Here is a 144179-nt window from a genome sequence, read left to right on the forward strand (position 1 = left end):
TACATATGTATTTTGTACGTCGCGTCGCGTCGCGTCGCGTCGCAAGGGGTTTGTTTGTAATTTGTACGGTTCGCGAACAAAACATTTTTTTGAAACTTCTGAATAAATTTGTTTTCTTGTGTCTGCAATAGAGATCTATGCTATAATGCGGCAGGTTTAATTTATTATGCATAACAGAAATCTGAGTTTACTAGAAGAAATATAATAATATCAGTATAATGCATAAAGAAGAAATGTGATGTATTGTATACCTCGGACCCATTAACTAGAGTAGATAGAGCCGTGAGTAGAGGATTGAACAGAATGGATTCAATGTGTAGACTGCCGACAGTGGCATTTGTAGCACAGTTGATCGCAGCAGAAACTACTCTAATGAGCTGTTATTTTTGATTTAGAACTTGAGGGAATCTTGTAGGGTTCCCGTTTAGTTGTGTGTCATTAGAAGAGACTCGATACTTTCGTGCCGTTTTCGAGCCTGTTTTCGCAGTGTAATCACAGTGAAGCGAGTGAGTACCGATCGCATAGTCATAATATTCACAAGTTGGAACAAGTCCCACAGGTGGAGTGATCAAAGTTTCCTAGCCGGGTAACAACGTGGCTGTCGCCGTCAATTTCTACCCAATATGTCACGTAGAAACTACGGAATTGCCCGTAGGGCGTCTTTGATCTCGCAGCCCCCAGAAGCGTGCTTGTCCACCTTCTGAAAACTCACCCTCCGTGTCGTGTGCCACGTACGCGGCCGCGAGGGTTGCTAAATCCAATTTTATTGTTTGCACGCTCAGGAAATCCGGAATTATTCGATATATCCCGATCGTGGCACGTTAATCGTTGGTACGCGACGATTATATTGCAAGGTGGAATTTACTTCCAGTTGCAGAGTTTTTCGCTAATGATTAAGGAGGTATTCTGTGATTTTTTGAATGCCATTTTTATTACCAATTTTTAGGAATTTCTTTAGAAAAAATATGAATCGTTTTGTATCAGGATTTTGCATGCACATTTTTATGGTTATTTCTATTGTCAAGTACTGAAGCCACTTTTTTAAAAATTAAAAGAAATAAAAATCACTTGACGTTGATTACTTCATCTTTTTATGGAGTATGTTCTAATAAAATATGTGATCAGAAATTTTTGAATAAACTTTTGTTTACAGCCGATAATACAGGTTTCTTGGCAGAATACCGGTATGTATCAAGTCCCTGGTTAAAATAGCTCCGAGTGTAAAGGGTTAATCATATTAGACGTTCAACAATAATCCAACAATATCCGTAAATTCTTCTAAAGTCTTTTCAATTTTCTATGTGTGAGACGTATCTTTTATCATAAATATAGATATGTATGTATAAAATCCGTGGTCCACGACGTGTAAAGGTAATTTTGTGAACACTGCAATTTGTCAGAATAGAGGAAAAACATTCAAGTTTGCCTTTTATGTATAACTATCTTGTGTGTAGGGTTGGGTAGAACATTTACTTAAAAATATTTAGTATGTTTTAATGGAAAAGAACAGAGAACAGAGAACAGACCTATAAGAAAAAGAGGCGGAAAGGGCATTCAACGTCGACACAGTCGACAGGAAAAAAGAGTAGCAGAAGGGCGAAAAGTTGAATTGGCGATCTACGTTTGCCACGATCATAGATCATTCCATTGTTGCAAAGGGGGTGTGTGTATATACATTATAACAGGGGCATAATGGCGCACCAATGTGTACACACAACAGGGACAGAGGCTATACAGAATGTGTGGTGTTTGGTCTCCATTAATATCGGATCGACTGGATGGTTACTGCAGGCCATCTCTTGTATCTCTCGCGTTTTTTTTTATAGGGCCATATGTCTCCTGTGTATCGCATCCCAGCGCAGGCCGCTCATTTGTCAGCACGCAATCTGGCATTGTCGCGATTTGATGCCAGCAGTCAAAACACGTATGCAATATTCGTTTAAAAATCGAACTCCTATTATACACATATACAATAGGATTTTCAATAATTGTGCTGTTCCAGAAGAAAGCATAGAAATTTTCTTTTACACTAGAATCTGAAATGAAAGTATTAGATGACGTTATTGAGGGTGATTTGTTCGTTCGCAATGAAAATTGCTGTTGCTCTATTGATGGTTCCATTACAAAGTGTTAAGCCATGTACCCTAAATGTTGGAAAATTGTGAAATAATCAGCGGTCGGTAATGCGTTAAGATAACAACGACAATGATCGTGGAAAGAGGAATAGAAACTCGAGCTCGAATAGCAGAAAACATCGAAAGGCTACGGGGAACAGGGGGAATCCCCACGATGTATACATATACAATATACATATACATATAATGTATAATGTGAATGGTCGACGCGCGACGGCTGGGTGGCGATGATCGTATCACATTAGCAGTGAAGCGTTCTATGAGCGACTACCACCACTGCGACCACGTCTATGCAAGCTCGGGACCCCACCAACATATATATTATAAGCTGGAAGTGTCACCCTAACTGCGGTGCCTCGGTGTAAAATAAACGATACCTAATTATACGCGTCCCGTCTGCGTGAACGCTAAACGCGCGCGAACCCCCGAGCAAGTGCGCGCGAAGGTGCCCTCCTGCTTAATGGGATTACAAAATTATAATTTAGATTGATCGTCCGTGAACGTTTTCTTTTCTCGCGTAAAGCGAACCCATGCGTCAAAACGCGTTTCGCTCGAGACACTTTTCAGAATTTTCTCACCTCGATGCTCTACCGTTTTTCCCGAAAGTGTCCCAGTGCTAGACACACTCTCTTAAACATTTCACCAATACATTAGGTAAATTTCTTTAAAAACGAAACATAACTGTTTATCTCGATCCTTGCTTTTTATTGCGCGAGTCTCTCCTATCTCACGGCACAATTCAGGAAAGGAGAAAACTAACGTGTATAGTCGGCGAACTGAGATGTGCTCGTGGTTAAAGACAATCTTTTTATTAGCATTGTTACAGTGGCTCATCGGGCATATATGTACATACAATACATACTGAGTCTTATCGGCGCATCGTGGGGGGTATCTATCGATTGGGTCTCAGGTGAATAATTGTCTATCGAATGATTTTCTTATCGGCGTATCGTGGGGATATCGATTGAGACATTGATCGAGGTGTCGGTTGAGCTATCGGTTGAGGTATTGATTATGTTTTGGATGTTTCATACTTATCGCATGGTTACACGGGGACCGTAAATTTTTCCCGGCTGGATCGATGAGCGTGAAAGAGAGAGAAAAACGAGAGAAAATGGAGAGAGACAGACAGCACGACTGTATAATCGAGCTATGTTACTTCGAATTACGTTATGTTATTTATTCCGATTGCGTTCGAATCTCGGAAAATCAAAGGGAACGCGTCAAAATGTTCTGTCTCGCCGCGACCTGGCCGCGTAGTTTCCGCGTAATCCGAGCGGACGCAAATGCACGTGCGAGAGAGACATAATTTTTTGTTAGCCGTCGCGATCGCTTTCAGTGTTGTCAATTGCATTTAAAAATCTCGCCATGCCCCGCCACCGCCTTCGACATCTCTGGATATATGCATGTGTGTATGTATGTATGTATGTATGTATGTATGTATGTATGTATGTATGTATGTGTACACTTGGTGTACGTATAGTGGTATCTGTGTCGCCGCGGATCTCGTATTTTTTTCCCGTCCGCTCCGCTTGATGCCAAGAGGGTGGCTTGCAGTGGGTGTGCCTGGCGATGATTAATTAGCGTTTGATGAATATGTATGAGAGAAAGGCAGCCAACTCCGCTACACGCGCAAACACAGACCCGACCAGGCACATCCCCCGCGTAACAATAACGTCCAACCCTCTTCCGCGTCCAACGCTCTCTTTCTCTCTCTCTCTCTCTCTCTCTCTCTCTCTCTCTCTCTCTCTCTCTGCTTTTTCTCCCTCTATCTCTCTTTGTTGCGCGCGTGCGCTATCCCTTCCCGTCTATGGGTAACTTGGACGAATTCTGCGACTCCTTCGTGAGCTGTATAACAATGCGTTTTCGGGCAAAAATTTTGTTTTAGAGGACGACGTTTCCTCCCCGTCTGTTATGATTTACGTCAGACCTGTAAATTCGGGATGCATACAGAATTTCGTTAAAATGTGTTACGGAATGACAAATACGCTGTAATTTAGTGGCGCCGCACGGTGCTCCCGGGGCGGCGCGGCGCGGCGCTTTTACTTTTTCATGGACGAAGAACCAGCGTCTGAAACGGTTCCGCAAATACAAATCGTTTGTTTAACCCTTCGAGGACGAAGCTCGATACTCGAACTCTCTTTGTTTTACAATAGAGTTGTCGAATGCTGGAAACGTCAGCATAATACGTCGACGAATTACACTCGTTTCAATCATTTTCATGCCTATCCTTCGTTTCAAGGTAGTCAACTGTAATGGACAGAAATCGGATAAACTTTCACTCAGGGGACCAAACATTTTCAACTTTTCCCAATTTAATATTATACAATTCGACGAAAACATGATAAAGCTGTAAATTCTAGTGTGAGGAATCCTAGACCTAATCCAGACGTAGCGGATTACGCTCCTATGTTTGTAAACCAAAATGGCACCGTTCTAACCTGTCAAACGCGGAGGATCTGCCGTTCGTATCATGGGAAAATATCATCTCCGGATGTGGTGAAGGGGTTTAGATTCCGCCAAAACGCGAGGCTGAAAGGCTGCCGCGCGGATTGTTCGCGCCGCGAGGAGAACAATGCAAACAATGGCGGGGACGTAGCGCTGCGGTGAGACCCGGCTTACGCGGTGAATACAATTACATTATGAACTCGATTACCATTTAAATGGAAACAAACGTGAAATGCTAAAATACACCGATGACTCTCCGCCACCGCGCCGCGCCGCGCCGCGCCGCGCCGGTGAGCCCGCGCCATGGCCTCTGCAACACACGCGAAAATGTGCAACCAACATCCAGGTCCTCGATCATCGGTATGCAAATTGCGTTTCACGTGCAGGGGTGCGCGTCTCGTTCACCCACACCCCTCCCATCCGCCACCCTCTGCTTCGAAAACTGTCAGCCGTGAGAAATTTCAGACGGTGCGGCAAGTTTTCAAAATTCTATACTTTTATTCAGTGCACAGTGGAGTACGAAAAGTCGGAAAAAGTCGATATTTCAAAATTTTGCGTAGGTCGTAAAATTTTTGCTGTCCGACATAGCCCTTTAACCCTTTGCACTCCTTGGTCGAGTGCGACCCGACATCAGAGAAAGAAAAATGTATTACAAATGAAACGAGTTTTTCTATGTACATATTTGATTCTTCCTTTGTTTATTTAATTTCTTATCATTTTAGTTAGAAACAAATACAAGTTCCACAAATATAGATTACAACAAAGTTTCAGAGCTACATATATCGTTCATATCAAATTACATAGTAAGCAAAATTGTTTAAAATAAGTAGCAGTCGCGAGGAACTGTCCTTTCAAGTCAATTTCAAATATAATACTTATCAGTAGGGAGTTGTTGACAATAAAATTGAAAAATAATTCCGTATTGTTTTTGTTTTATTTGTACACCCGTCTCAAGTACTCTAGATAGAAAATAATGTTCTATTTTACACTCCAGATTGTTGCCGAGATAGACAATTTTTATTTTTCAAAAAGGTCCGCTGTGTAATAATCATGTTGAATGTAGATTCGGATAGACCGTGTGATTTCTGGCGAATAAAAGTTTTAGTCGGATGATAAATTTAAACGAATTCTCTCATTGAAATCAGTATGTAGTTGAATGAAATTTGTAGCTTGGGAACGGGAACGGGAACGGGAACGGGAACGGGAACGGGAACGGGAACGGGAACGGGAAGGGGAACGGAAACACGTTCTGGTGTCAAGTTTGCGCCGTGGTTTTCCTCTCCGTTTAGTCTCCCCTCTTCGTTCCGCCGCCGCGCCGCGCCGCGCCGTCGGCGCGAGAAAGACTTTCGTTTAACGTGTCCCATCAGCACCCCAATTCTAATTATTATACATTTAATTTCCTAATGAACCGTATCGGAAGCCAGGGTCGATGGAACAGCGCACTCGTGCACTGATTTCACGGGCCACCTGTCGCACTGCTGTCGTGCACTCCCCATTGGTTTCGTCGAATTGGTCACGCAGTGTGTAAGACATTATTCTACAGCGTGAGCGTACACGAAGGGTCAGGATAGGTCGATGAAGACACAACTTTTTCTCAGGCCATATCGCCCTTTAATTAGAAGATACTACTAATTCTATGGGCTTGTGCGTGATATTTTCCGACTACATATCAGTATCAGTATCAGTATCTTTTTAACAAGCTGTTCCACAGGGTGGAACAATCCAACAATACATATCTGGAATATTTGACTGTTATGTATGACGTTACTTGCGCGATAATATGAAACAATGATACATATTATACAGGGTGGTCCACGTAAATATCTCCTTTATTTATGACGACATAACAAATGTTTTTTATGCAATGTAAATGGTATCACAAGGTGAATGCTTTGCAGATGTTATTTTTTTCTCAATCTCGCGGTAGAGTATCAAATTCTGAATACAGAAATACAGAGAAATACAACATGTATCAATCGTATACATATGTATTGACCTTCGTATGTCCTTGATCGAATAATATAATTAATGAGATATCGTCGAAATAATCTTCCATATGTTAGCTCAAGGTTTAAATTAGGTGTGTGATAAGGAAACTACATATACATATATTATATTATAGTATATGTATTGTAATAACTAGATAGCGAATCTTTATGTAAAATAAAAGTTGCCCAGCACAAATAGCAAATTATTTTCTTCCTTAATACGTTTGACAAGTTACAAGTCTATGGTTTAAATGTGGTTTAAAAGTTAAATAACAAAACTAATAATCAATTTAAGGTCTAAATAGCAGATTAATAAGAAAACTGTGATAATCTGTTTTCAGAAAAGTACATGGTATGTAAATAGTTGAACGTGTGAATGCGGTTAATACATATGAAAATACAGGTGCAGGTGAAAATACCGGTAAGAGTAAGAGTGCGCGGCGGTAGGTACAATTTGAAACTACGCGGCGCGGCGGTTGGGAATAGGCTATCTTCCTTAGCCGAGGAACTATCATCGAACATACGGAGGTAGAAAAAAGGAAGAGCAGGGAGGAGAACGGATCCTTTGTAGATAGATAGGTCCGCGCGCGCGGTCACTGTCACGAGGGTTGACAAAGGCTGACCGGGCGGGGCGGGGCGGGGCGGGGCGGGGGTAGATACATTCAAATGGTAATCGGCGCGCGTCTAACATACACCAATCCTCCGACCCCCGTGCTCGCGCTTAAGGGGGTGCGAGAGCACACCCTCGGTATACACCCTGCACATTCGCACCAGAATCCAACCAAATATTGGCAATATCATCCCTGGCGCATTGCTCTCCGCGACCTGCCTCCTACACAGTCGGTGGGAAACGATGTCCATTTGAATGCACGATTCCATTACTGATGTCGATATATCGGCCGGAGGATCTTATGGGATTAGGATTTCAAGGGAAATCGGAAAGAATACTATCAGAGCGGTCATACCGCAACACGCGAGGCACTTGGACGGTTTAACAATCGTACATAGTTCTATGGACGAAAGACAGTGTTATTACATATGTACCTATTTCTGTTGTCACTGTTATTATTGTTATTTAGCTTTATTACATCGACAGTGAGAGAAAACGATCAAATTGTTAACGACGCACCATAAAACATTAATTCTTTAACCGATTAAGTTGAAGGCTTCAAAAAAATACCCCTCAAAAACTTGTCCGTGTTTTTAGTGGAAATATGCGTAGATAGGTAAAAAATTATGCAAGATTTAAAATTGCATAAACATTCGCAGTCTAGTAAAGAAAAATTGCAATTGTAATCTCTACAGAACTGTCAAAGGTCAAACTACAATGTTAAACAAATACAATTGTCACGTAATCTCTTTGATATCCTATAATTTTCGTCTGAAATATTTGTTTATATGGTATGTGGTATGTGGTATGTGGTATGTACATATGTACATATGTACGAGTACCGCCTAAAATAAATGATCGAGTAACGGAATTTCGTCGAGAAAATACGCTTTCGAGGCTTTACAACGTAGTGCGCGACCTTTCGATCGTTTGATAAACGAAGCCGGGCGGGGCGGGGGCGTTCTTCCGTGTAAAAGCCTACTTATCTGACCGGTCGTAATTATCGGAGATCAGATCGTCGCAACAATTATCTCGTAAAACGCTTGGCGAGGCTTTGCCCATTCGGTATTCACGGATAAATCTGTGATTCGCGATCGGTGTTGATTCAATGCGAGCAACGTCGCACGTGCGCCGATGTGGACGTACGCAAAGCTCCCGCAACCCGAACTTCAGCACGCGCCTCGATTATGCGATTACGCGATTACGCGTGTCGGCCTCCGGTATCACGGTTACGGGGGTGCTGAAGGAGACGCCTCGTGGATGATAGTACATACTGGGAGGGCGCTCGCGCGCATGCAATCACACGGAGGAGTCTTTCTCTTTCGTTGCCCTTAAACGGGGTTCTAACGCTAACGAACGCATCTGTCGATTCAGCCAGTTATTCTCACAAATCTGCAGTCAGTTGCATAACTTGGTTTCATTCGTACAATATTTCGAGGAGAACAGGGGAGAATAGCGGAATAGATTCGGACCGTTTGTTGTTGTTGTTGTTGTTGTTGTTGTTGGTGAAAAACGGATCCAACTCTCGGTACATATCCGTGGGCTAAAGATCAATTGAATAAGAAACACCGTAGGCAGCGTAGCACGAGATTCTAATAGAGGCATAGTTGAGCGTGCATGTCGATCGGTATATGTATGTATGTAGCACAAGTCACACGGGATCGCGATGGCGCAATGCACCGTATCTTTCGCAAACAATTGGACATTTAAAAACGCGGTAACGTGTCCACGGACGAGTGTATACTTGGCCTGTGAACCGGGCTAACAGCAAGAATAGGGACGGTAGAGGAGTGATACACAGCGCCGGCACGAGCCAACACGTGGCAGCGCAGCTTTATACAAACAGCATTATGCACGCTCGTGCTAACATAAATTACTGCGGGTTTAATATTGGACGTCGACGTTGGCCATGGCCGACCACCTCCTGAGCAAAACATGTTAAATGCGGGGAACGAGTCACACACGGCCGACTCGCGACTCGGCCCCAATGCGTGCTTCCTTCGATTTTTCTCGATTTCAGGTGCCCTTCTATCGTATCAACACTTGCTTTTCCCATTAATCCCTATCATTTAAAAATAAAATGTTGGCTGAAGGCTGAAAAGAGATTTCAATAGATTGGAGGTCAAGTTCTATGTATAGTAGAATATTTTTAAGAAAACATTTGAATCAATTTATAAAAATATCTGTTTGATCATATTAAATTTAATGATATGTATTTCCATTTACAAGCAAAATTACCTCCTTACTACATACATATGTACATGTTTGCTGGAAAATTGCGCCGAGTATTAGACTAGAAAGACGTGGCAGCTATCTTTCCGATAGCCCTCCCTCATTTCGCAAGAATATGTAGGAAATTGGTTTATTTCGCTATACGTTATGTGGAGAAGGATTGATTGGTTCACGGCGCGGCGTTCAGATAACAACAACTACATATTGACGGTGAAGCCGCCCGCCAAGAGTGCGATTTATTAAGAAGCTCCAAGTACTTAACACTTGGAGCGTCACTAGAAGATTGATCGCTCGCGCTCGGGGCTCGGGTAAACTCTAGGTCCTAGTCCTAAGGACACCTTGTTGCCAGCGAGTTCGCTACCTGCACCCTTCGATGCTCTGGGTTTTTCCCTGGACGGGTACGCGTCGCACTGTCGCGTCGCGTCAAGTCGCGTCAAGTCGCACACGCTGCCCACTCTCGACACAATCTCGACGTTCGCTAATTCGATACACAAGTATTTCTTACAAATATTAAGTAATTCAGTTTCTAAATAAATTAATTAGAGAGAGGACAATAAAAACTGAGTGATCTTCATACGAGTTTCATTTATGTGCATCAAATTAGTCTTTAACAGAATCATGATTAACATGAACTCTTCATTAGAATGAGTATCCGTATCCATTACTTTTTTTAGTAAACGACCCACACATCCACAAGTATCGAGTACTGAATTTTTATTTTGCATTTTTCGTATTTCCGTCAACTCTGTCCTAGTTTCGTGTCCGCGATTACAAGACAATACATATTTTAACAGGGTGTAGGAAGAGTTTAATCGCTACATCGAGTGGGACACAAACAGCTGTATTATACATGTATGTAAGTATGTATATGTATGAATCGCGGTATTCGAGGAAAGTCCGGGTTAAATTTCACAATAAGCTCTTTCACGGCGGCTGCTGAACGTGAAACCGCTTGTAAGCGACTTCGGGGAGTCTTACGAGACGCCCTTGGGAAGTAGCCTGAGCGTCTGTAAAGGCGAGAATGAACGAAACGAGAGAATGGGAACGGGAATGGGAACGGGAACGGGAACGGGAACGGGTTCGATAAGTGGACACCCCGCGGAGAATGACGGGATGCAGACACCGCCTCGGGTGCGGCCGGCATGAATTAAAGCCGTTCCCCGGCTCTATGAATGGATCCAGATCAGAAGCGGAATTCTTCTTCGCGGAAGACGAACCTTTCGTTCGAGTGCATTCGACAGCGCGGCCGCGTCTTAATCTTCGTGAAACGGAACCGAAACCGGATGTTCATCCTTGAATTCGAACGGTCGAAATTGAAAAGGCACAAAGGATATCGCGTTATGTACATACCACGAAGATCTTCGGCGGGTTTTTCTCAAGGAGCTATTTGGGAAGAGTGTAGCGCATATGTACATATATAGTACAATATGAATCGACAGTACATTTCGAATACGTACCAATGCGCTTCTGCACTGACACGAGTACGAAAAAATTGTTTAGGTTTAGATCGATAGATAGGAAGGATATACGGAACGGAACAGCTCAACTTTTTGTTGATCCGTATGTACGAGCCAAGTCACGATTGTTGTTCACGACGCGACGACGATGTAATTCTCGCATTGGTTACGTTCGGTCTGATCGAAGTATGTACCTATGTACCACACGAGTCAGGCTTGTGTTTCCTACTTTTAAGGGGTTACATAACATGTATAGAACCTACTCGGACAATAAACAAGTCAGATATATCTGAGATTCGGATATAATCAGTGATATAATGTTCTACTGCTGTGTATGCTAGTATTGTATTTGAAATTTGAATAAGGACTTTGCAAAGTAGATTTTTTCTTTGACCCGACTGCAGTCGCGTCAGTAATGTCAGTATCGTTTTCGTCGATCTAATCGATTGCAAACTATTCGACGCGACGCGACGTCGCGTCGCGTCGTTCAAGCTATTCGCGATGAAATCGATTTCTTTACCGTTTCGGATATGGGGTTGAGGTTTCTTCATTTTATCTTATACAATTTTCTAGCATTTTAAAGGGCGAGTGCGAGAGCTGTCAGCAAAATTAATACCATCACGATGGAGAATCCGGATTATGTCCGAAACCCTTACCCTTTGCCGGAAATATTTCGCGAAGGAGAATGGATACGACAACCGGTTCTGGGTAAAAAAGTGTTTCCGCAAGATAGAGACTGGACCGCCAATTTGAAACCCCATGAACGTCTTTTTGCCCATCACACGTTAAACAGTATTCGAAAGGATAGCCGACTACGCAGATCGAAGGTAGGATCAGACTAGATTTTTACTCACGAAGAGAAGTTTCCACTGTGGGTTAGGTTTCTTGTGTGTATCGAAACTTACAAGTTAAGGGGGGTAGACTCGTTTCCAGGATTCCAAAGGTGCAGGGTGCGCGTTCTCGTTTCTCTTCTATGTAAATGTATATCTTATTACAATACAATCTCGAAACTGATCTAAACTCTGATAGAAATTGCTGAAAATTTGCTTTCAGGTGCCAAACGATGCTCTCGATTTGACACTTACGACGATCTACGTTCACAATAAAGACACTTTGGTGCCCAAAGTGTATGTTCCTATGCAACCAGAGTCATTAGGGAGAAAGACGTGGCGCGTTTTGAAAAATAAAATCGAGGTAAATATCATTATCGAATCTCCGCAATTCAACGCTATTAATTTTACACCTATAACACTTTTACCGAAAATATCTTCGTTATTTTTATAATGCATAATACGAGAAAATGTTTCAAGCAGAAAGTGTTTGGTTCAGTGAAGCGCTTATCGTGACGGAGAAGTTTTTTTCTCTAGCTCATATTTTCTAATATTGCAAGGTCATCGTCGTTTTTTTTTGTTTTTTTTTTTAATGGAGTGACGTATTTTGACTATAGTGTAGAGTGTAGAGATGTCTTTCGACAATGTTTTTGTGTTTACATGAACGGAAAGTTATGCTTTTAGTACAGGCATGGCCAATTAGTAGCTCGATCGGAGGCATTCTCAAGAAATACCCCGCGCGTCGGAGTGATCTAAAATTTTCGATTATGTACTATAATTTTTTCATGAAATGGAACAATTTCCATGGCCCACCCTAGTGCCCATACTCCATACGTTCAGTAAATATTATACGCTTCCTCACGATGATGGCGAAACAGATGTTAATTCCTTTTTCTGCAATCACTTTAGAAAGACAAGGCGCCAACATTTTTTGACGAAGACGAACGAGATGCGGTGTCGACGTTACTGAAACATTGTTACCGTGGCCCGTTGCCAGAGCGAAGAGTTCATCCGAGTAGCGTGAAATTAAATATCACCGGTCCACACTCGGTTCAATCTAATCCCGGATACAGTCGCAAAATCGACGGAACTTTTTACAGTATTTAAACACGGATTTGTACGATGTTTGAAATGGAAACTCGGCCGGCGAAGCTAAGCTAACAATCGTATTTGAGGAAATTAAATCAACGATTTTACACGATTATCATTGGTATCACGTGGATTCCCCAAAAACCACTTTTATGTGTTTATGAACGGGTATCAATTTGCAATCATTTCATTAATCAATTTATATTCTCGCAGTGGCTTTCCGTGAACGCACGTTCTCCGAAGAATTTTTCTATCATAGTATCTCCTATATCATAACGTATTTCATTGCGTATTGATTAAATATGCATTATTATTACGGGTACCCAAAATTTTCGGGTTTTCGCATATTTATATCAATTTTGGTTGTCGCACATCCCTATTTACATATGCATTAGGTTGCTCCGAAAGTTCCTTTTATTTTCGGTTAACCCTTTCAACTCCTTAGTCGAGCGTGACTCGACATCGGAGAAAGAAAAATGTATTATAAATGAAACGAGTTTTTCTATGTACATATTTGATTCTTCCTTTGTTTATTTAATTTCTTATCATTTTAGTTAGAGAAACAAATACAAGTTCCACAAATATAAATTACAACAAAGTTTCAGAGCTATATTTCATTGATAATTATAGTAGGCAAAATTATTTAAAATAAGTAGCAGTCGCGAGGAACTGTCCTTTCAAGTCAATTTCAAATTGTACAACACTTGAATGATAGTAAGGACTTGTTGGGAATAAAATTGAAAAATAATTCCGAGTGCAAAGGGTTTTCATGCTTCCAATGCAAATTTAGACTGGAGTTGGTAGAAACCAAATAGAATGAAAGGATAAATTGCGTATTTTTTAAATATGCTGGTGTTATCAAACGATTAGAAACGTGCACATTGCGAAAGAATGAACTTTTGGGACAAACTAATGTAATGTCACGTTGGACACGAGCAAGATCCTTCACGAGGAAGGCGCGGCGCGGCGGAGCAATCACGAAGGTGCACTGTTTGACATTGCCGTTCGATACGCCTCCGAGAATTGTTAAAAAGACAATTTCGCTGCTAGTGAGAAAGAAAAAGGGTGATCGGGCACGAGCCGAGGAGGAGTTTTCGTGACGAGACGGTCGCCGCACCGCCGCGGCAATCATGGCCGGATTAGGCGTATGTATAAGGATCGAGGTGTCTACCGAAAGAGGGTGCCCAGAGGGGTCGTAGCAGGTCAAACGGGGATAGACGTCTGCACGGGGTGAAACATAAATGATATTCCATGAGGAGCATATGCGTGCGGAGATGGCTCCACCTCTGCGACGTTATGCGACGAGGGTGGCTGCCACCCCCTATGGCAGCGGGGCGCTGGTTTATTACAAACAAGGATTACCCGGGTAATGGGACATTCTGTCCCTTCGGCTGCTCACCAGTGAGAACGTCCTGTGCACTGACTCACGCGCCCGTATAATTCTCTCTCTCTCTCCTCCTTCTCTCTCCGAGAACGAAAGGGCGCAAAACTGTAGCTGCAACCGGGAGATCGTCGCCAAGATTCCAGAGGGACTGCATTATGGTATCGCGATATCCGCCAAACAAATTTGTCAACACGATCGAGATTGATACGAGTGGCTGTAATAATAAGGGAGTGTGTGGAAACCGGAAATCGGGGCCGGGGGTTGAATGAAACTGTTAAAATTTTCAATTAGTTCCGATTGATACATACCAGTAAGTTTTTGGTTGTTCACTTTACTACAATTGAAAAAGTTCTACATAGTATGTATAACAATAACCGTTATTCTGTTTTGAAAAAGTAAATTGTTCTAATTTATTCTCGTATCTAACAATATGTATCTACATACTAGTACAATACTCTGGTATACTATTCTACTAGGATGTACATTGTATGTATTCTGCTATATTCTGCTATGTATAGCATACGTATTGCAATATGTACATATATGTATGTATTCCAGTATACATATTTCTACTATGTATATTTCACACATATAAATAACTTATTATTTATTAGTATAAATAATTTCTCGTTCGGCGAGCATTATTTGCATCGTTGAGTAAGCGTCAATCGTGGCACCGAATCGCATAATTCTTTTGTGAAATACACTGCGCGTCGAATGTCTATTGACGTGGACACTTTTTCTTTCCCAGATGGGGTGCGCGGGATGTGCTGGGAATAAGGGTAGAGCGATCTGAGACCGTCGTCGTGGGTAACGATCGAGGTAACCAGCCAATTACTTGGCTGAACGGTTTTATTTGTATTTAATTCTTATTTAATTTACTTTTTACGGTCTCCTTCGTCGGAGATTCGTTAACGAAATGGAAGATTTCTACGTCGCGTCGCGTCGCGTCGCGCGTCGTTGCGAATTCATCGGTCGTAACGTGATGCGTCGGCCGTAATTAATTTCGACAAGAAATATGGAAGAAAAATCTGTCTGAACATTACAGTGGAACCTGCAAATAAGCAAATCATCCAAATTTCTCGGAGAGAAATGTAATTCGTTCGCAAGATCTTTAATCCTACATGTAAGTACTGTATGTACTCCGCGAATTTATGACACTTTGAATTTCGTTATCGAACTCTGTGCATATTTAACTGCGTGAAGATGCATATTCAGTTTCAAGATTTTCCTTATTACACATACATAACTCCAATGATATTGGATGTACAGATTTGAGGCAGTCAAACAAATTATCTTGAACTCTTGATGGTGACTATGAGTGGCACCATTATAAATTGCTGTACCATTATTCAAAATATCGTTTACATTATTATACATATGTGTATGTCGGCAAGTATCTAATCAATGACTAAACTTTTCGATATTGTATATGAGGTATTGCACCATATGAGGTCATATCCATAAAATTTCAAAAATCATAGGGAATGGAAATATTGTAAAAAAGGGTTAAACAAAAGATTAATCCATGTTTGGTAATGGTAGGATGCAAGTGCCACTAATGTTCCATCCATTACTCATTCCGTCCATGCACCGCAAATCATAGAGCCTCTAGCAAACAAATAAACAAGTAGAAATAAATAAATAGCCCGCGTTCGTGGTGTGCGTTCTGTCATCCGGCTGGATCTATTTCCGATGTAACCAGAAAAACAGTTAGCTGATATTGCTTCCTGCACGGACGAAGGCGGCCGCCCTCTTTTTCCCGTTGGTCGAAAGGAAGCCGGATTAAAAAGTGAAACGGGGGTAAAAAGAGAAGTTTCTAAACGACGGTGGAAGGTCAAGCCCAAGATTACGAAAGGCTCGCGCGACGTTTGCTCGTTAATTAGGGAGTTCTAATTATAGTAAATGCGTGAGCAGAGACAAGGTACGCGGAGATCGTGCCACGGTGGAAGCTCCAGGGATCAAAATGCAACCCTCCACGAACGAGCCAAGATTACCTTCGAGGGTCCTCCAACGCCCTCTTACCAAGGCCCGGGCCAACCTGCGACGAGAGAAGAGAGAAGAGAGAAGAGAGAAGAGAGAAGAGAGAAGAGAGAAGAGAGAAGAGAGAAGAGAGAAGAGAGAGAGAGAGAGAGAGAGAGAGAGAGAGAGAGAGAGAGAGAGAGAGAGAGAGATAGTACTCCTCTCTAGCGCCCAGCCACTCTCAGATATCACCTAAAATAACATCAGCCTGGATCCGCTCGCCCGGATAGATTTTACTGCCCTGTGTATAACAAATGGATTAGTATTTCGGTAGACGCCTCTAATCCCCTTTCGTTATGAGCCCCGAAGATTATACCGATTATCTGTCCCTGATTTCGGTCAATCGTCGCCGGCTATTTACGTAGCCGGCTGCTTTTTTCTTTTTTCCTTTCTTTCTTTCTTTCTTTCTTTCTTTCAACGAAACAAATTGCCGCAGATTCCCATGCAACGCGATCGAAACATTCTATAACCCTCCGACAGCGGAAGCTGGATCTCTCTTGACCCACAGTATCAAAATCCTCATTTAATTACACCCAACCATTTTTTTACAAGATTCACACGGTCCACGCTAAAGATACACACGTATACATATGTATATTATTTCAATTATCATGTTACATATTTGATTTCATAATTACTTCCACGTTTGTGATCACTTTTGAGTTACTTGAAATATTATTTCAAATAACATGTTATTTTGTTGCATGATAATTTCGAATAATTATTTCAGATAATCGTGGAATTGTTCTTAGAAAATTGTATCAGTCTCAAGTCCAGTTTATATTAATCTATGTGTACATATGTACATAGTTGCATATGTATTATTTTGAGGATCGTTTCTTTTGACCTGAACTTGAAATAAAGAAATATCGATGTACGATATTGTAGCATGCAATTTGATGACATTGCTATTATCTTGAAGAAATCGATAGACAAGTAGACAAGTAAATAGATCGGTAAAGAAATAAATCAATTATTTTTATTTTCAAAGAACAGTATTGAACTGAACGGTGCGAAACGGTGGTAGTTAATGTACCTGTTATATAATTTATAAAATGTATAAAATCAGAAATAAAATAGAAACTTGTTGATAAAAAATTTCGTTAGAACAGCAGAAAAGGAACGAAACATGAACCATCTGATTTGTAACACGTTACTCGTACTGTTTGTAAATCATGCAGAGAAAGTATGTGAAACGCTCTTGCCTGTAAAAATAAATAATGCGAACAATAGATTGAAACACGCACGATCTATTTATTTAAATAATACATAGAGACAGTCGCAATGGTGGCACATTCTCTTAGGATCCGTGATCACGCGACCGTGATTTCGTTCCCCCTGTTCTAATAGAAAAGACAATTGAAGCTGAAACCCCTCGAGCGGAACGACGCGACACGACGTAGCGCGGCGCGAGCTGTGTTTTGAAATAAACTTTAAAACGTTGTACAAACACTCGAATGGCGTGGAAACATATTGAACAGAAATTAAAAAATAAGCTTCGTAAGCTACCACTACCATTCGTACACATAGATCTGACCTCCTAGGAAGCTGGTGGTTTTCTCACTGTGAGGGGCATTGCCAGGGGCTGAGAAACCAGATCTCGACACGAATAGAGGGTAAAATTCCGACCACAAACCTTCTGCTATTTGATTAAGCACGTACGTACCTCGTAAGCTCTCCGATATTTATTCTGGCAAACAGGGAAGTCGCAGCTTAATTCAATTTTAATAGTAGGTGTATGTATGTATCGAACTGTTCGTCCGAGCGAACGGCGATATTTTTGAAAACATCGAAATGCACATTTTAGTTTGATCAAAAAAGTGATGCATCAATTTTACAGTAACATTCCTAACACTATTATTATAGTTTTCAACGAAACGGATTTTTAATTCGTACATTTTCCCTTTTTTTTACGAACAAAAGATGCCGAAATCATATTTTCAACTATTGTATTATATTTTAAAAATTAATTTTCTCTTCGGTACAGCATCTCGGTATCATGTTACATTTTTTGAGCAAGTAAAAATGCGGAGAGATGCGGTCCAAGTATTTTCTGTAGAAAATTAAGTATATTTATTATAAAAATATAATAATTTCAATTATACATATATTTCATGAGCTAACGAAAAAATTATTCCAATTTCAGTTTCTAGGGAAAATTGGCTTGTTGTAAGAAACGTTATTCGGTATTAAATTTTTGTATTATACATATTATGTACATACATATGTAGTTGAATTTTACAATAAGTTAACGACAATGGGAAATTCGTTCTTTATATCTGCAAAGTGCGTTACGTTTTGTAAAATCCCCTGTCGTTACTGTGGACGCAAAATAGTTTAAGAGATTTTTGGAGGATTTATCGCGTACACTTCATTTCATGAATGGCAAACGTCGGGAAAAATCACTGACGTCGTTCGTTTAATACAGCCTATTTCTGGCTGTCCTTTATAACGTCGTTTGCGGCTTTGTCTTGACAGTACGTAGGTGAATAAAGTCGAGGAAGCAAAAATGGGAACGAAAGGAACGATAAAACCCGACGGGTGCGGGTGCGGGTGCGGGTGGTGGCAGTGTGCACCGCGCTGATAAATATAACGTAACAAGTTCACTGGAATAACAACTTCATCCCGCCAGGATCAATGAGACTTTGCCGCGACTTTTACGCAGAATTTCCTTCCGCGTAAACGTATGCGCGCCAGAAATCGAAAAGATAGCAAATCGATCATTCCTTCTATTATCTTCTATTTGTCACAGTTACACGAGCGTTCACAGTTCAACCAATTTAACGATATGTACTTTAATATTAGATCAAGAACAGTGAAAACAAGTGAAATTAACCCTTTGCACTCGGAGCTATGTTAACTAGTGACTTTTTAAATTTCATGGATATGAAATTGGTACAATACGTCATACGATACCTAAATGTTTAGTAATTGATTAGATACCGACATATTTAACGATGTAAATAATATTTTGAATACCGGTACAGCAATTTTTAGTGGTGCTAAGGGTTCAATTTTATAGTAGAACTTTGGTCACGTAATTGTGCCGAGTCCCGTAACATGACGACTTCAAATGACCCGTGTAACTTAAATTATTTGGTGTACGAACGAATTTCCGAAGCAAATGTTCCATGGTTTACAGTTTACAGTGCTGTAATCGTTTGCGTATTTTTTTTTTGAGCATAAATTTTTGACATCGTCGTTGGAGTCTTCCGTCGATTAATACATATCGAAATTGTGGATAAAGTGTATTTATATGTGTAGCTGAGAATAGAAATTTCTCTATAGAAATATAAGAATAAAATAGTTAAACAGAAATAATTGTTTCCAGAGAATGTTTGGAGTGTCCGTGTTGCATATGTGTTGTCGTCTACTTACGTCTGCAAGAAGCGTAAATATATGTTTTGCATTTGTACGAGTGGAAAATGTGACAGTATAACGACACAGGGGTGCATGCACCCTTCGTGCGAAGATTCTGCAACGTAGTCACGTGGGAATTCGGACATGCGTTTCTGCTCCCCCACAAGCCGATCCTTTGGTACCACGACGCGGCGCGGCGCGGCGTCGTAACTCACAGTGTCATTGTTAGCCTTTTTCCTCTTATTCGCGTTCCAAAAACGTCGCCGCGCCGCGCGACGCGAATGAAAAGTGTTTCTCGTAGAATCGAAGAATCGATTATTCCTAAAAGAAAATACAAAGGTAAAAATTGCGAACTTGTACTCTACAATTGAATAAAAAGAATCGTGAAACGGTAATGGTCCACGTAGGTAGAAATTCGATTGATAAATTCATTTGTCAAGTATTGTATGTATATCCATTTAATATCTAGTGAATCTACTGAAATTAATTTTAATCGACTAGAGACATTTCGGTCTGGTATTTTTCACATTACATACTATGTATATCGGGAAACTGCTATATTTCCAAATACTTTTTATTTGAAACGCGTATCGCTAGCTCCGTCAAAAGCGGTATTTACGAAACAATTGATAGGGTAACTGTATCGATTACTGCGGTATCATGCTTCGATCGTACTTTATTTCAATATCATTTCTAATTTATCACGACGTAATAATATGTGCAAACATTTTATGGAAGAATAGTGTATCCTGAATATGTACAAACAAAAATGAATACAACATAAGAAAGCATTAAAACATAAAATTAAAATAAAATGCAAAGAACAATCGTTTGGTGATCGACATAAAAGAAAAATGGTCTTATTTTGACCTTTCACGAAGAATGTTTTTTCAAGTCCTGAGATTATGAAGATATCAGAAAGATTGACAATTTTGTTTGCCTCGCCAACAAGAATACATTCTCATTGAATTGTACAAATTTATTCAGAGAGAGAGAGAGAGAGCAAAATACTTATTTTTTTACGTATTCTAATCTCATTGGGAAAACATTCCGCAGTAAAACGTACACCCGCGGTAATAGGTACACGTACCCTAGATCACTTTAGCGAACCATTGCATGGTACATACATAGTGCCTAGATCCCGTCCGCCGTCCGCCGTCCGCCGTCCGGGATTAAACGGTCTTTCTTATTAAATCGAAAGTGAGCATTTTGACATTTCTATCGTTTCCCGCTTGCTTTATTTCCCTCGACGCGTTGGCTCTGCTACTTTTTCTCCGCAACACACGCGTCGGTTCAGGCACGTGGAAAATATGGGAGGCGCGGAGAGCACGCAACACGTATAATAGATCTGTAAGTTACGAATCCCGATGGGAAGCGTGTGCGCAAGAATTACTTACTAGCGCGAAAGTGACTGACGTTTGCGTCAGTCCAGCCCGTTTATCCGGAGGGTAAACGGCAATTCGTTATCTGACGATTTTGTGCTCCGTGGAACGGATCAGGCGACGTTAATATGTGGACCAGACGGAACGGAAAATATCAACGAGAATGCAGATAGGGATATGCCGTAATTGCTTATTCGACGTATGAACCTCGATGAGAGGTATACATAAATGGTATAACACAATATGTAGCTTGTCACCGATGCGATGGATACACAATTGAATTAAGAGATGGATCTTTGCTGCTCGTTGATATAAAGTAGAGACGTTTCTATTACCCCCAAGTTTATATTTTAAATTTTCAATATGTATATACATAGGCCCACATAAAACAGTTGTGAACAACTTCTCGTATTTTCTCTGTACATATGTAATTCCGACCAATTGCAATTATTTCTGTAAGTTGAGTTACACGGAAAAGTCGAGGATGTCGATTTGTTCGTAGTCGTGCGACAACTGACTACATACATTGTATGTATGTACATATGTACTGTGGTCATCGAAACTCTTTTATAGGCAGAAAATGTGCCGAAAATGGAAAGGTGCCTCTCTTCGCCACGACGCGACGCACGCCGCAAAGAACACAGCGAACAGTCACCGCGCGGCAATGTGCCTTGATCGGCAAGGCAAACACACACACGTGTCATCAGCGGCAAACCCTTATATGTATTTCCAAAATTTTTTTCGCGTCACGTAGTAAACCGATTGTTCTAACTCCTGAAGACAATCCAAGTCGAATGGTCCAATATTAAAAAGCTATGGTGCTTTAGAAAATGTACCAATATTATGTATTTTGATTCACTGCATGTATGTATTTCCGTGAAAATGTATACTTGCGTGAACCGTCGTGATCTGGCAATAATTATCTAGCATTTGAATAATATGTACATATATTATTTATAGAACACATAGCATTGTAAACGTTGTACATATTTTTCGCTCATACACGTATGTATGCACCTACTTATGTATTTATGGAACGTGCTGCCACCACGACAAACTTTGTTCATTCGTTCGTTCGTTCGTTCGTTCGTTCTTTCGCCAAGTTACGATTTCCCGTAGATATTCCACGAACGTTGCGCGAATCGCCCTGTCATGATCAGCGATAAGATTAGAGCTTCGATCGTGCGATTAAGCTCGATGACCACTGTTCAACCGCGTATTTCAGCGAAATTTTCACGAGGTTTAATATGTATACCAGCCCTAGTCTAAAAAAGTATCAAAAGTATCTCAAGTATAGCAACAGAAATATGAAATGTTACATACATGTAAAATGTATTGTCACAACATATTTACATGGCAAATTCTTATTATAATATATTTGCATGTATCAGCTAAGAAACTTTCAAGTTAAACAAGTTTGAACCCTCTCGGTTAGACTTTAGATGATTACGAAGACACTTCGCCCAGAGATATCTTAATCTTAACAGTATCTGCGTAATCATTTGTCGGTAAGCGTAATCTAAAACTTCTTTTCAATTAAATACGTATGTACATACATATACATATATGGTATGTATTTCTGAATATAACGATCAATCGATAATACATATGTATTAAGAAAATTGAAAACGAAAATACTTTTACCGTTTACCTTAAACCTCGTTCGTTCCTAGTGTCGATTTGTCGCATTCTTCACTGGTTGAATTTCGGTTAAATTTTTTAGTAACGAGGAGCACGTTCAGTGTTATCGTTATCGTTGCAAGTTATTACCGTAGAGTTGGCACTGCACCTTTCACCTCCAGTGGAGGAGCTGCCTACTATTACAATACAGATACAATATGTATTGTGTAATTCCTAGCTTTGTTACCAAGCTTCGAATAAGTAGTTGTACATATTTCCCTTTCCTTAATAATTTTTAATACATAGAGGACTGTTACTCGAACTTTATTGCTGGCTGTAAATCCATGAAGATCCGCAGTCTATGTATTCATTACAAACGAATCAAATTTTATTTCAGTAAAAAGAAAGGCGTAACATTCATATTTGTTAGGCTTTCTTCAAAATCTCGATGACGAGTGCGGCTCGTTAAAATACGGCAAAGGGTTCAAAATAATGTGATTTAAAAATTTTGTTAAACTTTCTCGCACGCGTCACTTTCTCGCTAACGATAAGCGTGACAATGTCGGAATAATAAGATCACCGTGTTGCAGTCAGAGACAGGAAGAATTTTCGTGGAGAAATGTTGGGAGGCTGACGAGATCGGCCAGGTTTAATCGTTTCTCGTATTTGCGTAAACCGAAGAGAAGCGATAGCGAGCGAGAGAACTGCTCGTTTGTGTCTGAACAACACTTGATAAGGTTTTATGGCCCGCCAGTCATCGTCGAGACGAGCCGCGGCAAGCCGAATCAGTAAATTGATATCATGTCCCGCCCAACCGACGTGAATTCACTGCTGAAAACCGACCCGCCGAAAGAAATGTGTCTGCTTCGCAAATAAAAAGAATTTAGGCGACCGAGGGAGGGAGAGGGGGTAGGGGGCTGCAGGGAAGGAGAGGGTGCGCGGACGAGATGCCATTCGATAACGGCGAGAAACGTGGCTTCGTTAATTCCGCGGCCGCCGATAATGAACATCAGCGAATTGGTTTATTGCTGCTCAAATTAGCAAAACGTGATGGATTGCTGACGTCTTTCGGCCCGTTACAAGAGACGCTCATTTTGGCAATGTTTATTGTTCGTTTATGAATTATTGCTGATACCGGGCCCTGCACTTCTAGCGTGGAAAAGTTTCGGTGACGCTCTGGCTCGAGTTTGCGAACGGATGAATTCTCCTTTTTTTTTCTCGGAGATTGTTGCGCGCGAGTATGACACATTTTTCGTATTAATGATTATAATGTATTGGGTCTTGCGACGCGTCGAAGGACTACCGCGTTACTCGCATACAGCGGACTCAAAAAGTATTTCAACTGATCCAAATTGTAACCAATTGTAAGCTTAGTTTGTCTAACCCCCATTTTTATAAGTATATCAAACTTCGTTAAGATCTGCATACATATAAGCAGACTGCGACGAATTTGAAGAAACTGCAATGAAATAAAATCCTATTTTTAATGGGAACACTCTTTGTAGATCCAAAACAAATAAAAATAGTACTTGAATTCTATCGAATTTTATATTCTAGCATTTTTTTGAAAAGTTCCATAAGCCATCGGATGCATAAAGATCCGCAGTCTATCTATAATCTATGTATAAGAATTCCCTTATAAAAATGACAAGATTAATTTTATTCAGACTTACAATTAGTGCGACTCCTATTGTAATACATACATATATGCTCTACTAAAGATATCTATATGTATAATATAATAATTTCTTATGAAATCATTGTTATTACTTCAATAATTGTAAAATAAAAAATCTGGAACCAGTCATTTTGACCGGTGGTGGTACGTTTAACGTTAACCCTCGTACACTTTTCCGAAATAGTTGCACAAACGTTGTACATATACATATACATATACATATACATATAAATAGTATAAGTATACATATAGTATGTAGTATAAGTTATTATATGTAGAAAATGTGGGCACCCGAGTACATATCCGGGTTGTCAACAGAAGGGCTGAAGCTGAAGGGTGTTTCTCGATTAACTCTACGATGTATGACGTATGATGTTGGCTCGTCGAATGAGACCAATCCAGAAACTTTCGTTTGTTTCACCGATTTTCGTCAGATTTCGGTGGTCGTCGCGCCGGTTTCCCCGAGTACATAATTCGTTAGGTCCTCGGTCAATTATGCGAACGCAGCGCGATGGCGCGGCGTGGCGGCAGTGACTTGATTTTGATAAATGACGCGTCGAGAGGGTGTAACGGACCCGCGAAAGAATTCAAGGAACCGATGGCTCGGTTCGCATGCCACGCAGGATGAATCCGACCATGAAGAGAACTCGTTCCTACGGTGGGTTTGGTAAGACGGGGATACGCATATATTGACGGGGTGGAGGGTGTCTCTCGTTCATCATTTCATTGCGGAAGCCAGAATATTCATAGACTACACTTCGCAGCCCCGGGAATCCATTGCCGTCCCTCGGAAAGAGAGACAGCCAAGCTATGGAAAGAGAGAGAGAGAGAGAGAGAGAGAGAGAGAGAGAGAGAGAGAGAAGGGGTCGTGATATATGACAGACCAGCACGTGGCTCGTTTCACACCTTCTTACCAATCTTTGTCCTCACTGTCTTCGTGGAAAGAACTTATCTTTATGTCGGTCCTTGAACGTACTTTCGGTACACATATGGCTGCATAATAGGTGTGTACGTCCCCGCATTCTTCCGCCGGAGAAAATGATCGTCGTGTCGTAACCGTTATTTCCTCGATTTCCCCCGTTCCACTCTGCCATTCTCGCATAACAAGAATTAAATAACACTGATAGCGTCGTCGGTGACCGTTGGTTTCCTGTTACATATATACATATGTATACATGTATATATGTATATGTATATGTATGTGTATATGTATATGTATGTACAACGCCACCCCGGGACAAATCTAATAAATAGACAGAGGATTTCACGTGCATTCATAAGAAAAATTGAGTACATAGCTGTAATTTATAATAAAACAGTGGGAAGAAGATTAAAAGACTTGATAGGAGTATGAACATATTATGTACATACAATTTTGCTGACCTGTATGCATTTAGAGCTTCTGAAAAATGTGAAAAAATGTCAGGATATAAAACTTGATAAAATTTTGTATTATATTTATTTACTTTGGTTTTACACGAGGGGGTTACTAACGCTAACCATAAGATTTTGTTTGTTTCTACTTTCTGAAGATTTGCCTATAAAAATTAGAAATTGCATAAACATCCGCAGTCTACTTATAACTTTTCATTTTGCATAAAGATCCGGTGTGTACTTGCGTTTCATCTACACAAATCAATTTTTATTCCACGAAAAATTCTCAAATCTGAGAACTTGATATTAAATCGTGTGTACATACATATATTAAAATTGTCACCGAACTACTACCTACATACTGCTACTGTCAAATGTTTGCAGATTACTCGAGTATGACTTGATTTATTGCGTGAGAAATCATCAGGACCATTCCCGGTAACTTAATCGGTCAGCCATAATCAGGGGGTTGCGTTTAATTGGCAGCAAGGGTTAACAGGGCCAAGTACAGGCACGCTTTCTAGCGGTTTTTATAGCAATATCGGTATAAATAGGGTCCGGATAATTATTTTAGGTACAGGCTACTTAATCCACGCCACGGTGGGAAAATAATTTGCGACATCACCTAAGCCATTATAAGTTATGCGGAGCTTCACGGTAAATGAATCCCGTAACCCATAGGCCATAGGCAGACGTACAATGCTTTTCCAGTCATTATTATCCACATAAGAGATTAGTTGGAGACCATTACAAAATTGTGCCGGTAACGTTCTTTCAAATCCCGTAATGATATATGTATGTATGTATGTATGTATTGTTAAACCACGATACACTTGTAGGTATACTTATGCATGTAAATATGCAATGAACAAGTACGGACGGAGTATTGAATGCGCTCGTATTATCGAATTTAACTTTAGCACTTGTGACTCGGAATCACCACTAAAAATGGTTACACCATTTTTCAATATACATATGTAGTATTAGTTTACATTACTATGTATGTATTGTATCAATTTCATATCCTTAAATTGAAAAAAAAATCATATACATACACATACAATACATAGTATGTACAGTATTAGGTCGTTCGGAAAGTCATTTGTCATTTGATCCACGAATTGTGGATTATTCTGAACTGTGACATACATAGAGATAGAATATGTATGTATGTATAGTACATGTTCAGGAATTTTTGAAAGTCATCTACCAAGCAAGTCAACGTCTTTTATACGGCGCGATGCGATGTTTTTTCGTGCAAATCAGAAGCAATCGTTGAAGGGTGAAAAATGGATTTGACTGTAGGACGCTACATACTTGTATCAGTTTCAACTGATTGAAATTATTCGAACAGGAAGTATTGGAAACGACTGCAAAAGTTCTTCGAAAGAAAACCTAGCACTTTTTATGGGTGGCATAGCAGTCAACGGTGTTAACCCCTTGCATTATGATTTACGATGACATCCATCGTATGCATATGTATACATATGTATGTATACATACAATACATATAATACATATTTTCTCTAATGGGGGGATTCGGGTTAAACTTAATGTGATATGCATATTTAATAGATTGTTTTGGAAATCTTTAGCACATTCTAACAATAAGACAAGGGATTAATAGACGTTTTCTCAGTTGTTCCGGATCTTGTTCGTATGTACCTGTGGTAATCTGTAATGAAAATTAGTCCAGATGCGACGCGTCTCGCTTAGCAAAACGCGAACGGAGCCGTATTTGCATATGTATACGTTTATGTACTCGTATACAGTCTTATTTATTATCCCTTATGTGTGGACATGTGCAATGAAAATGAGAAAGAAACATATGTAATGAGTGTAAGGCACAAACATGTATGTATTATACATATAAAGTGAATGTGGTAGCGTGAAATGAAGAAATAAGTGTGCAAATTTGTCAGTCGTTGATTGAACATCGTTTGCGTTACATGTATGTAATATGTTTTGTTAAGTACATTACATGGTTCGTTTATAAACATTGATAATTCCATCTACCGCTTGAACATCTTCGCCCTCGACTGGCGACTCGGAGTCACCACTAAAAATTGCTGTACCATTATTCCAAATATTGTTTACATTATTAAATATGTTGGTGTCTACTCAATTACTACGCATTTATGTATTCTATGAGGTACATACAATATTATATCAATTTCATACAATGAAACGATTCGAGGTCGGAAGAAATGTTTAATTTTCGAGTAAAAATGAAAATAGGTCCGACAACAAAGGGTTAATATCATTGGGGGTAGTTCTGCAGTGTACCGTAGAATCGGGTACAGTCGCGAAGCGGTGAAAGGGTTGATCAACCGTATACATAGACAAATAACAAAATCGTCGGAAGAATAGCCAGTAGAACCAATACGCTTCGAACTTTCTTCTTCGCTTTGGGAGAGGAGGGTGGGTAAAAGAAGCTCCAACTATGTGTCAAGAAATTCTTGTAACATCTGTATGTATGCATAATACGATTCGAATGTTCCTCGAATTGTTTCGATTGTCAGTCTCGTGTGCACCAAACCGATACAACGTCGCCATCGATTGTTCGCCAGCATCGTGCGCCACTTTCACTCGCGTTCGTTCTGTCGGGCAAAAATAAAAGCGGCGACCTTATTGAAAACGGGAGATGACGTTCCTGATCACTGACACCGTCGTGTCGGTCAATGGGCTTCGACGAGTCACCAGAAACGACAGGCAGGTTTTCAGACAACAACGAGAACAACAACAACAATAATAATAACAACGACGACGACAGAAAGAACGAGAGTTTCGACACACGAGAGACGTACGAAGTGGATCTCCTCCGCACTGCATTCGCCGGCACCGAGAAAGACAGAGAGCTGCCATGTTGGCCGTCGTCCGAGGCGCCGCCCCGAACTCTTTCCCCGATTGGCTGATAGGGTCACGGGACCGCAGCTCGATGGTGGGGAGTTATCGCGCGTCCGTGACTCCCACACAGATCCGCGGTACACTTTGATGCGCGCCGCCGCGCCGCGCCGCGATCGCACACGCACGCACTAGGCAGGCAGGCAGGCACCAGGACGTTTATTCACCGTCACATACGCGGCGGACGCACCGGACGCGCGCGCACGGATTCTTCTACTTCTGGAGATTGTATGCAAGGTGTGAATAAATTATACGGCCGTCCACGGGGGGGGGGGGGGGGGATGTACGTACTGTGTCGCCGGGAAACGGGAAATATTCGATCATTTTTGCTATTTATGGTCCGCAGAAACTAGAAATCAATGCACTGTTTACAGTTTACAGGCTAGCGAATAGTGCCAGTTGAGAACTTGTATTGCTGTAGATTTTACGCGGAGTTTGAAGAAACTATACGAACGTAGAATATCGTCAAAAAATATTCGGTCAACAGTACTTTTCAATTCTTCTAACGTTTTGTCTGTTTCAAGTTTTAACCCCTTGCTGTATTTTAACGAGCCACACTCGTCATGAAGATTTTTAACAAAGTCTAACAAATATGAGTGTTACGCCTTTCTTTTTAACTGAAATAAAATTTGATTCGTTTGTAATCAATATTTAATAATATTGAATAAATAATGATATTGAATAAATACAAAGAGGGACGAAAGAGTGATAATTTATTCTTGGACTCCGCAGACACAACCAGGGTACATTGGAAGATTAACTTTTTCTTATGTTAAAGGTCAAACATTCTTTCATCATGACGTTATTGGCGAAAGAAGATCATTGTTGGACACAACAAGAGTCTAACTGTTCTGAGCGTTAATGTGTTTACACAGTTTAGAGTCAACGCGGTATCTTATACAGCGTGTCCCAAAAATCTTATACAATTTTCTTCAAAGGGATGATGCGTAAGATCATTTCAAGTGACTTTTTCTTTCTTTTCCTTGTAGCCGCACTCTGATTGGTCCGTGTTGTTCGTTAATAACTCCGTAACACAGCCGCGAAGAACATTTTCGCAAAGGAAAAAGTTACCTCGAATCACCTCAGGAATCGCCCTTTTCAAGGAAAAGATTTCCTACAATTGTTATCTTACTACAGCTCGAATAAAGTCATTTAAGGTAATATGTAGCACTAATAGTTGGCCAGTTAAGAAAAATTCTCTGCGTGAATAATACAAGTATAAATGCCTTTTTTATCCTTTATTAAATAGCGAGAGAGAGAGGGAGAGAGAGAGAGGGAGAGAGAGAGAGAGACAGAGAGAGAATATTTGGTTGTGTACCAAAGCTAACCTTTTTCAAATAATTGTATCATTCAAATTTTATAAACATTTTTGGAAATCTAATAATTATGTCAGAATTTGACCATCCTTGAAAACGAGAATACTACTAATTGACTCTGCGTTTTTGTTCATGGTTTGCTTGTTCTTCGAAAGATTATTACGTTCAGAAACATTATTTTTCACGTTTTCCTGAAAAATGGCCAACTACTACCGACACTAAGGAATAAGTTGTTTCAAATGACCCGAGGAATCACTCCTTTGGAGGAAGTATACATATTTTTGGGACATCCATGAAATTTCGATTATTTCGAGAGTTCGTCCGGCTATTTTATTTTATTGCAGATACATTTGTATCGGTAGTTGGAACGAAGAAGTAGAGACGAAAAGTTTGAAATCGCGATTTTACTGCTAATAAAAGAAAACCAAGTATACATGCACCGGTACTCGATTCTCCGCGGAATCGTCGCAGAACATAGTGTATTGATTTTGGCAGCACATCTTCTCGTTCATTCATAAGAAAAGAAACGCAACTCGAAACATAATTCTAAGAAAAATATCATAATAAATATGTATACATACATATGTGTATGCGTATATGCGTATATGCGTATATGCGTATATGCGTATATGTATGTATTTATCAAAGAAAATCTGTAGTTTTGGATAGTAGGTTTAATCGTACTAGTAAAGCTAATTATTATTTTAATGTGTAATTCAATCTTGTAACATCTATCCGACTGTAAATTGCAGACAGAATGACAAATTTAGAAATTTTAGAATATTCGAAGCATCTGGACTGTATGTATATTGAACGTTGTTCGAATAATCGATCTCGTTTACGCCATCGTTTTACCACAATGCACAAGTGCAAATATTTTTTTTTTCTTTTACTCCAATGATGCAACGAGAACGAATTTTTAATATTCTAAATTTTAACTAGACTGCGGATCTTTATGCAAAATCCTAATTTTCTGAGTCAACCGCAATTGGAAACAAGAGTTGCATAAAAATGTTTGACATTCTTAAATGATTTCAATCTGTCGCCTGTTTCAAATTCACAGTCTAATTGTAATGTTATAATATCAAGTATTCTCGATAAAAGAGCTGTGTACCTCTATGTATGTATGTACATATGTATGTATATGTAGAATCTAGAATCGCCTGTGTGACGCGACGGTTAAATAGAAATTGGTGGAATTGAAAGAATTAAGGAACTTGGATTCCCGAAATGCTTTTCAAGACTTTCCTGCATCGCTCGATTAGCTTATTCGAATCCGTACCAAGTCCCTTGAACCAGCAATTTATGTACACCCTAGAGTAGAAAAGCAAGGGAGAGCTCAACGCATGTGTGTATCGTTACACAACTGTAATGCGATGCTGGATACACGCACACGGATACAGCCCATTTACGCTCAAGTAATTTCGTGGAGGACCCGAGAGAGCTTTTTCTCGGTTTCTTAGGGTCGAATCGAGGGCAAAAACGCGTCTCATACTGTGGTTAGATCGTAATTTTCAAGAGATTTCTCGCTTCGTTGTCGTTACCTGTCGCCTGTCGCCTGTCGCCTCTGTCGCGAAAGACAGTCGAAACGCGGAGTTTCCAATTCTAATTCCAATTGATAACCAAGCGTTAGTAGACTCTTATTAGTTTTCCTTCATACTTACGGCACAGCGAAACTCACACGTACGGTGATCATATTTTTCGGAGTGAAATAAGCGACGACAAAAATTACACACGTAGAACAAGAATAACAAAACTTTTATATTAGAGGATTTCATACGTTATTTAGTGTAAAGAACAAATAACAGAAGATTTTAGAAAGCAATATTTTATGGAACTAAATCTTGAAAAATAAAGGAACTGTTTGAAATAAAAATTTCTTGAATCGGAAAAATCAAGAAACAAAAATATAGATTTCGCGACGTAATAAAACCCAAACGAGTAAACAAGTCTTGATAAACTAACGAAACGTTTTCTTGTTTACCTTGATCGAGTAGTGTCGCATTCAATTATAATTACTGTATGTATTGTACATATGTATAACATATATGTACAAGTTACAAAATGTACAAAATGTACAATATGTACTATATGAAAATACGGGTCTCGAAAAGAGCAAAAAATACGGAACATTTGTACGTGCCGTATTTCTTAAAAATTTTTCGAGACAGGCTGTCGGAAATACAGAACTGTATTTACCTGTACGCGTCAACGGTTACTTTTCTGCAAAGTGCGAGAAGGCGAATTGTTTGATTTTCCACGCGATACGTTTCGACAATGAGAATGTACTTTTTAAATTGTGGGTCGAACAAGTTGTTATCGTGGGCCTCAACAAATTATGGTTCGCTATAGCTATAATTATATCTGATGTTTGCCCAAGTCGTGTTATTCATGGCGATCAGAGATTGGAACTCTGCCGAGGCAGAAACTTCAAATTAAGTACCCTGTTGTATACTTTTTACGACCCCGCGTCATACGATGATAAAAGACACTATATTATACCTGGAAACGAGTTTAACTTTTCGCATATTGGCATGATTTACTCCGAAAGTTGCGTGAACGAAACCTAGTGCACGGATAATATTTATGAACGGATTTGTGCGATGTATTACAGCGTGCATAGTCGTCTTCGTCATTTTCCTATCGTTCGATGATATGTAATATGTATTTAGAAACGTCAAACAAAGGAGTTTACAACGCGAAAAATATGTATGTATGTATTATGTATTATGTATATGTATGTATGTATGTACATTATTGTACATAGGTGTATTCTACGGCGGAGGTTGCGAAGCGGCATGTAAATGTTTTATTATTTCTCGATTTTTATCGATTACAAGCGACAAAGGTCGATCATTCAAATCGCAAATACTTGTCATTCGCGAACATTTATCGGTCGTACGAACGAATTAAACGTGTAACCGACGTGCCTCGCGAGTTTTCATTAGGATTAGTCACGTACGCGTCTCGAACATTTGCCAATAATAAAAAACTTACTTATCTTGCACGCCTCTCTTTATCCCTTTAATCTCGAACAGTATCCGTTCATCCACCACTGCAACAGCGGTAAAAAAGTTTTTATCAACGGCCAGGACAGCTTGATGAATTTCGATATTTTCGGACAGAATACAGAATAAGACCAATAACACGTATCACAGCGTGGGTGACGAAATTGTTGGAGCCGCGGTACGACGAATATACATTTATATTCGAACAATACGTATGTATGTATAACAGATATACATACATATGTATACATATGTAATACATATAGTTGTCTATGTTCAAGTTAAAAAGTTCTTTCACTTTCAATGGCTTTTTATTTTTCTAGTTAGTCTATTCATTTTTCTCGTATGTATGTAGATGCATGAAGCATTCTAGTGGTTATACGATAAACTTGTTTGCGGAAAATGTTGATGAACGCATTCTTGTAATTCGTGTATACAAATTGTGTTTAGTGCACGAAAATATGGGGCACGAACAAGCAATGATTTTAAGAACATATGGGAAAGGTTTACCTATGTATAATGTAGGTACATACATACATAGGACGCGACGCGACGCGACGCGACGCGTCGTTCACCGTTCACAGTGAATCGTTTAAAGGAGCTACTATACGTAGTCACGGTAACGGAGCAGCAGCGACTTCTTTGTGATTGAAAATTGATGGAGTGGAATCAGGAGGGCTGAAAGAGGTCGGTTGAGGGGATGACGGAGCTCGCGGTTCATTTATCAAGACACGCGAAAGAGCGGTGCCTTTTACGCACATATACCAAATTTTTCGATAAAGAAATAAATGCCACAGCATAGATTCGACAATTCAATATTACATATACATATGTATAGAATAGATATTCTAATAAATATTTAATACGATGCAACTAGTGATTCAAAATCACTTCTACACACAATTTCAAAACTTTTCAAGCTTTCTAACAATTAGAAAAAATAGGACTAGGTATACATAATGTAATAAGTGGACCTAGATCAAGAAAGTAGACTATTTTTCTACCTGTATTGCTACGAAAACTGGAATGGAATAAAAATTTATTTTCTTTCTTAACATACGATAATAATTGATAGAAAATAATACAACAATATCTTCAAATGCTTCTAATATTTTTACTATCTTAAATTACAGCCAGTCATTTTTCTCATCCGCTGTGCCTGGTTATTGCTTCCGAAGAAGCTTTTCTTCGCAATACATACATACATATGTATGTAAAGAAAGAACGCGCGTACGCGTGAAATTAGGTGAGATTTTTTGAAAACGTTCACGGCCAGGCCTGCGGTGAAAATCGGCTACATTGAAAGCTCGTTAACGAGATCGTTGACTCTAATGCCGACTAAGCCATACTATCGTCGAAAGGCTGACCGAGCAAGAAGCCAAGTTTTCGCCTACTTTCCGTTCATCTTACACAGGATTAACCTTAAACTGGGAATAATCCTTACCGTATAATCGGCGTGGCCTAGGACTGTCTCGGACTGGCCGATATCTGCCATGTGTTTTTAGAGTTCTGATTCGATTATATTCGACATTAACCAATCTCTCACTGTCCAAACTACGATAATAACACGGGTTTTCATTCGAAATACATAATAAACAATTCATTTTGCTCCGAATAAAGCATATGAAGAGAGTTCATTTCTCGCATGACGAATACAGTGAATCACAGTGTGAATAGGTACATAATAATGTATTCGGATACTTTTAACTTTTAAAAGCACGATTACTTTTTTAATCGTCTTATGTGATAAAAACGGAAATAAAAAGTTGACGATTCGAAAAAACTTGCAAAGATTTTTAGGAACTTTTTAGGCTATCTGCGATATATTTGAAATTTTTACAGTGTTGCATACTTGGCTATTTAAAATCAATAAAAATTGTGTCTTTTCATTGTTTTCATTATTTAATGATAAAGAACTATGAAATCTGAAATCTACTTCCAACTACTACTTATTCCAACTTAACACTGGAACTACGGAGCCCGTCAAAATGATGGATTTCAAATTCTTTTCGTTTACCGTTCGTGCAGTTATGGAAATATTTTCTTGAGAAATTTTTTAGTATACCTCTTTATTCTCTCAAGTACAAGTTTAGAACACTTAAAACTTAAAACAACTTTCAGTATCGTGCTCAACAATATCCTCTTTCGTGAGTCTCATTTCTTTTAAACGTCTACGCGCGGATAAACCAATTATGTAACAAATGCTTAGTTACTGGACAAAACAGCATCGTTTCAATAGATACGCGAGTTTCACTGTATCGGAGATGAGCAGGGGTCTCGTCTCGGGATCGCCTCCTTATTAAGGAGGGGTCGTTCGTTAGGCTGCTGTGGCCTAATGTGTTAATTGTTTGACAAGGACCCGGTTATTCGAAGAATCGGCGAGTTTTCGCATCGGGAAACAGAAATTGCTCGCGAGTCGGGGAGCGAGCAAGGTAATTTACAGTTCCGCGAGCAAAGTGCCGTAGACGATTACGAAATTTTTAATAAGCCGGGACACGGGAGAAGCGTTTCTTGATGGAGCCCGTTGCGTGTCGCGCGTCGCGCGTCGCGCGTCGGTGGTGGATCGCGTGTTCTCCTTGTGCGCCTGGTCATCCCCTTCTCCAGGCGATCGACTCCCCCCGTTCTCACCCCAAACCAGTGGACGAGCACGAGGGGGTTGAAAACTGCTCCGCCCAACCACGTGACTGTAGCCTCTCCTAGGGTGTCGATTGTCGTTGGTGGGGGTATAGAGGAATGGTGGGGGGGGGGGGGGGGGCAGAGGGGACGGGGAGGAAAGCGACGAGGAGTAGGTCCGGACCTACATACCCCTTCACCGTGCTCGCGATTCCCTAACCCTCCCTCCTTTCTTCCTTGGTCGGCTTCTCGACGACTTTATGCCTCATAAAAATGATATAAAATTTGTAAAGACGGAGCGGCGTAACGACCAAACGGCTTCGTCCTATAGAGTAGGAGACGAGGGTGAGGGCCACGCGAGAAGGAAAACTTGAGGAGAGAAACAGTCGGGTAATAAGGGGCGGGGGTGATCGAGGAGGAGGAGGAGGAGGAGGATGGTGCACGAGGGGGTGGCACACAGGGTGGCGAGTAGTAAACGAAATCGAAGCAGCTAGGAGAGAGACCCGTGTACCGTCGTCCTTGACGGTAGTCGATATGAATCCGCATGAAGATAAAATCGTGGCAGTTCGGGAAGCTCGAAAATGGGCGCGTAAAATGTACGGGACTCCGTCTGCCGAGCACTTCCCCATCTTTGCACTTTTATTCCGTCCAGTTCTTTGGCCCTCCATCCGCATCCATCCCTCCCTCCCTCCCTCCCTCCCTCCCACCCTCCTGCCTCCCGTCGATCGAACGGTGAAAATTTATTGCGGAGAGGGAAAGTGTTGCCCCGCGCGCGAACGCGAACGCGCCCGCGGCCGCCCACGCCATTTCTCCGCGCATTGCAAATGTTTATCGAAAGTTTCATGGCGATTTCGGGTAGCCATTTTATTATCGGATTAATTAGAAATTGCTCGCCGATAGGTAGCCGCGATTACGCTCGTTGCTACGCGTTGTAATCTTCCCGCGACGCAAGTTTATCGCGACGTACGTTATATGTTTTACAACGGTGCAATAAATTAGATATTGCGTTTATCTCGCGACGCAGAAACAAAAGAACTGACCGGAGCTATAAATTATTGCAGCGGGCTTAGATGTATCTTTCTCGGAATTGTTTCTTCACGATTCGAAGGTTAACGTTTCGGCAACTCGTTCGCCAAATCGATTAACTCTATGAAATGGAAAGCACAGAGAATCGATCAAACAGCACAAGTCCATTTTGGAAAGATCTTTCAATGTTTGTCATTCGATTGTATGAATGAATTACTTTCTCGACTTGAAGGTAACGTCGCGCGATCGACTTCATTAATTACTGGAACTACTCTCTTACCTAATGAAATAATTCACTAGCCAAGATCCACCTTGATGGCCGACAGTGATTTCATTTCGTAGTCGTTAGCGGTCTGCGGATATTTATGCAATATTTATATTATATATAATATATACATATATTTTACTTTACATGAAAGACAGATGGACGAACGTGTTACGCATTTCCTGCACATTTAGCAAATTTTTCTTTTGTCACCGGTGCGGTGTTGTCTCTTTGCAAGAATTCATGAATCATGATTAACGGACTTCTCAAAATTACTGTATCACTAAATGTACATACACCTATTATGTATACTGGTACATTATTTACAACCTTTTAGTCAGTAGCAGAAATCAATTTTTATGTAACCCTCTTTTCTTGCGACTGATGCAGACAACTTTTATTTTGCATAAAGAGACCGGCAGTCTACATATTAATAACATACATACCATATTTAGTAGTTCTGTTCAAAATCATCTGTTCCTCATCACGAGTCTGACTTTGGGTTGCCAACTTTTTCTTTTACCTTTTGTAAGGTACATTGAATTTTTACGGTTTGAGGGTAATAGTTGAGCGATAGGTTGTTAGGTAGCATAGGTACATAGTTTGAAAAACTCTCCGTGTAAAGCAAAATAGTTTCACTCTAAATCGTTCTTTTCGCCTCCTGTAGAATTTACTTTTTTGGACTTGGGCAATTTTCATACGAGGCCGACGATATGTGAATCGGCTTTAGCTGCATAAAAATCTCCAGTCTGGTCGAGAAATTACAATATGTATACGTAGACGATGTTGTACATACAATACATATGTATGTATGTATGTATAAGTACACTTAGTATCTCGCCCTGAACGCGGCGCGGCGTGTGTCATCGCGGCCGTCGTCGGAGCACCTAAAAAACCCGAATAATCGATTACCCTGGCAATAAATGTCGAGAGATTCGTATCATTCCGTGAAAAAAAGGCGCGCAGATAAACCGTCGCGATGGGATTCGCTGGTATACACCAGCCATTTAGCTTCGTCGCGCCGCACCACGCCGCGCCGGTACCAATGACGAGACGGACACAGACGGACTTCCCGTTCTCGTTGTGGCCTCTTTGTTCGAATTTTGTGACGAGCAGTGACGAGCGGTGGCGAGAGAGCAGGTACATACAAAGGAACGTTATCACGGGTACAGATACGAATCTCGAAAACGATATTACGAGCGAAATATCGATTGTTTGCGTTACGGACGGTTTACTATCGCTAATAAAACACGAGCGACTCGTGTCGGCGGCAATTGATCTGCCGCGGCGCGGCGCGGCGCGGCGCGGCGGCCATAGAAATATGTAGTTCGTGTGCCGATAGATCCTTTATGACACCAACACCGACCGGCCCAGCTGTTTACTCAAAGTCCCCAGGTATTTTAAATAGGGTATTCCCGTCCGACGATAGATCCCTACGCCGGCATCAAACTAGAGTACACACATACATACCATTTTCTCATTGAGAAAACAGAATCTCCCCGTCCGCGAACGATAGAAAACGATCGATCCCGGATTGTATATCGGCTTATCGTCATCGAATCATTGCCATTACGGTGATAAGATGTTCTATTAACGGCAAATTCGTGCACCCGCGATAGTGATTAGTGATTTCTTTCCCAACGGAATCTGTTGGAAGCGCGTGTCATGGAACAGAACTGGAAACAATATTGAACGATCAAACGAGCTCACCTATAAACTGTAAAGTCAAAACCGACAGCAATTTTACAGCCAGGGACAAATAGATAGGATATTATACATATGTATTATGTAAATATGTTTTAGTAAATCAATTATACATGTTGCGCGAGGGAGTGTCGTAAAGTTGGGACACATTTCGTTTTTCAGCTATAAACATTCATAGAATGAGAATTACGGAAAAAATGCATATACATATAAATGTATATTACTACTGTAGTGATAGCGTTAATGGATAAAAAGTTATAGCCAATTTTCGGAAGACAATGTTTTCCCCACAAACTCCACAAAACTCTGAAAAGTAAGTGTTGAGACCAAGTCAAAACGCCTTATATTCAATGTTTATTCGGTACTTATTTCTTAGATCATGATTCGACACAAAAAATCATTTTCTTCATACGGGGAAGCGTTAATAATATGTACGTGGTTCTCCCAACCCAAAAGTTTCTTTCGAAATGTGTTCCTTTAATGTTGCTAAATAAATACAAAAAATGCGATAATCTTTCCTTGCAATTGTTTCTAGAAATTTGACAAAAAATCCGCATAGGCTACTTTGATTCTTTGTAGTGATCAATCTATGACGTGTATGTAATGTAAAACTGTAACTGGATACATATAACTGAAATGTATCTTTTATTTCGGGCAACAGCGTGATTAATTTATAAAATCGACGATCGAGTTGTAGTTAAAAACAATATACGTTTCATTATTGTGGAAGCAAGTGTTTATCTCCGAGAAGATTCGGTTCGGTTCGATTCTTCTGAGAATTTTGAGAAATTTCGGTTTTGATATCGTGACGATAGGGGCTTCATAAAGCGTTGGAAGCAACGCGGTTAGAGAACGGTTACGATCCTTATAATCCTAGCCGATCGACAAAACGTTAAGACTTCGCCGGAGAGGTTCATGACGAGACGCCAGATTTATACTGTTTGAATCCTGCGATTTGTCTTCTCGCAGCTTACTTTTATAAGTCCGTTACTTGCTTAGGTGCTTGTTGGCGTATTAGGAGAGATCAACGGAATTGAATTTATTTTTGCCTTATCGCTTGCTCTTACGCCGTCGCCACACATAGGTACATACATATGTATGTATACATATTTCAGATTGAGCACACGAAAATATTGTTTTCTCCTGACGAACGGAGTATCCCCTTCGTTTTCTACTACGAAAATCTAAATAATTTCGAATACAAGTAACAACACGTTTCGAGATGAAATCCAAACATTTTTAAAAATAAAATACTATTTTGAAATATCTTATTTTCAAACTTGTACAGAGATATGACGAAACAAATGCAACTATTTACTATTTACTATTTACAATACTATTGTTCTCCCAGCTCTGTATTATAGCACATGAAAATATTGAGACTTATAAATTGTTTGTTGTACAATACAGAGTGCGATTTAATTTTGTCTATCGCGAGCAGAAGAACAGTAAGAGAAATACCATGTCGTTATCCGTTTCTTTCTGTAAAAATATTAAGTCATATATCCATAAACTTGACGCGAACGAATCAGGAACGACTAAAAATATTCTACTTCTGCGCGAGATTGTAGATTTCGCGATGCTTGCTAAATAGTCGACTAATTGGTAGTGTTTGAGTAGCATTTAATGCGAGTTGTATAGTTATATCGAAATGTCGTTGTTAAACACGTATAACCAACCATTCGTGTATAGCTGATAAATGTCTATCTTATCCTTTTATGGCATCGCAGCAATAACCGAGTTTATGGGTACAATATCGTTTTACCGATATCAAGCGAGCAAGTATAAATATTAGCGACTTGTCGCGAGAGTAACAGCGAATTAGAATTTTGACCATGCGCCGCCGCGACGGTTAGCTAACCGACTAAGCGACTACATACATACTGTATAATTTTGCGAAAATAAATTGGACGTCGCGTCGCGTCGCGTCGCGTCGCGTCGTTGCGTTCCGTTGCGTTGGTGAAAAAAAATTTCTTTTTCGCGAATGGCTGTAATAAAACTGACAGGATCCGTGGTGTGTATGTACTCGTACACATTACACATATTGCAGATCCGATTACATCATCACGCGTCAGGGAACCAATTATGAATAGTCGTTGACCGTGCGGCAGCTTCGTGTTCAGGTTAGCCGCAAAGCCCCGCTGTCGATCGACTGTATTCAGAGATAATCTATAATCCTTCAATTGCTACCGCATTACAATAAATAGGAATATTGCATGCCGCACTGATGCCCGTCCATTTCATTTTACATAAACGTCGAGCGCGCGTTCATCACGCGGCGCGCGCCGTCGCCGTCTGATCACAGATCAGAAATATGAAATTAATTATAATTTGTGATCGGTATTCGAACGATTTCGAACCCGTTTTTCAGTGCTCAAATCGCGGGAGTTGCGAATAAGCTTTTGGTGCAGTGTATCTTTATTGTACACTTGTCAACTACATAGTTTTGTGTGTTATGATTAGCCAGCGGACTTTATGCATTTATAACAAAAAAATGAGTACATAGATATAATTTAAAACGATAAAAACACATTAGAAGAATTTGTATTATTAAATTTTGAACCTATAAGCGTATTAAGAAAGAAAATAACTTCCCGTTACATATTTCAGTTTGTTGCAATTTAGCTAAAGAATTTCTATTTTGCATAAAGATCCGCTCTGTCTAGTTATGATAGTTCGTACTATCTAATTTATATCATACTTTTCCTTTGAATTGTGTGAAATAGTATATGAATTCTGGTGCTGACTTGGAAAGTGTAGTTGCATGTGTAAAATAACAAATTGATAAATGCTGCAATCCACAACGAAAGAATGAGCGTGTCTATGTAGAATTGTGTAGACACCGTGTCTGGTTCGTGCTGCGATCGAGTGGAATATTGTCATTCTGGAGTTATTCATTGGCATGCTTGGCCCTTAGAATTAGTTACGGACTTGGGTACGGTTGAAAGTTGAGTGTCTTGTTTCGCAACGGGAAAACAAAACCAGCCGTACCCCGAGTCAATGACAATTGACGCATCGCAGGCTCACACTCGGCGGAAAGGCGACACCAGTTTTCGGGATAAATCTTTGAACAGAGGGTTTCCACGACTATTTAATAAAATTGCAAAATAACGCTAAACTTTGAATGAATCTATTTTACGGGGTTTGCCTGCTTAAAAGTATTCTCGCGCAATCATTGTACCGATCTAAGAATAGATTAAAATAACCTACATTACATTTTTGATCGCGTTAGTACTATCGTTAGAGCTATTCATTCGATAGTTTTAATGTCAGATGAGTACGAGTCCAGTCATGCGAACACGAATTCTTGACATACATACATACATATGTACATATGTACATATGGACAAAGAACGATCCCCATTTCCCATTACTCGAACGATCCAGTTATAAGGATCGTGCTGGATAAACGAACGGTTTGGATAAACTATGTCGCACTGTATGCGTGCATTGAAAAAGTGAAAGAAATCGTCATCGAGTGCGGTTCATCGGAGTTTCGGTGGAAGAAGTGGAAAATTGGAGCAGATCGAGAGGATCCTGCGGGTGATCCGTCATCGAGGGTCCTGGACTCGCATGGTATCCTTAACGATATCGTCCATTAATTCCCAGCAGGCGGTACTGGCAGGGACGACGTCCATAACTCGGTCGGCCGCTTCAAAAATCAGGAAATACCCTGGACGTCTCCTCTGCGTTCCATGGATATCACGGATCCCACCAGCACCAGCACCAGCACCAGCACCAGCACCAGCACCAGCACCAGCAGCACCGCTGTCGCTCCCACTCCGGGCCGGCTCCAAGTCACACGCACACACAGGCTCACAACGCCCACGCCACGACGCGGTAGGCGTGGCTACCTTGTCATTTGTTTCCTCTACTTTTCCCGAGGCGTTAGGGGATCCCGGGGATGGCGGTCTGTTCCTAGCTTGACGTATGTACTGCCACTACAGCCTCCCTCGCCTCGTATCGCGCTCCTCTTCGTTTTGCTGGCGCAACCGTCTTCCACGGGCGACCTCTTCATCGCCGACCGGGCCGCACCTCTTCCTCCGAGGATGCCCTCTTCCTTGAACACCGTCTCTAAGGGCCTCCCCACCTCCCCACATCTCTCTCTTTCTCTCTTTCTCTCCCCCCCTTTCGAGCAGCGAATCATCCGGTTTGTCATTCGACGCGTTTATCTTCATGCCCTTCAGGCCCGATCTCTTACCTTCGCGACTCCCGCTTCGTCGTTGATGAACTTCGACGCGCTACTACCTGACCTTCTAGTCCTCGGATACATTTCTAACTATGTACATACTCTAATTATGCTCTCATCGGCGAGGTCTTGGAAGTTGATCAGTGTGTTGTACATACAGCGATACTTGCCCAGCATTTCTAAACTAGACAGCGTAGCCACAGGGAAATTAGCAGTCCGTGGTCAGACGCATTTTTAACTACTCTAATTGGGCGCTGATCAGCGGTACTCTTCACCCTCTATATTCCGATACCGAGTGATGGTTTCAAAAGACGATCAGTGTATGCAAAGAGCTGCCGAGCACGTATGAAGTAAACAGCATAGGGACAGGGAACCTAGGGTGCTAGCTCTACCGAATCTCCTCTGATTGTGAGATATTTCATCTATGTACTATGTAGATTGCTTATAACTAACATGTACAACAAGCTAACGGTACATTATAAAAAGCAAGACTGCTCGAATCCAAAGGAAATCTGTCCCTTCGTGAGGCATAAATCTACCTGCATACATGCATACGTACGTATGTATTGGTATTGGTATTGGTATTGGTATTGGTATTGACCTATACACTCGAAACGGCGTCATTGAACGACGATAAGACAAGCAGATAAAATACCGGTTAGAAATGGTCGAATTAATGTTCGACACATGGAATTTTTTCGATCCGATTACCATGACGATTACATATTGTTCATGATACATAATCGGAGAGGGTGAAGAAAAGACGGCGTTTATCGTCCGCGGCTCTGTTACTCATCGAATGCAATAATCAGCGGCGAATGAAAAAAAAATGGTGACGATAATGGTCAAGTATATCTGATCCTACTCAATAAAAATTCAATTACAACTCCGATGAAATTGATAGATACAGATAAAATCACGGAAGAAGATCGCGATTTTGACTTCGTAAACGTAAACGTAAACGTCGCAGCGGCAATTACCCTACCTACATAGTACATATAGGTAACGGAAACCTCGATTCGATAATGCGCAGCGAAGACCCCATTTTGACAATCTACGGCAATCTATGCGGAACGACGGGCGACACACCTCTCGGTCAATTTGAAACGCCCAGCCCCGCGGAGTGCTCTAGTCTACCAAGATAGATGTTTGCGCCGATAGATAAGAAAAGCGATAACGGCGTGCACTCGACTCGCGGTATCTTAGGAGATTTCCTAGCTCGTCTAGAAATTTCACAACGTCGTCGGATAATAATGGCGGAGCCACTTGACGAGACGTCACGGACCGGTGCGGTTGGCGTCTCTTTAATCGAGTCGATCGGAAACAAAGAAGTCACTGTCGCCGCGCCGCGCCGGTGCCCGGATCCCGAAAAGAAAGGGTTGCATGCTATTTCCAGAGGAGCAGCGAGGGAGGGAAGCGCGTTGAAGATTAAGCTGACGCGCGAGGGACCAAGACAAACGTCGACGAGAAGAAACAAACAATAATCAGAAGGTAGACGAAGCTTGGTGTATGGAAAAGAGGGCAAAAGGAAAAAGGGAAACACAACGGATCGAGAAGAGGGGTGGGGAGGGGTGTGGAAGGAGAACGAGGAGGGTGGGTGCGTGGTGTATGTGCGTGCGTTTCGATAGAGAGAACGCGTCGCGTTCGTGTGTCGCGTAGGAGGGGCGATGCCGAGGATGTTGGAGGGGTAGTCAGGCTGCTTGGTAGGGATGGATGAAGAGAGGTGCGTCGACGATACCGAACATAGGCGAATCGGCGACTGGTTCTGGCACGACGCGGGACGAAAAGAGAAGGCAGCGGTGTGAGAGATCACGCCGCGATGCAACAGAGAGGGAGCAACGTTACACGTTGGTTGGTAGGGGTGCGATAGGGGTCGAATTCGGGGTCTGGATGGTGAGGTCGGGGGGATGAAGCGAGGAGATACATGCGTGAGAGATCGCGGGAGAGAGAAAGAGATATATATATAGACAGAGGGAGAGGGGGAGAGAGAGAGAGAGAGAGAGAGAGAGAGAGAGAGAGAACGAAAATTGGGGAGGAACAGTGGGGATAGAGGAGAAAGGACGTGGATGGCCAGGGAGTTGAAGGGAGCGCGCGAATGTGAGAAATCGCAGCGGAGGAAGGGAGACACGGGCGTCGAACGGAGATAACGAGAAGCAGAGTGGGAGAGCGGAAGAGAGAAGGAACGGATGGAGGGGAGTAAGAGCAAGCGAGCCAGGGAGAGGCGCAGTCAGACAGTCAGGCAGGCCGCCCGGCAAGCAAGGAAGGCAGGCAGGCAGGATAGCAGGCAGCCAGTGCACCAGCCAAGACCACTAGATCCGCTCGGCTTACCGACTTAGAGACTTAAGCCGGCAGGCAGTCCGAAAGGCTCAACCGGCTAAGCCTGGCGGACCCACCTACTACCGACGCGCGGCCACTACACGTTCCATCTACTACGAAAACCGGGTATACTACCGCGACCTGCAGCACCACTCGCGCTTTCTTACGTTTCCTCTGTCTGTCCCTCTTTCTCTTTCTCTGTTGCCGCCGCTGTGTCGCCGGCCCGACGTTCCTTAACGCGTTACCCGCGAAAGTAAGAAGAGCGAGCGGGCGACGAGAACGCACCGTCGTCGACGTCCACCATCGACGTTTTACCTGGTGATCGTGATGTCGCGCGACACTCCTCGTGACTTTTGACGGAGGGATATATCCGGTCTGGCTGTGTGGTGCAACCCCCTGCGTGGACAAGTAGTCCTCCTGCCGGTATCGTTCGTGTACGATCGCGTCCCAGTGACCAATATACAAGATCCCGTCGCGTCGGGAAGTGCTACACTGTCGGGCCGTTTCGGGTGTCTCGTGGCGTATTCGGTGGTGATCTAGAGGATTAAGCGAGTAAGTGATATCGTTCCGATCCGGGGCGACGTACGAAACCAAGTGCGGTACTATCAGGATATCGTGTGCAAACGCATTGACAACCAGGAGAAGAAGCAGGGAGAAACAGGGCTACAGGGTTCGCGAGGATAACGTTTTCTGTGGGACGGCGGTGGATTGCTACTACGCTGTCTATACGTTGTGGATACGTTACGTCGGAGATTCCGTTGGAAACGAATGTCCTCCGATTATTGACATTGCCAAGATAACATAGTTCCGGTCCCGGACGAAAGTGGTACGCTGAAATTAATAAAAAATCGCTGCCTAGCGCGGCCGTAGTGCCGAGCCGTTTAACCTACTTTCCGTTGTGGGTGTTTCTAAGTCTCCCACTACATATTCTCGTTGCGTCCCGTTGATCCTTACGTAACAAGCGTCGTCGGCCGTGGTCGATCCCGCGCGGTTATCCGATTTTGTTAGTCGGCCGTACCTAAGTGCTGGAGCACGTGTGTTCTGCCGGGTCCTTCGTCGAGGGGACAGCCAGGATCAGGGTAATAGGGATCCGGTGGCTCCGTTCGAGACCGATCCATGGAAACAATCCCCGCAGCCCACGGACGAATCCTTAGCGCGTACGCGTCCAAGAGCCACAGGAAGTCGTTCGCGAAGTGGAGATTGACGCGCAGCGACGGTAGACGTCGAGTCGCCGGGCTCTCCTTCTGACGGGTTGCTCGGTCCGTTAGCACTGATGTCAACTGAACAACCTATGCCGAGGCAACCTGCTGGAAAGAACGGACACCAGCAGAGAATAGTAGAGTCTTCAGCGTCGCCGGCGGGACACGCTCGCTGCGAGCAGGTTTGTTGAACGCCCCGGGGATCGTTCCTATCGATGTAATCGAGCGTTACACTGCTACCGACGGCCGTCGCCCAGTGTAGCCGTCGACGAGACAAGAGGAGGAGAACACCTTCGGATACCGCGCAGTGCCGCGAATGCGATCCTGAAGACGGCAACATCCTACCAGGCGTATCCGTTTCCGACACGATTTCCCGCGATTTCTCGCGGCACCTAGCACTTGACGAAGGCCTGGCTTTTGATCCTGCGTCGCGTTGCACAGATCAGTCAACACGACGTTAACCTTCTATAGCATGGAGCGGGGCGGCGGGGGCGGGGGGAGCCTCGAATTCGCCGGGGGTGGAGTCGGCGGTGGCAACGCGGATTTGTGCCTTCAGGATCTCGTTACGGGATCGACAACCGGTCTATCGGTACAGCATCATCAGCACGCGTCCGCCACAACCGCCATGGCCGGCCTTCACGGTGACCACTTTCAAGGGACGATGCACCATCCTGATCTCCACGGGAACTCGCACCACGACACCTCCATGGTGCACAACTCCATTCATCAGTTGCACGAACCGTTGGAAAAACTGAAACGTGGTGAGTCGGTCACAATACCAAAGGATGCTTTGCTCCTGTACACGGTGCGCCCAAATAACTCGCGTCTCGCGTCGAACGTCGCGTTCACAACCGGTCCGAAAGCCAGCGAAACAGAAGAACAACACGGTACACTCGACCCTTTTATACGTACATATGTATGTATGTACATACACCTATAACGCGGCTCAAAACTTCCGAATATGTACATGGTACATATGTACTTTCGGTCAGCTTTTATCTCGGTCTCCGCATTGGCTCATTTAGATTTGGACAACCTTCCGCAGTCACCCGATTTCTGCAACTTTCGTTTAACGCGGTTCCGATACAACACGGGGAACGAATTGTTCCAAGAAACTTGAGTGTACATACATACTTGGCGATTTTCTGAAACCTCTCTCGCAAACCTCGAAGCACCCCATTCGTTGTAATCCAGGAAATTCAGATAACTCCAGATGTTTTACTTGATAATGTGATTCAAACTCTACACATTATGTATATAAACTATAAATTCTTCTAATTTTTGTAAGACAACACCAGTCGCTTTCAATGTTCGGCACCTCCAGTGCCAGAAAATAGATCAGCATCCTTAAATCGTAAGAACGGGGAAGCGAAATTATAAACATGCGAATAGATTGAAACACAAAGAACGTTAGAGGAAGGCTGGTTACGGTGTAGAATGATCGTGCTAGAACACATTTGTACATATAATTTTTACTCCGTTATTTTGGCGCACTCTGTACAACGTAGTGCGAGGACTGGCTGATTTCAACACGTTTAACCACGCGTGCAGCTTTTTGGGAAATGTATTTTAATTCGAACGCAGGTGTACATGATCTGTCAATACCAATGTTATGCTAATCGGACGCAACGTTCGCGAACCATTAAGTGCCCAAGTTGTCAGTGGGGTGGTGATGCGCCAAATAAGTACATACATATACCCGAATACACATTTAAATTTGTTTAGCTTCTGGCTACCATCCGTATTGATAGATTTGGGGAAATATATCGACGCTGCTCATCTTTACGTTTTGTACCGCTCCTTTAGCGTCGTGGAGTGTCAGCAAATTTTTATTTTGAACCGGAGCTTACGTACGTCATTTGCACTTTTGCACAGTAGAATATCTAATGTACAATTTCGGCAGAGAATGATTTGTAAAGGTTCCTCTGACAAATGACTGATCGTAATTCAAGTTAACAGGACAATGTGTCGGATCGTTTCGTTGAACATCTATCACCGCTCACTTTCGCGAGTCACGCGATCATTTAAGCCTCCGTACGCTATGCCGGAGACGCTGTTTATGTCGAAATAAGAAAATCGCTCGCTATCCCCTCTTTTTCTTTTCAAGTCATAATCCATCTTTTTCCAACGAAAGATACATTCGAAATATGTACATACGACAAAAGGCGGTCCCGACCCGACATCGGTCTCATAACGGAATACATATGTAAAACTGAAATATCGGTGCGAGTCGGACATGACTCCGGCATAGGTCTAGAACCATCTAGAACTCGCAGGGGTCCGAAGATTAAGATCAAGTCAACGTTAAGACTCAACAATTTCAAAATCTATTCGCGAACTATTCAAAATTCGTTCGCGTAATCCGACGATCACACTTTCGCGATTCACGGTGTACTGAATTGCCGAATAATATCTAACGCTTTCGCGTATTGCTATTATTCAATCGGATAGGAATGCGCGCGGAAGTTTCCGAGGAGTTATATTAACGAGGCTTACAGATGTCACGAGCATAATTGCTTTTATCCGTGTGTCGATTGGAAGGAGATACCACCGGGCATCGTTGCTTTCTCCTTCAGCGGGTATCGCGATAATCACTTGTACCAGCTTGTCAATTCGTGTGATTTCGTTAGTCGCGATATTATCGATTCCGTAGGTCCGTTCGACCGCGACAAATACTCGCCGCGTCTCTACCCGAGAATCGTGCACTGCGTCGTTTTTCGTTATCGCGCATCATTCCAGAAAATCTCGTATCGTTTGACGCAGCAAATTTGCACACACCGGCGCGGCGCGGCGCGGCGCGTCGCGTCGCCCGCAGCCCGCAGCCCGCAGCCCGCGCCCGTCGAGCGAAATCACGCGTTCGTCCACGGCCGCTTTGTTTCCAAACGTCCGCGAGTTTGAAAGATCCGACAGAGATTAGAGCGAAACTGCCAGGCGACACCGCTAATACGCACATACAAGCAATCCAAATTCGATAATTATCTTGATACTACATACATATGTATGTATCTCCTCTCTCGATCGTATCTAGCCCGATAGATTAGCTTCGGGTAGTTGAACTTTTCTAATTTCCGAATAGGAACTCGGTTTTTTTGAAATTTTTCCAGCGAACCATACTGTAACGCGGACCCGAATATGTATGCGATCGCGTTCCTTTAATTCGGCATGAATCGTGTATGACAGTTTCGTTGCAGTATCACCGAACATTTTCGTGCGATAAAGTAACATTGTAGTAACCTTCGTCGCGTCGGTTCTTGTCAGGTGTCAGCCGAGTACAGATAAAACATTAGTACGAATAGCGTTGATAAGCACCGCGCCCATCGTGTTATTCCAGCACAGATACGACGCGACGGAACGCGACGAACAACATTTCGAACTCGTTCCGTATTAATGCAACCGCGGAATTCGTTGACATTCGTTGACAATAGGACTGTTCGGTGAATCGAGTAGACCCCTGGTTAGCGCTACGACCAACAGTGGTCCAAATCGAACAAAAAATAAGCTGTTCATTCGCTAAAAAATCTTTCTCGTATCAACGTTTTTCAGATGTACATATAAGCACTTTATAAATGTTCAACACTTTTGAAAGCGATGAGATCAATTGTGTGTGAATTGTGGTTAGAATAAGCGTTCAAACGTGAGCATAAAATTAGCCGTTCAATTGCTAAAAAATCAACTTTCAATGATTTGGTGTTGGCGATTGTCAGATTAATATTTTGCGAGCTGATTGGGATCAAACTTGACATTCCAATTAAAAAGATAAGCTTTTGCGCGGTTCCATTGCAACATGCGTGCACTGTTCGTACCGATTTGTATACATGTTTCTCTACAACGAGAAGATTACAACAAAGATTTTTCATGTTTCAAACATAAAAACGTCACTGCAACATAAAAAATAGCAGAGATATAACTTGTAACAGAGTTAGTATACAACCAGGCACGTCAAACTCGTTTATGTACCACACCACCAAGGGCCTCGTTAAGGTTAAAGTACATATTACATGTATACATTAATTCGAGATCGCAATAAAAAAAACAGACACAGAATTGGTATAATTAATGGTATAATGCTGTATACCAACAGTTGTTCAAAATCATTGATTAAAGTCTCCTTCTGTAAGTATTTATCTAAAAACGGTCAATCTTCCTGCATTGAATTTGATTCGACGAAAAGCGCGACAGACCTCTAAAATCCGCAGTCTGCTTTCTGATCGAGCCTGCAGCTAAGGAACAGAGACTATTTTCTCGTGTCTTGTCGATCTACAACAGAGAATCGAGCAGGATTCCGTTGGTGCTTATCGTGGCTCGACTCTAGGCGGTTCGAGGCGGTTTGGTTGCGTCGCGAGCCGGCCGAATGTTTCATTTGAAAGTGAAATAGCCCGGCGAACGGGTCGATGTGTCGAGCCGTAGATAAAGAGGCGAGGCAGCGGGTGCGTGAACAAACATTCAAGCCAAATTTTCTGGTATCAGTCTGGCCTGCCTCAATGGCCGGGAAAAAATAAATGAGAGAGTGAGCCGTGTTCCTCGTCGACGCGCGACGCGCGACGCACGGAACGGTGCGCGGTTCGGTTCGGTTCGGTTCGGCGCAGCGGAAGAATTTCAAGCTGCACGTACATAGTACACTCGCGGGCAAGTTGAGGACGGAAGACAATCTCTCAGTGGCGCCACCACCTGTTTTGTGATTCATTAACTCACCGGCTTATCGGGATAAGGCAGACTTATCCGGGGCTCGAACCCGACACTGCGGCTAAACCCGATCTTATTCCAATGGCATCCCACCTATCCCCGTTTCAGTTTCGGTCCCGCTACCATGCCGCCGCGCCGCGCCGCGCCAGCAGCTCCCACTTTCAGACCGCAGGTACCCGGCTCGCTCATCTCTTTACGAAATCGCAGACTTTTCTCTGCTCCGCGTTCAGCCGAATCATACAACCCCTGCTCGAGAACCGATCCGATTAATTCGAGACCCTATCCACGCGCCGCGCCGCGCCGCGTTGATTAGTTGAGTGAATCGAGGATTTCCGATGATTCAGATCGGCTACCCCGGTGCGGTGGGTTCCTCTATCCGCGAGAGGATGATAAACCGTTTTACCGTTTTACCGTTTTACCGTTTTATCGTTTCTCCGCAATCACGTCTTCTTCGCTGGGTAAATTCGCTTACCAACTTTACCCATTAACCCTTTGCACTCCTTTGTCGAGCGTAACTCGACGTCAGAGATAGAAAAATGTAAATAGAACGGAGTTCTTATATGTACATAGGTGTATATATGTATGTAGTTATATGGTGTAATTGGTTTACGCTTCTTTCTGTTTGTGTTATAGATTCCAGATTTTCAATTGCACATGTATTCGTTATACATACATACATAACGATAAAACTGCTTCAATGAGAAAAGCAGCATACATTCTTATAAAAAATCTCGCAAAGTCAAAATAAAGTGAATCTTGTTACATACGTACCTATTAGGTTGGCAAGAAGGTAATTTCGGTATGTTTTAACGCGTTTTAAGGTCAAATAAAACCCAATTTTTTCATTCAAGCAATGAATTTTAATGAATAAAATATTTTCCATTTTGTTCTATGAAGTTACTAGAAAAATAGCCAAAATATCATCGAACAAAATGGAAAATATTTGATTGAATAAAAAAATTGAGTTTTGTGTCACCTTAAGCCTTAACCCAATAGTTTTATAAGATAAGTTATTTTATAAAATGTAAGAGAGAGAACTACATAGTGCAACTATTTCTGAGCGTGCGAGGGTTAATAAGATCTCGTTCTTGTGGATCAGTGACCGCGACACCGCGCGACCGTTTATCCTACGTCTAAATCCAACTGTGATTTTCTCGTGGTCAAATCGGAAGAAAGGAACCCTTCGGAAAATCTGTTATCCCCCTTTCGGTCAATGCCAATATCCCAATATTTTGTCAACAGGCCGGCATACGGCCTCTACCGGCTTTTCGATCGAGCCCCCCGGTAGTCATTAACTACCCCTTTATTATGGCGATGCCTCTGTGATCGAGTCTGGCAGATGCGCCAAAGTCAACCCTTGTTGCCTTCCTCTAATGGTGTTGACAAATTGCTCGGCTAGCCGCTAGGTCACCCCAGGGAAGCCACGCTGATACTCTTCTCGCCGCAGACACTTTGGCATTTGGACGTCCGATCTTTCGGATCAATGCGCTGCTGAAATAAGATGGTCCACCCTTTCGATTAGAGCTCGTGCCGATTGTGAGAAACTCGAACCACATATGCATTACAATACCGAAGATTTAATCTTCAGTTACTCGCACTCCACTTTCTACGTAACTGATTTTACGCATTTTATGCATTTATCGCATAAATCAATAGGAATAGGAATAGGAATAGGAATAGGAATAGGAATAGGAATAGGAATAGGTGCAATTTAAAACGGTAAAAATATTAGAAGAATTTGAAAATGCTCTATTACATATAATATATATTATTTTCAAACTCTGTTAAACATATTAAGAAAGAAAATACATTTCTATTTCACTGCAGTTTGTTGCTATGTACATATTTAGGTAGAAAATGTTTAGTTTGCATAAGGAGAGGGCCGCTTTGTCTAGTATAACTGTATATAGACTAGATATTTTACGAATAATATAAAAATTCATTTGATCCTGTAACGACTTTTTGTTACATTAAGAATAACATTACAGTATTCTTGAATTTTTTAAATCTTTTCCCGTTTTATATTTCATCCAACTAATTTCTTCTTAAATGCATCAAGATCCGCAGTCTAGTCATGTTATTAGAAGAATTTAAGATAAAGGTAGAATCGATGCCGTATAAATAAATTACAAAATGGAACTACACACAAGCTTGTCCGAATTGATGTTTTTTTCTGTGAGAAGCGGAACACGTGATAAAGCAGAATTTTTCAGAAGAATTCGAGACATCCACGAGCAATACAGTACATGTATGTAACCGGGAACGGCAACGGGAACAGGAACGGGAGCGGGAGCCAGCTTTTCCGAGGCATAGTACGAATATTATTGAGTCGTCGGGGGTAGTTAAATCTCCCGATGAGCCGGGCTATCAAGTCGATTTTCCGGCTCGAATTTCTCGATCACCGAGGCAATCGTGGCGGTCTTCTAAGCGCGACAGGAACCAAGCCCGTAGGATCAACATAGAAATGAACTGATTTCCTTCCCATTATCTCAGCTGCCGCGGCAAGGTGGAAGCTCCCGACCCCTGCCCGGACCGCCTCGCTCACGAACGAGGTTTGTGTACTCGCAAGTGGGTTTCGATTCAAGTGGGCAGGGTCGGTGTCGGGGGTCGTTTCGTCCTGAAAATTTCTGTGCGTGCCCAACGTGTGAGAACCGTGGAAACCGAACGAGCCCATGAGAAATCATCGCGAACCTCTGGTAGAATTTGACGCTGTAATTCTAGAAGCTTCTCAAAACATAGCACCTTCCCAAAAACAACTTGTAACACGATTTACGTCGGAAAAGTTGAGGGGTATTCTGGTTCTGAACTTGGAAAAAATCTCTCTTGACTCTCTTTAAGCGCAAGCGTTCTTGAACAGGTTTACGAAACGATTTGTTTTAACATTACGTTGCGCGCGTTGTTGCCACATGGAAGGACCTATTAATTAGCGACCTATAATCTGGTGACTTTGAGTTGACCTTGAGAAAACCTTTGGAAATTCTGAAGGTCAACATCTCGGGTATCTCATTATCAGAAAAAATTGTGTTTATTCGATGCGTATCCCTTTAAATTTCTTTATATGTACAAACAGGCTAATTTCAGATACATACATACATACATAGATACACACTAGTACACGCATACTTTCTGCTGACTGTACCGACGAAGAAAAAATGCTGTAGAGTCATATTTACGAACGAATATTACGAGAACAGATTCAATTTACAACTTGTTAGATGAATCTTATAGTATCAATAATTATTATCAAGAATAAGATGTTAATAAAATATACTCTGAGAGAGAGAGAGAGAGAGAGAGAGAGAGAGAGAGAGAGAGAGAGAGAGAAAGTCTATTTTATCATACAAGTATGTTATGTTATATGTATGTATACAAGTATCAAAGTGATTAAAGCATAGTCAACATAGTGAAAGCCTTGTTCGTTTATCAAACTGAAGTGTCGGAAGTTAATTTGAAAAATTCTGTCGCACAGCGACTAGATCTCTTCGTTCACTGAGAAGTCCGTAAAGGAACTCGTAAAACAGTGTAACGTTGACGCGAACACATGTTTTATTTCCAAGACACCAGGAAGCATCGTTGTATCCTAATTAATTAGCTCCGTTCCATAGGCCCCATAGGCCCCATAAGCCGCAGGGGGTTTTCCTAGGTAGCGCCGAGCTGTCTAAAACTCTCGTAAGACATTCTATCCGTGGAGTTTTCCGAAATGGCTTGCGACACGCGTGTTAAACTGGAAAGACGCATTGCGTCTCGGATTACTTATCGGTCCCATGTGCTCGAGTGCTCAACTGCTCGACTGTTCGACTGCTCGCAACCCCCGTCCCCCGCTGTGTCAAGCTCTCGGACTAAACAAATTGGTTAACAAGCGCTGCCGAACCCTATCCATGGAACTGTCCGGTCCCAGACCCGCCATGTCGGATAAACAAACCTATACATATACTGTTTGTCTTGACACTTGTCTAACAAGTTTCCCGAAGAAAGCGAAACTTTGCCAGCCATATTATGGGTTAGCTTTCATAACTCGAAGACATTCGAGTACAGTTCTTCTTAAGAAAACTGTCGAACGTAGAGGGGTAGTTTAGAAGAGTTGAAAGCTACCGAGCTTCTGACAAATCTGTACACTGACACTCGTTGTTGTTCGAACAACGACTACTTAATACTACTCTGCCTTAAGTTTCAAAGTAACCAGAAATGTCGCACATTCACCTTTCGAGTTCGACTGGGGATCACGAGTCACTCCTCGGAAAACGGATCATTTTCATAACTGCACAATTGATATTCCTCGAGAGACCATTTACAGCGTTGTTTACCAATCTTTTGAAATATATTTTTTATGTCACCTCATCTCTTTCTATTGCCCTCCCCCATCAAATACATAGCTGCCAATTCCATTGATTTACCAGAAATTAACCAACGAAATGGTGGTTTCTTTATCCACCGAGTCAAAATGGACCCAAGCTCCGACATTCAAGAGTTAATCCTCCTTTCGGAAATGTTCAATTTTCTTACTTATTCTTCAACGAATAACTAATTCACTTAATTGTGTCCTAGCACATATCCGTATTTTTATAGAAATTCTACCTATTGTATTTATGTTGATTATGGTGAAACTTTTGTTGTATCAATTTGATTTGTTTTTCATTACGTCAACCAGTTAAAACATTATTGTCGACATAAGCGACTCTTCGTTGATCACAAACAGGGATTAAATAGGAATGTACGTATGTTTTCCTTTAATAATTTTGGCAAACTGAAAATTTTCAATCTAAAACGTTAACGGACCAAACAAAGAAATCAGCGTCTAGTCTCAACGTGTCCCCATCCTAAATAAGAAAGTCCATTTCTGGAGACGCGTGGACCAATAATATCGTCGATCGACCAGCGTTTCCAAAAACTTGTACGTACATAGAAAGAGATGGACTCCGAGCCTAGTTTACAAGGAAGTACACTCGGTCGTTGTTGCAACGACGTGCGGCGCGGCACGGCGCGGCGGCCGACACGGCTGACTAATAAACGACTTCCTAAGGAAGCCAAGGATTACGAGATTAGGTGATCGTAAGCAGCCTGCGCTCACAGGTGCTACCCCCACGCGATCTGTGTCGTACTTGAACCCCTCACCGTTTTTTCTATCCCGTCGACCGACGGGATGTGCTGGTTTGGTAAATTATTGACTGGCCGACTGTGCTCCTCCGTCATTCGAAGATCGGCTCGATGACGCTGCCACACACTTCGCTACGTGACACACTCTGACTTTTCGAGGGCGTGACTCGGTCTTGAAACACGGATACCGGAAATGCACGCGGTTTCTGCATCTGGGAAAAACACATTGGTGTTTCCGTGGGGCGGAACTTCCAAGTTGCCGTGTCAATTTTCGAGTGCCCTGACTAACGTGGATGTCCCCTCTAGTATAAGTGATTTAGTGGTGCAGTTTATATATTTTAAATAAGCTTTTTCAATATAAAACATCAAGAAATAAACTGTTGTAATGAAAAAATCAAGTCCCATAAAAAAAAAAAAAAACTTTGATGACTAAAATTTCGACAAAAGTGACCTCGAGACAATTTTTTTCTCTTTTTCTCTGACCGAATCGAATATGTTAATTATTTGATCGTTGAGCGAAACTAGTAATTTTAGTGATGCTGTCGAATATGTGTTAATTTACGATTATTAGATAAAATCTCTTTGGACATATGATAAACACCGCTACTTATACATACATACATAGAACTAGAATTAAAGAACTTGTACATAATCTAATTTAAAATCATATGTACATACATATGTATGTATATCTTGGAACGTATCAAAACGATTGAACAATTTCATTCGGCGTCGGTTGCGTTATAAATTTAGTTTCTTCTTATCGTGTCGAGAGAGGAATTATCTAAGCGATTAAAACAAAATTAGCAGGTGTTCCGTTTTCCGATTTCCGATTTGCACACCAGTCAAGATCTTAATGAATTCAATCTGTCAGAGTTATAAAACCCAGGGATTATAACCCGAACCACTGCGCCGTAATCTCCGATATAAAATTATCGATGGAGCGTTATTTCGGTCCTGCTTTCATTACCCGGAAATTTTACCCGCGCGGCAATAAAGCTTGTACCAATATCCGCGTATCCGCGGCATCGATCAAGAGATATTTGACGAGGACTGACATTTACCGTTAACGGATTTACTATTACCGTAATATTTTCTTTCCCAACAGACTCATCTAATCGTTTTATTAACGGAGGACGTTAAGCAGTTTTCGCGAAGCCGTTTTCGAGCCGATGAAACATTGCCACGATGTTTTATCATTTTACGTATGGAACATGCGAATCATGCTTCTATTTTGATGAACAATTGTAAATTTTATTTAGCAAACGAACCAACACGAACTAGAAAATGTCGTTGTACGTTTTAGTTCCTCGAAATCATGATTATACAGTGTAGATATGTTTTTGAAAAAATCAAAAAACTTTTGTTTTTCAACAAAAAAAAGTATAAAACAATTTTTTCTAGCCCCATAGAAATTCCTAACCCCGTACAGATAGTCCTGAAAATTTGTCATAATTTTGCATAAAGATCTGCTGTCTAGACATAAAGTTTAGTCTAAAGAATTACACCAACCTCGACCTCCAAAATATATACATAGTATGTATGTAGTCACGAATAAATATTTTCAATATTAGAATTATCGTGGGGGTGAATGATGAATGCGCGCTAACGCAGCCGGTGCAATTAATGGCGTCATTCCGAAAAAGTCGAGGACAGCTCGTCGATAATCGCCGGGCAATGAGACGGTTGCACGCGGTCATGAATAAAATGGCACGTACTGTAAAAATTGTGGGTGTTTAGTGGACCGTGTCCCGATTGTAATTCAACAACGAAGAGGGTTGCGAGGGTCGCTAAAATATCCGTGTCCCCCAGCTGTGGGGGCCTATCGAAAGTCGCACGAAATTAGTCTCATTCCAGCAAAATTCTTGCACTCGACTCGGAGCACTTCAGTAAATCAACTGTTATGTATATGTAATATAACTATATAGACTATAGATTGTGCAGATCTTTATGCGCGTTTATAGCAAAATTGAGGGGATGAAGTTCAGAATTGAATCCATTTTTAGTTTTTTATAAGTACATATGTACACATACCTACGCCTACGATTTTCCTATACCCAACTGCATTGTATTAGGACTAGGAGATATGCACATACATACATATGTACATACAGGGTATATAAAAAGTAATGGTCATCCGTTCATATATGGGTGAATCTACACCTCTGGATCGGTGGACATTTGTAAGAGAAAAACTTGCCGCAAAATTGTTTATAACAAAGAAAATTATTGTTAAAATTGTTTTTTACATCAACACCTTCCACTCATCTAGAAAAGAAAAAGTTTGAAAGAAGCCACATGCCGCAACCAAATACATACATACATAGTTACATATTCAGATATATGTAATCTGTTAAAGCCTTACTACATATGTATGTATGTAATATGTACTAAATACAGTCCACCCGACCGTGTCGATGAAACGAAACATAATCGTGTGCGTGCCTCGAGCAAACGAAATTTAACGGGACATTCGTCGATAAGCCCATACCAAAAAAGTGATCGTCTCCCTGTCCATTCATTCGAATCATAAAAAATTTGAAATTGCAAAATGTGATAGAATACCTTATACATATCCATTGTTACACATAAGAATATTGATCCTACATTATATAAAATACGAACGTCAAGTATAGGTACTTAGAAATGTTTCAGAATCTTCTGTTCCTCCGTCGGATCAAGTGGACACTGGTGGACACTGCCATTTTCGCGAATACGTCTTATTAACGATGAACCCCCACACTTCTACACAATCACTGCACACTGCACAACACACTTTCCGATATCGTGACAGCGAACGGGAAGAAGTTACTCTGACCTCGATCAAAATAATTCTACGGTTGTCACCACTGTAAAGGACATTACAGCAAGCAAAAAACGCATGCGAATCGGTTTCGAACCGGCCGATTATTTTACAACCGTCGCGCTCCACGGACCTAAGGATTGATGGATGGAGGGACGGTTGACTGCGGCCATGTTGAATTGCGCGCACTGTGGCGCGCTCTATAGGCGACTTTAAATATACTAGTGTAAATAGAACCTAAATACATCATCTTTAGCAGGAAACAGAACCCACTGACATGGATCAAAACTAGCTTCAACCGCCGACGAGATACTATTATAAATGATATTAACTATTAAATAATAGTATTCCTTGAGAATGCCTCTCTCTCCGATTGAGCTACGAATTGATCATGTCTGGCCTACGAGCACGGTGTATTATAGAGGTGTTACGACTAAGCACCTCTGTAAGGTTGACGTTTTGTGATAGATAGAGGTTAGTTCGTCGCTAGATGGCATATCGGGCATCCTCACAGTTTTCATGTACGTGTGTGAATGAAATTGTGCGTAGCAGCGTGTCCTTGTAGCCCGGGCTAACAATAAGGTATGTGCCGTACATACATTAGCACGGGCTACATGAACACGCTGCTACACACAATCTCATTCACACAGGTATGTACATGAAAACTGTGAGGATGACTAGTATCCCATCTGGCGGCGACCAGAGAACTAACCTCTAAAGTCCTTAGGTCCATGCCGCGCTCCGACACTTCTTCAACCCTCACAGATGTACAACACGTGCGATCGAAGACAATAACAAAAGGAATTTCTTTCACAGTTTCCCCACTTCTCAAACTAAAGTTCTTCCGCGACACCTCCCTCCAATTAATAAACGCAACATTTCTTCAGTACTATTTTATACATATATATTCGTATATACATATATTCACCTCTACGACGGATGACCATTACTTTCTATACACCTTTTTATTACCATTACTTTTTATGTATGTACTTGGACGAATTCGCCAAGCATCGTAAAAAGTATTTCTTCTTCATCTAAACTAACGAAACATTAAAAAAATATTATTCACTTTAATTGTAAATCGATGCTGAAAGAGGTGTCCACTAGCAGCAATACGCACGTGTGAAAGGTTAAGAGATAAATTTTTTTATCGTTTCAAATTCAGAAAAATAGTTATGTGTAAGTTATGTGTAAAAAATTGTAGGTTTACCAGTTTACCTATAAAAAAACTGAAGGTGGCCTATGGAAAAAAAGAGTCTGCAACAAGTTTGGTACAATTATTTTAAAGCTCTCCTCGAACCATGTTACTTTAGCTACAAAAACTTCCGATCGAACGACTAACAGCAGAAGAATTTTAAGCTGATCACGCTTCGTGATCCACAGCCTGTATAAGTTACTGTATCGTCGGAATAAAAATAAAAATTGAATTTTGACGAAATTCTTTTGATTCGGACGAGAATCGATGGGGGTTTATTCGAGTCGAAAATGAAAACGGTACATATACATATGTATGTAGATCGGGAGTCCTCGGTGTCGTCTTCTTGACGGAGAGCGACGCGACGTCGCGTCGTTGCCGCGCCGGTCGCAAGCACAGCCGCTCCGTAAAATCCGTGCGGATTAGCGGTCCACTAATATATCCCGCGGGTGTAAAAATGCGACGAAGCAGCTGAGATATTCGTTTCGTCGTCCTCCCCTCAGTTTGTACATGGCCGGTTAGTCTTTGACGTAAAATAACTCGAAGCAGCGGAGAAAAGTAATAAATTTGTGAGTTACAACCTGTCTCGACGTCCCTCCAGTTAGCATCCAGTTCGCGCCTCTCTCCTTTCTTTATTTCACCATTGACCCGTCTCTACCCTATATCCCCCCCGTTCATACTTCATGCACGCGTTTGCCAGCGACAGTGGTTCCAAAGTTTTTAGCAATTCAGAATCAATGACTGGCCTTGTCCAGTATGCGAATGAACACTTAAGCTGCATGTCTGTTGAAATTAATATTCGCGAATCGTTCTTTGATTTCCCAAGATCTTAGGTGCCAGAACGGAATTCGAATATTTAATCCTTTGCAGTCGGACCTATTTTATCTCGAAAATTAACACGTTCGCTTGCCGCGTGAGGCGCATACGATCAATATACTATGTACATATGTATATGTACATATACATATTTTAGATTTGATAATATTCTAGCTGACGTCAAAACGAATCCAACGACTTACATTGTTACACCGTTAAACTTCGAAATAGTGCTAAAATCTTAATCCGGGCTACTGTGCGACGGGTCGATTATATTTTCCATGTGGAAACATGCGAACCGATGCAACGGGACACCTCTCCCTGTCTTCTCCTTCTTTCTGCAAAAAATAGGGACCGCGGAGTCGGTGAAACGGCCCTTGTTCTCCTCGTCTCGTTCCCGGGAACAGGACCATGAAAAACGGTACATACTGCGAGCAGGCTTTGTGGGAAAATTTACGAATACCTGCCCCACGGACTTCTTCTTTTGCTAGTCCGTTTGCAGAGGATATCAGTGCCCTCCGGAGATCGATCTGGGTCTCTCTGTGAACGCGATACTCGCTGTCCTTGGATTGTACGATTAACATGATCAATATTTGGGTTGCTACTCTCTGGCATCCATTTCCGGATTAGTGTCGTGGTACATTACACTTTCGAGCAGACATATTACAAAGCTCTCGATTTACAGATTTTCTACGAAATAACAAAAGAGAAGGCTGAAGCGTGCGTGGAAGGAATAGCGTTAGATATTGAAACGTGAAAGATGCCGTCCTATAAATTTCGCCCGGTTGAGCAAGTCGCTTAAATAGTGCGTGTCGGATCAGGATGTAGATTATAAGATTAACTCTGATCTTGAAATAATACACAAGGGTCGGAACGAGGAAGTTTAGCCGTTGCGTTCTAACGCGTTCTGCTTTTATCAAAACACCATCGAGAAATACATTTTTAGTGTTGCGACCATCGAAATACATTCATACATACTGTGTTCCATCGTTCTACATCTACATTTTATAGTCAGCGAGCGCCGATGTTGTACGGGTTTACGAACGTATTTACATTTACTTACGTTTCGAAAGAATAAAAGCCATGACACGGGTGACAAAAACAGTTCCATTATTTATCGCTATATATTTATTATCTTAGACACACGATTGCTGAATCAGCCGAATTCACAATAAATAATTATTTAAATACTGATTTAAACAACAAGTTATTTATTATTTGGATATTCAAATAAAACGGAAAAATAATTATCTATTGTTTGAGCAAATCTAAATGAATTTATTAAAAATAATAAAGTTAATTGTTATTTACAAATACAATTTGCAATTATTATTTGTATTGGCAAATCATAAATTAAATTGTACATACATATATTTTCATTCATTAATCCGCCCTCCGGACGAGAGCCCCCCGATCACTGGCGGTATACCTGAAATGGTGGCGTGTTTGCCGATTAAGGCACATTGTCCAACATTGTCGCGCGATGACTGCTCGAGCTGCTGCGCTCTTTTCGTGCGACGTGGTACGTACCGTAAAGCAGCGTCGCGTGGCGATGAGCGGCACCTTTTCGGACATTTTCTACCTATAAAAACGGGTTTCGATAATCATAATACATTGTACATACGCACACATGTACATACATAGTACATAGTAAGTTGTCGTGCAACTACGAATAAATCGACATCTCTTCCGTGTAACTCTGCCCGTGTCGGAACGGTGCCGATACGGAAATGGCCCATGTCTGTGCTGATAGTATAAATCGCGACCTTTAACCGTGTTATAGGACGGTAGGCTGTTGTGGTATTTTGTGGGATTCGTTGTGGGGTGGGGTGGGGAGGGGGTGATTGTTCGACGGTGAAAGTGTTGGTCATGTGTCATAACAGTGCGAATCGCGTATAATCGACGTTGCGTGTCCTTCTGCCGTAGAAACGTTTGTTTACGTCGGCGTCGCGCGTCGTGCCCAGTCGTGCCCAGTCGTGCCCAGTCGTGCCTAGTCGTGCCCAGTCGTGCCCAGTCGTGCCGCTTACATTCTTCGGTTACGTGCAACCGTGATAAATTGCACGGAGTTCATGTTCCGAGCTCGGATGTTGTTTGCCGAGGAGCCGAGGAGGCATCACCGATAACGGGACATCAGCGAGCGGCGCGGCTTGCTCGCATTTCCTTGGGGACTGGCCTAGCAAACAAACCACTCGCGGCCACCCTCTTCGGCAACACGGCTTATCCTCGTATGGCCGTTCGTAGGTCTTTACACGTGTTCCACGGTTAGCACACCAAATAGGTAACCGATCTGTTTGTCTATTGTAGATTAAGAAACTATTCCGCGCGGTTTATTTAACGCCAGTGTCGGCGAAATTCGAATTTACTTACAGCGGAACATTTATCAATGCGGAATGTATCCGAGACACAATATGTAGAACGTCGATAATCGGTGAACGACTGAGAAAACATGGAGAATCGGTCACGCGTTTAAACTGTATTCAAGTGCTGTAAATTGTGTAGGAGAGCACAGGAATTGTGGTCAAGTAGAACTCGGGTTTTCAGACATCAAAATTAATGTAGGCATACAATAAATATGTATGTATATTATTTCTCTTCCGTAAAATTATTCGGGACATAGAAGTTTATTTTTCTGTTTAGTAGTTTTATCACAAGTTGTAGAAAATGTATTGATACTCTTTTGAATTCTTATAATCTTTCTATCGTTTGAAATTACACCTAACTATTTTTGTCACAACAAGAATTACTTTCTTACTCGATGACACAATTTTAGTGGGCGGCTTGAAAAAAAATCGCAAAAGAAATTTCAGTAGGTACATATAGCTAATAAGATCCACCCTAGTAGACGAACGATTTGATTGCTGTATGTATCTCGTAAACACAACGCGCGACATACAAGCACTGTTTCCATTATACTGCCCAACCCCTCTCAGAGCGGACGAGTCTGACGAACAGTATTATTTCGTCATAAACTAACTTTCGTTGTCAACGGGAAACGACGCTGCGCCGCGCCGCGCCGCGCCGTGCACCGTGCACCGTGCACACAATCTCTCTCTGTCTCCCGAGTAATTATTTATCCACGCGGGTATTCCGGCGCGAATAAAAAAGAGAAGAAGCGGAAAGTAGTCGAGAATAGGGCTCGCGAGTGTGTGAGCTGTCAGTGGCAGTCGAGCAACGGAGAAGTTAATCGGGCCCGGTCGTTTAGTTTCGCTCCGTTTAGTTATATTTGGTTTCCACGGGGGCGGCAAAGAGGAGGGACGTGGTTCACAATTAGTCGGCGCGTAACTCGGGCTGATTTAGTGGCATGCTACCGCATGCTACCAACGACGAGGATACGCGTGTCACTCTTCCAGGATATCGCCGATTGCGTTACAGTCACAACCTTAACGCTACAAGTACCGAACACAAAATGCGACTGCTACACTATATGTATATGTATTATATGTATGTATGTATGTATGTACATTGTTTTATTCCAATGACAACACTGAATTTATTTAAATTTCTTGCCATTTTCGTAACAATATGTGCTTGAATGAAGAAATTGATTTAATCATTTCTAATGGAAGCATCTTTATAATTCCGATAATTATAAAATAAAGAATGTAACATTGGTCAGTTAGAGGGGTAAACTACTAAAATTAATGCGAATTTATCGATTTTTTTAATAAAAAGAATTTTTCAACGCTAAACCTACCACAGTCAAATTGATCGGTTTTCTGTTCCATAGTTATTGAAACGATAGAAACGCTTTCGATAGGAAATGACTGAATTCAATTGTTTATTTAAGCACGTATCATAATGATACATAATGATATCATATAAGATCTGGATTAGGTGCATCTTACATTGCTGAAATTTTGAAATTTGTAATCTTATAATCGTAAAATTAGAAGAGTATGCCGATGGGATATTAGCGCCAAAAGCGTTTAACGGTGGGCGTTCTAGCTCCTTTTGTATTGGTCTGCTGCATCGATCAACTGAAAACCATTATTATTCTTTATGCGTCGAACAGTGCACGAGAAATATACAATTTTATTAAAAAACAATCTACGCACGCGACGCCTATCGTTTTCGCGGGAGAACCAGCTTACATTTTAGAAAGACTATACATTCACTCCCACACGATTGAAGGCGTTCTGAAATCTTATTCTGAATTTCATATATCAAGATGAACCATAAACCACTTCACCCTTGCTTTCACAAATTCAGATTGGTTTAAAATATCACGTCCACGCGTCGTCGTCGGTACGGGTGAAGGTTAACTCAAGTCGTGGAATAGGGTCTCGGAAAGCTCATATGTATGTATGTACCAGTGTTGGGCAAATTTTATTTCAAATAATTGCAAATAATAACTAAACTTCTTATTTAAATCAAAATTATTTAAATAATTCCAAAAATGATGTATTTATTATTTCTTATTTGCAAATAAAAGATTATTTACTATTTCGACTGAGGTGGAAATCAATTAAATAGTTTTTGATCTTCTCTTATTTCCTGTATTTTATATGTATATGTATACAATGAACACGTGGCGAAATGCGAAATGAATATCGTGATTACCCGTACGTATAATATTTACGTAAATACAACTATTTTTTGTACCAATTTGCTTGGGTCTGTTGCACGTGTTGTCCAGCTGTCGGAGTTGAAGTTGTCGGAGCGCGGTGGTTGTAAATAATCGGCCGATTCGGAGCTGATCCGTGGGCGTTTTTTTTCTGCCACAGCAACCTTTTCAGGTACATACATATGTATACCGGCAGTGGTCGGGGGGCTCTCGTCCGGAGGGCGGAGTAGTGAATGAAAATACAATTTAATTTATGATTTGCTAATACAAATAATAATTGCAAATTGTATTTGTAAATAACAATTAACTTTATTATTTTAAATAAATTCATTTAGACTTGCTCAAATAACAGATAATTATTTTTGCGTTTTATTTGAATATCCAAATAACAAGTGACTTGTTATTTAAATCATTATTTAAATAATTATTTATTTAAATAAATTTATTTATTGCCCAACACTGTGTGGTATGTACTACTTTTTTTCAACCAGTAATAACTTAAATTATTTATTGCAAATAAAAGGTAAACGATTGATTGCGAAGTGACTATGTATTAGGTTGTTGCATATGAAATGTCCGATTTTTAGCAATGACATTAAACAAACGCAATTTTGAACCCAATGTATTCCATCTAGAAAATTTAAGTTCCTTGACTATATTACGGTCAAAATAAGATATTATGGTCGTTCATGTTTTTCATTTACAAGATTGTTATTTTTTGATTTTGTAGTCCTCTTTTACCATCAACGCGACTACATAATACGTTAACGTTATTGACTTTTAAAAGTGTTTTTAGGAGAAACGATGGGGGGAATATACGCTTCTTTATTTAAGCGCCTATTACGAATCAATTTAATAATCTTGTAATTTTCACATCATGTCGATCATTTTTAGTGTTCGGTGGGTTTACTGTTAATCGCTATGATAACACATTATTGCTAACAACTGCTCTTGCGTGTTGTCACGTGACGGCGTATGTTTACAAACGATAGGAGCGAGTTGGATAGCTGTGCATTATGATTAGCGCGATGCCTCGATATATGTGAAGAAGATTTACACGATATTTGAAAATAATTTCCCCCGCTACTTGGAGGTGTACATATGTACTGCTCGAGGGGCCCAGAAGCTCGATCCCCGAAAAGTATAACATGATTTAACGAGGAAACTCCTGCCAACATATTCGTCGCATTTTTCTGATTCGAATGAGACCAAACACAACTTGATCACTATCTAGTGGTATATCGTGGATTAAACGAGTACATAAGTGTGTGTGTGTGTTTGGTGTCGTTTCAATCAGAAAAATGTCACGAATATATTGGTAAAAGTTTCATAAAAGACTAATTAAGAACAGTGACGTTCTAACATTGGTTTGGTCTCGCCGATGCTCTGGTGTCATATCGATCCGGAGGTTTTCACATGTTTCGAGACATCGCTGTGTATGTACCTACTTTGGGTCTGTTCTGTCGATAGACAGAATCATAGCGAATAGTGGTGATAATGGAGAAGTTAGACAACGTTGCAAGAGGGTGTAATGCGTTTTGCAGTATGGACACAGGGTGAATTCCGAGACGAAACGAACGAGGGTTTAGCAAGGCTCGATTCGACGGGTCATGGATCTCACACATCCGGTGGTAGCAACCCGAGTAAACCGGGTGCGACACCTACAGCACCCTCCGGTGGTGGATTTTCTACCGCGCCGCCCAGGTCCCGCACGAACACAACACACAGGCCGGATATCCGAAAAGGTAGGCCTAGCCACTTTACAAACTTTTCTATCGCACCCGTTTATCGTTTACCCTTTCCTCGTAACTTCCATTGCGAGAAGCTTCGTTTGCCAAATCGTCCTCCAAACCGAAGTAGTCGGGCTACATTGAAATTACTATCGGAAAGCTGGTGGTTCCTCGTGGATTCGGACGGGAACTTTACTACACCCGAGCAACGTTAAAAGCCATAAAAGCTCTTCTATAGTTGCGAGCATAACTGTTCACGCACACATTAGATCAGAATTAAATCAAATATAATAAAAATTGGCTGCATCGATTTCAAGAAATGGAAACTACAATTTAATTTTATGATACGATATATGTAAATATATGATATGAAATCGATATAATACCTCGTACAATACTTGAACGTTTAGTAATTGATCAGATATGTACCAACATATCTAATAACGTAAACAATATTTTACATAATAATAGTACAACAATTTTTAGTGGCGCCTCTCAGTGTCACCATTCGAGTGGTAAGGGTTAATTTCATTAGAACACAAGGCGACGCGACGCGACGCGACGGGTTTATCGAAAATTCGTTAAAATTTGTCGGAATGAAATTCGGTGCGGGAGAAATTCCTTATGATTATCCCCGACCATTCTCACGGTCGGTGATATCAAATGATAATAGAGAATGTCGTCGAGCGCGGCGCGCGAGAAAGGTGAGGAAAATGCTGCCGTCGTTTGTTTGCACGTTTGTTCGGCACTTAGCCGACGCTCTCGCAGCCGCCCCAAATCCCCGCAAATTGAAATATCTCTCCGAGTCTTACGGTCTTGGTTAACAACAAACCCCGGGGACGGATCTCACTTCACTCGTTGTAATCCCGAGACGAGGGCGAAGCCTCTCGTACTCCTTACGCGCGAGTCCAGCACGTACCTCTTGTTACCGGTAAAGCTCGCTAGTGTGTCTGGATTCAAAACTCCTTATCGTCGCGCAACGAATCGTCGCGTCGCGCGTCGTTCCAAATACATACAGCAATGCCTCGCACGATACACGCAAAAACTTCGGGACCGAAGTGACGCTTATATCGTGGACAGTGGTTGTTCCCTGACCTTGTGCCGCATGACGTTACGGTGGAACGCGGTGCTATGCCTAGAGCAGTGGTCGGCAAACTTTAACATTAGTCGAAAGAGCCAAATATCAGCGGTACATGCAACGATTTAGATTTCTTCCGAGAGCCGAACTCCTTTACGAGAACTCGGTTTTTAAAAGTCGGTTAAAACTAGATATGTACACCGACTAAAACGTAATTGTAGAAAGTTTTGATGTTGCTTCCAATCGGTGCGGCGCGGCGTGGTCCCATTGCTAGCTACATAATACTAAATACATACATAAATTGAAATGCAGCGATAGAGAGAGAGGGAGGGAGGGAGGGAGGGAGAGAGGGAGAGAGAGAGAGAGAGAGAGAGAGAGAGAGAAAGATAAAAATCGAACGATCTCGATATACGGACCGTAGCCGATATCAGCGCGAGCTTATGTCATGTCGGTTAGGCACCTCTGTAAATAGGCAGGGTCGGTCTTACCTAAAAGATAGTTAGCGGCATCATCAGTCGCAGCGTAAGCGGCACGCTTTGAAAAAGTAGGCAATCGATCACACGGTTGTCAATGCGAGTAAGGGAGGTTGGTGATTTGCTGTCGCGAGGCCAGGGGCGAAATACCCTCACCTGTCACTATCATGACAAACATTTTCGTGGCAACTCTTGAACAACGGGATATGTAGCACCGCCATAAAGCAGAGATAATATTTCATTATTACTCATGTTCTTCTCTCATTAAAAGACAGCGGATTTTATGCATTTAGGATGAGAAAACGTGTAGGTGTCATTTTCAACGTATTAAACTTATTAAGAAAATAAATTTCACTCCAGTTTGTTGCAATTCGGTTAGAACATTTTTATTTTGAATACAGATCCGCTGTCTGCTCGTTACCTACCTTTCGTATAAGTATAGTGAATCGATAGAGCATTATAGTAACTAATCTAACCTAACCTAAACCTTTGCACTCCGAATTATTTTTCAATTTTCTTGCCAACAATTCCCTACTATTTGAAGCGTTTTATTTGAAATTTATTTTATAAACAATTTTCTGTACCAATTATACAACAATAAATATGCATATCTCTCAAACTTTGTTGTAATGTATATTTGTGATTTTATCCCTGAAATGGGGTAATGTGTCATTCGCATCCGCATCCGCATACGCGCTGGCGAACGTTTTCAAGAAAACGCGCCACTAATGTGTGGGACAACAATGTTATTGTAATGGGGTGGTAGCATAAGTGTTTGGTAGCATAAGATGGTCGCTGTGTGTCTTCGTTGAGAATGTGATATCTTAACACGTTTCAGGTGTTCGGACACCTACAGAAGTGAAACACGAATTGGGCGCTGGTGGAGGGGTGGTTTCCCCCGTTGGCGTGGTCGGTGTAAACGACGCGGACGATAAGGACGGGAAGAAGAACAAACGCCAAAGGCGGCAGAGGACACATTTCACGTCGCAACAACTTCAGGAACTGGAGTATTACTTCACGGCGAATCGGTACCCGGACATGCCGAGCAGAGAAGAGATGGGTCAGCGTCTGCGGCTTGCAGAGTCACGAGTCAGGGTAAGCGACAACATCGATTACCTTTTCTTTTGAAATCGCGCAGAATCGTTTTTGTGCGTCAAAAGTATACAGTATACAGGGTTTTTCCCGGAAATGTCGCCCCTGTCTGTTGAAAGGGGCGATTCCCGAGGTAATTTGAAGTAATTTTTTCCTTTGCGAAAATGTTGTCCGCTGGTATGTAGCGTGTTCCGATTGGTCCGTTTTTGACTTTCGTTTGTAACTCCTTAACAAAGCCGCGGGGAATATTTTCACACGGGAAAAAGTTATATTTCAAATCACCTCAGGAATCACCGTTCCAAGAAACTCGAGCATTTTTGGGGCAGCCTGTATGTTCGACAAATGTTTTAGAAAAATATTTATGAAATGATGAATTGTATTACTTTTTACCAAGTGTTGAGTAATAAACTGTTGAGCTGTATCAGAAAATTATGTGGACAAGAGCATAACAAAGTAATAGAACAATTTCTCATATTTCCGAGTGCTCGAGGGTAATTACACACTCCCCTAAATCAGTAATCACCAATTTGTTAATTCGGCTGTGAGTCGGTCAGTGCCGAGCTAACCATGGATAACAGATCTCGAAAACGATAGAATGCGCAAAGTACATACACATTTCGAAATCTCTTGGACGCAGTCTGACGTTTTCGTCGAACCGTGGCAATAATCGCGGCGCGGCGCGGCGGTATTTTCTATCGGAGATTGCGCAGACGAAAGATTCAGAGACCCAGGCCCCAATCCAAGCTAATGACTCACGTCGCCTCGTGACTAATTGCTTCTTGATTAAATTGTGCAAAATGAGTCGACGCGCGTCGCGTCGCGTCGCGTCGGTTGCAGTGGCGTGGTGGTGTTTCTTTTTTTCCGTCGAAAAGCATCGCTATCGGTTTCTTCCCGCGTTATCGGCCGATCGAGCCTCTATCGATCATATTTTTTATTCTGGACAAACAATTCTGCGCAAACGGAAACGTTACTATCTATTTTAATCGGCGTGTATCGCGTGTCCTGGCTGCAAATGACTTGCCGAATGTACACACTCGTAAAACTCTGCGCCGCGCCGCCCGCACTCGAATGCTAGCAACTTCGGTCTTGGTTGATCGAAGTAGCAACCCACAATGGACGCATTGATACCGTAAAGTATCGATTACAAAGCCAACAATTCATGCTCCTCGCGCCCTGATACCTCGAGGCACTGTGCCCATCGTTCGCTTCTGGAAAATGGCACTTCTGCCTGCCGATGCTTCCTTTTCGAAGTTTTCTTTCAACACCCGTTCGACGCGTTTACTGCCACGCGAGCAATACACCCGCGACATTGTTTTTGTGTTTTATCAAACTCGAAAATCAATTTTATCTTTATACAAAATAAGTGTTTTGTGTATTGATTCCAAGAAATAGGACCTGCACAAAAATTTGCTTCTTTTCCTAAGAAGTTTAGTAAGTTAGCTATACTCCAAAAGATAAAAGTATCATCGAGCCCTGTCAACAAAGAAATACAAGATTTTGTCAAAATCTAACGGGACAGAATGATGGCACACGGGTGTTGCTCGTGTTTCATAACCAGACTGCGGATTTTATGCATTTATGACAAAAATGGGTAGTTGCAATTTAAAACAGTGGACAGATTTAACAAAATTTAACGCTAAACCTACCACGAAGGGTCAAATGACAGATTTTCATAGATGTCGCGAACCATTCTTTTCTACAATTAGAAAATGATCCTCTGCAATTTGCACGATTGATTAATAAAGCTGTATTCTTGAAAATTTAACCATTGAATTTTATTTTCAAATCGGGCACGATCCGATGAAGTCATCTGACATTATTTGCAGCTTATGGACGTTATGAAAGAATGAAAGAAATTATTACTTGGCCCTTGTCTGTTGCAATCGTTGCAAACAATGTTTATGTTGTATAAAGTTCTGCAGTCTACGCGTAACGTGGTACACAAAATCCATGAAACCCGCGCCGTCCAGTTATGGAGAAAGACGCGAACATTGCAGTCTCTACATGGGACAATATTTGATGGGTAGACAGCCGATCTTTATGGAAACTCAAAGTCTGTTATCCGAATTGCGATAAGCTAGAGTGAAATAGAAATTTATTTTCTTTATCGACGTGTTTAACAAGGTGAAAAAAAATAATAGGAGAATAATACTTTTAAATTCTTCTGTTTTTACTTTTTACTGTGTTTTAAGTTGTCGATCCGGATGTACATATGTATTCGGAAATAGTATTCGGCGAGCCATGTCCACGGTTTGTCTAGCAGTTTGAGCCGGATCAACCGGCAGGACATGTCTTTCCCCGGGTGTGACAAGTCTTTCGCGGATCCGCGTGTTTCAGCGAGACATCTCGAAGCGATCATATCACGGGATGAGAGGGCTTGTTCGAAGCGAGAGGAAACGTTGGTATGGGGGCTGGAAGAGAAACGGGAATATGGTGGTGGGCAGGCACGAGGTCACGTGGGGTTGCGCAGCTCACAAGGGAAGCTTTGCGCCGCGGCGCGCCGGTAAGCCCTTCTGGATTTATAGAACCACACAGGCACGGTGTTCCCGCCACGGTGCTATACGCCATGTACCAAAATGCTGCGGATCCCAACTATCGCGAAACCACGGATGCGTCCGCGAATCGTAACGTTCCCACAGTGGCATTCTTCGCCTTTTTCCTCTATTTGCCTCTACTCTCTCGCCCCGGGAATATTTTAAGACCCACGAAAGCGAGGAGATCGCGTCGGATTAAACCCCCCCCCCCCGCCCGCTGGTTCATTTCGGAGCTCATTCGTTTCGTTTTCAAACAGTCAGTCAACCGCTCTCTAATTGAGCCGACTGCAAGTCAAATCGATTAGAGGTGCACGGCCGGCTACCGGAAAGACTCGCCCGAAAATTCGCTCTCGATCTTGGAACTTTTTTCAGCCAAATGATTGCTCGTATCGAGAGTCGAATCGGTTAAAATTCCATTGCTGAATTCGTTTTCATGGTATGTACATATCCCATTTAAAAAATTGTACCTTCATTTATAAAAAAGTAATGCAGATACATAGAAAAATTACAGACGACGCCATTACATTGCTCGCAAAAAGCAGTCGGAAACAACGTGTGTCTGTCGAAAGAAAAATCGGACTTACCGATTCGAACGATCCACTGTGTGGTGCACTGGTTGAATTGCTATTCAGGTTTTATCCGCAATTCCGGTAAATCCGAGGACAAAATAGATAAGCTTTGACGCATTTATCGACGAGCATTAAATGTTGCATCGGGATTAATTAAGCGTATCGGAATGACTAGAACTGAGTAAATGCGGCGCAATCGCGCCCCGTAAATTTTAGTATCTCGAAGTTCGTGTAACGCAGAAATTTCGACCGAAGAATCACCGCACGGTCCAACGAGTTCAACAACGATCGAGGTGTTCGCCCGGGATGATTATGGTACAAGCAGGATGGTCCACTGACAGGAACATCGACAGCACTATCCACGATGTTCACCAAACCCCGAAACCCGCGAATAGTCAACGACCAATTCGGCGTGCCTCAAAAAGCCCCTAAAATCGACCATTTTTTACTATCAGACGAGCGATTACTCGTGATTACATAGACTGCAGAATAAATCTTTCTGCAAAATAAAAATTGTCTGCATCGATTGCAAGAAATGGAAACTAAATCGAATGTTATTTTTAGACTGCGGATCTTGATGAATTTGTAACAAATATGAGCAGTCGAAATTGAAAATTGTTGAAAAATTTTATAAATTTAAGAATGTCGACATATTTTCGAATCTCCTCTATTCAAATCATTCAGGAAAGAACTAACGTTCAATTTAGTTTCTATTTCTTGCAATAGATGCAGACAATTTTTATTTTGCATAAAGATCCGCTGTCTACTTATAACTATCAAAATTCATCTGACAATGAAAGCTACACGCATGAAATTCAAGTTTCTCCTGTTTTAGGAAATTATGACCTACAAAAAAATTCTAATTATTGGCACTGTGTAAATTAAATCATAGTGCAAGGGGTTAATGTCTACGTAATATCGAATAATAAACAAGGCGTTCTCGAAGACACATTATACATACATAATACATAGTTCATAACAAATATCTACAGGCTTTGCATAATAGCTCCAGGTGTGGATAGAAAAGATCCTACCCGATATTCCCGATATTCCCGATATTGTAAAAGAGTCGATCGAATTGAAAAACTACAATAAATCTTTCCACGTCGGTGTTCTATCTCGATCAAACTAATTCGATAGTGACTTCTCCTCAAGATAAAGTGATACATATTTCGATTAAAACATTAGTTTACAGTATGGCCACCGCTGATAATCGATTGAAATCTGAACTGGGGATTTCCATCAGTCACGGGTAATTGGATCATACGCTCGTATTAACCGTCGAAATGCCTCGACCTCAAATCGTTATCGCGATTCCCGAAGCGTCCGTTCGCCAATGACTCCGACTCGCGAATCATGGCTTGTCGAACAACAAGAATGTTGTAGTTTACTGAAAACATTCTTTTCTCGATGAGTAGAAGGTATTGATGTAAAAAGTCTTTAACAACAATTTTCTTTGTCAGAAACAATTTTGCGGCAAGTTTCTCTTACAAATGTCCACTGATCCGGAGGTGTCGATTCATCCCTAGGACGGGTGACCATTATTTTTGCGTACACCCTGTACACAATGAAATGTGGTCGTATTTGAGAAGATGTACGCATATTTGTGATAAAGTGCTCTCTTTCTTTTTAATGGTAAATCTCTCGCGGTACTCTCATTCGCACGTTGTTTACTCTCTCACGGTCAGCAATACACTCTCTCGTTCTCTCGACTCTCGCGTACATTACAATCAGTTATTGAACATTCTGACATCTACGATGTGTTCGTACAAACCAAAACAAGCATACCGATCCTTACTTCTCATCCGCGCCACAATAAGTCCCTAAAACCAAGTCCACGCAAATTGGTTCAGAAGCCGAAGATACGAATTATAATGTACATATATTAATTTACATTATTGTACTCCAAATAGAATTTCATTGAACTGTACAGAGTCGAGTAATAATTTCCAGTGGAAAACGGTAACCAACCCCCCAGGGGGTTGGTTTGCCTCGTTGACTAATTTATAATATTTTGTACTTCGTACTGACTAATCGGAGTTTTCGTTGATCGATCACCTGTCATCGAACAGCGAGCCGGTAGGCGTTGTGAAACATGGTGAGGTGAAATGAAGAATCTCGTGAGGAGTATCCGATGGCCGGAATCGATATCCCTTGCTCACGGGTCTCTATCAATTCATGCTCGGACTGCAGCGCAGCGGTTTGGCGACAGATAAAAGATCCGAACATGGCACAGGGACCGAGTACACTCGAGGAAAACGGAGAAGGCCGAAGAGAAGAGGCGGCAGCTCGAGAGAGGGTCGTAGAAAAGCAGAAAGGGCTAACGAGAGAGGGAGAGAACACGCGGGGGAGGGTCGCCTAGGTACAGTTATCTGCAAAGAGGCAGGCGTATGTTTCGGTCGGTGGCAGCAGAGCGCGGCCGTCCGAGATAATCCGCCGGTGATTAAGACCATAAATCCATCGGCGGATTAGTATGGTTGCATCGCATACCGCGTGGTGGCGTCGCAGCACAGGACTCTCTCTCTATGCAGCGATGCATCTCTCTCTCTCTCTCTCTCTCTCTCTCTCTTCCTGTTCACCTGACCGGATGCATTATCTCTGTCTCTGTCCACTTTGGTCGGCCTAGGATCGCCGTCTCTCTTCTCCCAATAGGCTTGCTCTGTCGCGACGGACACACGTCGCTGATCCGTGTTGGTATATCTGTTGGGGGAGGTGAAGCAAGGTGTAGGAGGGAAGTTACATATATGTAATGTACAGAGCACAAGGGTGGGCAACGATGAGAGAGAGAGAGAGAGAGAGAGAGAGAGAGAGAGGGGGGGAGTAGTGAGAGACGAAAACAGAGAAGGAGGGACGAGGGAGAGACCGAGCTTACACGCCATGGGAATGGGAAATGGGACGCCGCGGAATATAGGTGGACACTAACCGGTATGAGAGTGAGGATTACCGAGTGTCATCCGTATTCGGCCGGGTTAGCGGCTGTCAGCGGCCAATGCCATCGCTATATATCAATTATTACCTTTGCCATTGCAGCGGCTGGTTGCATTTCGATGCACGCGTTGCTGCACTGCACTGCGGTCGCCCGGTGCATATCTCTTCCGTAGGCCGATTTGCATCTACTATGTGAACGCTGCGCCTCTCTCTCTCTCTCTCTCTCTCTCTCTCTCTCTCTCTCTCTCTCCTCTACCATGTGTTCACCTTGCTTTTCTATCTCTCTGTCTGGTTAATCTTTTTCCACGCCGATCCTCTCGCTCCAGCATTCCAGTTACGCGGGTTTAGCGTCGAATAGCTAGCAGCAGCCGGCCATGCACTTGCCAGCTCGTAAGTTCTCGTGTGCACAAAGGCTCAACCGGGCTGTCTTCGGGATTTTCGTCGGCGACCGCCGCGCCGATCCGTGCTGCGTTATGAAGCCTCCACGACCCGCGGCCACAGGTCCGGAAATTAACGAGCCCCTCCGATTGAGCCCGCGACGACGTAGATATCTGTTACGCTGATACAAGGGGATTCGGGGATAAGCGTTACGACGCTTTCCGCTGCTTCGTTTGATTCGGGGATTGTCCACGGTCCTTTTATCCTCCCGCCAGCGCGCGAACGCACGGTGATCTCGACTTTTGCTCGTCGGAATTTTAGAGTTACCTTGGATCTTCCCAGGAATAATTGTAATCAAATGTCAACGTGACTCGCGCAAGACAAGCACAACGCATTCGTTCAAAAGCAAACGTTAAAAGTGTTCTAATGCTTTGTCATTCTACATGATATTGATGGAATATTATATCGGCCGGGGGTAGTGGGAGCTAATCATATTCAATGATCAGTTGCTCCAGCGCAGCGTTAACATTCAACGAAATATTCTCTGCGTCTGTGTTCGAAGTTCGAGTACGAAACACACGAAGAGCGTAGCGTTTTTGTTCGTTGAAGCGGAAGTTTGCACGAACGCAGGGCGCAGGGGGATCAGAAGTCGAAACTCGAGGATTTTAAGCCGAACGCATTCATTCATGAAACGATATGACGGTTCTATCGGAGATTTCGAGTTTCAGCGAAACGGTGGCGAACCGGCGCGGCGCGGCGCGGCGCACTGTAAATCGCGCGCGAAGTTAATACCGCTGCGGACGGGCTTGGAAAACGTCGAAGGCCGCTATGCGTGATCTGCGATATTTCGTTGGTGGATTACCGCGCCGAATATTAACCTTTTACGGTGAATTGTAGCTCCGAAGTAACGGATCAAATTTCCAGATTTATTTCCAATAACGCTGTCTATAGGATCTCCGTGGAATAACGCGTTACATAGTAAATTGTAAATTGTAAATTGTAAATTATACGATTGACACGACTGAGAAAGCCCGAATAACATTAAGGGGTTACGCATTTTTTGGCAACATAAACGTAGAATTTTGTATAACACTGTGTATAATTTTATAATAACTGATCACACACACACTTTAAATCAGAATAACTTTTTTATGAATGGTCCAAACGATTTCAATCTCTCTGTAAGGCTGGAAGGATTAGTTTAGTAAATGACGTCTAATAAATAATAGTAAACAAAAAATAGTAAAAATTGATTTTTACAACATTTTTAGCTGGGCTAATAAAGAAAATTTCAAAGATGTGTTTTGTAAACCTGTATAAATTATACTATATATTCTCTGAAAATATTTCATTCAAATTGGTTAATTCGCGTTTCCAAATGAATACATAATAAATGCAATTACAAGCATTGTAGAATAAAAGAAATGCTGACATGTTAATTATTCTGATAAAGACTCGTGTATGATAACCACGATAAAAGATACGTATATTCAATTATCAAAAGTAAAATGAGAAATGAGGTATCGGAGCTTCGTCATGAAAATAATTATGAGGTAAACTGTGTATGTCTACATTGTATATTACAATACATATTGTAGTAATCGGATAAATATTTTGCGAATATACCGCGAGAGATGATGTTATAAATAAATATAATCTGTCGTGTACGAGATAAAAATACAGTTTGCCAGTGAAAAAGGTATTATCGCCGTGCAGTTGATTCTTATCTGTAGTTTAGCTTCAAAGTTCATTTCTGCGAGGAATCATTGATAAATCTACATACATACCATATGTATACATATGTATAATCAATTCGACTTCCGGTAACGATGGAACCTTACTAATCAGACTTATCACTATTGCGATTGCGGACTATCGATTAACAATACATAATAAAATTTATAATGGAAAACGTTACGTTTGTTTATAATTGTATGCAACAAGCAGATTATAAATAATTGTTTGACAAGATTGTATGCGCGCAACGAAAAAAGATAAGTGCGCACAGTCTTTTCAAACAATTTCCCGATCGCGTTGTACGGATGGATCGAATTCATTATAGTTTCGCGGATAAATTTCGAGTTCTTCGCGTCTCGGAACACAAAATCGTGATCGCCGCACACGCGTCAACCGCAATAACGAACCTGTTAAATCTTAAAACCATCGGACCTGTCCGCGATATCCGCGATATCCGCGCGACGACAGAGTAAACAAAGTTCCCGCATATAGAACGTTAAAAGTCGGCCGAAGCGATAGAAAAGCTCGGGGAAAGAGTAATTTTATCCGGTTACGATGTCTCGTAAACTCGGGCATCAGGAGGAACGCGTACAATCCAATCTTTGAAGTGAGTCCGGGCAACGAGACGGGAACAAGTTCCGAGCGTTTCAATAGCAGAAATAAAAGAATAAAAGAGCGGCTACACACATAGACAAAAAAGGTACAGTCGAAAAAAAAAAAGAAACTGGGAGAAGAGCGATTTCAATTCGATGGGAATCGATAGCTGCGAGGGCGAGGGCGAGGACGAGGGCGGGAGCGGAGCGCAATGAGCCGTAACTATTTATAAATTACAAAAGAATGGAAGAGGCGCGAGAGCTAGGCGGGACGGCATTAAAAATCACGTGTTCCGCTTGAGCTCATAATCTCGTATAATCTTTTGCAAAGTTGTTAATACTCGCGGCTTACGGGTGTTAATTTAATATCCATACAGGTACGCCGACATTGAATATCCGAATCCCACTAGCTGCAGCTGTACGGTCCACTACCACAACGATAAAAAAAATCCATAAAATTGCACACACCGGGAGAGCTTGCTACCCACTCCACGTCGCCGTACGCCCGCTCATATGCCGTTTGTATCGTTCAGCGTTTGCCCTCCGGACCACTTTAATACAAACGATAATACTCGCTCTCTCCCTCCCCCTCCCCCTCCCCCCCCCCTCTCTCTCTCGTGTGTGTGTGTGTGTGTGTCTCGTTTCGCCTACCTACCACCCCTCCGTCTCTCTCTCCTTCGTGCACCTGCATCGTCAAGAATTCTCGATCGAAAGTCTACCCGCCGCTAATTACCATGCCGACTAACGAGAATCATCGGCATTTCGAATTAGAGTTCGGACACTGTTATGGATTGGTTCCGGTTCGTGAAACAGTTACCGTGTTAACGCTTACCGCACCGAGTACAAAAGGTGATTGATATACATATGTACATACATTGTTTTGTAAAAATTACAAGACTGAACGCTTATTTACGTTTCTCACAATTTTGATAACAATATGTGCTTGACTAATTAAATTTATGTACAATAATAATTTCTAATGGGAACATCTTTGTACATAATTTCAATAATTGAAAAATAAAAAATATGAAATGAGTCATTCGTCCGGTCGTGGTACATTTGTACTTAATGTTTTATGTTTATCGGTAACATTTATTGTATACGATAATTTTGTTAAAATACCAGTATAAACTACGTATGTATACACCATACACAAACGTCACAAACTAGTTATACATATGTATCAGACCAGCCATCTACAACATATGTATATGTATGCTTTCTGTCGTTCATATCTGTCATTCATATCTTCATATCTTCAACAAAACATTTTTGGAATTTTTTTTCTTTTTAATGTTTTTATTACATCGATACAAGCGGTTTCGATTTTTAAGAAACTACATACATACATTGTATTGCAAAACGGTAGCGAAAGAAATATGAGAAATAAATAGCATATCTGAGCGGTGGGGATTCGCTGGTCCGCGTGTTGCGTGTCGCGTGTCCTCCACGTGGACACTGTCGGGTTAAGGAACTGCCGCGGAGAACAATTTCGTAAATTTAAAAAGTTACTCCAAATAATAATCTGAGGATCCAACTCTTCCAAAGTTTCCCGACATTTTTGGGACAACGTGTACAGAGCGTACGGCTTCAACGTAGAAATACCGACTGTTATCGGCGTTGTATCTTTTCGCTTTCTATTCTCGACGAAGTCGCACTCTGAATTCGGGCGAATTTATATCATACCCTTTCGATGACGTCGCGTTTTCTTGATTACGTGAAAATGCTCACGGAACGTTCACGAAACTGCGGATGCCGGCGACACATTCCGGAAAATTGTTTGGTCGTCTTGGCGATGATCCAGCTGACGCGACTCGACGACGCGAAAGTCCTCGCGTTGTCCGCAAGATCTCAAGATTTCCGGGAGTGTCGGGTAATTTCTTGGACAGATGGATCTTTCGTTACATCCGAGTAATTAATTCTCTCCCTCGTCATTCGTTTCTCTCCCACTCGCGCCACGATAACGCTTAATATTTGTTACGTTTTTCTTATTTCACATCTAAAAGCTTTGGCAGTGACGCCCAACATGTTTCGACAGTTGATCACCCCTTGCTGAAAACATCGTATAAGTGACAAAAAATGTCTCTTTGGGACCAATACATACATATGTATAAGTTTCGTCGGTAGAAATTTTCTAACTGATTTTAAATCAAATAAAATTCGTAATCAGGTAGTGAAAAGTTTAGGTACATGTAAAACAATAAATACTGTATAAAACTTCTCCCGATAGATAAGAATTTGATTAATTTTTGTAACTCGTATTAAAGAAAATAGAAATATGTAGTATGAAATACTTGTACCGAATAATATGATACAACAAAGCTAGGACGTTCTCAGTGAATTTTCTTCGGGAATATTAGTGTTGTATTTTACGAATTACTTGACAGGGATCAATTTCTCTTTATCGGGACAAGGATCTGCAGTAATTGTTCGCGCGTGTTTGCCAGATTTTCAGTAATTATCATTATGGATCACGGCTAAAAGTGCGATTTTCCCTTGATATCCACTCGCGACAGCCCGATTTCTCCGCATGTAGTCGCATATTCATAGCAATCCTTGAGGATATAGTAGCGCGTGCGCGACCAAGTGGGCACACATATTCACGGAAATACGATACAAGTACGGGTCGGCTCCGTCTACGTGGTACGTGGCCATTCTCCCTGATCCATCTCGCCGTTATAGTGAGATTTATGGAGACGGTGCTGCTAGAAACTCAGACTGCCTCGGTGCACTATGGAGGAGGAACAAACACGGTATAAAAAAAGAGTCGCGGAAAAATAGGCAACGATGTACACACCCATACGTTAAAACAACGAGAGAAAGAGCGCGTGAGCGTCTACAACAACTAAAGGAGATTGGCGTTCGTTATGAAAAAGAGTCTTGTAGCGAAGGAACAAAAGGACGAACACTATTGTACCGTTCCACGATTTGTTTCTATTTCTATCCATTTTGTTTTATAAAACTACACGAACTCTCTCACTTAAAAGAAAAAAAAATCGAATTTACTCCAGTTTCATTTTATAATTTAGATGAGTCAAATTTTCCATTTTAATACAAGAGTCTCAAATTCTCAATTTCATGTTTCTTACAACCAGTGAAGTCGGAAGAGGTAGAAAATATGCACTGTCTCGAATTATGACGATATTGGTTGAGACTGTCAGGTTTATCTAACAAGTTGTAAATCGAATCTCTTCTCGTTCGTAAATACGATTCTTCAGCATTTCTTCTTCATAAATACAGTCAAAAGATCTACAACTACCTACGCATTAAAGCAATAATAAATAAATAAATAAATAAATAAAATAACTCGATATCTATGTATTGGTTATATCAGAAAACTTTTTAATGAATTACATATAGAATTTTGAGGGACGCATTGTATCGGTACAAATGTGTGCCACCATTTTGTCCAGGAGTGTGACAATTCCGCGGCGCGAAAAATGCGAAAATATGGAATCGAGGAACGGTAATTCACGAGCGTTCCGCTTTATCTTCCACGGGCTTTTGCTCCTTCGCGAGGAGCGATCCGGCCGGAGCTAATTCTCTGTCAGCGCATTCCGTCCAGAATCCAGAAGCTCAGCGGCAAGAACAGAACGACGTCGCGACGCGACGCGACGCAACGCACAGCCTCTTTCATAAATCCCACGAGGAAAACGTTCTTCCACAATTCCACAATTCCACCGACTACACCATCCGTGACGATGTAAACGATGGCAAGGGGTGGGGATGGGGGTGGGTCCGGACGGTAATCGTCTAGAAACGGGCTCGTCGAAGATGTATAGAGTTAAAAAGGTGGTGGAAGAAAAGGGGGCAAGTTCCGCGGCCGCGAAATCCTCGTGAAGCCGCCCGGATATCCAACGGGACTCCTTCACGGGAATTTATTTTTAATGAAGTGCCGCATGCCGCTTCCGTTACCAGTTTTTCGGCTGGCGTTGAACGACCGCTTCTACTAGCGCAGCCCACGACCACGCCATGCGCCAGTACATATGTGCGTTATGAAATACAATTTATTCATACTACCCCTGGCAAAAATCATCCAAAAAAAAAAGATTTGTATATGCAATGCTAATAATAGTGAATACAGCATAAAGATAAAGCATATGATATTATAAAGAATGTATTAATACAACGATTTATGGCGATTCCTATTGTTATCATCACCACAGAAATATTAAAAAATGTTCTATTACTTTGTTGTACTACTGACACGTTTTTATCATTTGCTCATACAGGTACACAATTTATTATTTAATATCTGATAAAAAGCCAAACAATTAATCATTTCACTTTTTAAAATATCGTGTCTTTTTACACCATGTGTATCTAATACAAATACATATACATACATACATATTGTACACTAGTGGCACTAGCAATCAGTCAGTTGTTGGAGACTACATACATAGGCGTACGATAGATAAAAATTTCCTTGTTCTTCTATGAAACCATGAACGAAAAGGAAGTTCTAATCACTGCAACCACAAAATATGTAGTGGTGCACATCAACATATTTCACTGACCCTGGTACCTGCATATTTATTTTGATCGGCCAGCAGCGTAACTGTAAGTATTACAGACGCCGCGCTGCCGGAGAAAGGAGAAGCGTAGGAAGAGGAAGGGGAGAGATAAAACGGCGTATTCTTTTCCTAGTGGAGGAGCCGTTCCGAGAGTAGAGTGACAAGCAGATGTGCGTGGACCAGAGATCCCGTAGATTTTGAGGTCGTAGGTGTGCGCATATGTCGGATAGACGGAGGGATGGTGGATAATATAATGATGGCGTCGGCTTGGCAAGGAGGGGCGGGGCTACGAGGGGATCAATATTATCCTCCTCCACCTCTACCTCGGCTCTCCTCCTCTGTCGCCCTCCCCGCGGCGTCTAGCAACCTTCCCACGGGTATTCCCCTCGTTTCTCCTCTGGTTCTCCACCGCCATCGCATCGCCGCGCCGTCTCCACCCTGCAAACCGTCGACCTTCTCTCTACAGTTGTCGTGTGCACCTCCGTTTCTCCTCTCTCTTTCTCTCTATCTCTCTCTATCCATCTCTCACCCTCTCTCTGCCCCCCTCTCTCTCTCTCTCTATCTCTCTGTCTCTCTGTCGTTCTTGTCGGCAACGTCTTCGGTAGGAATCGAATTGTTGGCTTGACACGATACCTCCTCGATACGCTTGATTCGACGCGTGCGTCTCTATCGCGTGGATTGTTTATCATGCCAGGGGCGACGGTGATTCGTCGATCATGGACAACGGGTTCTTTTGTGATGGCTCGTATGCGCAGCTCAGCGCAGCGCACGGTCCTCTGGAATCCTGCTTTTCGCGGCTGAAAGTCAATTTTTCGACATTTTGAAAATATACATACATATTTCTCTTGCCATAAAGCTATGACTCCCTTCAGTGCAGACAGTTAAGGAAAATACAAAAAACCTATATGTATACAGCGAATGCTTTAATCTCAGGGTTAGAATTTGAAAATACATATAATATATGTAATGAATTTCACAATAAGTTACACGTTAAAGGTGAGAATATCTATGGCACACTTATTTTTCCTACGTAATTTTATGTTTCTTCAAAATGGAACTTTTAGCCCCGGTCTACGGTAACAGTGATCGAAACGTCTTTATCGAGAAAAATGTCGTGGAAGAAAAAAAAATATTTATATTTTTTGTATGGTTACGTTTCACGTTTTACGTTTATTTGAATGCTTAAGCAATTGATTTCATTTAAAAAGAAACGCGTAACGTTCATATTCGTTGCACTTTGTTTAAAATCTCCATGACGAGTGTGACTCGTTAAAATACGGCAAGGGGTTAAATCGCCGAAGGTATTTCCAAGATCCGAAAACGGGCAGTGAAGTAAGAACTGATTCTTCGAAAGATGGCCATTGGATATGTAAGCAGTAGCGACGTTCTTCCTAGTCGACGAAGAGAAACGGCAGACACGATAAATCGAATCCAATGTTTTCCGCTCGACAACCGCTTGAACAATGGCTCCCGTCACGTCATCCAAGCAATAAAACCTCATCAAATCACGACCCCTCGCCACCGCGTAAGCCTCCGCGCACGGCTCAATCTACGAAAGCTTATATAAATGTAATGAGACCGTGACCGGGGCTACCTCATCAATCAACCCCCACGCGGGCCAACTTCTACATCCCCGTCCCGTGCGCCACTGCTTTTCCCTGGGTTTCCTTCTGCGCTACATACATATACGTTTCGACAGCCAGTATACATGTATGTACGTAGACACCCTCGAAAACGCTGCCTCATACGAGGTAATCTGGTGACTTAACAACGGGCCCTGAACAATCGGATAAACGCGATTCGTTTCGTTTAGAAGTTTAGACTGCTGCTACGAAACACGTCTGTCCCAACGCTCTTCGCTTCCTCTAATCGCGGCAGAATTACAATTATCGGCGCGGCGCGGCGCGGCGTCGCGTCGCCTCGGCATCAACGGAATCGCATACACTTTAATTAAATCGGAATGACTCTTTCGAAGGGTCCTCCATTAAGAGGTGTCATTTCAAATTTCGCACTATTATTCATTCGTGAAGATTAGAGTTGTAAAAATTTGTTAATTGTAAAAAGAACGGCGTTTTTTACAATTTAAAATAACACCTCTTAACGGAAGACCCGGCATAATTGTATCGGACGGCTTCAGTTTTTCTGCCAAACTAGGTGAATTAGTTTACTAGACGCGATGAAAATACATAATAGTTCCAGAAGGTTGCAAATAGGTATAACTACGTACACGCTTGTGACCAGACTGCGGATCTTTTTGCAAAATAAACATTTTCTTCGTCAACTACAAAACACGGAAACGCTATAAAAATTTCCTTCTACAATTTCAACAATTTTAATAAATTGAAAATAACACATGAACGTCCATAAATTGTTTGAATGTATTTAGTCTTTTGAGTTACATCTGCCGATTTGTACATTGTACAATGCATACGACGCGGCGATGCGACGATTAAGCTCATATTTAGCAAACAAAATAATTGGATGGGAGCTTTTCGTTCTACCGAGAAAGTTGACTTTCGGCGGTTGCATTGTTTTACGTTTCTTTCTAATTACATATACGTTCGGTGGTCGGGTCAGCCTGCGCGATAGAAATAACCTGTGCCATAGTCATCGAGCGCGGTGGCTGACGCGCGTGAACCGAGGCTTCTCAGTTTCCAGGGTCGGGCAACTTCGCTCATCAAGTTTATAAGCCACGAATCGGGCATCAGGCTGGTTTCCGCCCGACAAGCTTGTCTTCGGCGTCGCGATTCTGCGATGCTGTTAAAGTTTATGGGCGCGGCCTTGTGTGTATACCAACGACCCGCGCGCGCCTTCCGAGAGTTTATTGATTCTCGAGCCACGGCATCTTTCGCCCACCGTGCTGCCGTTCTGCCCTATCGAGTTTACTCCCCCTCTTGGCTTACCGACGCCCCGTGTCATGTCTACGGGGATGCTTCGTGAAATCCAATGATGTTCACTCGCGAAGAAAAGTTTGGTTATACGGCCGGGAACGTACGGGAAATATTTTTTCCCGCTACCTTGCCGCGCACCGCCTTTATTTCTCGCGATACTCTCCCCCCCCCCCCCGCTCTCTCTCTCTCTTTCTCTCTCTCTCTTTCTCTCTCTCTCGCTCTCTCTTTCACCTTCAAGTAGCCGGGAGAGGCGCTTGCGCCGTGCTCTCGGTGATTTAGGGGTTCCCGGTGCTGGATTCTTGTTGATGAGCTTAATCCTCGTATGACGGGACTTGCTTCCGTTCTTGACACGACGTTGCAAACTTTTTGTCGAAATTTTCGTTTTCCAGTAGCCAATTCGTGTCATTAACTATTTCTATTAGCTCCAACGAGAGCGAAGAAGATTCGAACGGATCCAGCCGTGGCTGCCATGAAATCGCCAAAAACATCGGCCTGGACGGGATCGTTAATCCTCGAATGGGGTTGTACATACTTGGATCCATTTCTATTCGGGGTTGCAAAAGCTTCATCCTAATTTATATCTTGTAGTAGCAAATTCGTTGATTAGCTATCTGTAGTCGGGTCCAATAAAAAGATGTAAATGACCTCAAGGATCTCACAGAAGATTCGAATGAAAGTAATCATGGCCGCCATTAAATCGTGAAAAGCATCAGTCTTGAGTTACAACGTTACATCTTAATGTAAATTCTCCCGTAACTAATTCGTGTCATTAGCTATTTTTAGTAGATCCAATAGGAAGATCCACGAAATCTGAAATTCCAGAACGCTTTCGATCCCTGGTTATGCGAACGCGTGTTAAGTTTGTTGACACGTTCGCTACCACCATTTGTTACTTTTCCGTACCTTCGGCATTATACAATTATTATTAGACTGCGGATATCTCTGTGTAAAATAAGAGAATTTCTGCATCGATTGCACACACATATTCAGTTCATTTTCATTTAACTCCTGCTTCCTAAAACTGACTTGGACATCTTTTATTTTGCATAAAAATCCGGCTTCCTGTAAGTAAAATACATACGTGAACGAAACATGTACTTTCTTGGCCACGGTTTGTCTAATAGAACTCGATACATATGTATAATTCTTTGAATCCGCCGAAGCACTGATATCGCGATAGGGACCGCATAATTCTTCATTAGTCAGTCTACTTCCCCTCTTTCAATGATTCGTCGCGCCTCTTAGCGTTTCCACGGCGTGATCGCTAGGCCATCCATCTTACGGAGAATCCTCGAGCCACCTCCGTCATTGTTTCTCCCCTAGCGTCTTCGTTCGTTCGTTCGTTCTTTTTGGCCCGTCGCGTCGCTGCTGCCTCCACCAGAAGCAGCAGCAGATAGTTCCCAGCTCCGAACCCTCCTCTCGGAGGCAGCATTCCGCCGCTCGTTGCCTTCCCTTACAGTTACGCGAGAGCGACGTGTATCTAAGTGCAACCACCCGTATAATTGTCGGGGACGAGCAGGTTGGGCGTCATGGGAAAAGCAACAACGAGAAAAGGAGACGACGACGCGGCGCAGCGCGGCGCGACGTCGAGGTTGAAGGGCGAATGGGAACGGGGAAGAGGGTGGAAACGGCTGACGAGGTTCACCCTCTCCCGACCACCCTACGCCCACGACCCTCGTATAGTATCGAGCGCGGGAAAGGGCCGCCTTGTGAATTAACGCCATCATATTTCAGGATGGTGGAGCACGCCGGGGTTTTCTTGCCATTTGTCTCGGGACTCGGCGTCGTCTACCCAACGAAAACGCCTTCGCTTTGCCCCTTTCGCTCGACGAGTAATATCGACGGTGATGGGACCCCGCGAAATCTGGCAAAATCTAGAAACAGCAGTCGTGAACGTCTCCTGTGAAGAGATCCTCCTCTTATTGTTAGAACTGAATTTCTTCTTATGGTGTTTCACGGTCCTAAACACCTTCCCAATGGTCCCGTCGCGTCTTGCGTCTTGCGTCTTGCGTCTTGCGTCTTGCGTCGCGCGCCGCACAGTGCGAACAAACCTGGCATATCTCGTTACTCGTTTATATCACGATGTACGATAAATTCCTTTGGCAAAACTGCATATTAGGAAGAGATCTATAGTATTAATCACGTGACTTCATTTTTATGCACGAATCTCGATCTATAGATCTACGACAAATTCTGATAAGATCTAATTGAGACATGTAACTGAAAAAAAATAATCGTTTTAAATGCGGTAGTTTGTTTAATACGGTGTAATTTTCTCTCCAACGGGTCATAATTATTTCGTACCAGATAAGATAAGATAACCGCTGCTGCTAATTGATGTACTCGTGAACGTACTTTCAGTTTTTGTGTACCAGAATTTCCTTGCGGGGAAATATGTATAAGCTGTTCCGTACGTTCCTCGAGAATATTCCATTTTCCCATAATTTTATTGCGCGATTACGAGAGTTGACCTTGAGATAGTATTCTTCGTTAATTACATTCTCGCAGGAGTAAAGTAATTTGTCACATTGATTATATGTATTTCACAGAGAAACAGAAAATACTTTTTAGATTATTTCATATCATATCTATGTATATGTACATGTGTAAGTATTTATTTCTACTACAACCTGTGTGATAGCTCACAGACGCAGATCGTAGAGTCCGTAAATCGGCAAAATAACGTTAGCTACTTACCTAGAACCGAATATATGTATGTATAGAAACGTTCGCATCCCAGCAGCTAACGGGGAATGCTTCGGTCTGTTTGCAGGTGTGGTTCAAGAACAGGAGAGCAAAATGGCGGAAGAAAGAGCGGAACGCGTTGAACGCGGCCGCGGCAGCAGCCGGGGAGTTCAAGGCGAGTTTCGGCACGACCAGCTTGAACGGTTTCATCGGTCAGCCGTTCGCGGATCCGGACGCTCTGTACAGTTCGTACAGTACGTACAACAATTGGGCGGCGAAGGTGCCATCTCCATTGGCAACGAAAAACTTCCCGTGGGTGAACACGTTGGGCTCGGTGGTGCCGACTGCGTCGCACCATCATCACCATACCCAAGTCAGTCCGGTGAATTGTTTCAACGCGGCGACGTCCGTGGCTGGTAGTCACGTGGGCGGAATGTCAGTGTCCGTCGGCCAGGCAGCCACATCGATGTTACCTGGGATGGGTTCGGGGTTAGGCGTGGCGGGTTCGCCGGTGGCAGCATCGGGTGCAGCGTGTCCTTACGCGACACCCGCGGCGCCGCACCATCCTTACGGGCCCCCGGTTTACACGCCGCATCACAGGACAACGGTAGCTCCGGAGATGACCTCGAGTAGCATCGCCTCGTTACGATTGAAGGCCAGACAGCACAGCAGCGGGTACAGCGGCTTGAGCGGCAGTTCTTTCAGCATAGACAGCACGCCGGTGTCCGCGGCTGGCAGCCCGGTTAGCTCCAGAGCGTCTTCGGTCGGCGGCGGCGGCGGCGGTGGTGGATTGAGCGCGTGTCAATACGCGTTGGCGTCGACCGGCGAAGGTAACCCGCACTCGCCGGGTAGCACAGAGGCTCACGTCAACGCCACCGCCAGGGCTCAAGTCTGAGGTGAAGCGGGGGCTACGACTAGCCCCCATCAGCACAGCGTCACCGCGAATTCCGCCGGCAGCTCTATGCCCGGCTCGGCAAGGTCCTTGGCTGGAGGCAGCCAAGTAGTGCCGGTCGGGACAGCTCCCGGTGTCTCCGGCAACCAGCAAACCGACAATCAGCTGAGATCGCAAGAGTGACCCAGGCCTAGGTCCGCCGCCTCCCCGACATTGTCGTCGAGTCCCTCGTCGACCATCTCGCACCCCCTTTACCTCATGTACGACGACGACGGGACCACGGCGGACCAGAAGATCGATGACGACAGAAGCGCGATGGAGACGGACGTGATCGGGAGCGAGCAGGTCGTCGCGACGACCGGCGGTATCGGCGTCGGTGTTGGCATCGGGATAGGTGGTTCCGGAACCGGTGCCGGAGGTGGCACAGGTTTGGCTGGATACTGGCAGCACGCCACCAGTGCTAGTTATTGCCCCTCGTTGCTCGATTGCTGGGCCATGCCGCCGATTGCTTTCGGATCCCAAACGTTGTCTCTGCCACGGGAGGAGAACTGAAAACGGTGGTACACTCGACGCAACCACTGCGCGCTCTGTCCTTCTAACTAACACCATCGCATCGATCCAAACGGTTGGCTGCGAGACCGTCTATCTAGATCCTTCTTCGTTTCTTGATCCCCGTACGGTCGATTGTCAGCTGTAAGCGCAGTGGCACGAGTGGCGCGAGGGTCCGTCGCGTCGCACAGTGGTGAGTTCGACCGAAATCCTGGCCAAAACTAAACAATTTTTCACAATCTGTGTTCTATAGTACCACTTTATTTATAAAATGCCAGAACAAGTTCAAAGTTGATAGTTTTAAAAGATCGACGGTTTCAACTACTAAATGAAATTACCTTTGGAATTTATTATCGCGCTGCTGTAACGCTATTCTTGCTATTGTCGGGCATGTCCTAATTTAATATAATATTCTGGTTTCATTGATTTATTTTCCCAGAGTATCAATTTTCAACTAAACTGTACGTTGTATAATTATGTTTGTATACGTAATTGTAAATTCTACTAAATTGTAAGAGTACTCTTTTCTATTTTGACCACGTTTTCGCGATTTCCGACTACTGTGCATCGAGTAGCCTTTGGCTCGAGCTTCTTCGCCCCATGATCTCGCGAACGATCTAAGGACAACGACTTCCGGTTCTCGGGCGCGGCCGTACCTTGTTCGTCGAGTCATTCGTTGCGACTGAACCATGCTCTTCCCAGCCGGACAGCTGAACGATAGAACAGCGTTGTTGTACATACGATGTAAACTCATGGACGATCGAACGATTATATTGGTGTATATTTATCATGTTTCGAGGCGCATGCTTCTTCCGTAATGTTTGCGCAAGACCGTGAGAAAGAGAGAGAGTGAGAGTGAGAGTGAGTGAGTGAGAGAGAGAGAGAGAGAGATCGTCACGTTAGCGTACTATGGATTCTAAGTTCCCCGCGATCAATTAAGCTTTAGTTGCCTTCCGATTGAACATACGTTTCGTCTCGGTTCTTGACAAATACTCGAGCCCCAAAGTGCAATATGATGATGCTCGCCGTTCAGAGCGCAACCTATCGGGGAAAAAAAGTATAAACGACGAGGAAATAGAGAGAGAGAGAGAGAGAGAGAGAGAGAGAGAGAGAGAGAGAGAGAGAGGGAGAGTGTGTGTGTGAGAGAGAGAGAGAGAGAGCACGAGCTTTATTTTCTTAAACGTTTACTTCGCTTGTATCGCTCGTGACACGGAATCACAGTTCACACCGGAACTGTCTGTCTTTCGAGACTCGAACGATAACGGAATAAGAAAGAGAGTTGAGTTGCGATTCTAGACTGGTAACAATGGAAAGGAAGAAGAGTATGCTTAATAAGAGATCCCGCCGCGGATCACGTACTCACTATTCTGTAGATACATGTATAGTAGACGCTGATTTCACGCGATTCGTAAATATCTATCAGAAATTGTTATATTGTAATGATGATAATAACATTATACAGCAGGATACCAAAACAACAACAAGATCAAGAAGAAAAAAGAGAAGGAAGAAGACGAAGAAGAAACGTATTACGGGCTGTAAGTAAAACGAGAAATTGATGGGCGACGCGATTTCCGACGTCGCTTTTGTATAGTGTACGAGGAGAGAAATCACTTTATCGGCTAAGCGTACGTTATAAATATTATTAACATTATTGAGTAATTATAAACTGTATTCGACACCCTTGCAAGGGCGCGTGTAAATCGATCTTCCGAGGTACGTCGATTCGTTCTGCGTTCTGTTTACGTGATCTTTCCTATTATACGGGTGACATTGGTAAAAAAAAAACAGGTAAATGTCGAGCTATCAAACATAAACATAATCGCGAACAGTATTGGAACACTTGCATACATACACACACATACGTACATTATAGTAAAGTCGTGTGGACGGTGGTGCGGTGTGACGGCGAACGAGATTCAACGAGGCAGAGTCGACCAACTTCGGAAACCGATATAGACCTAAACGCTATACATCAACTATCGACGTAAGCTAGACGTAAGAAACGACCGCTATTTTGTATGAATCCCGATGTCGTACAAATGTTCGTCGTAATCACATATCCCAGTTCCCGCGGTGAGTGATTGGAAAAATGCCCGCAATAGAATGTTCTCATTCCCGTTGTCGTTTCACTCACTACGTGCAAACGTTCCTACTGGGCGATATTGAGCGCCGAAAGGCCCCGTTTGTAATCTAGTCACAATAAAAACCAATTCTATTCTAAAAGCAAACTTGTTCAGTTCTTTTACAGACCTTCGATGCTTTCAGCCATTCTTCGGATCTGTGCACGCCATACGAAAGACACCAACCAGAGGCCTGAGGCGCTCAACGTAGAAGGCAAAAGAGAGAGAGAGAGAGAGAGAGAGAGAGAGAGAGAGAGAAAAAGAGAAAAGATGACGCGAGTGTCGAAAGACACGCATAATCTTTCCCGTCGTTCACCGGCTTGCTGCTCTAATTACGCGTTAGATATTGAATTAAGAGAAAAGCCATGGCAATGAATTCCAGTCGATGATTAGGCTATTTATCGGTAGTTAGACGGCCCATTATACGGCGCGGCGCCCCGGATACTAAGGGAGCATCGATAACCTTCGGAATCTACATGCATACCAAGCGTGTAACGTGTTGCATTATGGTGGTTGGGGAAAAGCGATAAATTATGCACCCTCCAGTGGCACGCGAAGGGTCGCTCGCTTGGCACCCCTTCGTCCGCTAAACTAAACTAAACGTATATTACGATGATCGTCGTGCCGTTAATGGCATGCCAGTCATAAGATATTACAGTCCGTATGTTTCGAATTACATACGACACCGGTCCGAATCCATCGAATTTAATGCATTTAACTAGGTCGATCCCAGTCGATCCACCGACGCGCGACGCGACGCGACGCGACGCGACGGGGTTTTTCAGTAGTTGAAAGCGCTAGATAAAATATTAATCTGGGCATATCGCAATCCCTCTGAAAAGTTCTATTTTTACATTTACGAGGCGTAATTTGCATTATTCGGGAGCACGGGGCTATCGCAGAGTTTTATGAAATTTGTATACTTATTGAGACGCGTACATAAATTACATAAATTTGCAAACTGACGTCCAACGATTACAACGTTATTGAATGTCGTGGGAAAATGTTGGGTATCGACGTACCGGCCTAGTGGTTAACCTGTCGCGCGGTTCGCAGGGTTGCGGTTGCTAATACATATAGTAATTAGACTGCGGCGGATCTTTATGCGAAATATTCGATTGGCAAAAAAGTAATTTCGGTATTTTCAGGCGAAATAGAGCCCAATTTTTTTTATTCGAGCAATGAATTTTAACGAATAAGATATTTTTCCTTTGGTTCGATGATCTTTTGCCAAAACGAATAAATAAGAAAATATTTTATCGATTAAAGTTCATCGTTTGAATAAAGAAATTCGTTTTTTTTTTGTTAATTCTAAACTAGGAAAGAATAACAGTCTACTGGGAATTGCGGTGTCTATGATTAATGTACTAATTTCACAGAGATTCCAAGAGATGCTTTGAAACACCTATTAATTACAAGTCCAATGTACAAAGAGCGTTTTATCTCTCTCTGCAACTTATCTTCTTCCGTAATCTTATCACCTATCTGGCGCACGACACACTTACACCAAAAAATGCCCGCGTAAAATGAACGTTCTACTAGACTTGGTTGCACTTCCTTTCCTCGGCACGTGTCTCCCAACTGTTCAATTTACTAACAGCAACTTGGATTTGCAAAGCAGTGAAGAAATCAACAAATGCGTTTATGAGAATGAGTATAGGCGAAATTTCAAATAGTAGAATGATTACAAAAATTTATTGGCATCGATATATTATTTTGGAGATTTTCAACGAACGACACCTAACAAATATTGTAACTGGTAGGAAAAATAGTGACATCGGTGTAATTTCAGTGAAATGACTGTCCCCAGTGCAGACAGTCGGGGAGAAGACACTCTGTGTTTTCGAAAGCATGAACGTTACTCCCGAAACTTCTCTCTCTCTCTCTCTCTCTCTCTCTCTCTCTCTCTCTCTCTCTCTCTCTGTCTCTCTCTTTTCTCTCTGTCAGTCTTTCTCTACGACTGCGAAACGAGAACTGCCCTCGCGGAGGTGTAAACGTAAACACGTCGGGAATACCGGGTCCCGCAGAGATTTCAGGATATAGCGACGGAATAAAATCCGAGGCAGCAGCAGCAGCAGCAGCAGCAGCAGCAGGAGTCTCGTGAATATGTTGTCCCGTCTTTCCCCATGGTGACGATCTCCCCCGTGAATCGCCTGGAACTCTGACGTTCGACGGGAGAAACAAATATCGCAGCTCGTTTCAAACCTGAGAGACAGTTTCTCAACGAGCCGGCGAAGTCATTTATTTCAACGGGTGCTACGATACCGAGTGTGATCGGAAACCTGACGATCCTGGGGCTGCTCGGTGAGCCCCGAACGGAAAATTCAATACGAACAAATCTCATTAACCCTTAACCCTTTCCACTTTCCACCCCTTTGTCGAGTGTGACTCGACGTCAGTGAAAAAAAATGTATATGAAACTGGTTTTTATTTTTTATATGTATTATTTGGTTCTTCCTTTATTTATTTATTTATTTTATAATGTTAAGTGGCACTCTCTCTCTTACACGTCATCGGTAATTTTACCAAAATTTGTACAGAGACGCATTCTTGTTATTTTTATAAGGTAATTTAAACTACTGGCTTTTAATGTTCCGTAGACCCCTAGTGTAACCCTTTGCACTCGATTGGGGACTCTGAGAGACGCGCCACTAATGATTCTTCTACCATTATTCAAAAGATTTGCGGCATTATTTTTGTATTCGATACATTGCTAAACGTATTTAATATTGTTATAAACTCCTGAAAAAATTGTACCAAATACCAGCAAGTATTCTATCCGTTTTATATCGATAAGATTAGTCACACTCGACAGAGGAGTGCAAAGGGAGGGGTATGTAATATGTAAAATTACACGGTGAACTTCGTTAGGAGCTGATCGCGACGGGATAGCGGGTAGCAATAATTGACCGTTCAATTTGTCGAGTCGATGTTGGCGAGAACCGCGCGACGCGCGACGCGCGACGGGAGCAGATGCAATATAACGTCGCGTCGGAGTGATTCCGTCGCGCGTCGCATCGCGTCGGTCGTAAAACTTTTGAAGAGGTTACGTAGCGTAGAGCAGTTAAATTAAGGCGTACGCGCGCGCCAGCGCTCGCGCTTGCGAAAATAGGTTGTCGATGGAATCGGAGTCTGCAAATACAAATACTAATTGTAAGTGAAACGCCACGCCGCACCGGTTCCAAGTTTGTTCCCAGTTCCCAGAGTTCGAAGGTCTGGTGGTTCGCTGGTGGTTCGAGTGTCATAAAATTCTCGAAGATTACTCCGTTCGAAATATCAGCCGTCTGAGCAAGATAAAATGGCAATTAATATTAACTTGAGCAACGTGTCTCGCTTAGGGTAATAAAGATACCAAGCCCCGTATCTCCGCTAACATCGCCGCGACATTATCGCTGTCCGCGATCATTGGCGTAGCCTTTGATCGTGTACACATGCATACGCAATACGCGGGTCGCGGGTACAAGGACACGAGGCCTTCGAACGAATTTGCACTCCTTTTTGTCCGAGATCAGTTATATCGGACGATTTCCCCTTCCGCGATTACCCTTCCGGAACTTGAAATCCGAAACAGCTACGACAATCACCGAATTCTTCGCTAGATAACTTTCAGCTTTTATTCTCGATCGCTAACGGTGGCCAGAGATCAAATTCCTTGCTGATCTTATCCTCTTCGGTGTCTTTTTGTTTGTTGGCGCCATTGGATTATTCAATTTATCATCTCCGCTATTAGTGATTTTGAATAATTTGTTGACATCGCGTGGAATTCGCGCGTAGATTCGTTTAACCTACTCTCTGCGTACTGCTATTCTAATGTTAAAACTCAGTGTACCATACAGGGGAAAATTGCCTGCATAGGTATTTGTGAAATTTTATTGATTTTTAAAAGATGGGGACACAAAACTTGAAAGATTTGAAACATACCACAGGTAGGATTGCACGAAAATTTGCGGAAATTTTCCATTTTCCTTTGCAAAAATGACCGCTGCGGCTTTGTTAACGCTTTATCTACCGGTAGCCTATTCACAGGCGCGTCGCGGTGTCTACCTTCGGGTAGTGAACAACGTGAAAAATTATTTGAAACGAGGTGTTGCAGTTCTTTTCGATTTTACAACTGACGGAGAGGTCGCCGCGACGCGCCGCGTCGGTCGTTTCCGCGTGTTTTGCGTTTTGCGTTTTGCGTAAACAACTCTTGGTTTCACAATCAGTTCGGAACGGTCCCGTTACCGAGAAACCGTTTAATCGGGTGCTATCAACTTTATTAGCAAGGCGTTGCGTTTTAATCGACTTAATTCCAGTTTAATCAACCTAATCGAACCTGCAAAATCTGTTCTGTTTCTTATAATTCACTTATTCGGTTTCATTATAGTTATTCTTTTATTGAACTGCTCCCCGGTACTCTGGTTCTTTTGGATAATTAAGGTGATTATAGTTCCGAATTGTTTTTTGTTATTTCGTTTTACTCGAAGGTGTGATTCAAATGTTGCAATGCAATGTCGATCTCTTTTTAATCCAGTAAAATGTGTTGTCTCGTGATAACATCGCGTAAGTGAAATTTAAGATAGTATTATGAAAACATTAAAAGAATGAAAAAATGTCGATATTTCATTTTCGATCTTTCGAAAATTATTATAGGGGAGAACAACTTTCTATTCGGTATGAACTTCCAGCAATCGGCGGAACAAATTGTTACTTTGCATAAAGATTAGTCCAATTGTCAGCTATGGAATCGTCAAATTCAATGATTTTTGAACGTCAGATGTTTACGACTTTATGTTTTCTCCCCTGCTCGAATTCCCCTACACGAATTATGCCACGGTGATCCCGTATACTGTGTGTATACCGTATACTGTATATACCGTATACCGTATACCGTATACTGTATACCGTATACCGTATACATACATAGTATAGCCATAGCCGTATAGAGTGGATCTCGGCAGCACGTTATTTATTGGCGGTACGCTGGCTTGAATCGAACCAAACCAACGGACCGTACTCCGTCTTCGGATTACATTCGAAACCAGCTGGCTCGCTGGAAGTTGCTTGCGAGAAACTAATAGGGTAGTCACGTTTTCAAAATTAGGAATGAGCGGAAATAAAACAAGACGCGGCGCGGAGGAAGAAGCGTTCGTGAAATATTGCCGGATAACCGGTCAGGAAATACAGGCTTGTCGTTCATTGTTCGGGTTTTTACTTTTTACCCTTATAACGATGCGTCTTATTGAAATTGAAACGACCGACACAAGGTTTCACGATCGAAATCGGTTCTAGAAGACATCAAACGTGCGCCTTCGTCATTGCTCGTTGTTTGCGTTCGGGCCACATCGCGTAATTCTTCTCGAAGATCATTTGCATTCACACACTCCCGCTCAAAAGTATCGGTGTTAATAAATCAATAAATCAGTGCTTCAGATGGTAACAATTCAATGTAGTATCGTTTAATAATAGCGTGCAGGTTCAAGGAACGTAATCGTTGCCCTATTTTTATTAGTAAATATTAAATATGTATATAATAGCTCTTTTTCTGACAATCAGACTGTGTACGTTTCTTACGATTAGAATGGCGATGGGTATCTCGAGTTTATTATAGTAGTCTCGGGTCGATTACTCTGTGAAGTTTTCAGCTAGTCGTTTGGTTCTTTTCTTGCACCCTATTGTGTCGGCTTTCCCCATTCAGTCGTCTCTTCCTATTCTTACGATAATATTCTTTCCCACTAGCACATAAAAGTTTCTTCTTCTTCTTTTTATTATTATTATTATTATTATTATTATTATTATTATTACCACACTGTGACTATTTAACACAGCCCCCCCCCCCCCCCCCCCCGCCCCCATTATAAGAGATATAGTAACATTATTTTATTTTCAAAATCCAACTGAAATCATTAACATTTGTTCCTGCAAGTATGTTTACATAAATTTCAATTTGCACGGACAACTACCGAAGTCTACTTGTTAGAAATACTTGACGAAATAATGCTGAGTGGTCTTCCATTCTATTTCTTCCGATTGTTACGGTGCACCGATTGTTCTCCATTTAATACACTCGACAGTCCCTGCGAGACGCAATCAACTTGAGTGCAGAACGTGGTAGTACTTTCGTATGCACGCTAACGTAAACGAAACACTCCTTTATCGAATGAACCTATGACGATTCTACACTTTGAAAGTTATGTACTTGGATGAAATGTAAAAATAAGTTACAGGGGATCGCATACGCTGTATCGTTTATAGTTTATACAATTCGCGTACGAGCTCTGCATTTTAATCGTTATACATTTCAAGCACACTACGTTTTTATAGGAAAGCTCATCTAGAAGAGCCGCCATTTTCGATCGAAAGAACACCAAAACATTTTTTTTTTAAGTAGCCTAAGGTACGTTTTATACAATGCTGTGAAATTCCAACGATGACATCCGTTAAAAATCGATTACTTGTGTTAAACTTGCAAAGAAAACACGGTACTATGAATATCGGTAATAAAGATACACGAGATATGTATCTCGTCCACGGTTGTCCATAGCTTGTTCGACATCGTAACATCGTGGAAGCAAGATATCCGATCCACGGTAGCAAAAGGCAAGGGTTAAGGTCCACCCTAGGTAGTGTCCATACCCCGTAACCGAGCACCTCCGTACCAAATGTTTCTCTGTATCGTTGCACGTGAGATCTCTCGACGATCCGAGCATCGTATCGCTCTGCGGGTCTCGCGATGCCATAACGTCTCGACTCCGGAATGCTGCTGGTCCGTTGAAAATGCGGCGCGTGTAGATATTAATTTAGCCGGGCGGCCGCACCGCACCGGTGCGGTGTTCACGGGGAAAGTTAAAAAGAGGCCACTTTGCGCGTCGGGGCACACGCGGCCCAGCGCGCAGCGGTCGCATAATTTCACCGGGAACTTTTTTCGAGAGAGACGATCCTCCGAAGTAAGACGATAAAACTAATCTCGAGCACCGGGGCAAAGTTTCGGGAAGGAGCCAGTTGAAATATGCCGGCACGGGGAAACGGGGAAACGGGGAAACGGGGAAACGGTTCAGAGGGGGTTCAAGTCGGTTTTGTGCATTAACGCTTTTCGGATCGTTCGTACGTGCTGGGTACAGGTCGTTCATAAAGTTGCTACGCCTTGCAACCCCATGCATAGATGCATATAAGGATCAGCATGGTGCTACATAATGCATTGCCGCGTTTCTACCTCCCGCCCCCTGGCCACCCTCCGGCGTTCTCCACTTACGTGCTGGGCTGTGTATCTATCCCTTCATATACGGCATCGACTAACATGCTTCAAATGGATCCCTTTGTGGCCGAGTCGACCGAGATTGAATATAAACGCCGGAATAAGATGCCGTTTTATCACGTTCTCCGTTCAGCTTTTACTCTAGTGAAATTGAGGGCTTAGGACCGAGACTTGGAGAATCGGGCGTATTGCTCCGCGACTTCGTTCCCCTCGAAAATAAAATTACTCGGGCCCCGGGATCCGCGTTCTAAGATGGCCGCTCTCTGCCGTCGCCCCGACGACGACTACGACTACGACTACGAAGACGACGACGCTCCTTTAATTCGCATGGTAATCGCTATCCGTGCTTTCGAATTTGCCGCCGCGCATAATCTCGCCCGCCCCGCCCCGGTCCCGTATTCCTCAACGGTGCGGTATATTCCTCGGTGGTATCCCGGTAATTGAGTATTTTCAGTAACGGAAGCCCCGGCTCCGGATAATAGAATTGAAGATTCAACCTTGCCCCTGTTCCGGTTTCACGATTACCTTCCTTGCTTTAATCGCGCAGGCGCGGCGCGGCGCGGCGCGTAGAAGACCACCGAAACTCGAACCAGAAAATTTCAGATGTAGTTTTTATTCTGAAAAGGTCTAGGATAAGCATGGTCCACGAAACGGCTCGCGCGACAATTTTTATCGATATCGTGTGCATAACAATGATTCCAGGTTGAAAGATGATCACGTTCTAGGTGCGGATCTTTATGCATTTATGAAGAAATTGGTTGGGTGAAATATAAAGTCGGAAAAGATTTAAAAAATTCAAGGATGCCAATGCAACAAAGTCGTGAAAAGAGATCAAATCAATTTTTATATTATTTCTTTAATTTAGATAAATTTAATTAAGATAAATCAATGCGAAATCAAACCTGGACCACCCCGAAATATCTCACAGAGAGACGGGCCAATGTTTCGCCGTAGTTTTCCAGCAATTGCCGAGCGATTCAAAAGAAAGAACACACGGAGGCAGCGAATCGAAGATTCTTTGCTGAGAATATCCTGCAAACAGGGGACAAGGTACGAAACCGAGGGAAATACGTGTGTCTGTCTGTCTTCGGAAAAGGAGCAGATAGTCGACGAGCACGCACGCAGGGTGCCGTTAAATGCAACTGACACATCATTCAACGTTCTGTCGTGGAAGAAGATCCGAAACGGAGAGCCCGCACCTGCAGGGCACTTTGAAGTAAGGTAGGTAATCCCTGCTCGCACGACGGCAACTAAGCCTCCATGATTTAGAAGCTCTCGGAGTATTTTAAGAGTCCCTTTTGCTCCGCCACCCCCGAAAACAGCCGCGTACAAATACTCGCGGCAGGACCCGCGCGCACGGGAATGCAACACCGAAACCATCGTCATTTCTGATTCCTTGATCCCCCTCGTTTGCTATCGGCCAGTTCGACGAGATCGTCCGGCGCTGCTCCACTAATTAAACGGAGGTTCCGCAGAAACGATCATGCTCAGAATTTTATTTTCTAGCCAAATGAATAAGACAACGATCTGTGGCTTTCAAATTTCATTGCTGTGACAATCGGAATATCTTCAATCTTCCAATCTTTCGATTTTTCATGCATTTCGTGAAATCATGAAATTTTCAACGAGTTACTTTTATTTACTGTATCACTTTGTAAGGGGTTTAATTCTAAGCTCTTCAGTTCGGACATTCTTTGTACTACGAAAGACACTTTCTACAGATTTACAGGCTTTACAAACAAAATTCAAGTTTAATTTTCGTCTTCGGAGTTCAATTCAGATTAATTAGTTTTTGAGATATTTATCCCACCAATTCAAGAAAAATGTGTTCAACATTATAATTTCGGCAATCTTGAAATTTTGAAATTTTGAAATTTTGAAATTTTCTTCCAACTGTACAGTATTCTTTAAATATCCAGTGAAAAATGTGAAATAAATGAATTTAAGGAAAGCAATTCTTTAGTTGATTGGAGCTGAATATTTTAACGACACCGACATAAGTATGTACGTATAACCATGAGATTCATTTACTTCTTTTATCATTCATCGAATAATTCTGAAACTTGATCCCGCGATGTAATTAGATGGAGATGACCAGAATCATTCCATTTATTTGGTCTCTGCTAGATTGGCCCAGTGGAAGAGCGCAGATTCAAATAGAACTGGGGAAAAGCAAGAGGAACGTGAGCAGAAATACAAAAGCTTCGTAGTCGACCTCGGATAATCAACCTCTTCGACGAACACTATTCCTGCTACCGAACATTTAATCGCATAATAATCTACGGCAGAATGAACGTCATCTATACGATTTTGCGCAAGGAGGAACAATTTCCATTTATGCAAATGGGTGCAAACGTTTGCGACTTTTTCGGAAAAAGAAACACAGTTGATGCAAGCATGATTTGAATGAATTTGACATTAGACATAGGATCTTTATGCATTTATGGCTTATGAGAATGTTCAAAACAGACTAGAAATATACAATTCGATAGAATTTTCGTAGAAAAAACAGAAACTCTACGAGCATAGAATTTCCAAGTAGCCAGAAGAATGTCGAAAGCTCCTGGAACAAAACGGTCGCTACCTCACCGAATAAAACTTTTATAGGCGTTCGCTATTTAGAAGTTTTATTCGGTGAGTAGCGACCCGTTCTATGCCTAGGACTTTTCGCCATCTGCTCGGCTACTAAACAGTGAACGGCCTTCATTTTCCCTTGGAAAAGCGAAAGGACTTTCGTTGAACAACCTAACACTTTCCATAGAATCAATCTCGTTCCCTCCTTACGATTACCGTCAACGTGTTATGTCAGGTCCTGATTCGCAGAAACCGAAAATTTCTCGGCCAATGAGAAACGTATCTGTACCGAGCTCGTCGAGCTGCATGGTCTCCCTTGCTCGGGGAAGTCGGTAAAACTGAAACCCCAATATTCGACCGGAAAGGTAGTCTGTATCTTGCGCGAGGCCGGGTCCCTCGAATAACATAATCCTCGCACTAAACTTCTTTCTCAACGTTCCGCGCAACCACGTCAAAAAAACACGCATTGTGAGATTGAGAAAAGGTGGGTAGGAGGGTAGGTGGATGGGGGAGGAAGGAGAGAGAGTGAGAGAGAGTGAGTGACAGAGAGAGAGAGAGAGAGAGAGAGAGAGAGAGAGAGAGAGAGAGAGAGAGAGAGAGAGAGAGAGAGAGAGAGAGAGAGAGAGAGAGAGAGAGAGAGAGAGAGAGAGAGAGAGAGAGAGAGAGAGAGAGAGAGAGAGAGAGAGAGAGAGAGAGAGAGAGAGAGAGAGAGAGAGAGAGAGAGAGAGAAGGAGAGGTGGGTTGTGTGGTAGAGAGGGGTGGCTGCGCTCGGCAGAGAAAGAGAGACGAGGAGAGACTCTGGACATCCGGAGGCAATGGCCCTCTTCGGTGTAACGTAGCTCGAGAGCGAAGCTACCCTCCTAGGCCACCGCCGCCTTTTCCGACCTACGAACCTACCCACCACCGCCTTCCCTTTTCGCTCGTTGAATCTAATTACACCCGCCAAGACCCACCCGCTCGAGAGGGAGACACGGGTGTTCGAGCTGGTAAGAGGGACACGGAAGGTGGACGAAGACTGGAGAAGACGAAGAGGGCAACGGGCGGGCAGAGGGACAGTCGAATGGCGAAGGGGGTGAGACTGCCGCGAACGACGAAGAAGGAGAGACCACGAGCCGAGAGGAGCGTGGAGAAGCAGAGCGTTGCCAGGCGACGGGAGCCATCTTGGAGGGTTGCAGCCACTAATGGCCTAATGAATTTAATGGAGGCTTCCCGGCATAAAGTAGCAGGGGAACTGAGAATCGAGGTGGAGAATAAGAGAGACGGAGCAAGGAGCAGCCTCGCGGGGGAAAAAAACAAAAGGAAGGAAGGAAAGGACCTGAGGGAAAGAAGGGGATGCGGCGAAGGGAACTCTCGAGCGTCCTCCTCGTCGACATCGTTGTCGTCCTCCTCGTTTTCTCTGTGTACGCCTCTAATTCTCTACAGTGGAGCACGCCGAGTGAACGGTTCCGAGGGGTCTGAACAAGCGAGAAAGAACGGTGAAATGGAAGAAGAAGAAGAAGAAACGCTCGACGGGCGCGCGAAGATCTCGGTTTTCCTGCTAACCGAACCCAACGGCCGAAAGATCCAGGCGTGGTCTACCTTACGACTCTTGGATTTTCTCAATTAACGAAGGGGCGAGTGGCTGTCGTTGAAGCAACCCACTCGCACTTCCGACGGAGACACTCCAGGTGTTGAAACGAACGAGTACCCAGTTTTGCGGTGGGCTTCGAATTTCTTAGGTACTAGCGACGGTTCTACCGTGAAATTGATCGCTTGCTTGACCAAGGGACTCGATGCGAGATAAGAACCATCCGCAGTGGGTGTACAAAGTATTCGTACACCTGTTACAAGCGAACAACTTTTTCAAAATTGAACCCAACGGCTCTCGAGTATTTGATTTTGAGACGTTAAAGGTATTAGTTTGCTAGGTAATGTGTACATAATTTTTTGAAATTGTTATTGGTCGCAATTACGAAGGAAAAAGTAAAGGTGACGACTTAAAAATGTTTTATCTGTGCCTGTAATGAAAATTTAGAAGGTGCCCCGTTGGTCATGAGAAATGAAATCGCGAAAATTTTCTCACGTTACCCAGCTATTTTACCCAGCTCTGTGAACAATAAGTATCGTCTAATAACACTGAAACGGTACAGAAATTTCAACGATAAGTGTCCACATACATACTTTTGAGGACGTTGGGGTGTATGTAGATATTAGATATACATAATACGTAAGTGCGAGGAACGAAACGAAAAAGCTGAAGCGACGAAAATATTAATACATATAAATGTCCTGCAACCACGAGCCGTACGAAGAAGATAAATTTTCATTGGAACACGTGCGCTTGACCGACCCATCGAAAAGGTAGTTTACTCGTTGATAACGAGCGCATATGATGTGAGATTATTGTAAAGATACGGAAGGCAAAGCGACAGTTGTAGCACGCCGGGCATATACATATTATACATACGCAGGTGGATGGACGGTACATAATGAGAAAGACGGTGTATCTATCGGTTTAATTGGCTGCGACGGTTATTTACGCAGCACTTATGCCACTTTTCGTACAATCTCTAGCCGGAAATAGGTATATAGTATACATATGTACATACATATACAACGCGACACGAGTCGTTAAATATTTCAACGGAAAACGATTACACCATTTCGAATAGAGTTTTCTTCATTTATGGGAAACGCATGTTGACACGACCACTTCCAATTGTCGAAATCGATTGCAGAATTAAAAGTTGAAAAGCCTTATTTAACTGGTAATTTAACCCGGTAACACACAAGCGGGGAAAATATTATACTTATAAGATTTTTAAAGAACAGTACAGAAAAAAAGTGAACGATCGATTAATATATGATAATATAAGACTTTTTATATTCAGTATGTTGGTATCTGATCCGAATGACTAAACATTGAAATATTGTACGAGGCATTGTAACACATCAATTTCATATCGATAAAATTAGTGAAATCACATACGGTAGTTAAAATAGCTCCGAGTGCAAGGGGAAAGGGTTAAGCACTGTAATTGTAAAGAAAATGTTACGGCAAGGGGCTGATACAGTTTTGCATTTTGCGATTTCGTTTCTGTCGTGACCGCGGAATATATCCGTCTACTTGCGAGATTGGGTAGCCCGGCCAATCTGGAAATGGAATAGAAAAATGTCTCGCCCGCAGAAGGTAGAACGGCGCGGCGGAAGTTGCAAGTAAAGAGCAAATCGATTACGGACGCGACGCGACGGATGCAGTGATTTCGCAAACACACTGGCCACCTCTTAATCCAGTTCTGCGAGGAGACCGAGCCGGGCGGAACAAGTACATAAAGAATGACAAGTCCGGTTTCTTTTTCGACAGGGCGAGAGAGAGAGAGAGAGAGAGAGAGAGAGAGAGAGAGAGAGAGACGGGGTCACGGTAAAGATGAGTCGAAAGAGGGAGGCATTGCATCCGGAAAATAAAGGAAAGTAGCGGCGGTAATCCAGAGCGCAGACCAGGGTCTTACCGAGGCTTCTACGGATGTTTATTGAGTCGGTACGCGCACGCGCTACATGCAACACTATCATCTCATCTCATCTCATCTCATCTGGTCTCGTCTCATCGCCCGCGCCCGTGTACCGTTGGACCAACTCCACCCTCTCGCCTCTTCGCCCTTTCCCTCTGATTTTTCCTGCCCTATCCTCTTCATTTTCCCCCGCGTACCCTTCCGGATCGCTGTCCCATCCTCAGTACCCCATCTCGTTCTTTCTTTCTTTCTTTCTTTCTTTCTTTCTTTCTCAGGCTGCTTGCCCGCGTCTCCTCGTTTATTCTCTCAGTTTTCTCAGCCTTCAGCCCGTTTCCTTCGCATCCCCGCCAGTTTTTACAATTTTCTTCCCAGTCTCTCCGGTCTCTCGGTGCCTTCGTTCGCCACTCTCAGCACGGTTGTTCCTCGGCAACCCTCCGTCGCGCGTCGCACCATCTTCCCTCCACACCTTATCCCGCGTCTTCACGACGTCCATTCAATCCTATCTCATCTGCCGCAGGTTACCCGGGGCCCGGGAACCCTTCGTTCGTTCCTCCGTTCCTCCGTTCCTTCGGGCAGCCACCTTCATTCATTTTGTGCCAGAAGAAAGAGAAATCGAGCCGAACTAGTCGATCACCTGTGTCGCTCCTAGATTCCTTTCTTTCATTATTCTTGCGTCCTCGGACAACGTGATTTCGCAAATAACTTGTCTGCAACTATTGCAACAAATAGAAAACAAATGAAATCTTATTCCTTCCCTAAATCATTCGAATAGAGGAGAAATCATATGTATATTGGCGTTTTCAATTTCTTTTTTAATTTTCCAACAATTGTGAATTTCATCTACTCAATTTTCCTATAAACGCATAAAGATCCGATTCCGTGTACTGTCCTGTTTCTTTATTTCTTTATTTCGTCAAGCAATACAGCTTTTGTCGTGCATATTGTCTTCTCTATTCAGCTTCGAGAAAGACTCTCGTAACTAACTCTCCCCCGTATAGCCATGGCCGCAACAACAACCGGGCCGAGTCGCGACTGTCATTAAAATCTGGGCAAGCAGCGAGCGAAGTACGCAGTAAGGGCAGGTGAATGAGTAAATGAAACCGCTTTTACGGTTAGGAGATTAGTCGTCGGATTTCGGCGCGATCGCGGCGATTACGCGCCTTATAATATTTTAGTAGAAGCGATTAAAGGATTCGTTTCATGACTGATTCGAGGTTTCCCTCGGCCCTTTTCCCGCGCCTCGTATAATATGCGATTGCTTTCGATTTTCTACTGCTCAGACCACCGTCTTTACGAGCCATCAATTCCATTCTTACGAAATAATGCCGGCGAACCCTTTGCTATTTTATTTCATTGAATATATGTATGTAATACGTAGTTCGCTATACGTAGTATAGCTTATATGTATGTAGAGATGACATGTACCTAAATTCTTCCGAGAGAAATTCGTAAAAGTTAATGAGAAAAATGGTATTCAAAAGCAGAACGTCCAGAACATTAATTGTTAACGGTAGCCTGCTTGCAAACTTCCCTTCGTTTCCTAAACTCAATTCCTATTGAGAGTTTTCGCGAAAGTGTTTGAATGTAACGAAGAGGTTCACGATGATGAGTGGAGCTGGAAGAACAGCGTGGCGAAGAAGAATAGGTAGCAAGAAATGCGGAGTAGGGTGATTCCGCCAAGGCCTCTAAGTAGCGAGATTAAGTGCTACGTAAATTCTTCCGACGCGGCGCGGCGCGCGGCGGCATGCTTTCTCTCCCTCGGATAAAGAATCGCCGCTTGGTTAGAAGCATCGTCAACGAAGAAAAAGTGAAAGTCCTTCGTCGGATAATGGCCGGAGCGGGGTTCCTGCCATCCTCGAGTCGTTGACGCTTTAACACACGAACTTTTCATTGAATTTGAAATATTTTCTTCGACTGAATATCTTCGCTCACCCGTTCCCCATTTTTACAATCACAATTAAAACGAATCGGTATAACTTTCATTTCAAACCTCGGATAAAAATTCTTCATATTTCGATTCTAGGTACGTTCGCAATTTTTATGTCGCTTCGACTATGTTGTAATGACGTTTTGATGTTTTATGCTATCCAGAGCATACAGGTGGAATAGAATAAAATCAGTGGTTATTTTCAGTGGGGTAGAGTAGCCTTTGTAGATAGCCTTGTAGGAAATTCTATCAAAATTTCCATTCCAGTATTTTTAAAAAAAGTTTTAAATGGCATAAATGCATAAAGATACACGCAGTCTATTTATTACTATTATATGTATAACTGCAGAGCCCGTCAACGTGACGAGTTCGAATTTTTCATATGTACTTATTCAAGTTGAGGGATATCGAGGATGTTCGAGCACCATTCGACTAGTTTCCAGGTAACAGCTATTATACATCTTCCTTTACCAAATCCATTGTATTTGAATAAAATATGTATATGTATACAATTAGTGCACATAAATCTTTCCATGCGAGATAGGACTACTGTTTCGAATTTTCTTCAAAATACAAGAAATAAGAGAAGACCAAGAACTATTTATTTGATTTCCACCTCAATCCAAATAATAAGTAATCTTTTATTTGCAACTAAGGAATAATAATTTATTAAATAAAAAGTTTAGTTATTATTTGCAATTAAAATCACATGTTTACTTATTATTTACAATAAAATTTGCCCAACACTGGCGGTGGACTAATAAGTAAAGGATGAAATTAAAAGTAAATTCTATATAAATTTAAAAATTAGAATATTTTACGAATATTGTTCAAATTTGAATATGTTGCAGTCTTTAGCAAAATATAGACGTATCTCAAAGAATTCTTTGAAATCTTGAAAACTGTTGGTTTTACGGACCTGTAATATGAGGTGTGTGTCACAAGTTTTTCATTAAATTATAACGGCTAAACTAGCAAATTGATGAAACTTAGTTTTGGGTACTCATAGTGAAACCATCAGAGTATTTAATAAAAATTATTTCAGTTCAGAAAATATTTGTTTTCATAGGTCGAAGATTCGACTTACGATTATATGTATACATAGAGTTAGAACCTTAGACTGGCACGGCCAAACTCCGGGCGTGATGAGCACTCTCATTTCCTCTCTGCCCGAATATTTCGGTGTTTCTTACGCCCTCTAGGATATATTCTGGCTCCATCCAGAGAAACAGAAGGCCATCGACGGCATTTTGTCGGTGAAGAAGACCACTGAGAAGATTCTCGTCGCGATGCATCGGTGAGAATGCGAATTATCACGAAACCATATCGATTATTATTAAATGTTACATTCTCCGCCATATTTCAGACGATGTTTTGGCATTATTGTGGCACTATTTCGAATTTTTAGCGATGTGGTATATCAGATCACTGTAACTTTCACGTTATCCCCGCGCCCGTCGCGCCCGGTTATCCGTCCCCCTGAATAACACAGCAAAGAATCACGATTTTTGCTCTTATTGTGTATAATCCAAATTGTATAGTGTCTGGACTCATTTCAATAAAATAAATGTAACAGATATGTCAGTAACGCGATTTCATAAGATAATTTTGCCAATGGTCTTTCACATAATACTGCAGGGCCCGCTCTAGGGGGGGGGGCAACCCGGGCATTCGCCCGGGGCGGCAAAAATCGAAATATAGGGGCGTCATTTTGGCTGTAAGTGTGAGAGAAATATTGATGTTTTAAATAGTCAATTAATAGAAAATTTCAGGCTACCGTTGACATTTTTGCTAAAAAAAAGGTCATTTTGTTCAACTCGGTGCTTAAATCCTGGGTGCGCCACTGTTCTTAAGGGGCGGCAATTTGTCTTTTTGCCCGGGGCGTCGTAACCGCTAGAGCGGGCCTTGAATACTGACACTTATATTCATTTAGCAAAACTTCTTCCACTGATGGGGCTAATAAGAAGGAAGCACGTTGAACGAAAATATCATTGTATTAATAAAATTGCCATCGTTCATATACATATTAACATTTTACATTGTAACACTTATTCATATATTAATTCTCCCACTAAGTTCCTCTTAAGCTCTATCTTACAATACCTGGAGTCGTTCGTAGTACGGAAAAGAGGCCTATGCATCAGCATTGAACAACAACACCTCTTAAAACACCTTGAATAACAAACTTTATTTACATTTCGCATCTCAGTCTCTCCGTAACCGAAATCCACGGTATCGGAATATCGTTTGAGACATGCTCTCGCGCTTCAATATCCCAAATACTCGTATCTCTCCCTCTCAGTTTACTTTGCATACACACACACTAACGGCGCGGCGATTCGTCGGGACGCAGCCAGCGTTCAAGTATGATTCCTTCGTCGAATCGAGCAACGCTTTTATCGGGCGCAATAAGTAATCCACCATTTTACTTAACCGTAAACGATAAACGATTAGCTTCAATTATCCAGAACTCTTCGTGCGCTCTTCAGTATCAGTCGCGCGAAATATCCTCCCATAATACTCAGCCATTTTTGTTTTACACTTCAAGTTACATTCAGGACTAAATTTATTTAGATGTTTCACAATTTTTATAACAAAATGTGCTGGAGTAAAGAAATTTATCGAAAAATTTCTAATGGAAGCATCTTTATGATATGAATAATTAAATAAACAAGAAAATGGGTGAATTTTAACACCGAGGAGCGTGCAGAGGTTAACAAAAATGGCGTACACCATTGGGGAACATTATTAAAATTAAATTGTACATTTAGTCGTGATGGCATACGAATAGCAGTGAAGGCTGCCAAAGCTAGTCACAACTTGAACGAGTATTTGTGCAAATTCTCCTCGCATTGTCTTCAAGCATATGCGTGTTTCTCCCTACTTTTCGAAGAGCCACGGCTGCACTAATCTTACGAAAGACTCTCAGATCGTTTACTTACAATTTATGTACACTTTAGTCGTATCTTAGTCGCGAAATCTATAAATGAATACGTAATATATGAAGAACAAGAGTCATTTCGTATTTGCGATAGTCAAACGATCAAGTCATAAGCTCGAATCTAAGATTTCTAAACCTCATACATACCAAGAAGATAGGTTTTATAGATCTTCTCAAAGACTAGGAACTGCAACTATCTCCAAGTTTCTACAGCACTCTAGGGGTACATTCCGATTCACGCATGATGCGCATACACTGTGTAGTGTATGCATAGAGACTCTTATACTACACTATACAGTGTATGCGCATCATGCGTGAATCGGAATCTACCCTAGGAGACCATTTGGCAGCGAAACATTTGAAAAACTTTGATCCTGTTGGCTCCAATCAGGGAACAAACTCGAATACGCTCCCTTGTTCGCATTAAATCATCGAGAAACTCGAGGTAGGTACACTGACCATTCTACTTCTACGCTCTGAGCTTTTGATCATTGCTTTCCTGCGATACAGGAAAGGAAGATGAATGGAAAATGACTTGTAGCGATGGCAGTCTTGACTCTAAGGGTGCATTTAGGTTGAAGCTACGATAAAAAACGTTCTATTGTTTTGTAATGGGAGTAATTGTTCCTCGGAGCCACTCATCTTTGTGAAATCGTAATCATATTTAGCTACGGCATAAAGGAAGATTGTAACAAACCAATACGTAATTTCATATAAACAAATTTTCAAAAACATACTCACAGCAGAACAACGGAGCCAACATAGTGTCGTATAATGGCGTACAATGGCTAAAAGATTATAATATCAGATGGTTGCATAAGTTCTTGTCCGATTTGAAAATAAAATTCAGTGGTTAAGTTTTAAAGAATACAATTGATTAATTCATCTAATTTTAGAAAAGAATGGTGACAATATAATTATGTTTTTACACTCCGCCGTGCAATACTTATGTAATCATCTAATACATATAAAGATTGTAAACACACCGAAGAACCTTCTTGCTGTTTTAGTATCATAGGTTTGACCGCAGCTCTAACATAAACGTGCCCCGACGACTACTAAATTCAGGAAGATACAAAGCTCTAGGTCTCCGTGACGTATTCAGAGATCTGCATAATCCATTCGAAGAGTTAGATGGTAACTTAAACATATTTTGTACACGCGAACGAAACAGTGACATTCATCGCGAGCTCTTCAATGAAAATTTATTGGAGGAATAATGGATTACTTATTGGTACAGCCGGCATGACTCGACTTCTCGATGCTGAGGACCCGTCCAAAATCAGGTCCAAAATGGCAGGTGGCTGGGGCAGGCAGGGGTCTTTGTGCGGGAGGCCATTTTGAACGCGTGCCGCGTCGCCGATGCTTATACGCGTACACTTGGGCAAATAATACAAAAATAATTCTGAGGTACTCCTCTCTCTCCTTGTAGTTGGAATTTCCTAACTAATTGGCAGATCGCGTTCGCTGCGACATCTCCTTCGAACACGCACTCTACCGTTTGGGGATCACTTTTTTTCTTTCATCTCGTCGTCTTTCGTTTGTTTCCCGGCCTGTTTCTCTCTTTCTCTCCCATCATACCATCGCACTATCGCACGCACGCCTCTCGCTTCTCGACGCACAGACTAGCCTGCAACATTTAGGCACAGGGGGACTCCTGGTTGCTATATTGGAACGATACACGCGCGCAAAATGGGGAGAAAGAGCACGCGAAACTATCAGGCGGTTCAATTGGTCGACCCTTGCATACGAAACGCTCTACGAAGGACCAAATCAGTACCGACAGGACATCTGCGAGCCCTACAAATTCGCTTCGATCTACATGCATCGACGCACAGTGAAAAGTTTCGTTTGAAATAATACGGATGAGCTTGAAATCTCATAAACAGCAATATTTGAAGAGGACATTCTTCAAGGGTTAAACAAATAACACATCACTCAATAAGTCCCCGGTCTGACACATATGTATATGGCAACATTGTTGGCAGACCCACGTGATTTCCGGGTAGTACTATCCTTCAAACAGTACGTGTCAAAATTTCATGGGATTCTGGCCGTTGGTTTAGAGGTACAGTCGTTTTAGCAGTGGCGCACCCAGGGGGGGAGCCAGGGGGCCAAGTCCCCCACCAAGAAAAAAATGTTCAGCTTCCAAAATTAAAATCGCGAAATAGCCCTGGGTACCGATGATAGATATTTTGGCTTAAAAAAAAGGTCATCACGCAAAACCTATGGTTGGGTTCAACTCGCCCCCCCCCCCCCCAAGATTACATCCTGGGTGCGCCACTGCGTTTTAGTGACCCCAGTTTTGTAATTTTCAAGACAATGGATAGAAAGGAATTTCGTGTGTTGATTAAACACTGTTTTTTGATGGGGAAAAATACTGTTGAAGCCAAACAGTGGCTTGATAAGCATTATGGGGACTCTGCACCAGGGAAATCAACTATGTATTATTGACTGGTATGCTGAATTTAAACGCGGTCGTACAAGCACCTTGAAGATATCAGAAGGCAGTGTCTTTAGAATTTTACATGAAAATTTGGGCATCGAAAAGTTAGAGGAGCGTTGGAATGAATGCATCACTCTTGAAGGAGAGTATGTTGATGAATAAAGTGGAATTTCTAAAAAAAAATTTGTTCGTCTTAGTTAGACCGGAGACTTATGAGTGATGTGTTACAATCGAGTTACAACAGAATCGTAGGGAAGTAAAAAATTGTACAATATCTAAAACAGAGAAAGGAATGAATGTGCGCCCGAGAAACATGCGAGGATTAACTTTGTCGAAGACGATCCCCTCTGAACGAAACGTGGTACGATTAACGGCGAATTAACAGGAGAACTAAATCAATGTTGATTACCTAAGACTCGTAGCTCGAGTGCGAAGGGTCGTTTACGTAAAAGATCGAAAGCACAGTACGCTGTAGCAAGGCATCGATTGCGTGTAAAAAATAACTCTCGTCCTAAGCTTAGTTCGTATTTTCCGCGACACTCCCTAATATCGATGTGCTTCTTACGAGAACGTATAGTATGTCCTTAGAGAAGTCTTTAGTTTGACAGTCCTACCAGGCCGCAGAAGCGTTGTCGCGATAGGCGTTTCTCAGTGTTCACAGATCCGCGACAGATCGTACGCATCACGAGTTCACGACCGATCGGTAATCAGTGATGCCAGAAATGCGCAACATTTCACGCGCATGCGCGACAAACAGTAACGTATCTGATGAGGTAGCAGAGCCCTGAAGCAGTTATATTGGCAGGAATGTACCGAAACAATCTGTACCGGACAAAAAGACTCCAGGACGTGTCCTAAGACTTACAAAATATACACAAATACACTTGTTATGCATTCATTTTTCAGAATCAAATCATATAAATTTTTTAAAATTCTGCGGGGTGCTCAATGACCCCATTTCATCGAGAATCATACTACATATGTATACTGAGTCTAATCGCCGCGCATGTGCGTGAATGTTGCACATTTCTGGCATCACTGTCGGTAATCGAAGACGTAACTCGAGCCAGTAGATCGGAAATGATTTCGTCGGACGATTTACTTCCTGATCCCTTCTAATCTCCGAGTCGCTTAGAATCGTTCAACAACAATGGCCGCCGTCGTTACTCTACGTTACAGATTTCTTGCGGAGATATTATTGACTGTGTACGCTGACAATGCAACGGAATGTTAAACTTTAACGCCAAGGTAGCGCTGTTTCCCGTCGACCGCCTCTTACCGCTCTAGAGGTATCTCAACGCGTACACGCACTTTTGTTCTACATCTCGGTAAGAATCATTGTACGCTGATTGGTGTTTTTCTTTTTTTGTTTTGAGGGGGTAGACTCCTATCCAGGATGGATAGAGATCTTACAATCTTGGAAAAACGAGTCTACCCCCGTTTTCTGCGTGTGCTAACACTGCTATGAACGTCTGCGGACAGTCGACAGACTCGGTAGTATCCACATCGACAAACATTCAATAATAGTTTTAGAGATAATTTTTACAATGACTTCGAACCGCTTTCATCGAAATCATGAGCCAGATGGTTGCTCCGCAGAGTTTTATACAGGGTGTTTCAGTACAATATATACAGAGAGAGCGACAGAGCTCGTTGAGACTTGGAAAATGAAAGGAACCGACTACAGACGCTTCTTAAAATTATTACGAGACCGTACGTGAAAATCTATCAAAGTTTTTCATCGAAGAATGTTAGCTAATTAACCCTTTGCTCTCCGAATTCTTTTCCTATTTTGTTGCCAACAACTCCCTACTATTTCGCGAGTGTTTTATTTATAATTTATTTCAAACGACAGTTCCTTGACTGCTTAAACAATCTTGTTTACTAATTATTAGACTGCGGATTTCTTTATGCAAAATAAAAATTGTCTGCATCGACTGCTAGAAACAGAAACTAAATTGAATGTTATTTCTTCCGTTAACGATTTTAATAGAGGAGAAATCATATATTGACAGCTTCAATTTTTCAACAATTTTGTATTTCATCTACTCAATTGAGCTTTACTATTAGGTCAATCGGAAAGTTCCGTCCGTTTAGCGTCGAGTAGCTGTAGCTCGAACTGTCATTAACTATAACGTTCAAAGTAATGTTAACTTTTTAGTTTGGACATCTTTCAATAAAATTCAATACATAACAATATATGCTTGCATCAAAATAACATCGTTTTTTTCTACATTGAAGTGTTAATCTTTTTCTTCAATTGGAAGAAAACTGCAGCTGAAGCTCATCGAATGATTGTAGACGTTTATGGCGATAATGCTGTTTCCGATAAAACATGTAGAGAATGGTTTCGACGCTTTAAAAATTGTGATTTTACTGTGGAGGACAAAGAGCGTTCTTGGACAGCCACGAGTATTCGAAGACGAAGAATTGCAGGCATTAGTGGATGAAGATCCATGTCAAACGCAAAAACAAATTGCAGAAGCGTTAAATTCTGCTCAATCTGTCATTTCCTATCGTTTAAAAACCTTGGGGAAGGTCTACGAGGAAGGAAAGTAGGTTCTAAATACATATATGTACTCATGCCAAGAAACATTGAAAAGCGAAAAACCATCTGCGAAATTCTGCTTGTGAAACGTCACAAAAGTTGTCACAGAAACGTTAGAAGCACTTCGCTGGGAAGTGCTACCCCATGCGGCTTATTAGCCAGACTGTGCCCCTTCTGACTATCACTTGTTTTGGTCACGCACTTGCTGAGGAACGATTTAATTCTTACGAAGATGTCGAACAATGGATCTCTGACTGCATAACCTCCAAAGATGTCTCATTCTTTCATCGCGGAATTCGCTTGCTGCCCGAAAGATACGGAGAAGTGATCGCTAACGATGGACAATATTTTGATTAATGTACTTTTTCATTTTGTTTCTTAAATAAAGCTCTACTTTTTGTAAAAAAACGGACGTAACTTTCCATTGACCTAATATAAATACATAAAGATCAGCAGTCTACTAATTATATTATTATATAAGTATAGCTCTCAAACTTTGTTGTAATTTATATTTGTGAAATTCTCTTACATTTGTTTATAACCAATAAATCAATAAAGAATTTTGTGCAAACGAAAAAAGAAGAGTGCAAAGGGTTAACATTGTACAATCGGTTCACTTACCGATTGAAGTCTTGACAGATACTCGGGTGTGATCAATGTAATCAGTTATGACAAACAATGGTAACGTTACTGAATATTGGGTAATCATCAAATTCATTGGTACAGTCGCCATTACTTCGAAATTACAATTATCACTATAGTTATCATTAATTCTTCGCCTCCTTGTATTTTGATCACTTCGAAATGTAAAACTATACTTGCCCTATCCTAATATTAGACAGTATATGAATGAAATATTGATTCAAGAGGATGTATCAAAGTACTTTGAACTAGAGGGAAATGATGCAGTAAATTTTCAGTGTTATTTACAAGTTTCCTTACAACATTGTTCAACGTAATTGAAGGTCGCATTAACGCAGAAATTTCTAGTATTATTCAAACAATATGTCTTCCATCTACATTGAACAACGTAATAATACCATTACACACTGAAATCACTGAAAAATGTAGATTCAATCTATACTTCTCTAGTTAATATGAAATTTGCCTTAGAATCGTAGCTTATATAAATTTCGATACTCCAATGAAAATCTTAACGCTAATTAAACTCAGCTAATAGATCCTAGAACTTGAATACCTATCGAACAAGACAATGACAGTATGACACTATGTAACAACAACTAACTTATTAATAATTATTGGCAGTCGTTGTTTTACATTGTGCAAAATTAAATTGATTACTTGATCACACTCTGTCATCGAATTCAAATCGATACACAACATTAAGAAATTTCACTCTCGAACGAAACACGCTGTATAAAACAATAATACAAACTCTTTGAAACTCTCGAATAAATAATATAAAAAAATTTGTTTTACACGTAGAAAGTATATTCTATACAAATGTTTCCCACTTTGCTATCGTTGGTGATCCTTCATTTCCCTTATTATACATCGTATCTACGCAAGAAAGAACCCTATGAAACCTCTTGCACCCGGAACGTGGCGACAGAAGTTTCCAATCCTAATCCTGAACGTAACTTAATTTTTAGGGAACTGCATAATCGGAATTGCCTGTTAGCGTCAGCGTCTATCGAGTGGAACTGGACTCGTGACAGGGACTTAGGCCACGTGCGGTCCTGAAAGGGAGTGTTAAGCTTCGTACAGACCTGAACATTTCGCAGAACATTGCGTCGAACGGTGAACGGAACGGAGAATCGATCCAGATAGCACAGGACGTCTTAAATTCAATTTTACTAAAGTCAATTTTGCATCCAGTTTAGATTTGAACATCCTGCGACTTAAATTGGACGTCGTTTGACTGAAGAATAAATATCAAGAAATACAAAGAACTTCAAAAACGAAGAAAGAAAGTACTAAATAAGTATCAAATAAATTGTTTCAAGTATTATTTTTAGGTTAGTTTATTCTTTACCCTACAAGAACGTATTTAGAAATGGCGTTGGAGAAACGGATTTCTATCTGCCCAAAGCAAGTATTATTTTAAGACAATAAAATTTAAAAGACTAACGATTAAATGCACTGTGTTGTCGTTTGGCTACACATTCTGTTCTGGCTCTACATGCAGGAACGTTTGGATACTTTTTGCGCATTGTAGCCACAAGGCAACAAACCGCTCACATGTATTTGTATACGGTGCGCGCCGTTCATGCGTCGTAGATTTTCTAACCTCAAATATGGCAACATGTATGATAATTTCGTAATAAAAAATATTTTCACAAAGATGTGATTTTTTCCCTTAATATTTAATATACACTCTTTTTTTAGTAATGTTTGATAAATGGAAACTGTAAACGAAATATCGTGCATTTAAGGGTTAAATTGTAACGATAGGAATAATTTTTAAATAATGAATGGAAATGTGTGTGTGTGAAAAGAAATCGGCAACTGATGTGTTCCGTTCGCAATGTTCGGCGAAATGTTCAGGTCTGTACGAAGCTTAAGGGAGTAGACTCGTTTTCCCAGGATTTGTTGAAGGGTCCGCGATGTGCTTTCTCATTTCTCAATAATGCCAAATTGCTAGATAAAAGATCGATCTAGACCGCGATCGCCCTGAAAAGTCTTATTTTCACGTTTAAGAGGCGTAATTCGCATTATTCAGAATCATACAGCTGCGCATGTAAATAGCTATTTTCACAAAGCTGCGACAGCTACATGCTGCAAATTACGCCTTGTAAACGTAAAAATAGGACTTTCAAGGGCGATATCGCGGCCTAGATTGATCTTTTATCTACCGCTTTCGACTAATGAGAAACCGCATTAAACCGCACCCTTGCAATCCTGGAAACGAGTCTACCCTGTTAAGAAAGTAAGTCTATCAGCTGGTCGGTCGGACAGGAGTCTCTTGCACAATGAAACTCGTGATGTTAGTAAAGCTGCGCTGCCTCGAAGATATAAGGATACCGTTTTCCTGGAGAGTCTGGCCACGGGTTAGGAAAGAGAAGGGCATCTTTTGGCGTAGGACTGTGTCAGACCGCACGGCACTTACCCCAGAACCTCTGACGAGTGAGAACCTTAGAATTTTGTATCTTCTTTCGAAGTGACTCTAACATACAGTTTACAGCCTCGTGCTCCTCGCCTCTGAAACAGAGAGAAAAGGCTAGCGTGGCGTAAAAGTGGGAGTCGTAACTTTTTTTTGTTGAAATTCGTAACTAAGAAATTACCCTCCAGCAAAGAAATGGAATTCAGATCATTGCAACATGCGTCGCTGACGCTACAGCACGATTAAGGGTTCATAGGTAAATTCCCATGTACTGATAGGGAACCGATAGCATCTGCAGGACCGATCTATGTTGTGTATCCGAAAAAGATTATGCTGACGACTCCTCTAGATCGTACTCGCGGGGGACCGCGTCAACCAGCAGGAAACTTATTGTCACGAAAATTTGGCACAAGCGATAGTAACGTGCCCCGCTGCGAGTGGATGCGGTGCAAATTAATCGGATCGCAGGACACCTGTTAAAAATCGTAGTTAACGAGTTTCCAGAACGGTATTTCTGTTTGATAGCGTGCGTGCACCGAGACACGATTATTCGCAAGAATCGTTGATAATTATTTATAAAGAGCGCCACATCGATCTCCATCACCTTCAGATATGTTCTCAAGGTTGTCGTCCTGAGCAACTTTGCTTGTCTATAACCATAACTTGGCTTTAATTTAAAAGACACGCCATTAATCCCAAGCCGTACCATCTTTTTTGCAGTTACAGTGATTAAGTAGCATTGAAAAATGTTTTAAAGTTTCTTGGACAACAGCATTTATTATTTTCAGTTCTAATAAACGAACAAATAATTATTTCTATGATCACAACTCCGTATGATCTTCGCCAGGGATGGTACAAGCGATGTTACTCAGTACGCTGACCCTGACAACACATCTGAACCTCTTTGTAAATAATAACTGAATTGTTTTCCTTTTTTGGATGATGAACACGTTGAAAATTTCGTCTACGGAGCTCCGAACTAGATTACAAAATTCTACTTGTGTTTCCGAGCAGAGGAAAAGCCGAGCAAGAACGTTTCTTGGAACAGAGGCAAATACGTTTCTTCGGTACTTGCTGAATGCGAAAGATAGATTAGGACACTCGAAATAGAGGGTGTGTCTGAAATTGCGGTGTGAAAAAAAGAAAGGGCGGTGATTCTGTATACGAAACTGAGTGGAAAACACGGAATATAAATTTGTTCGGCACTGTAATGGTCAAATACAATTTTCTCGAAAGCAGAAACGCGTGCCACATTGTTTCTTCGATTTCAGACACACCCTGTATAGATGTTTCGTCGAGACGACGGTCACGATTACAGTATAATCACGCTTTGACTACTCGCAACTCTCCTCGCTAGTTTATTATACGAAAAATTTAGAAATCCAATCACTATCGCTGAGCGAACGTTTGATATAGTTTCAAGTCGAACTCGGCGCAAGGATTTGTCTCTCAGTCTACAATGCATCCCCTCCCTCGAGCGAACTTTCGTTTTAATGTCCCGTGAAACATTTCTCTTTCGTTCTGTTAATTCTTTTTTTTTGTCGTTTTTGTTTTACTATCTTACTTAAAATTCTTGCGCTTCACCTAAAAAGAGTATATTCCAAAATTAAATACATATGTATGTATGTATATGTATATATAAATACAAATATCTCTATTTTACAAACGAAATGTCCCTCGACTCTCGCAGCTATTCAGTTTACATTAAGTCTCCGACGATCTCTTCGGTTTCTCTCTTTTTACAAAACGATCAAGCCAATCGAGAACACGAACCGCGTTTATACAGTACGCACCATAAACATAGACATAGACATGACTAAGTAACATGAACAGAATGCACACGGTTATGGGAAAATCAATATACCGGGTGAGTCACCTGAGACTGGAACATAAAACGTGTCCGTACTTTTTAACAAAACGAGTTTCAACGAACAAGTATTTGCTTTGAATAGGAAAATATTTCAAAGTCTTAATAAAAGAGATAAGAACAGAACTTGTCCAAATATCACGAAAAAGACGGAGATATTTTAGGTCGCAGTCCTAGGTAACGCCCCTCCCGTAAAATTAGGTGTTAAAAAAGCTAGATTCACCTCTTCGTCCATCTTATTATGTAAAATGTCTTTTGTAGCTAGTTACAAAATTCCGTCCGAACAAAAATAATTGAAAACGAAACGCATCGTAGGAAGGTTCTCTCTGACTCAATATCGATATCACCTGTGCTGCGAAACGCGAGCAAAAGGCGATTCTATCACAAAAAGGGAATGTAACGTGGAAACGGTATCACACAGAAAAAAGGTTAACGAATCGCGGGAATTGTGTTTTTCAGTTTCGTCTACATTTGATGGTACTAGCTGTATAAAGTAATCGATTCCCGGGTTAACAAAGCAGGAGGAGTCTATAAAATCGGAAACTCGAGCGCTTACACAGTAACTAAACACGTCTATGGGGGAAGATAAAGTATAAACGGAACGTCGATGAAGAGAATAGAAAAGATAAGGTCGAAATCGATATACAATATAAGGAATATTCTGTACAATGGTATCGTGTATCCTAACCGACAACTGCGTCTCTTCTTTTCTATCTTTTGCTCTTCTTTTCCCCACATTTAATACAAGATCAAGATTCGTAAATTTCAAACTATGGTACAGTTTCTTTTGGAACTCAGCTAGGGTAAAAATCGTTCGATCACGACGTGTAAAAATAGTAGCGAACGTCGCCGACGTATTTAGTTTAAGTGCGTTTAAGTATATAAATTAACGCAAAGAATGGTTCGAACAGTAATTCATGTTGTTTCGATGTTCGCCAGGCTTGTGACTTTAATCAATCATGCAATCACTTTGGTGTTTGACAGAGGATTTTACAATTACTTTTGCGGGAGGAAATATTTTTTAGAGGTTATGTCTAAATGTAGATAAGCGACCATCTGCTGACGATTGAAATAACGAAACACTTTTTGTTACACGCATTCGAATTTGTGGAGAATTTGGATACTAGCGTTTTTCATAAAGTGTCAAAAGCTATATATATATTACTTGTTGATCGTCGGTCGTAATGCTTGCTATGTCATACGGTTCAGCTGTAGTCCAATTCCAAAAATATATTTTATTACATGTTGCGATAACAAGCAACCTTTTGGTCGGGTGAAAAGCAAGCGAAGCTACGACTGTCTCATTTTGTGTTTCCCAAAGTTGACAACCATTGTTTAGATCCCAAACACGAACTTGACCACCTAAACAATCGGAAGCGAAGATTTGACTGGAAGACGGATGAAATGCGATGCACCATGGAGTGCGTGGATGACCAACAAGTGTTTTAACATGTTATTTTGACCCAATCAGGACTTTTTCGATACCAGACATACCATTTACCGTCCGTACGATTACAAACGTTAATTGAAAATCGAAACAACACAATACCGTCGAATTTTAATACACTCTGCACGGGCGTATGTACACGAACGTGTGCAGAGCTACACCTGCGTAACAATTTCATCTCCGAGGGAAGTTTGCCAGATGGTAAATTAGCTTGAAAGAGTAACAGTTGGAAGTTATAAGACTCATAAACAAAATAAGAGTCGTTCACTTGAGAAATTCATGATTGTGTCACGAATTTTTAAACTCCAGGTATCTTCGATGTCGCTCATGTTGCTGACGAATGATTCAGGCAAATGTTTCACAACTTCTCGTGTATCTTTGATTTTACTATTGTTACCAATTACGAATCACTCAGACGAATGCTCGACAACGTCTGTTGTAACTTCGAATCATTACTATTCCATCGTCAATGTAACATCTGGCGAAGTTTCTCCGTGAAGATCGATTATCGAAACGCTGCGTCTCTACTAGAAGAAGGAATCGAATGATCACATAGCTGAATGCCCGAAAAATATTAACAAGAAGAAGATATTCAGCGAAGAGAAAGAAATCGATTCCCTAGTTTATACCTTGCTCTGTTAATGTTCAGCTCGCAGGTGTTACTTGGGAAACGGTGAACGGCGTCACCTGATAGAGGAAACACCTGTTGCACACCCTCACGGGTTTCGTGTGCCCGTAACGTGGCAGGGGAACGTTGTTGCTACTGCAACGACCGCAGAACACTTTGCCACAGTTTCGGCAATGGTGTCTCCGTCGCACTACGGTGAAGCCCGCTTGACAAGCCATACACCTTGGCGCGTCGTTGTCGGGTACCCAAGCTGGAGCACGTTCCACACACTCTTCACCGCGTTCGGTTACAGGAGAATCTGCAGATCAACGACAAATATCAATAGAACGCCAGAGACACACGCTTTTAGAGGTTGTGCGAACACTTGGACTACCATGTCGGTCATATGGGTCATTTTATGCCAAATCGATCACTTTTTGCAGACACCATCGTCGATTTTGTTCTAAATGAAATATGTTGTAGTCCATGTGAAATTAGGGGGGGGGGGGGGTTAAGTCATCATTCTGCCGGTTTCGAATTTTTTTTAGAAATGGCTGGCCTTCAAAGTTTTCAATTTTTGTCCATTTTGGCGAAAACAGGCCTCACTTACGAATTTTTATCTCGGGAACTGTTTGTCCGATTGAGCTACATTTTCTTTTTTTTTATTCGGAAAGGATTGGGCTATTACGAAATAATTTTTTCAACCTCGACAATCAACTTTATAACTTTATATTTTCAAAATTTAAATCACTCTGGCCCCTCATCGAAAAAACGTAAACAAAAAAGTTGTTTAAATTTCTCGGCGTTATAAAGTTGATTATCGAGGTTGAAAAAATTATTTCGTACTAGCCCAATCCTTTCCGAATAAAACAAAAAAAAATGTAGCTCAATCGGACAAACAGTTCCCGAGATAAAAATTCGTAAGTGAGGCCTGTTTTCGCCAAAATGGGCAAAAATTGAAAACTTTGAAGGCCTGCCATTTCTAAAAAAATTCGAAATCGGCAGAATGATGACTTAACCCCCCCCCCCCTAATTTCACATGGACTACAACATATTTCATTTAGAACAAAATCGACGATGGTGCCTGCAAAAAGTGATCGATTTGGCATAAAATGACCCATATATGATGCAGGATAACCTCGATTATCCGAATTAATCAATAATACACGAGTATCCCTGTAGTTAGGAATGTTTACAAAACGAATAACACCAGATTGATCATTGCAGTCGTTTAACCGGACAAGACGTACTTGTGTTTTGGCTGTTCGTCGCAGTGGTGTCTTCCAGTTCGTCTTCATACTCCTGCAACGAGTCTTGCCGTTCGTGATCAGTACCCGTATCGTTTATAGGATTCGCTAGCTGGTCTTCCGTCGTTAAAACTTCCTCCTTCACCTCGTTGTCCTCCACGGCTTGACTACTGTTCATCAGGAACACGCACTTCAAGATATTCCGCAAATCCGAGGCAAAGTTCGTCTGCAACTGATCCGCCACACCGGCTATGCACACGAACAGACGATGAACGAGATCCTCCGACGACCTGCAATAATGCAACGTACTTTACTACACTTCTCGAAAGAATTAAGGGATCACTCGTGCGAACCCGAAAAATTGCTCCCACTTTACGTGATCATAACTCCGTCAAAAATGGTTTCTTGCAAAATCCTTAGGTCGTAGACAAATTTTGAGACCAGATTTGAAATCAGCGTGAAAGAATCTACGGGAAATGATATAGCATGTTAAAAAAAATTTTTTCCGCGCGTGGTACTGGAGGAACCACATTTTCTTGAAATTCTACATGTTTAACGAATTTTCGATACCGATACGGCAATTTTTTAACGGAGTTATAATCACGTAGTGAAGTGGGAGCAATTTTGTCGGGTTCGCACAAGTGATCCTTTATCGTTTCACGTGTACTTATACTTGGATAGTTTGACGTGTACCATCGGTGGTACGCGTGGCACGGAACATGTTAAGTTAAAATAGATGATTCCCGAGATGATCCGAAGTAACTTTACGAAAACGTGTTACTTGAAATGACCTCGAGGAAATCCCTTGTCAAATATGTAAAGGATCATTTTACCGAAACTTGGCCCGAATCTGATTCCTGTTCGCGATCTCCGCGGCCTGCATCGCTAGCGCGATCTCCTCGTCGTCCTGGCAGTCGCTCTGGAACTCGCTGGTTTCGGAGCTGGAATCGTAACAGCTGGAACCGCTGGAGCTCGAGCCGACATCCGGCTTGTGAATCAGCGAGTGATCCGAATTGAACGACTGCGCGGCAGAAACGTTGGTCGCGTTGACCAGTCTTATCGGCCGAGCGGTCCTCTGTGTATTATTGTCTTTGATCGCGCTCTGGACTGCGTAAGGAACGTTTTGCGGCATCACCGGTAAGACTGGCCCCGCCACCAATCCACTCTTGTCGGTCCTTGGTCCCAAACCGTCGTTCATCAGTTCGCTAGGTCTCCTGCTACCCAGTTTCCTCTTGGTCTGTTCATAGCGAGGATGATCCCTATGCTCGTACTTGTCCCTTTTCTCCGCGTCCCTCCGCTTCATCCTGCTGATCTGCTCGGACCTGGATCTCCTGTGGTCCAGGAGCTTTCTGTTCTGCGGCGACAGGTTCCTCTGCGTCCTCTGGGCGATGCTGCTGGTCCTGAGTCCGTTGGAGCGGGGTTCGAAGTGCTGCATCCTCGGACTAGCGTGCGGACTGTGGCTGCCGAAGTTCGGCATTTGCCTGGTGTTCAGGCTGGGATGCAAACTAGCGCCGTAATTGACCAGCCTAGGGTTCAGACATCGATCCGTCGAGTTCGACCTGGAGCTCTCGGTGCTGGTCGCGCAGTACACGCTCGGGAAGTTGGACGTCCTAGTCTCCTGCGTCCCGGCGTGGATCATGCTCCTCTCGTGTCTGCGGTGGTGCCTCCGCTTCTGCTTCTCGTCCCGCATCTTCCGCGACACGATCTTCTCCTGCGCGTACTGCTCGATCTTCGTCCCGATCTTGCCGATGCTCTGCGACGTGGATGGACAGTTCTCGCACTTCAGGTCGCACCAGAACTCCCGGCGGGACGTCGACGCGTCGATGTTCAGGTTCAGGTTCTCCCAGTTCTCCGTGTAGTTGATCTGGAAGCTGGACTGGTTCGAGTCGCACACGGCGATCTGTCCGTTCCCGTACGCCACCCCGACGAACTCCTCGTTGGTGCCGTCGAAGTTCGACGATATCCTTGGAATGTTTTTCGCGGCTTCGGTGCTGGCCGGCGGCTGCAAATTGTGCACCTCGATCGAATGGTCCATCGACGGGGGGACCGGTTTCACGCTCCGCAAGTTGCACACGCAAGAGCTCTCCGAGATCGTGGAGCTTTTCCTCTTTGGCGAGTTCAGGTTCGAGCAGGAATAACTGGTGTTCTCTTGCGTGTCCTCGTCGGCGAGCGTTTGATCGTCCTGCTGGATCTCGTTCGCGAACGTCTTCTTCTCTTCGGGACTCTTGTCGTAGAGGCTGGTGTTCTCGGAGGATAGGACCGTGCAGATTCCGGAGTCCGTTTGCTCGGAGATCTCGTTCTGACAGTCGCTGTCCAACAGGAGGTTGGACAGGGTCTTGTTCGCCTCGGAGATCAGCTTCTTCGAGTCGAGATCCGGAAGGGAGTTCTGAATGTGCATGGTCTCGCCGGACACGTTGTTCTCGTGGGACACCTGGTTCAGAAGGTACTGAGTCTGCGGGATCTCGATGTTCTCCGAGCCGTCCAGGATCTCGGAGATGTCCGAGGTCATGAAATCGTTCTGCTGCTGTTCGCTCAACTGCGTCTCGTCGACGATGGACGCCGTGTTCTCGAAGCTAGCTGGTATCGGGGGTAAGTGCACCGGCAGATCGACCGAATCCGCGTTATCCTCTTCCATTGTCGAGTAAAGACCCTCGTCGGAGGACCGCCGATCTATGTTCTTCTTCGATTTGCAAGCCCTCTTCGCGTTGTATTGCACTTCGTCACAGACACTTTCCCGTTCACTGGATGTTCTCGAGCCACCGTTACACCTTGCACTACTCTCCTCGCACCTCTTCGCGACGGACATGTTCACGCGATTAGGCTCGTGCTCGGCGTCGTTCATCCTAGCAGCCGCGGCGCGCCTATCGCTCTGTTCGTCTTGTTGGTCGCACCTCATCTCCGGCAAACGATCGCTGTTCTCGCATTCCTCCGATAATGCTTCAACCACGTCGTTCGCCACCTCGTCCATATTGTTTCCCGTGTTCCTCGTCACTGTGTAAAAATCTACGATGAAGTCTTTGCAGTTCGGATAACCGGTATAAAAATTGTGAACGAACTCCTCCAGGTCCGGTATGTCCTGGCACGCGGACCTCGACGAATGCGTGATAGGACCCGACGGCTCTTCGTTCGAGCATAACAGTTTCTCAAGCATATACAGCTCGCGATTATTCAACGTCCATAGAAGCTCGCGGATTTTTAGAAGCAGCGTCTGAAACCAATACGATCCTCGTTCGATACTGCCGTTGCGGTTCAATGTACTACTTATTTTCTAAACTGTTCACTCCTCGGGAATCTTGACATTTTCGAGGATCGGATCTCGAATAGAATTCTCGCCCAAAACAGGGTAGGTTCTAATCGAGGCATTATGTGCTTCAAATATGTGAACTCTGTTTTGGGAAACCATTTGTGAATGGAACTTGAAATAGAACAGATTGTGTATAAATTGATTCGGAACGAACGTCGAGACGTTTTGAAGAAAAGTGGACCGTCGCTCCCCAATTTATCCTAATCGGCCATTGGCTAGCTAACTAGGGCCGTTCAATGGCTTACCTTAAACGGTCTAAACATTTCGCTAATGTTGTCAGGTGATTTGAGGCACAGCGGGCCTCCAGGCGGAGCCAAGAGACCAGAAACAATCGCCAAACGGGGAATAGTAAACATCAGGGCTGGCTCGTAATTATCCACGTCGGCTTGGCTGAGCAACCCGCGTTCGAGAGCTCTCTGCAGCGTCTCCGAAAATAAAACGCACACGAGTTCCTGTTGCTCGTACTCCTTGGTCGATTTCACCGGTACCATGGCGCCGACGTAGCACAGCTCGAAATCAGAGAACAGCCGGTCGAAGATCTTCAACGACTCGATCAGCTTCTCCAACAACGGGTCCAGCGGGTTTTGCGTCTGAAAAAGGTACTACGAATAGAAAAGTTAGTTGGCCACTGTTCCAAATTGCATACCGTTGAACCTCGGTATGTAACTCGAATTGCGAGGGAACACCGCGAATCATCCAGTTATGCACATACATATCGAAGTTTCGAGATTTCTTACAAAACGCGGTTTAACCCTTCGCACTCCGAATTACTTTTCAATTTTCTTGCCAACAACTCCCTACTATTTTAAGTGTTTCATTTGAAATTTACTTCAAAGGGCAGTTCCTTGACTGCTATTTATTTTAAACATTTTTGTTTACTTATTATATCAGATATTACTCAAACTGCGTTGTAATTCATATTTGCGAGACTTATATTTGGTTTTAACAAAAAAATAGGACAAAGAAATAAAGGAAGAACCAAATACCATTTTTGTTTACTAATTATACTAGATATTACTCAAACTTTGTTGTAATTTATATTTGTGGAACGTACATTTGCTTTTAACTAAAAAATAAGACAAAGAAAGAAAGGAAGAACCAAATACATTTTTGTTTACTGATCATATTAGATATTACTCAAACTTTGTTGTAACTTATATTTGTTTTTAACTAAAAAAAAATAAGGCAACTAAAGAAATAAAAGAAGAACCAAATACATTTTTGTTTACTAATCATATTAGATATTACTCGAACTTTGTACGTAATTCATATTTGTGGAACTTACATTTGCTTTTAACTAAAAAATAAACCAAATTTTAAAAAAAATTAAGGAAGAACCAAATACATACTATATAAAAACCCGTTTCGTTTAGGTTTTTCTTTCTCCGATGTCGAGTCACACTCGACAAAGGAGTGCAAACGAAAATTTAACGCCATGTTTAGCGGCCATGAAAGTCGCATAAAATTGCAAGTGCTTATTTCATAATGTAAAAATAGAACAGATTCATTGTAGCAATAACTTTTAGTAACTTCTTTACAACTTGGAAACACTAGCAGAGGTTACTGAAGAAATTGTAATAAAAATTGATTTTGGATGATGTGACCGCCGTAGCAGCCAAAGCGGAAAAAATAAATAAAATGATTATCTTTAGAGGTTTTCGAGTTACGTATCGAGGTTCAACTATACTACCACCGTATGTATGTACATACATATGTACATTGCCATTGATTTTCTATTTCACCTTTCACTGTGTTCTCTTTCGCTTTTATGGATCGCCGTTTCGAAGAATTCGGTGAAACGTAAATTACTTTATTTAGATTATCGCCATTTGGCAACGCCGCTTCCCTTTCTATTTTGTTAAACAATGTATAGCAAACGACGTTCTAGACATAAACAAACGAGAAGGTACTTGTCGCGACACTTGTACTGTGATCAAAGAAACCATTGCGATGGATTGAAAGAACAAAAATTTCTTTTTGTATTCTGTTTTAAAACATCAAAAGTTTCATGTTGAACACCGTAAACCACAACGTTCGTTTCAACGGAAAGTAGCCTTTGCAATATTAAAATAAAAAAAAATTTCCACGACTCTGAAGCTGGCATCCTCAATTATTTCCTTTTGTTTCGCTGGAATGATTCCATATTGCCAGAACTCGGGGACCGTGCAAGATTGTGTGACCCAGTGGTTTTTTATTTAACGACACACTACTGCGTTACACCCGCACGTGAAATTAGTTGCTGCCAGAAGCAGCTTTCGCCAAATTCTTTCCAACATAAATCTGATAACAACGAATTAATGTCATCGCAACAGTTATTTAAACGTTTAAAGAAACACCAATTCACTCTGAAACCTTACTTCTGTGTCCACGACAAATATTCAAAATACAATGGTAGAACAAGGAAACAATTTACCATTTACCTAACACTTGACACTAATTCATAGTAGCGAAGGATTTAAGAAAACGAACGAAACTTAACAGATAAAGAAAACAATAAAGCACAGATTTTGAAAGCTATTCGAAATTAAGTGACATTTCAAAATATCGAGAATACGAAAAATTGTTGAAGCTATTAGAGTAAAAGACTGTTTCAACTGGCTATACTTTTGAGCAGACTTTAAATAAAAAATTGTCTCCATCAGGATCGACACAACGAAAGCGCTGAATTTCAGAAACTGCAATTGCAGGAAGGAACTGTTCGGAGACTATCGAGCATTATCATTCTTGTGGACGTAGGCAAGCAAGAAGGATTGACAGGCGAATGGTTCTGGCGACAAGAGGAGATAAATACCTTCAGGTTCATGTGACCTTTGAGCGCGTGCTCCCTGAGCAAATTCCTGACGATATCCAGCGACTTTGTCAGAGCTTTCGCCAACGGCCTCATGGCTGAACTTTCCGCTTCCCTGTTCATGATGGAGGAGCCGGCTGCCAGGCATTCCGCGCCGAACCACAATTGTCCTGCGAGGTTCTCCTGCATCACGTCGTCCGGAAACTTCACCCTGAAATCCCTGTTCGCCCTGCTCTCCGGGATCAGCTCGTCCATTATCTGACTACAGATCGTCAGAACCTTGTCCTGACAATGGCGCAGCTGATTCACCAGCGTGGTGCATCTCTCCGGTTCTTGCCGGCCGTCGAAGGAGTCTAATTCACAGGCGACCGCGTTCAGCGCCTCGTCAGCGTAGAAAAACTGAGCGAGCAGACTCGTGTCGTCTCTCTGAAATATGAACAAACACCAATCTCATTAGGAGGAATACTATCTGGGACGTTCGTTCATTTCTAGTAGCGCTGGGATGGATAAGAAACGGTCTTTCTTTGCTCTTGGGAGCACTCTAGATTGTCCCCGGGGGCAAACGACATTGGTGAAAGAGGAAACTTTTCAGTGACATTAGCTAACTCGTTCTTTCTCTCTGGGTGGGCGTGGTCAGGGTGCTCTCTATACGGGGCCAGGACAGTGCCTCACGGGGCAATCTAAGATTATGATCTCGTCTGAGGATATTTATACATTTGTGGCATATGAATATAATCAGGTTATGTTGGAAATTCTATCCGAGATGTTTGCTCACTTCTAGATGGATAACAAACGCTCTTTGCTCTTGGGAGCACTTTGAATCGCCGCTGGGAGCAAATGACATTGACGGAGGAAAGAGCTTCGCAACAAGATCAGCTTCCACTCGTTTTCTCTGTGTAGGCTTCTTTGAGTGGGCGTGGTTATGTTGCCCTTGGTTTCTACGCAAACAGGAGTACACATACCTCTAAGGGTGATCTGTGATCGTGCATCAATTGCAAGACACGGGAGCTAAATGGTTTTCTGATGACACGAAAGAATGTTCAAGAAAACATTATTATGAAAAGGCAAATGTTATGACAAGCAACAAATTTTTCTCAACGTTAAGTAATAATTAAGTATGTGCAAATGTTATGTTATTGGAGGTCATTGAATTAGCCAGGATTTCAGCCATTACGCCACGATGATCGAAATATTTCAAGTATACATAAACACTCTCGTTCAAACACACATCGGTGACCTTCAAATCGCAAAACACATTCTCGAGTAACCTTGTCGCTTGCTGTTACTTAATAATCTCCTGTTACATTTTATCTTATCATCGAAAATAAGTGAGCTGTTCCAGGTGGTCAAGTTACATTGTTCACCCAGTATAATTAAAAGCAACCTGCGCCGATACACGTGTCCGTGACCGTAAATTCAATGTTAATTTCTCTATTGTAGCGTAGGCGTGGCCGACGAGTAGTTTTTGCTCTTGGGAGCGCTCCGTATTATTCCCAGGGGCAAGTGACGTCAGACGAAGCACGAAACTTTCGACATTGCGAAAGGACTATCTGTCTAGTTTTCTCTTTATCTTGGACGAACGTGGTTCCGTTGTACTCGATTCCAAAGAAACCAAGCCTGTGGCCTTAATTGCTTTAGGATATGCAGGAAACTGTAACCACGAGTAGCAGAAATGATTCTGGCTTTACATTAGGACAAGCACGGTCAACAACTGTTCTTTGTTTTCGGAAGCGCTCCGGATTGCTCCCAGGAGCAAGTGACGTTAGAGGAAGAACGAAACTTTCGATATTGCGAAAGAACTATCTGTTTTTCTCTTTATCTTGGACGAACGTGGTCCCGTTGCTCCTGATTTTAAGGAAATCAAGCCTGTGCCCTTAATTCTCGTTTCCAGGATTGCAAGGGTGCGGGATGCGCCTTCTCGTTTCTCGATAATGCAAAGATGCGGTTTTTAAGTAGTCAAAAGCGCTAGATAAACTATCAGTCAGGCCGCAATCCCCGTGAAAAGTCCTATTTTTACGTTAACCAGACGTAATTTGCATTATTCAGAAGCATAAAGCTGCGCATATGTATAGCTATTTTCATAAAGCTGCGACAGCATGCTGCCGATTAATGCAAATTAAACTTCATCAACGTAAAAATAGGACTTTCGAGGGCGATTGCATCTTTGCATCATCGAGAAATGAGAAGGCGCATCCCGCACCCTTGCAATCCTGGAAGTGTCTACCCCCTTCATAACGATAGTTAGCTACTGGATTATGAAGTTTCCTGCTTTACTCGGTAATCTAGCTACTTTCGGTAAATTAGTATTCAACGACATTTATTCAACGACATTTATTCTACGACAACGATGTTTAAGCTGTCGAGGAAGTCAATGTTTGAAAATGTACTGACGCAAGTCTGTTACTCATAGTTTCTATTTTTGATAAACATTTGTCAAGAAGAGACTTGTACGAAAAACTCCATTCTTCTCTTTTTCTTGTGTAGCGTGTTCTGACAATAATGGTTCGGATAAAAGAAAGTTCTACCGCACATTGATTTTTTAGCATTGTGTCTCTTTGATCTCGAGGGGTAAACTTCGCTGGGAAAATGAAACAGTTCTACTGTCCTCTGCAAGTGAACATCTCTGCGACGACCGATAGTTGGATGACCAAATGCGGTCAGGTACCACTGTCTAACGATTCTGCTCGAAGTTAGTCCGGATATAACTTCCAGTGGAAATACCTGTAGTCAGAGTGACTAGCGTTGTAATCGTTTGCAAAACTTAGCCGAAACAAAGAAAAACGTATTTAATATTTTTCAGTATTTAATAAGTACGTTAAATTTCGTTCAAATCAGTGAGTATTAGTTGGGTAGTGTTACTTGTTAGTGGGGGATGTTGGAGTATGCCCATGGTGCTGGAATGGAATAGTGGAAGGGAAAAAGGAGGAGAGGTAAAACCAGTTTTGGTCATTTCTGGCGACACTGGAAGGGGAAGGTAGAGTAGGGACACACAAAGCGTTAATCTAGCGACTCCGGTTCGCAATGCAAGGCAACCATAACATTTTATCGCGTCAACGTCAACAAATCAACGAACAGATTACAACGATTGTATAATACATATCTTTATTGCATTCGGATGCAAGACGAATTACCAACCGCACAGAAGTTTCTGCGTTTTACTGCCTGTTTCGTTATCTGAAGTACTGTTTGATTAACTTTAGCGCATATTTGTGTGCGTGCGTGAATCCGCGAGGTCAGGCCAGCTATACGCCTAACCAATTTTTATCGAATACAATATTCGATAAGTCCGTTATCCGTCGAGATGAGTTATACATATACGCTGGACTAAAATAACGTAATTGTTTTGGCGATACCGGGGGACTTTTTGTTCACCCTATGCTCGCATTCCTGCCTCGGCACTGTTGATTAAATATCAGCGCAATTGGGTATTAACTAGACTGCGGATTTTATGCGTCTATGAAGAAAATAGTGAAAATATCGGACGAGTCTACGAATACGGTTATATTGTTTGTAACGTGTGAAAATTATTAGGAGAAGGAAGAAATGTATATCCGCAGTCTAATAATAACCATCGATCGGAGAGATAAAATATCATCGTGATATCCAACGGGGGTATGATTCATGTTTTACTTGTTGCTTTCGCGTGCTTCGCCGGAAAAATGTCTCGACTTTAATCCTCGGGAAAATTGTTTGAGCGTACGCGGAGCAGAGCTCGAATTCGAGGAATTTTGGAAGATCGAGGTCTCTCCGTTCTTCCATCATTCCACACGATACAGAAATTATTCTGAAAAATCTGACCGAAGACATTGACGGTGGTACATAGAGGCTTTACACGAGCCCGGGATGATTCTCGCATGATTTCACCTAGTCATTTTCGTCATAAATGCATAAAATCTGCAGTCTATTCATGATAAGATTTTATAAATCGTAAGATTCTAAAATCATAAGATTCTAGAAATCGTAAGATTCTAAAAATCATAAGCTTCTAAAATTATGGGGTTGTAAAAAAGCAGCGTTCTTTTATAAAATACGTAACAGCTGTTAGTGGGAGATCAATCGTATAAAGCACCACGTGTGCCTCTGTTACCGCTCGGCGGATCTAGTGTTGCACTAACTGTACCAGCGCGAGTGCTTTCGGGCAATAAAGGGGGGGGGGGTGTAATGATTTTTCCCGCGTGTCGGACGAAACGGGGAACGGTTTTTCGCGTAGAATCGATCAGAAAAACATTTCCCTTCGCGATTGGTAATTTTCCGTGCTCGCTTCTCCGCGGGAGAAAAGCTGTCACTCGAGAGATATTTTTATATATTGATACGAACCCGTGCGCCTCGAAACAATGACTCTAATTATACCTATGCCGTAATTAAAAGGGGTGGTCTGACTGTACGATACTTTATGTTCCGTAAACAGTGATCGTCAATGGAAGAGGGCACACAGGCTATTCAACTGCTAATTGCATCAAACGGCGTCGATGTATTTAATGACGAAACTTTCTCCCGTTGACTCCGACACAATCGATCTCCGCCATTATCGCCTACTGACAAATACAAATCGACAAACACAGAGTTACAGCGATCAGATGTAGTGCGTTAATTATCGCATGTACGACCCACATTTTTTCTCTGCTCACCATTCTATTCAAACTTACTTACATTTCCTACTAAACCACAATTTCCTCTTTCGTCAATCTCCACGAAGTATTTTATTAATTTCATGAACGTGTAGAGAGACATAAATTTGACAAACATTTTGTCGCAGCCAATGTACGTTTGATATCGTCCAAATAAAGTGAAATGATTATTTGTCGAATTAAGAATAAAATGTAAATTTTACGACACGCGCGTGATAGCGAATACTATTAGACAAAATTAAAAGAGAAGTAAATAGAGACATAAATAGAGAAAATACATTTGCACTCTACGTAACGTGCAAATGATTGCGTACTTTATACGATAATTTTTATCAACAATTACAAGAATGTATGCCTAAAAAATTTTAAAAATGTGAAATTTACGTGTTTATCAAACGCAACAGAAAAGGTCTTATCATTTTTCGTTCATTTTCGTTGATTCGAGTGCAGAAAAATAACGTGAGAAGATAAATTTTTATTCGATGTCCACCTCCGGAAATTAGTTTTTAACAATTCGAGATTACGCGTACGTTCCCCGGCTATCTGAGATTAATTTTATTCGTAGGTGACTAATACAACCGCAGGCGAAGTGTGCACATTGTTGTTGTAGCTCTTATCATCTTATCTCTCTTCGTTGATGATTATTTTACGAACCACTTGGAAAAAACAAGGTGTTTTCTGGGTTCTCGCTGCGGAGCGAGGTTTACGCTCTTTGTCTTAAGCCGAGGATTATAAATTCGCAACAGAACATACCTCGTGTATGATTCAAACTTGTTTAATCGCAGTCTTGCCTCTGTGCGTCATGATACAAATTGGAAGAAGTCAAGAATAAAACACTGATACGGGATAATATCTTGCAAAATGCTCAACGAAATTGAAAAATGCGGATCTCCATGCAAAATAAAAATTTTCGATTGCTACAGTTTTAAAAAATTCAAAATCGTGACCGAAAAATTGTTCATCTTCTAACCCTTTGCACTCGGAGCTATTTTAACTCGAAAATTAAACATTCTCTATGATTTTTTAAATTTCATGGGTATGAATTTTAATTCATATGGGTACCATAAATGGGTGCGTCGCGTCGATGCGATTGTATAAAGAGAATTATTTAAAGAAAGATTCCTTTTCATGATGATTTCTCAACAGTTGATCCGCAACTTTGTCGCGGTGTTATTGTATTCTCAATGAAAAGTGTGTCGTCGGCATTAGAATAACTCAAAGTACAAATGATAAGGCAGCGGAGACATACTACATACTACATACATCGTTTCTAAACACACTAAACGCAGACTACATATAGACACACATACTACACACGCACCGAACACACATTAGAAACCTACATTCGACACACACGTTGATCACACACGAGGTACAAGCCCGACAATCGAGAGATATTTTTATGCCAACAGCACGGTCTTTGTTTAAAGTACAATAAAACCGTGTCGAACAATCGCAAATGTACTTTAGTGTTAACAAAAGTGTAACACGTTTTCAGCATAACAAGATAATTAAAAGGCGAAAGAAAATTCTATTTGGCTTGTATGTTTTGCATAGAGATCCACCGTCTAATAATGTAGTAATCATTTAATTTTGCTGAATAGTGTATTTAGTAGAATGTCATACACGTCATATGTCTCATGTCAACGAATATTTTTCAAGTATTTATCATTAGACTGCGGATTTCTATGCAAACTAAGAACTGTGTGAATCGATCGTGCATGAATGCATACATATAACTTACTTTTATTGAAAATTATAAATGAAAATTTAACATTTCTTCTGACCTAGAATAATTGCATTCTATATTAACTTTTTTAGGTCCCCATAAAAAAGTTGTAAACAACAACTTCTAGCATTTCCTCTGTAATCCCTATCGATTGCAATTTTTCAAAAAATTTTTTACGTCTTGCATAGTAAACTAATTGCTCTAACTTCTCAAGAAATATCCAAGTCGTATGATCTGGTATTAAAAAAGTTATCGTCCTTTTAAACGTGTCCGAATACTACATATGTACTGTGGTTCACTGTGTTTCAGAATAATAAAGCGTACAGAATTTTCGATTTGCCGATTTAGAAAGAAATTCGAAGAGGAATCCACAGAGAAGTGATATTTTCACGAGGAAAAGTGTTGGTACGCTATCAGGCCCGTTGATAAACAGGACAAGAGAAGTCGAGTAATAGACTTTCGTGTTTGCTGCCGTCTCGGTAAATCAATTTTCATTGGGAGCACCGTAGATCAGCCAGTCGTGTAATATCCTGGTAAATCATTTAAAGAAGAAAAAAGAAAAGTAGGATGCGAGAATGAGAAGATAGTGGAACCGACATATCACAAGGAAAAATGAATCCGCAATAAAAGTTGTTTATTACGTGCGGTTATTTTGTCGGTTATTGTGCGTACAAAAGGAATATGTAAAGATGAATTTTCATTGGATTTGAAAGCTCATGAAAATGTATGTAGCCGGAACGTGACGCTGGAGGAATTTCAGTGTGTGAGATCGATAATAAACGATATTAAACACGATACATGAATCGCTCATTAGCCACAGGAGGCGCGGAGCAGAAGAGGAGTCGTAAAAATCAACGTCGAAAAAGCGATTTAGAAAGCGTAACGAGGTTTTCTCCGGTTCGTGTCGGCCAATAATTGCAGAACTGTTCGCAGAATTTGGCGGTAATAGTTACACGAACGTTACAAGCGACGACTGTGATTCTTCTGAAACATCGACTCTTCTTACACGCCAAATTAATCGATAAGGACTCCATTTTTTGCACGTTCTATTTATTTACAGTGGATTTTATCCTACACAAAAAATATGTAAAGGACAGATGAACAAAACATGTCCTTCTTGAATAAAAGATTGTATTCGTTCAGCTTTTCTTTTCAATTTTTCTTTTTGACACCTTTCTGTTTTTGATTATTTTTTTATAGACCATTTGCCAACATGTTCCTGATACTTTTCTGCTTAATAAGGGACCAAACACGACAGGATTCAGAGCATATTTCCTTGTTCAATTAACGATTCATTAGAACCTCGATTATCCGAACCGACGTTTCAGACGAAAACGGTTCATTCCACACGTAGGTGAAGATTTAATATATGTATATATTTCTGTAGTTCTGTTCTACATATATTGTATGCTGATAATTGATTCTACAATATATTACCTATCTTCCAGTGAACAAGCAAACATGCTCCGAATTGTATCGTGTTTGGTCTCGTTTCACTCAGAAAAATGTCACGAATGTATTCATCGAGATTTCATAAAAATATAATTAAAAACAACAAAGTGTTGTTCGCTGGATTAATACTGTCTCGCGTCAATGTTTTATGTAGTTTCATATTCAACGTAATTGATCAGCCATTGTCTTTTCAAACGATTTTATGGAACGATCGAGCATCCACAGACAAAAAGGTCGTAGAAAGTGAGAAGCACAACTCTTTCAAATGGAAATGGTTCACGCCCAAGGTTCTCGTTTGCAATTCTAAAACGCGCCTAGCACGCGGAGCATGACTTTTGAAAATTCATCCGTGTATATGACGACTCCAACGCTCTCTTATCTATTTTCAGTGGAGAAACGGGTACGTAAATTAGGATGCACAACGATATACCTACGTGCTGCTGCAATTGCGATTGCTATTGCATAAGACTGTGTCGATGCACTTTGAATCGATACCATCGAGTCGCGTGATGCGGGCTCGTGTTTATTGCTTGTTAAAACAATGTATGTATCCGACAGAAACAGAGAAAAAGCAAACCGTGACAACGTAACTGTCGATCGTACAGCTGATTCAACTATCACCGACGCGACGTTCTGAAAATTCTCTCGATTTCCACTTGGCTTTATCAACGTCATCCATCGGCACGAAACATTAACCCCCGAGTGAACTATTGGGGCCGCGTTATGCTAATCGTTATTTAATGTGCAACTATTGAGGATATAACTATGTATTTGTGGATTTAAATAATTCGATACATCATCTCTATACACCTGTTACACAATTATTTTCAACCCATTCAACATATTAAGAGAGAAAATAAATTTCTATGTCGCTCCAGTTGATTGCAAATCGGGTAGAACATTTTTATTTTGTATAAAGACCCGCTGTCTAAACATTACATTCTTAAAGTCCATTTTGAAAGTCAACCTTTAATATATATATATATATATATATATATATATATATATATATATATATATATATATATATATATATATAACAGCTACAATCAAAAATAAATATTTGCTAGTGTAGTCGACATCTTCATTTATGCTTCAAACACTAAATTTACACTATTGAGATTGTAATTATGCAAGTAATTAAAACTTAACCCTTTGCACTCCTTTGTCGAGTGTGACTTGACATTAGAGAAGGAAAAATATAAATGGAACGGGTTTTTATATGTATTTATAGTTCTTCCTCTATTTAATTTCTTATTTTTTAATTAAAAACAAATACAAGTTCCACAAATATAAATTACCTCAGAGTTCCATCAGCTGGGACGAAGTCTGTACCGAAATGAATGCGGACCGGATACGAGAATATTTTTTAGGGATTCAGCTGCGAGCGAGACGTAAATTCTGGAGAGATTAGGTTACGAAAACACAAAAATTCCTAAGAGATTCGGTTACGTCAAGACCAAGATGCATAAGAGTCTGTCGGTCGGAGTGACGGTCAAGATCGAAATTCACGAACGTTGTTGGCTCAAGGATACGGTCAAGAACGAAATTCGCCGAGGAACACGGTCAAAGTTATAGTCACGAGATATATCCGCAATTTATGGACAGAGTTGGACAACATTTCACGTGAAATCCCTGGCAGCAAGCGAAAAGTAACAAAAATAAAGCGGCGATTACGAGTAACGAGGGAACTTTCTCATGGGAACGAACGTTCCTCGAATTATTGTTTGCCCGCAAAAATAATACTGCGCGCACATAAGACCGGACACGACCGAAGTGAAAACTTCTATGGCGCGACACAGAGTTGGGCAAAAATTTTATTTAAATAAAGATTTCGAATAAAGTGGGTTTTTTTCCAAGTGGGTTTTAAACCCACTTTATTCGAAATTGTTATTTAAATAAAATTTTTGCCGAACTCTGACTGTATGTCGAAGCACGGAGGATCCGACTTGGATCAAGACTGCCGGATCCGATAAGTAAGAGCACCATTGAATTGAATCTGTTCGGAGAATATTGTCGTTTCTTTCCGGAACGCTCCACATATAGCACGCAGAATTGGGTCACGCGCCATTGATTTACCATCACCGTGACGTATTGTTACGGGGGGTCTTCGGTGTAAATTAGACACTTATTACCTCCTATTACGGAAGTGAAGTCAGATTATCGACCAGGCCATGCTCCGGAGCACACTAGTGGCAAGGTACACGCGGACAAGTCCATTCAAATTCTCGTTATTACACGTGACAGCGTGTTCGCTTTTCAACGAAACGCGATCCCCGTCGTGCATATGCAAACGTTCCGCGGATTAACATGAAAAAACAACGGCACCTGGGTCAGACCGCCGATAAAACGTTGAAGACTATCCCGAAGGCGTTAACCTTTGCCAAGCCGGAAATCATTGTCAATTTTAATCGTGCGAAACTGCTAGAATTTTAGATCCGCTGTAAATCATTATCGCGAGAAACACGGGAATATCTTCGTTGTAACGCAGAAATCAACTGTAATTCGTAATTAAAATTCAGAAGAATACGATGGCGTAATTGTTACGTTACGAATAAACTTCCACATTGTAGGGACACGCACGGGTGTGTGTGTGTCTGTGTATGTACTGTGTACGAGAGCGGCACGCGGCGGCGACACACCGCGCCGCCTCTGTACGCGACGCGACGTAGGTGCCGACCAAAGGATCCGACGGTTTCACGGGAAGACCGTCGATCCCGTCACCGTGGTGCGGCAACCGCCAAAAACCGATCTGTGATTGGTCGATTTCGGTGACTGTGTTTCACTATAAAGAGGGCTGAATCTCGCCGTCGAGCACGCGCCGTTATGAAAGTACATACTTGGTTAAATAAAGACATTGTTTCAACACTGACTTATGTGAAGTTACCCTCCTACAACATCAAGATCGACTTCGATTCAATCTGATTGAAAGAATATTTGAAATGCTCCGAAGCCAATCGGCGCAAATCCAATTTTCTCATATCAATTTATTTGAAGTTGCTCAGTTTTATTTTCCTTTGTGCTTGAGATTATTATTGTTATACGAAAATTGACATATTGCTTTAAACTAGTGTTTTCTGCAACTAAGTGAACAGCTGTACAACTGTGATTTTCTTCCGAGTTCTTCATTCAGATACGAAATATTTGAACCGTAAATGAGAGTTTTAGAAATTAGCATTGCATAATACTCGTGCAGGAGGTTTTTAGTAACATATTACCTACGACGCTGCGCTGGTTTCCCACTTTTTCTAAGTCTGACTCACAGCTGACAGTTTCTTTAATAAGTCTCTCAGTAGTCAGTATGTAATGATTAAAATTTTAAATCTGAATATAATTCATAAATAATCATGTCTCGCGGGATTATGTGCATAGTGTAACAATAAAACAATATTTTAATATAAAATTTTACGTGTTTGGCGGACAGTCTAGTCGTTAGATAGGCTTTTATCCGAGTAAAATTCGCATCGCATTATTTATAGAATCTGCAAATCGAGAAAATATGTTGGCGTCGAAGGTCTAGTTGCGCAAGGTGAAAAAATGCATAGTGCCTTTTTGCAAGTAGGTAACTGTTACGTTGTCTCTACTGTGCCAGTTTCGTATTATGCAGAAACTATAATGACTAGGCTGCGGATCTTTACGCAAAGTAAACATTGTGTGTATCATTTTCAAGAAACAAGAGTCACACGTGACGACCCCTATTTCTTTATCGTTTCAATCAATTGAAAATAATGTATTGATATCTCCTCCAATCATGGTAGACTCTGTTTTAAATTTTACACCTACCTAATTTTGTCATAAATGCATCAAATACGCAGACTACATTCTATTGAAGTGAAATTTAAATATTAATTGTATATTAAAAAGTAAATTTCAGGAGAAACTTCTTGTAACAATGACATATAAAACGATTGAAAATCGAACCTGTGACCTGTGGACTTTCACGAGAATTCCTCCAATTTCGTAAAAAATAGAAGAAAACGATTTCTTTCGCTGGCAAGTACTATCAAAATAAATTAATTTCTGTTATTCTTTACGTTCCCCTGTATACTTGATGAGCAGACGGCGCGCATCTTTATGCAAAATAAACATTTTCTAACTGAATTGCAACAACCGGGAGCGATATAGAAATTTATTTTCGAAACTACTATTTTTAAATTCGTTTGATGTCTTCAATTACACCTATTCTCATTTTTGTCATAAATGCATAAAATCCACTGTCTATTAAGTTTACAGTAAATGCAGAAAACTCCACGGTGTAATTAGTACCGTCGAAGCGATTGCAAGCGTAATTGTTTTTTCCTTTAATCAGGTACTCCAGTTGACAATGGCGTCGCCGGGCACCGGTGACCGGCACGGCAATGAACGCGTCAACAGGAAAAAAAACAGCCTCCGTTCCGGGAACTACTTATTTTGCACTGAGCAACTGGTACGAATATTTATTCTCTCCTATCCGCACGGGAGAGATACGTTCAACCGAATCTCACACGTGTTCTATCGTTTTTCCTGAAGTAGAACACGCGAGTGCGACACACGTGCATAAAGAATGGCTGCTCCAATCTTCTTTATTAATTCCCACTGTTACGGCTTCCTCTGCGACGACGTTTCAGGTGACTAATAAATTTCCATGCCGTAATGAATTTTTCATAAAGAATCGCGAGTGGGTGAACCGTCGTGGATTTTCAGACTGCGTGCATTTTTAATACATGAACGTGGACAACAAATTAAAAATTCAAGATTCTATGGAATTTAATAGTTCCACTTTACTCGCCTGTGCACTTTTTAATGTGTGACGATCTTCAACAAATTAAAAATATAAAATTGACAATAGAATTTAATCGTTTGAGTTTACTTGCTTGTGCATTTTACCACGTTTTTATTAGTTCGCTTTCTTGTCTGTCTGTCTGTCTGTCTGTCTGTTTATTTGTTCGGTACAAATTTTGCAATTGATTTTAAACTAACTTCCCGATGACCTTAGAGACCTGAAATTTTAAACATAGCTCAGAACTGGTTGACAATGCAATATTAAAAAAAATTTTTTTTAAAAGCCTATGCGTTTAGAAGATATAAATTATTAATCAATTTAACCGTTTTTCATGTAAACAGCCAACAGCTTATACAAATTTAAGGTTAAATGTAATGTAATAATTACAAAAATGCCTCAATCAATGAATTAAACATACTCTTAACATAAACTTAAGCCTCAATAAAATTTAATGATTCTAGTGTGGTCATCCACAAGTTAAAAATGTACAGTCGGTGTACAAAGTATGTATTCGTACATCTCTTAAAAAGGAATAAATTTTTCAAAAGTGGACTCAGCAGCTGAAAAGAAACTCAAGCTGTTGGGTCCAATTTGGAAAAAGTAATTCGTTTTAATGTGTACGAATACTTTGTACACCGACTAAAGTGTTCCACAGAAAAATTGATCAGTTTTAGTTTACTTTGAATTTTTTACTGTAAATACGAACGATTGGTGTCACAAGATGTATATTAATTGTTTCCGAGTCCATATTTTAGAATCCATACTCTCCGGAATGTTTAATGACGTTTTTCACGTCGGTCCATTAAGATACGTGCTGTTACGTCACCAACAATGGCAAAACCGAACCGAGAACCGAATTCCAACATTACACGTCGTCGCTAATGGAGATTTTACGACCGTGAGGAAAGAGATAGCTTTTTTTACGTTGTATTATGATTCCCGCTCGATGCATCGTCCGTTCCTCCATATTTTTCTGTTTCGTTCAAATAAAAGGTTTTACTAATATCAGCCCGAAAATGGATGGAAATGAACACGTAAACATATAAAAAATATGAACCATGACAAATATCATAGCTGTCACAAAATCGTGAACTATATTAGCTTTCAAGCGTAATCTATGTAGAAATCGGATATTAACAAGTACAATTCTAGGAAAAAGCAATATTCTGGTGTCGTTAATAAAAAGCCGGAGCTTTTAATCGATCGCGTAATTTTGCCCTCTAAAGAAACGTTCAATAAGCGATTCAATTTCTTCCGGCCATTATGTGGAATTAAATATTTATTGCTATCGATTCCGCCGAGACAATCGATCGGTCCTGCGCATGATGGAAGTTATTATCGGTGCAGATCAACCACGAGTCTATTTCAACGAGAGTTTAAATATACCTACATACACATTCAATCTTCTAATAGAAACCAAGCTCGCGTACTTTACTTTAATCCTGAAATAAACTATTGGGGCCGATGAGGCTCTGCTCAAATTTATGCTAATAATTATTTAATTTGTAGTTATTAATGACACAGTCATTTCTGAATTTAACTGCGTTTCTATTTAACATTTTAATAGATATGAATATGAAGTATAAATACAATACTAAATACAATTTAACTGAGTCAGTGCATTTTTCAACTGCATTAAAGTCCAACCATTTTGAGAGAGAGATAGAGACAAATATAAAATATAAATCTAATACTAATTTAATCGAGTCAGTGCATTTTCCAAGTACATTAAAGTCCAACCATTTTGAGAGAGAGAGAGATATAGAGACAAATATGAAATATAAATGTAATACTAATTTAACTGAATCAGTGCATTTTTCAACTGCATTAAAGTCCAACCATTTTAAGAGAGAGAGAGAGAGAGAGAGAGAGACAAATATGAAATATAAATCTAATACTAATTCAATCGAGTCAGTGCATTTTCCAAGTACATTAAGGTCCAGTCAAAGGTTGATACGCAATAATAAAATTGAACGTGTCCACGGTTTTTGTCACTCAAGCTGGAAAGCTTCATTACAGCAAGTGCATCGCCACAAAATGCAGAATCCAC

General features: G+C 41.8%; 4 protein-coding genes across 10 annotated transcripts in view; 3 read left to right on the forward strand and 1 right to left on the reverse strand.

Annotated features, from left to right (window-relative positions):
* Window positions 1-11401: 11401 nt before the first annotated feature.
* Window positions 11402-13011, forward strand: LOC143213011 (cilia- and flagella-associated protein 276). Its single transcript, XM_076432434.1, has 3 exons — window positions 11402-11697; window positions 11924-12064; window positions 12610-13011. The coding sequence occupies exons 1-3, from the start codon at window positions 11494-11496 to the stop codon at window positions 12805-12807; spliced, it is 543 nt and encodes a 180-aa protein (XP_076288549.1). The 5' UTR covers window positions 11402-11493; the 3' UTR covers window positions 12808-13011.
* Window positions 13012-44644: 31633 nt separating this feature from the next.
* Ptx1 (pituitary homeobox homolog Ptx1) lies at window positions 44645-89410 on the forward strand. Of its 3 annotated transcripts, none has more exons than XM_076431867.1 (4): window positions 44645-46910; window positions 66852-67052; window positions 69427-69683; window positions 88601-89410. In XM_076431867.1, the coding sequence occupies exons 1-4, from the start codon at window positions 46622-46624 to the stop codon at window positions 89405-89407; spliced, it is 1554 nt and encodes a 517-aa protein (XP_076287982.1). In that variant the 5' UTR covers window positions 44645-46621; the 3' UTR covers window positions 89408-89410. The 3 variants fall into 3 exon arrangements, with proteins under 3 accessions (XP_076287982.1, XP_076287985.1, XP_076287984.1); XM_076431870.1 differs by having other exon boundaries at window positions 69445-69683; XM_076431869.1 differs by having other exon boundaries at window positions 44645-46907.
* Window positions 89411-89651: 241 nt separating this feature from the next.
* Window positions 89652-92174, forward strand: LOC143212757 (uncharacterized). Its single transcript, XM_076431871.1, has one exon. The coding sequence runs from the start codon at window positions 89663-89665 to the stop codon at window positions 89954-89956; it is 294 nt and encodes a 97-aa protein (XP_076287986.1). The 5' UTR covers window positions 89652-89662; the 3' UTR covers window positions 89957-92174.
* Window positions 92175-109274: 17100 nt separating this feature from the next.
* Window positions 109275-144179, reverse strand: part of LOC143213008 (lateral signaling target protein 2 homolog) — a 62674-nt gene continuing 27769 nt past the window's right edge. Inside the window, exons 2-7 of one of the 5 annotated variants that reach the window (XR_013009842.1) lie at window positions 129562-129984; window positions 127016-127372; window positions 124300-126674; window positions 123470-123756; window positions 118480-122538; window positions 109275-118396 (exon numbers count right to left, since the gene is read on the reverse strand). Coding sequence is in view for 4 of the 5 variants with exons in the window: in XM_076432428.1 (XP_076288543.1) it covers window positions 122258-122538; window positions 123470-123756; window positions 124300-126674; window positions 127016-127372; window positions 129562-129984 (3723 nt within the window). In the remaining variant the exon portion in view is untranslated. Of the gene's footprint in view, window positions 122539-123469; window positions 123757-124299; window positions 126675-127015; window positions 127373-129561; window positions 129985-144179 lie in introns of all 5 variants that reach the window. The other 4 variants (XM_076432428.1, XM_076432426.1, XM_076432427.1 and 1 more) reach the window with 4 other exon arrangements.

The sequence above is a fragment of the Lasioglossum baleicum genome, chromosome 10 (assembly GCF_051020765.1).
Source record: "Lasioglossum baleicum chromosome 10, iyLasBale1, whole genome shotgun sequence".
Taxonomy (NCBI): Eukaryota; Metazoa; Arthropoda; class Insecta; order Hymenoptera; family Halictidae; genus Lasioglossum; species Lasioglossum baleicum.

Bases quoted from the DNA above. Each gene is read 5' to 3' on its own strand.
- LOC143213011 (XM_076432434.1), top strand. From the start codon at position 11,494: ATGGAGAATCCGGATTATGTCCGAAACCCTTACCCTTTGCCGGAAATA. The intron at 11,698-11,923 runs GTAGGATCAGAC...ATTTGCTTTCAG, and splicing joins GCCGACTACGCAGATCGAAG to GTGCCAAACGATGCTCTCGA. The intron at 12,065-12,609 runs GTAAATATCATT...CAATCACTTTAG, and splicing joins TTTTGAAAAATAAAATCGAG to AAAGACAAGGCGCCAACATT.
- Ptx1 (XM_076431867.1), top strand. From the start codon at position 46,622: ATGGAGCGGGGCGGCGGGGGCGGGGGGAGCCTCGAATTCGCCGGGGGT. The intron at 46,911-66,851 runs GTGAGTCGGTCA...TGCGTTTTGCAG, and splicing joins GTTGGAAAAACTGAAACGTG to TATGGACACAGGGTGAATTC. The intron at 67,053-69,426 runs GTAGGCCTAGCC...AACACGTTTCAG, and splicing joins CAGGCCGGATATCCGAAAAG to GTGTTCGGACACCTACAGAA.
- LOC143212757 (XM_076431871.1), top strand. From the start codon at position 89,663: ATGTACGACGACGACGGGACCACGGCGGACCAGAAGATCGATGACGAC.